This window comes from Corapipo altera, unplaced genomic scaffold (genome assembly GCF_003945725.1).
Source record: "Corapipo altera isolate COAL_440 unplaced genomic scaffold, ASM394572v1 326, whole genome shotgun sequence".
Classification (NCBI taxonomy): domain Eukaryota; kingdom Metazoa; phylum Chordata; class Aves; order Passeriformes; family Pipridae; genus Corapipo; species Corapipo altera.
Window position 1 is genome coordinate 2,007,312 of NW_020884945.1, and position 125,904 is coordinate 2,133,215.

Sequence of the window (125,904 nt, forward strand, 5' to 3'; positions counted from 1 at the left end):
TGAGGTATAGCTGAGGCAGGGAGGGGGAGGAGGAACATTGAAGTGCTGCCTGTTTGGCTCCCCCTGCTCCCATTTCTGCTCTGGGAACACAACCTAAGGCAGATCCCCTGCTGATATGGAGGTCACACAGTTTATTTCTGTCACACTCACGTGGTCTTGCCAATACCAGGGGAGCATGAATCAGAAGGTTATTTTAAAACCAAAAATATATGTGTCGCTTTGTATTATACAGCATCGGAGGACCACTTAGGATCAGGGCTTCACCTATTGCATGCTGAATCTGTTACAAGTGGAACATGTGTTGTGTTGTTGATCCTCTGAGAAATTTCACCCCAAGATGCAACGAGCCGTGGGAGGAAAAGGGAGGGTAAAGGAGAAGAAGTGTTGGGTGGTCTGCACAATGCTGGAAAGGAGGCAGAAGGCAATATGCTAAAAACTGTCACTTAGAACTATTTAGGCAAGTAACTGAAAGACTTGGAACAGCGGAAAAGACCTTCTTTGTTTAACTAAACACTAAAGACATCTGAAAGATCTGGAGTTGATGTGGGGCTGGGGTGGGAGGAGGCAGGACAGGCAGGTGAGCAGATTAATGGCATTGTTGCAGCTTGCCCATATAGTGTTTGGGTTCTTTATTTCCTCAGCTATGTTTATCTGGTGGGATATTGTTGATACAAGCTTGATCTGGAAAAATAAAATCAACCTGTTTGAAAAGGTCAGCTTCATGAGAACTGTAGGATTGTGTGGCCCCACAGTTTTTCAGGGCTGGTGAGCTGTGTGTGGAGGTGTGACTGGCAGCAGTTGGGATGGCCAAATGGATTGGAGATGAAGAGACTCCTCATGCTGAGGATGTAAATGGGGAGGAGAGAGAATGAAACCAGTTTGCCATATGATGCAAAAATGTCTTTCTCTGTCACATCTTTCAGCTATTAAAGGCAATATTATTCTCTCCAGGCACTCAAATGAAAAGTCAGAAAGCCAATTAAGTGATCTGTGCATGGACACTACTGTCATCTCCAGAAGAAAAAAATTAATGCTTAATCAGACTCATGAACTTATTAGACTCTGGCTAATGATACTTTCCTTTAATCTGAGCACCACTTCTGGAGCAGGATACTCAAAATCTTCCTGTCTCCTGGAAAGTCTGTGGAGTTGGAGGCAGTATTATGGAAACCTCTCTTAGGTATAATGTACTCAGCACAGATGAGCTTCCAGGAAATCTTTACAGCTTTTGTAATAAAAATAGCATTCATATATGACTTTGTTTATGGTGGGGCCCCATGGTGAATTGTTTGGGTTTTGTCTGTAAAAGTTCTAGCCAGTTGGTCATGCAAGGAACAAGTGTAAGTTGGAGCCTCATGGCATTTAAACTATGAGAAGGAAATAATATTTGAAGAGAAATCATATTTTGGGCCCAGCAAGTCTGACAATGACTAGTGCTGCCAGAGGTTTTAATATTATTGAACTCAAAATCTTTTCCATCAAATTCCAGAATCATCTGGAACATTCCCTCTTACGTGAAATAAACGCTCGCAAGCTGCCAGGTGATTAAATCTGTTAGCTGAGATGTGAGGGTGCCTCAGGAGACTCTGCTTTGTTTTGCTACTGTAATTTCCAGTAAAGATTTGGTCAAGTCTTGAAGCTGTCTCAAATGATGTATTTTGCAGCTTTAAGTTAAAATTCAGACCTGCCAAAAGCTTCTTGATTGTTAGTTTTTCTGGCTGAAACCACCTAATTTTTCCACTGTGCTTTGTCCATCTAGTTATGGATCACTGTTTTATCTCTCTGGCTTCAGAAAAGACAAACACTATATCAGTTCCTAAGTGTGAGAAGAAAAAACCCTACTAAAATATTAGTAAGAATTTTCAAAGGATTGCAAATAAATCAGATATTGTACAAATAAACACTGAAAGTGTAGGCCCTAGTGAAAAGCTTTGCAGCCTTAAAGAGACAAGCCATTGGTTGCATTTAAAGGAAAGGGTAGAGGTGCAGAAATTAATGGTTTTGAGGAGGAATCTAAACTGAGAGGGCATTTGGCAGACAAAATGAAAGACTAATCAAGCATAAAGAACAGCAAAAAATCAGTCACAAAATAAAACAAGGAAGAAGCAAAGTCAGTGAGGGAGAAATGGAAAGACCAAAAGAGATAAAAGTGGAAATGAAACCAAGGATACTTGGAGATATTTTCTAGTGGAACTAGTTTGATTTCAGTGTTGTTTATTCCACACACCAAACAACACTGACAAATATATATGTATGTATGTGCATGTACATGCATATATACATTTATATATTTATAGGGAAACTCTCATGGCAACAGCATAAATGTCACAATTAATGACTCTATTGTATTATACAGTCTTGTTTCATGTAAGAAGCTATAATTTATATGTCTCCATTTTGTAAGTTTACTTCTGTATAATACGTGACATAAATGGATTTTTTTTCACAGTGGTAAACCATTCTTTTAAAGTCCTTAAATATCCTTGACTGAGAAGTGCAATAGGTGAAAGTTGTGTTTTAGTAGTAGGAAGATTTTATTATTTCTGTTTTGTTTTGTCTTTAAGATGTATTTAATTTGTTTAAGAAGTTACAAAAGACACAGAATTGGTCTTGTGAAGTGTGAATAGAGATGGCTCTGTTGGTTTCTGTAAGAAAAAGAATATGAACAACCCAAAACCTCTGCACTGGTAGCTGAATGGAAAACTTATTAAATGAATTATTTTAGCTATGATTTTTGAAAATTTGAAAAACTAAGCCAGTGTTTGGATTTTCAAAATCAAGTCAGTAAAATTACTTCAATCATTTAGTCACTTCCACCTTTACATAGCTGAAATACAGTTAATCATATTTAAACACTATTTATAGAAAAGAAATGCATTTGGAATAAGAAACCATTGGATCTATTTCAACATTGCTGCTTTTTAAGCTATGTAAATGCAGGTTTATAAAGAAATGATGACTGATCCTAGAGATTCAAGAGCCATTTGTGGATGAAGGATAATGTGTATTGTCCTTCAGCTGTATCCTACATCAATAGGATGTCTATCCCATCCTACAGCAGTAGTTTTCATTCTTTCTCTGGTTCTAGCATGGATCTGTGTTGGAGGGTACATAGCCTTGCCCTGACTGAAATGCATGGATGTGCAGCAGACCTGGCACAGGGAACACCGTGTGCATATGAACTGTGCACCAAATCCTTCCCAGGAGCATTAAGATATGGCCTCATTCTGACACCACACTGATTTGTGTCACAGCAGCAGCAGCTTGTGAGGAAAGGGTAAAAGGCAGGAAAGAAGGCTGACAGGTCTTTCTCTTCCCACACTGCTTAGAGTTTGGAGATTCCCCATACAAAGCAGATCATATATGCAGGAAACTTCCTGGGACTAAAGGCCGAAAGGATGCAACTTATTACTTCTGTATAAGACTTTGATATTCAAGACATTAGTTACTGTGGGGAGACACTAAGAAAGTAACACTGAAAAGACAACTCAATTTGCTTGAAAAATATACTGACAACATGAACTAGGAAAGAACAAATTCCTGAAATTGTGCTGAAGTGGTGCAATGCCAGATAAGCTCCCAGGACAGACATGGGCAGCAGACAAAGTGACACAGAAGTCAGATAAACTGAGGAAGGAACTCAAACAGATCCTCCATGAGGAGAGCCAATTTAGTTTTCCAGGTCAGCAAGGCATATGAAGCTCTCAAGCCTTCATTACATAACCTGTGCAAGTGATCTGTAGCCTCTTGGGTGTGAGCCAGGGCAGGGCTGCAGTGTAGGAATCTTCCCTGGCAGGAGCAGGAAGAGGTGCACCGATTGATCCAGTAGGTATTTCCCCTACTCATCAAAAAGGAACAGGCATAAAGTCCTGGGGAGCACCATACCACTAGATAGCCTTCTGTCTAGTTATAGTGTCTCACCTTCTATTTTTAACTGTCTCATGGAAGCATTAAGGGAAAGCAATATAAAAGAGAAAGAATGTAAATATTATGGTTTCAAGGATATCAGCCCCAGCCGAAGTGCAAAAACCTGCCTTTCAGTGAAAGCTTTGAGGGGCTTCTAGTTCAAAGGATTCCAGAGAGGCAGCTATGCACGTTGTTTTCTTCTTCTCTATCAGTTACCCCTTATAGATGGCAGCCAAGTTAAAATAAAGAAGAGCACCCCTCCTAAGCAGTTCTGAGAGGACAGAAATACTTGGCATGGGAAAGAGCAGCTACAAGGTAGTAAATACTTTTTCCAATGACAGGATAATTTTTCTGCTGAGCCTGGAAGTGTCAATGTCGAACTTTTGCTCGTGCCTCAGACCTTCTGATGCAATTGGCTATTTCAGTGCATGGCAAAGTACTCAGGAAAACCCCCCACAGTTTTAAGGCTTTATTTCAGGAGGGCTTTTTGCTCTGCAAAAATGTACTGGTCTTATTCTGGTTTTATCTTTCAGGATTAAAGGACTACTGGCAAATATCTTAGGACTAAAATGTGGGCTAGACTTTGCTTTTTGTTTTGTTTTTTACAGAGTCTGATATGAGTGGGAATATCTGTGAGTTAGAAAACATATCCACAAGACCCATAGAAACTGCATGTTTTTATTTAAACGCAGTCCTGCTGTGTTTAGTGTCAGAGCTAAAAAGGGAACCTGGTATGAACAGAAAGTGAAGCAGAAAACTACCATTTGGCTTCCCCAAATCAGCAAATGGCAAAATCAAGTGAGATCCTGAATGCAAAAAGTGAACACTTAAAATGTTTTGGTTTAATCACAATTTTTATTGTTAAAGACTTACTTTTTAAAAATAGACTGTTTGCTACAGTTGCATCTTATGTATCCACAGACTGGAGAGCAGCCTGCACATGTTCTGGTCAATTAATTCTTTGCTAAAGCACCATAAGCATACGTTCAAAGATTTTGTTACTTTTCTGACTTCTTTCTCATAGCTGGGTTTGCATGAGTTCTCTGTGTTGAAAATATTAAAGTGTTTTCTAATTTGTGATTAGTGCATAGCAGCAAGAGGAAGAGTTGGCATGAATAGCTCTTAATAAGTAAGGTATGCAATTCTTTTTTATCTCTCAGCCAGGGCTTTGTCAGAGCGGAGGAGACGAAATTGGTTAATACTCAGACAGGCTGCTGAAGTTCCAGTCTGGTTTTCTAATTTAGAAGCACTATTGCATGACATAAATGGTAGGAATCATTGTAAATTCTATGTGAAAAAATAAAATAGGAGTCATTGAGACTGTAGGAAAAGGTCTAAAGTAATCCTTTAAAAGTTAGAAACAGCTTCAAAAATTATTATCCTCCCAGTTTGAATGCTTTGCTTATATTTCAAGTGAATATTTATCTGATGCACTATGTAAATTCACCTTATTATATTTATTTGCCATCTAGTTCAAATCAAGGAATTAAAAAGACTGAAGAGTAATTGGCGAGTTACCCTTGGAAAAACACAGTAGTGGTAGGCTGGACAATGCCAGCAAGAAAAGATTAATTCTTTATCACAGAATCCCAGGATATGCTGAGTTGGAAGGAACCCACGAGAACCATCGAGTCCAACCCTCAGCCCTGCACAGGCCCAGCCCCAAGAGTCACCCCCTGTGCCCCAGAGGATCATCCAAACCCTCCTGGAGCTCTGGCAGCCTTGGGGCTGTGCCCACTGCCCTGGGGAGCCTGGGCAGTGCCCAACCACCCTCTGGGGGAAGAACCTTTTCCTGAGATCCAACCTGAGCCTGCCCTGACACAGCTCCAGCCATTCCCTGGCTGCTGTCCCTGGTCCCCCCAGAGCAGAGCTCAGTCCCTGCCCCTCCTCTGCCCCTGCCCAGGCAGTTGGAACTGCAGTGAGGTCTCCCCTCAGTCTCCTCTGCTCCAACTGAACACACCAAGTGCCCTCAGTGTCCTCACACGACTTCAAATTCAGGCCCTTCCCCATTTTCATTGCCTGCTTTGGACACTCTCTAATGTGTCCAAAGATCTTTCTCACATTGTGGTGACCAAAACTGCCATGATATTCAAGGTGAGGCTGAACCAGTGCAGAGTTATGTGCAGTTTCAGAAATTTTGTTGTTGTTGAGAGGTTTTGGGATTGAGGTTTGTAAGAAGACTAGAGTCTACACTGCTCTCTGAGTGCTTTAGATGCTGCCATTCCTTCCTCTGGCGATTCCTTCTTTCAGCATCTGCCATTTTCTCTTTCTTTCCCTCCCAAAAAACAAACCACAAAAAATAGTATTTAAGAATTATAAGTTTGACAGGCGGTCCAGGTCCTGTCCTGTGACCACGTTGTGTGATCTGCTGGGTGTCTTCATCTGCCTGTGCTCTCATTGCCACAGAGCTGCAGAGGACCCTCGTGCATGGCTGACACCAGCAGCTGCCCCCTGAGGAGGATTGTCCAGCTCCTCACACAGAACAGCATCCTCCTTTTGTTCTCCATAAAGCATGAAATGAATATTTGACTGGGTCAGTGGCATGGACTGCTGTGTTCATTCACTTCAGCTCCCTTCCATCCTGATCAACTGTTACAAGGAGAGATATTTGATCTCTACAGCAATAGACTGTTGAGTCTTTTCAGAGCCCTTCTCATCTCTTGGAAAAAAAATGAGAATGAGGGCAGATAACGTCAATATAGGTTTGGGGAAAATATTGGTCCTGTTGTGTTTCTTTCTATTTTTGTCTTGCCTTGCCTTGACTTTTCTTGCCTGTTTTTTTTGTTTGTTTGGTTGTTTTTTGTTGTTGTTGTTTTGTTGTTGTTGTTTTGTTTTGGTTTATTTTGTTTTGTTTGGGGTTTTTTTCTATTTTTTTCCTCTGTGCAGTTTCAATGGAGAGGAACATAGGAGACTTAACAGGAAACCTGTAGTCAGAGCGCCCTACTACTTCACCACAGGCTCTTAGGAGATAGTTCCCTTCCCTCATCCTTAAAAGTAAATGTAATTTTAGTTTATCTTGCTTCTCAGCTAACCTGTCACAGGAGGCCACCTCAATACTTCAAAAGTACTGAGTTTATTTGAAAGCCATTAAGTCTTGCAATGGATTACCTTGGAAGAGGGGCTAACTGGGCTGGAGATGGTGGGGGACTCTGAATGGTCTTAACTGATGAAAGGAAAACATAAGTGAGGAAGGAAAAAAGTGCACTGCCTCCTAAAATGCCATGTACCAAGGATTGGTCCTGTGTAAACTATCAGAGCTCCCAAGTACTGGCTTTTATACTGTACTTCAAGTGAGACCAAAGAATGGAAAACTGGTCGTCTGAGCTATTTTGAGGTTTTTATTATGTTCAGGGATTAAATTGGAAGACAACAATGGTGTTTTCAGTGCAACAAGTAGAATTAAATAAGCAGTCTGGCAGAAGATCTGAGAAGCAGGAGGTGAAAATAAATAAAATGGAGCAGTGAAGAATGCAGAAAGAAACAGAAAGTGTTCAAAGGCATGTAAACAGGATGAAGGCTGAAGCCAAATTCATATGCAAATATCGAAGGTACAAATCTTGTTCCCTCCTTTTCTCCTTTCCCTCACGAGGTGCCTGTGCAGCCCCTGCCCCCTCTCGTGTTTACTCTCACGACAGAATTTAATCGATGGAACAGAGGGAAAAGGGGGCAGATGTGACTATGTGGGAAGTTGCTTTGCCACTCACATGTGTATGGGAACCACATCTTTTTCTGTAGTTTGTGGGAGGTGGATTTATTCTTTCAGCATTTTGAGAAAGACTTACGATTCCACCTGGATTTATGCACAATAGCTTTTCTGTCTGCTCTCTTTATCTTTCTTTGAGAGCTTTCTGACTAAGTTATTTTCCTCCTGGGATGTATAAAGTATACTCTCACCTACACTGGGATAAAAGACTCTTGAATACAAAGGCCCCTGCTGAAGGCCTTTTGCAAGTATTGTCCATTCCCATCAACTTTCACCTGAAGCTCATCTGTCGGGCCTTACTCAGGTTGGGTCATGTGGTAGGGCACTATAAACTCAAAATGCTGTAACTGTGTGCTATGATACTGGTGCTAGGATGTTCACACCAAGGCTCTAAACTAACGAGCCATTTAGGCCTTTTTAATTGTAATGACTTTTAAGTCATCTCACTCCAGGCAGTGCCTGAGCTGAAAGCTGAAATCATGCTGGAGTGCTTCACTGGCTCACAGCCCACCCTGGCTCTCAGTGTGTTATAGGCAGCCTTTCCTGGGATGGTGGTGAATCAGAATTGTGTTTAAGTATTTCTAGCAAGATGACAAATCACTTCATATCTAAGGGATTTATTGCATTTTCCGCTTTCTATGAACTTAAAAATGAGGTTATTTCTATGAAAAATGGCACTTGAGAATATGAAATTTCCAGAAGAAGTAGGGATCTGTTAGTAAAACAGAAGCTGCATGCATGGTGAACAATCCTTTTTGAAAAATGAACATTGCTATCTGTGGAAATGGTGGTCACACAATTGTGCAAAGCTTTAGACCTGAAAAATAATCTAAATCTAGGAACTGTGCCTGGTTCTAAATGATATTTGCCTTTGTGCCCCAACCCTCCACTGAGGGCTGCCCAGAGCCCGTGTGATGGGGCTTCAGAGGAGCCTGGGGTCTGCATGTGTGTGTCCACTTGGGCCTGTGTTCACTGAGGTGATGGCTGTGAATGTTCCCAGTGCCTGCTATCAGTTGTCTTCACAATTTCTCAGTACAGAGAGTCCGTCCAACACGCTGCTCCTGCAGAAGAGATGGCTGCTTATGAAACAGAAAGTCATGGCCAACTGTTAAACACCATCTAAAGTTTCTGCTCTTCTTTGTGTGTTTCTCCAGACACGTTTGTTGTGCTCTAGGAGGGTACCCCAAAGAGCCATACTCCTCTGTAGTCTCTAGCTGCAGAGTGAGTAATATGAAACCATGTAATTTATTTAACACCATTTCACTACTTAGCTTGCAGAATCTCTGTGAGAAATATTCCAGGTCCCTTGACCTTATTTTTTTTCAGATTTGTTTTGAGCAGCATGTCTGGAACCGGTGTTTCATGTGTTATATTTCCTCTGTGGATTCATCTTTGACATTCAATGTGTGAACTTTTCCTATAATTAGTTCTGATCAGTAGAGCTAGTTCAAGTATCACTGTAGAGAGTTTAACTTGGATTTCTCGTTGGCAGTCCCAAAACACTTACAGGATGCATTCCTGCAGCTGAGCAGGAGTGGGATTTCACCCCTAACTCGCTTTGTACTGAAGTCAAGGGATACTCAGGCCCACTTTTGTATGCCCATAGCAGGTCTGCAAAGCCAGTGATCAAGTATTTAGCAAATGTACTCAGCACACAAATTTACACAGATCCCTGGGTTTGTGCATTAGTTAGATAAACCTACCTTCCATCTGGATGAGGTCTTATTCCACCTTTTTGTAAGCACTTGCTTTACAAACATCTATAAATTAGAAGTGGACTTACCATTACCAGTTGGGTTTGATTGTTTCAAGTGGCACCTGAAGAGGAAGACAAAAGGAGTAGTTCAGTGGTTAGGCCAGACTCATTCAACATTGAAATATTCAATTTTTTTTTCCTTTAGTTGTTTGGAGTTTTGAGTAGATTTTAGGGAGGGATGTGTTAATTAGTCATGGCAAAAAATGCAAAGTAGCAAGAGCATAAATCCCAGACTGCTCCAGAAACGGTGTGAAGTTTTTCTTTACCTTTGTTTGTATATCTTGGTTGTGCTTTTTTTGGCAACAATTGCAGAAGTCTTGCCTGTTTCAGGAAGGGGATGAGGCCACTGGAGAAGTGTTAGCTATTTTATTCATGATTATCTTAGTAGCATTAATAGTGCACTGTTGTGTCCATGCTTGTATCTGATGACTTTTGAGTCCAAGGGCAGAATGAGCAGCAAGAGCAGAGGACGTGGGCTCCTTTTGGCAAGGCCTTTTGTCAGGGAACCTGTTGCCCGTGGGCTGGGAGGCTCTTCCCTGGCCCCAGCCCCCGGCCTGCCCGGCACACCCTGTGTGTACATTCTGCACATTCCACGGGCTTTGCTTACATAACCCTGCCTGCCCTGCCTTCCCCTGCCCACACAGGTGAACTGCTGCCCTCGCCGGCAGCTCCTCACCCACCGTGCACCCCTCGGAGCAGTCCAGCTCCCTTGTTTCTAAGAGCCTGGCACTAAGAGAACCAGTCTTGGGATATTTCTTTTCAGGGCAGAGCTAAGGCAGTGGTCTGGTAGCTGCAGAAGTCAAAGTGGAGTTGTATATTACAGTACTTTCCTGAACTGAACTCCTAAGAACCAAAAGCTGCCCCCCAGGAGAGCTGCACAGCCACCCCTTCAGCAGTGGGTGATGGAAGGCTGGGGGAGCACAGCCTGTGGGGCTGGGCAAACCCTGCACTGTCCTGAGCCACCTCTTCTCCTCCCACACAGAAGGGAACAGTAACATCCAACTTGTGAAAAAGCACAACTTCCAAAAAACCAAACCCCAAACAAACAGTCCCCCCAAACTTTTGAGGTCTTGCGTACAGATGTGCTTTAGGTACCAAGTGTACCTACACACCTTTAGAATAGACTCATCCAGGATATCAGTTCAGGTTTCAGCTTTTCTTGCCAGCTGCTGGTGATTCCGTAGAAGTGAGCATTTTCCTGTTTGGACTGCTCTACCCGTGCTGTCAATAATCTATTGGGAATAATTGGTAATAAATAATTCCAGTGATAATGTTAGCAATGACAGTAACATTAATAAATGTAGCATCTGCTGCCCAATGGCAGGTTGCACAGGTGAATGGAATAGTAGTCTCAGAAGACTGTGTTCTATAATAAGTTTATTGTGTTTTACTGGTTTAGGATTTTTAGTTTTAAAATTTGATTTCCAAAGATTTCAAGTGTCCCCTTTAGCCATCATTGCTTCACCCATAGAAACTTGTGCTGGAGCACATGGAACAGTTTTCCTTTCCAAAGCTGCAGAGCATTTCTGGCTCCCACTGCCATCAGCTGGAACTGTGGACACGCAGGAACTTTAGGAATTAATTGTTAGTTGTTGTTATTAATTTATTTGGGAAACACAAACAGTATGACTCATTAACTCATATCTTGAAAAATCCTGTACTCTTTCTTCACAATAAGAACTACTGGAAATCTCTGCCTTCCAGTAGACTTGATGTAGAATCTGAGCAAGAAATTATGAATAGGGAGTTACTTCAGTAACCTGCAGATCCCTGGAAAATGGGTAATATGCAACACAGACAAAAATACAGGGGTTCAAAATCATAGGCTTTCATCTTTAATGAAACCACCAGAAAATGTCTCAGTGATATAGGACATACATAAATATGATGTCACCAGCTTGGAGGCATATCTTCCTGAGGTTTTTGCATTGGTTCCTGATCTGGGATTTTAATTTGATGTCATCTATTTGACCATTGTATCCTGTTTCTTCTAAAATTCTTGGATAATTTACTTTCGTTTGCTGTAATTTCCATTTCCAAATTCTTTGATAAGTGTCAGCCAGTGCCTTTTCAGACATTTCCTCTGTATATAACCCAGAGAGCTGCTTAATCATAAGTCATATGTGCAGCAATATGGTTTTATTATTATTCACATCTTTCTAAAAGCTGAAGTCAAATCTTAGTTTGAAAGCACAGTAGCTGAGGCTTTGAAAAAAAGAGAAAGAATAGTCAGTCAGTCACTGTGGACCCAGGAATTTCCTCAGCAGCCTTTCCTAATAAAGGGTTCTGTAGAGTACCTTTCACTCAGGTTCTGCCCTGTGTGTCTTTGGATCTGCCCTTTGGCTCTTGTGCCACTCTCTGCTCAGGCAGGGTCTGCACTGGAATGGAAGGGATGTGTTACTGAGGGCTGGACTGCAGAGGAAATCTCCTTCCCAACTCTTCTTTGCTGTGTTTCTCTCTTGAAAGGGCAGAATTCCTTTGGGAGGGACATGTGTGTCACTGAGTCCCCAGTCTGCAGTGTCAACAGTCCCAGTGCCTGTCAGCCCTGAGTGCCATCAGCACCGAATTTCACCGAATTTCTATTCCTTGGGGAGGAATAGAAATAGAAACCAAAACCAGTTGGGCAAATGCATCCTGTAATTAAGCTGAAAAAAAATACCTCCTGCCTGCACTGTAATTCCTGTCTATACCTTCATCAATACAGTCTACTTCCTAGCTGTAAATCGAAGTCACTGTGTCTGAAGATACTTGCCACTAGATCATCCAGTATAAAACTATTGAGAGTGTAAGAGAGAGAGAGAGATCACCTAGCACAGGAAATATTTTAATGGAATGGAGAAAAAGATGGAGAAATGGACTGAAAAGGCATTATGTTTCGCACTGTTAAACATTCTAAAACTAAACTGGGAACATAAAAGTATCTGATACTTATTTTTTTCTTTTCCTCTGTTCTTATCCTTCCCAGACATGTGTACTCATAATATTTAATGGAGTAAAATTGCCTGAAAGAACAGGACCACTTTTAATACGCCTTTCTGTGGCTCCCTGGTACATATGTGAACAATTTTAATACAAAAATGTTGATTTGTAGTGATTCTTAGATGTCTTGTGGTATATCATCTGTACTGGACAGATGGATTTGGTCACTGTAAGCCAAATAAATAAATTAGCGCTATCTTTGAAATGTATAGCCACAACTGGCATCTGCAGTTACTGTACTCCCCTCCCTCAGCTCAGATGCCTTCACCTATACTGCTGAACTGGCCTAACTTTATACTCTGTTTGGCCCTGAGTCAGGGCAGAGGACCACCTGCAGGAGAGAGATGTGAAATGTTCTGCGTGCCTTTGGAATGGGGTAAGGTACCAGAGTACCAAGTCTGCAAATATTTTACTGAGCAGGTCATGTATTAAGTAAAATGATAAATGATGAGGTCATCGTTTTAGAACTGGTGGCCAGGTGGTGAAAAGCCAAAGGGCTGAGATGCAGAAAAAAGGGACTTCCTTTCAGCTCCACTGACTTGGGGTGTTCCCTCACTGCACAGGAAGGGGTCGGACTGTCTCGGGCAGTGTTTTGGCCTGTTTGTGTTTGGATCTGCCTCTAAGGATCCTTGCAAAGAAAGGATGTAGATCTGCTTTTGACTGTCTTGATTCGTCTTTTCAAGTGGCTGCAAATTCTGTATAATGCTAGCTTGTTACCTAGTCTTGTATAATTATTTGTGAAATGCTTTAATTCTGCCTGACAAGACCAGTCCTGGAGGTTGGCTTTAGATATTTCCTCTCTCCTCCTTCCCCCTGTTTTTAACCCACAAGCTGTGTATCAGTAGTACCTGCAATCTCCAAACCAACCAACCATTCCAAACCCATTGGAAACAACTTCAGGTGAAAACTTTCTGTCCTGTTCTGTCTTTTGGAGTTAGTTTTCCATCAGATTACTTGGTTGCAGAAGAATCTAGCAACTGCAGGAGATGGGGTAAAAGGTACTGGACTGGAACAGGGCATTTCATGAACCTTCTCTGTTGCTTTCATTATCAAGTGTTGTTAGTGCATCCCAGAAGGAGGTTCTGTTTGATTTGAAATTGCCTCTCTGGTTTGTGACTCTTCCTTCAGTTCAGTGTGTGATCTGGGTGCCCGGGTGTGAACATACACATGCAGACTGATGTGGGAAGCACAAAGGTATGGGGTGGAGGGCCTATCAGTCATTTTTCAAAGCATTCATGCTTTGTCAACTATGCAGCAAGCTGCTTTATTCTCCTTCTTCTGCCTGGGGCAGTGGAACATCAGTCAAGTATTTTCAGAGTGAAAGTCAGTTGTTTTCTGGTGGTCTGAAGAGCTGAATAAGCTCCCTGAGGGTCACTTCTAGCCAGGACTGACAGGAAGGGAGAAGTGAGATGGCATAGGCAGGAGGAGGGCAGGGGGCAGGCAGAAAGCTGATCTTTCTGTGGTAGCGGCTGGGAGCAGGTAGAAAAGGTGGTCCTGTAAACTGGCATAATTTAAAGAGAGTTTCACAAGAAGAATTCAGGTTTGATTAATATGCATATGTAATTGCTGCCCTTAGGCTCCCTTCTTAAAGAATAAATTGCACAGATCTTCAAGAATAGTAGCTTCCTTATTTCTTGGGGACTTTGTTTCTGAGGGACAGAATTCATCTCTTCCTTATGATCTGTCAATCCCACTGAGATTCCCATTGCCTCCCTTCCTAAATGGAAAGCTCATCACAGATTCAGAGCAATGAGCAGTGGCCTACTGCCATTTTTCTGACACTCTGTGCTGCCTGGAAGGCACTACCTTGTTGCATAAAAAGTCTTCTGATGGAAATAAAATCTCTGGTGCCCCTGGACAGGGCACAGCACTGGCAAAGACACAAGATGGTTGTGTCCAGCCTGGCCGTGCACTTGGCTGACAGTGCCAAGTCCTGAACTCTGTCCTGAGCCTTCTTTCTGTTTGGAAAGAGGAGAAAGGAGGAAAACGCTCACCTTACCTAGGTGTAGGAGGGATTTAGTCCTTGGGCAGGAGAATTGCACAATTTACCCCACGTGAATTCCTTCTTCTGTGTTTGTATGTGTGTAAAAACACTTGGAAAGCAACAAACACTCATGGCCCAGCTCCTGAGTGAGGCTGCCTTGAAACACAAAGTAGGCAAATTTGAAATCGTTTGGAGACTTTTCAGAGCTTCTCATTGTTTCGTTTGTGCGTTTAATGATTATTGCAAGTGCACTCACCAAGAGTTTCTGAGGTTTGGATGCCACTGTTGGTGGTTGGAGGGACAGAGAGACCTGCCTGCAGCAGGGGCACAGTGACAGTCTGTGCTGATTGCCTGGGCACTCTGTGTGGCCAGAGCAGGCAGTGCCACGTGGCAGAGCTGACATGCCCTTTAGACGTGGGGAGGCAGGAGTTTGGAAAGAGCTCAGGTATCTTGAGAGTGGAAATATCCCTGAAAACCAGGGATTCCAAGTCATCTATGTGCTTTTGGAAACTGCATTGTCTCTGAACTCCTCAGCAGAAGCTCTCAGCTAATAAAACTGTTGAAAGCAGAAAACACTCCTGGTGGTTGGAGTGGTGGAGTCCTGGGTGCCTTGAGTGGGTACACGTGGGCTTTGCTCTGGAGTCTGTCATGCTCAAAGAAGCTGAGGAACTGCCTGCTGTAATAATTTGCCTGAAAGATCGTGAAATCAGTTTAGGATTCTCATGCATGGTCATAAACCCAGTCCTAGCTGAAAAGAGAGAGAGGCTGAATGATAAAGTTTAGAGGTTTTTATCTGTAATTTGCTTGTATCCCAATAAAATATGAAAGTCTGAAACTGAGGGCTATTTATAACTCCTGTCAAAGGCACTGTTTCCTTCTGAACAGCGCAACAGGATGCAGTAAGGTGAAAAAATTAAACCACAACAATTGAGTAAAATTTTTGATGAATTAAAAAATTAAATGAAAACCGTATGTAAAACACGTACAGATAAATCAATTCTTTCTTTCTGTCTTTCTTGGAATCCACCCTGAACCAGATGTTGGGAGTCTGTAGTTTAGTGTTTTTGGATCAGTGCCCAGACTTTTACCTATCTTTTCAGCTATTTACATGGGTTTTATTTCTCCAGCTGCGCTTTCACTGATACTGTACAGTCACAGACCTGCTAAGTTGGGAAAGTTGGGAGTCACTAATAGAGGGAGTTACTGGATCTGCGTGGAGATGAACAGTGATACAATACATCAAATGGAAATAATTTTTTCTTTGCTCAGATAGAAAGAGGATCAGGTGTAATGACGGGTGTGAAGAAATCTGCTGTGGACAATGATAACGCAGGAGGAGGGAAGGGAGTGGCACAGGAATTTTCTTTCCAACACCAGCACAGAGAAGGAACAGACAGCAGCTGCTGCTGCTGTGTATGGGAAAATGTGCAGGGGAATGTCTTTTATTTAAAACAAACTTGACTTCTATTGTGTTGTTTGGCTTTAACTGGGTTTTTTTTTGGTTTTTTTTGTTTTGTTTTGTGGGATCTTTTCTTTGTTTGATTTTTTTTACTTTTGATGGTTTCTACCTTTACTATGTTTTAATTTCCATTAAAATTATTTTCTCCTTTACATATGTAATAATTATTAAGGATTTTTAGTTAGTTTACTGATCCATAAAGACTCAGTACAGAGGAAATTAAAGATTATTGGCATAACTGTGTGTAGCCTCTATGCTCTGGGCACAGAGAACTGCCTTCATTTGTCTCTTGTGTTATAGTGTGTATCAACAGAAAAACCATGAGCCTACACACCCCTCCTCTGAAAGACATGAACTAAATCTAGTGCCTGGCACTTCTCAGGCAGTTGCACTAAAACTTTCATTTTGTGTTGGCATAACATCTTGCACGTTTCTGAACTCCAGCCCTCCACCTTGTCTCAGCTGTGCGGTTCACACTGGAAAGAGGAGAAAGTTCCTCAGCAGAGGAGTGGTGAGGGCTCTCCTGAGTGAGGAGAAGGATTTTTAGAGGTGTTGTGTGGCAGCCTGCCCAAGAGACTGATGCTTCATGTTCGGTCCTGACTCTGGATTTAAGCCAGTACCCTAGAGATTCAATATTCCATAGCTTGTTACCAATCCCTCGAGCTATCTGGTGTCTCCAGGTGCTGGTCTTTTACACAGACTTCTTAGCAAAAGCAATTTCATTGGCAGTAAGGATCACCTAGTTCAGTTCAATTGGAATTTTTTAATGAAGTCTCTCATACCAGTCAGGTTGAGGATCACCCAATGGAAGGAAAGGCAAGTGAAAATAGGGATATTCTGGAAGGCTGTTTTGCAGTGCTGTGTCTGGGAAGAGGTGAGAGAAGCGTGTGTCTAAGAATGGGTGTGATGAGTCTGTGTGTCTGAGCCAGCTCAGAACAAACGTGTTATTACTGAGTTTGCTGTATGATATGTAGAACTTGTTATTCCCAAACAGAATTAGCTGTAAGCCTAATGCTTTGAAAGAAATCCTCCTAAAACACAGTTGGTCAGGATGGATATAAAATGGATGCCTGAGCTATTGCCACCCAGCACAGCTGACAGTGGTGGCCCTTTTCTTTAGGGGATTGTAACCCACAATCACTGTGCTTGTCCCCAGCTGGGGACTACTCTGCATATATACAAACATTTATTCAAATCTGGATACTTATGAATATTAATTCAGTACTAGTATCTTTCTTTAGGACAGTATTTCTGAAGGCAAGTTAAAATGAGACAGATCTAAAGTGATTAACTTCAGTGTCTAGAGCTAGAAGGAGGGGACCAGCAGGTCAAGACCATGTATTTTGTAAGCCTCTCTCACTGATGTTCTTAAGTCAGTTACATGTTTGATCTTTAGAGCTAAATTTTGGCCCCACACCATTTCTTCCACACCATTTCTACTAAAGACAGGGTCTACTACCACAGCATGAACAATATGGATTTTGATGCCTCTGATTTCCAAATAGTTTATTGGTGATTGAAGTTTTGTTGAAAGACTGAAGAAGTGCACACTCTATGTGTAAAAGGTATGAGGGGGTAGGTTTGCACAAAAGTGTATGGCCACGTAAGCCAAAAGACACTGTTCAAAGAGCATTCTCCGTACATTCAATTTATACAGTTTGTCAATGCTGTGTTGCATTTTAAGGGGCTCTTGAGGCTGTCAAGTTTATGCCTTGGGTAGATGCTCCATTGCTAACATGGCTCCTGTTAAAATCCAAAGGCTCTGGTTCTTTACTTACATTTTGATTGTGATTCGATCCTTATTTCTACAACTCACATTTCAGTGTTTTCCCCTCTTCAATTTTTTCCCCATCCCAGCAGCCATCTGGTACTTTCTTCTGTCAGCCAAGTTTCTGTTCTTTACCTGGAGCCTTTCAAACAGCAGCTCTTGAAGAGAGTGGATTAACAGTTGTCACTGGAAAATGAGTTTACTTCCAGCTGGAAAAGCTGTGTAATATAACAATTCATCGATATGTTATGCACTTCTTGTTAGACACTCGTAATTCTATTTGAAGGCAAATACCTGGAAGTAGTTTTTCTTAAAAATCTCTGAGAAGACCCTTAGTATCTTTAGAGTGAGTCGGCTGACTTTACTTCTATTATGCATGGAGTCTCCACATAACAAATGTGTTCTTTAACAGACAGGTACTTGGGATTAGCCAAAAATGAGTCTTGAGACTTTAATCTGTGTCAGATTTAGTCCAAATGAAAGAGATTTGTGGGCATTCAACTACGCTTTTTTTTTTTGTAGTATTAAAGTCTGAAGTCTGTATTTGCCCTGCACTATCTTTGTTCCTTTATTATAAAAGTAGAAGTGCATAAATAACTTGAAAAGCAACCTATTGTCTTTTCTGTTTGTGGTTTATTGTAAGTATCCAAAGAGTAAAATTTTTTTGTGTACTTTTAATTATTTCAAGAAACAAAATATCTAGGCTAGTAGTAAAAGTGTCATGAAATTACTGTAAGGTTGCATGAGTTTTGGCTGTAAATCTTATTCACCTTGACTAGATCTCATACTTTAATTCACTGGGGTATAAAACACCATTTACATTAGTTCTTAGTTCACTTAATCACAATTAAATGACTTCAAAGGCCAATAATTCCTAGAGATTCTTTCTTTGATGTGACACAAATAACAAACTGTGTTTGTAATGTGAAGGTGTTCTACTTCACTGTTACATTTGCCCCAACCTTATACAGCATATAATGTTCTCTTTAGGTACAGACATATGCTCTTGTTACATGCACCATATGGGTCACAGATGTGGCTGACATGGCTACATGACATCTTTTTTAATTTCATTGCACTATACCAAGGCTGTGCACAGACCTTTTCATGATGATTTGAAGGGATTTCTGCTCAAGATTTTAATTTTTTTTTTTAACCAGAATGATGAGGGGGAGGGAGCCCACTTTTTCTGCTATCAGGTTATATTGTGGTAATAAAAACCCTCCAGAAGGGAATATTTTGCAGCTGCTGAATTCATTGTCACCTTAAGCACTGCAGTGCACTTGTAGTTCCTTTTTTACATTTCTGTGTATACCTAATACTGGAGCTTTGCCTTGCTTTTCCTCTTCTCATCACAGTCAAAGGGTGATTTTTGGAAGGAGAACTGCCATATATAGATTCTCCATGAACTTAGAGTTTGAAAACCAGTTTTAAGTTTTGAAACTACATTTTGATTTAATGCAACTTAAGAAATAATTTCATGGTAAAGACGACATTTGGAAGTCGATATTTTTTGCTATTCAATTTTGGCATGGTATGTACAGTTTTACTGGTCTGAAATGCTAATATTACCTGTGAATGTGTAGCAGCTCACTTTTCCTGTGAGTTGTGAATCAGAAGGACAATACATTGCTCTCATGTAGCATCTTTTAGCCATGCCCAGTAACCTGAGGGAATGGCTGGAGCTGTGCCAGGGCAGGGTCAGGTTGGATCTCAGGGAAAGGTTCTTCCCCCAGAGGCTGGTTGGGCACTGCCCAGGCTCCCCAGGGCAGTGGGCACAGCCCCAAGGCTGCCAGAGCTCCAGGAGGGTTTGGACAATGCTCTGAGGGACAGGGGGGATTGTTGGGGTGTCCTGTACAGGGCCAGGAGCTGGACTGGATGATCTTTGTGGGCCCCTTCCAACTTGGGATATTCCATGATTCTGTGATTCTGTGAATATACCTCCCTTGGTACCTGCTAGCGTGGACCAGCCTCAGGATTTCCAGGTAAAGAACACAGACCTCCAGCTTTGAATGGGACATTTGGATGTTATCTCAATCAAAATATCTGTGTGTCTGTCTGTCTAACTAACTAACTGAAGGCTCAGTGAACTCTCAGTATGGCTGTGTCAGGTTGGAGGAACAGAAGTTATCTCAACAATAGTGCTGGTTAGGAAGTGAGCTAATAAAATTCCAGAGCAATACTTGTTAAAGGTTCTCATAATTTATTAATGAACATTTTATTGTTGCCTCCAGAGGAAGCTGGACTGGTTCCAAGAGGAAACATACAGTTTATCATATCAAAGTTGAACAGGAGATTATTTGTGTTCTTCCAGGAGCAGCAAACAACCATGGAAGAAGAGTGCTCAAGGTAGGTTAGAGGTGAAGATGGGTGATTACTTGCTTATTTCTAGTAATCAGCAGTGGAAAGGGAAGGACTGCAAAAAGGGATATTTGTATAGGCAGTTGTTCCAACACTATCACTGTTCACCCAGTGAAACCCAGTCTTGGCAAGACTGAAAACTACCTCAAACCACCCGATTATTAATTGTTCCATTATTAATTGTGAGTACACTATGTAGCCTAATGTAGCCTAATGAGGGAATGGAGCTACCACAAAGCTCCAGAGCACAGGGCTGGAGCAGCCATCAATGGGGGAGAACCTACCAGACTCAGAAATAGTCTGTGCTGCAGTCTGAGGTCCTTTTGTATGGCCTGTAAAAATCCTAATGGCTTGCAAGTTGGTACCTCTCGGGGTAGGGAGAGTTGTCATTAAGCCTGAAATTTTTTCATTGTAATATTTCATACTTGGAAAAGTAATTCTTTCTTCTTTTCCAAAGCATGAAAAAGACCACGAGATGTGCAAGTGTGGCATTTCTTTTTCACAGAGTGTCCACACCTGAAACCAAACACTGAAAAGACGTCGACTAATGTGGAGCTGCTTCAAGACCTCTGACAACCCAAACAGTAAGTCTTGTTCCTTTCTCCAAGATAGAGGATCAGGGATGAAGGATGTTTGGGGATTTTCAGCGTACATTTATTCATTATTCTGAAATTTCTTACTTCTGCCTTTCGGGTGAGACAAGGAATGAGAAACACACATAAAATAAGTGTTTGATTTAGTTTCATCTCATGTCAATTTTTTTCACATAATTAAAATATTACTACTTCTGAAATGCAAAATGTTTTCCATAATTGACTGGTCAGGCAGTTTAATGAAACAAATCTGTGGTATCTCGTGTTAGCAATATCCCATCCTCTGTCTCAAGACATCAGAAATGTGGAATCAGAACTGTAGATGAATAACTGGGAATTCTGTACGTGTTTCAATTACCTGCTTTTTAAATGGATGTATAGAAGCTACATTCAGACATGTAAAAACGGTTCTGAATTACGTATATTTTCTAATGTAAATGTCTGTTAGCAGGCAAATGGGACGAGAACACATTTTTCTCTGGGTAAATTTGCTACATGTAATTCAGGTGCTTTCCTCCCCTTATAGCAAAACACTGCAGTTTTCTGATTCCCTTGGCTGTTTGTTAATGCAGGTGTTTCCAGTGTCACTTCACTTTCCGTGGGAGTTTGTGGGACACCTCCAGCAGTGACTTGCACTCTCACTTCCCATGTGCCCTCAGCCACTGGAGGAAGGTGCAGTGGAGCTCAGGAGATCTCTGCAGTCTGAGTCTCAGTGCACAGTGAGTTCCCATGGCATGCAGTGGCTTCCTGTCCCTAATGCTATCTAGGAGATCAGGGCAATTAATCTCATTAAATTTGGAAAGTTTTCATGGCAACTTTGACCTTTTATTTGAATATATGTTCATTTAAATTTGAAAAGCAGAAGTGGATTGCAATTCAAAGGAACTCATTTGTTCAAAATATTTTGGAAAGGACATTGGGACAGTTTCAAAAGGTTTTGGCTTTGTTTTAATGGGAAATTTGCCCAAATTAATTTATTTCCACAGTTTCTGTTTTACTGAAACAGCATTCTTCTCACCCTTCCCCGTCCAAATCATGTCTTCTTGATAAACCTCTCCCTGAATCTCATTTATTGACAGAAAGTAGATATGAATGATATTAATGTGAAAAAAAGAAATTCAGAAGTGAGTTTGAATTGACATTCACCAGTGTTGGCATACATAATTGGACTAATTACACTAAATATGCCTCTTTATTTTGCAGTCCAGAGCAGCTGGATACTGCAAGCAGAACCATCTCTAGCCTGAACTTCTTGACCATAGTTTTTCCATCAATACATATAATGTGTTCAAGGTCCTCCTTGATTCTTTACAGCTCCTAAGGAATTCTTTCACATTACAGTGTTGCACCTTTTGTCCAGTTTATTTTGTAGAAAAAATGGGATTTTTTTATTTAACTTGAACCTTTTGAGCATGACTTTGCAAATTTACCCAAGAACATCTGTCTGAAAAGTCTTCAGTCACCACTCTCAAGAACAGAGAATTTACAGGTGAGCACGGTTCGGGCTTTGCTGCTTTATCTGGAAAGATAATTGCCTCATGGCCATTTAGATTCCCTGGGGCAACTGCTGCCAAAGCTGACCATGGCAGATACTGTTACACTGGAGCCTACTGAGGAGAAGGGATGCCCAGAGCCTTGCTGCAGGACAAGGAACTCACATCCCAGCCCTGCTGCTGGCCCATAACATCCTGACACCCCATGCTGTTAAACTGGCATTTCCTCCTGTCAGCTGTTTCTGCATCAGCTTTTCATAGCAATCTGGAATGTACTTTTTTGAGAGATCGTTTCTCTACATCCTATTCAAAGTTTCAGCTTTAAACCATGGGTATTCTGTGAGGAGGAGTTTCTAGCACAAGGAAAGGTCAACTGAGAAGAGAAACTAATGGCTGCAGAAGAGACCTGAGGGAGGGAGTGTGTTCCTTGGAGTAAGGGATGTGAGAGGGGTACAGACAGGGCTGTGATGTGGCAGATGGGAGCTGAAATTGAAATATAGGCCACAAACATTAGTGCTGAGTATTGAAAGGGAAGACTGACAAAGAGATCCCCAGGTCCATTCCTGTTTTTTCATGTCATAGGAGTCATTGATGTGAACAACACGAATTTCCCCTGGCACATTTATCTGCTAGAGCTGCCTAAACTCAAATGGGCTGATACTCTTTCTCTCTGGGGAGACCATGAAGTCCAAAGCAGGTTTCTTGGTGCTTTATGATGTTTCAGTCAAACTCAGACTTTTGGCAAGTCTTGCAGGGAGGAAATCTGTGAGCTTGGCTTCAGCAAGGCAGAGATCAAGCTCACTGAAGGTGAGAGATGTTTCATGGATTCAGGACAGGAGCTGCAGAAAGGCAGCTGAGGCCAAATGTGACCATCTCCTTCAGCCTATCTGTGCCCTGAGAGGTTCTGAAACAGGAAAGAACTGTTGAGCTGGAAGCAGTCTAAGGAAATAAAAATGCAACGGTATGAATTAGATGGGATAAGTCATATAATTATATAACTGGATACAGTTAGAGGTAATTTTAGCAGGTCAATTTTTGACTGTGCACCCCAGACATTAAATCTCCAATACCACATCATAATTCTGTAGTTTAAATACCAGTTATCAGCTCGGAATAAACAAGGAGAAAAAAAATCTCAGTTACCTCTTAAGGACTGAGGGGTGGGGGTTGTTGCTTCAACACAGTGAAAAACAGTTGCATCTCCCCTTGGCCGTAGCTGTAGATTAGGTATTTTTTAACAGTGTATTGCTACTGATCCGTGGCCTCCAGAAGAATCCTCCATCTGGATGCGTGATTCATTTGGATGAATTACTTCTCCAATTGTGGGATCTGCAGTAGAAAAGCAAGCAATTAACCTTTCCTAATAAGAGCCAGAAGCAGGCCTTAAGGAAGTTAAAATGAAGGAGGTAACTGGTGTTTGGTTTCCAGAGCAAGTTTTAACACCAGCAGATGGTGCTAAAATGTCCATTTAAAGGAAAAAAACCCCAACAACCCAAACATCTCAAATTTCCTTAAAATCATAAACTGTCAGGGAAAGATAAATTGAGATACTTTAGCTAATTGCTGTGGAAAGTTGAATCTAGGGTGATGTTAGTCATCTTTTTACTTAGACTAGCACAACACACATGAAGATGTGTGTAGCCTTTATTTTCTAGTTTGCTTTCAAGATGGATCAATTTTCCTTGAGTCAGGTCTTTACCTTCAATAAGGTGACTCAAGTATTTCAGGAATTTTCATTCATATTCAGAGTAGGGATTAGAAACTTTGTTGTATAATGTTGCTGATTAATTATAGGAATAATTTGTGATTTTTAGACTCGTTTTCTCTCTGAATAGATACTTGAAACAATTAGCAATTGTTTTGCTAAGGATATTGCTGTATCATTTTTTTAGCCACTAAACAGAAACTATGTTTTTTCTTTTACATGCAGAAACTCCTAGTATCACATGAAGAATAACCTCTAAAAGACATTGTGGAGGAGTTATATGGTTAAATTAAGGGAATTTGGCATAGGAATGAAGAAGTATTCCATTTTACTTTAACAGGTCCGAAGCTGGTACCTATGGAAGCTGCTGGCCACTAAGAAATGTGTCAGGAGGGTTTAATGGGGCCTCAGCCAGCTCAGGCAGTCTGCAACCAGGACAAAAAATTAAAACCTTCTTGATAGCTCTGCAAAGGGGGAATGCCACGAAAATGGCTCTTTTCCTCTTAGATCTAAATGCAACATGTATTAGCTCGTGTGTGGTAGCGAAGAGAAAACTGGGGAGTGAGGAGGTAGATTGGGGAGAGTGTGTGATCTCAGAACTACCCAGTAGTCTGGATAGTACCCACTTTTATTTGGTTCACTGCTTGGGTCTCATCCCCTCAGGTATGACTGTGTGATGTATGTAATAAGTGAAATGCATGGATTGATAATGGTGGGGATCTAGGGTCAGCATTGGGCACAGTTCTTTAAGCAACATAAAGGACCTATGCTGGGATTTCTGAATGGTAATGCTCCAATAGAGGGTAATGTAACCACCAGGCACTCCAAACACTCTCGTCTAGCTTAAAATGTACAGCCCTGCAAGATTTTGGAGTAAGGGACTCTGCAGCAAGCTTGGCTCAGGTTTAAAAGCCCGTGGCTTCATACCCAGTGCCTGTTCTGTGTCACATCAGAGGATGAAGCAACACATCAGGACTGCGAGTCGAGAGGAACTGCAGAGCCCATCCTACAAAACAACAGCAACCTTTCGAAGGATCTGAAAATGATTCCCAGCAAGATAAGGAATGTAAAATTATTTCTAGCAGAATATTTTGCCAAATGTATCCAAGAGTGGTGAGTTACATCCCGGTGTCTCTTACATGCACTTGTGACACTTGTGCCTAAATAAGGGCTGAGAAACACCTTCAGAGTTTATCCCAAATTAATGTAATGCAGCTTCCAAATATTCGTGATTGTGTGACCACTTGGGACTGCTCATCTCTACCTCCCTGCTGCTCACTTCAGGAATACCCCTCTGCAAGAATCAACCAGGTGACTGAGTAATGCAAGGTGGAGGTATACACAGCGATGTATTATAATATCCTATTTATCCTTTTTTTTTTTTTGGCAGGGATGGTGTATTATTATTTACTGACCTACTGAATTGGTCACCAAATGACTGTGAAATTCAGATTCTCAGCAGCACTGTCATTTTGATAATCAGAGGCTCTGCCTTACGAGAATGTGTGCTTGTTAAGTTGTAATTTGCTTAAAAAATAATTAAAGACAGAGGTTATTTAGGAAGGAAGGCTTAAGACCCAGATTATATTCAAAGGAAATTAAAGACAGGGAGCCCCAGGGTATTCCAGCCCTGCTATGCAGCTCCTATTAATGAAAATGAAGTCTTACAAGCAGCACAAATAGTGGTGTTGGCCATGGGGCTGCCCAGCACTTTCTATTATAAGATTCTGTTTTCTATTCCTTATGACTTTGGCAAAGTTAAATAATTTGGGCCAAAATTTTCCATGCTGTCTGCCTCAGGCAAATATTTTTGAAAGTTTACTCTAAAATTCTCAGCCATTTCTCCAGCTGGGGTTAGAAGCAAAAAAATAAGATATTGTTTTGCCCATGTTTACAGGGCTATGTGTAGGTATGAATGTAGGATGACCATGTGTGTGTATACAGAAGAAACTCTGTCTTTTTGAGAAATAGTAGTGCCTCCATGCCCTGCAGTGAGATGTGAGGGCTTTATTTTTTAATCTGAAAAATGACAATTTAATGTGCTCAGGGGAGAGTCACTTGAATCTGTTGACTATTTTTGGGAGATGCCTGCAGAGCACTGCAACGTGGAAACAGCACACATGCAGCCTTTGGCAGACACACCGAGCGTGGGCTGGAGGCTTCAGCAAGCAGTTGCATCCCTCTCCTTGCACTGAAGCTGTAGTAAGTCTGGTGAGAAGATTAAAAACCAGGAATGGCCCAGTGCTGTCTGTGCTCCTCCTGACTTGTGCTAAGGCAGTGGAGGAGAAAAGGAGTTTGCCTTGTTGTGTGGCAAAAGGTGAAGGGCAGTGGGTGAGGGAAAGAGTAGCAGGGTAATAGGAGAGAGGTAAAGGAAAGAAGAAGAATTTAGGAAGGCAAGGATATAGAAACAGTGAAAAAAAATAAATTAGTGACAAATTGGAAAGGATACTCTGGAGATGATGCAGGGAAACAGGGACAGAAGTGCTTTACAATAACTACACCTCTGCACTTGTAACCCAGAGATGTGGTTTGTTTCTTCATCTCTTCCTAGTGGTAAAGTCAAGCAGAGTATGTTATGTAGCCTGGGCAGGCTGACCACCAGGAAGGGTGGAATTCTGCCTCATGACATTTGATTTGCAGTGTAAGCCTTTTAAAGGGTTTATTCAAGCCCACAAATACCCCTCTTCTCTCTACAAACTGTTGAAGTAATCTTTACGATGAAAAGTCAAAGGTCTTATGAGGGTTAATTAAGAACTTAAACATTATTTTAATAGTTTGTGGGGTGTAACTGTCACTTCTGTCCATGTGGCACCTACAGCTTTCCCCGGGTGCCTCTCCTACACCACACACTCCCACCTTCCCGCGGACTCCTTCACTCCTCTCCTCCCTCTCATGCCCCTGTTCCCCACTTTGCTGTTTCATTGCCTTTTCAGATCATCTCCCTCAAATCCTAGTCCCTGCATTTGCACTTGCTATTGCATTCTCTTTTCTTTTTGTGATCAGACACAGCATTCCCCTTTGCTAAAGGCTGTAGCTTGGGCTTCTTTCAGCCCATGTCTTCTCTCAACTGGCACAGGCTGGCTCTGGGGAAATGCTTCTGCCTTTTCCAACAGGGCATGCAGAGCCCCTGCCCTTGACATCACACGTGTGCTCACATGCAGAGGTGTTTCTGGGCTCCCCTCATCTCGAGTTTCACTAAAGCAGTGCCCTCCTCTCTGCTCTGGCTCTCTGCAACCTCACCCTCACGCAGTCCCTTCAAACTCTGCTACTTAGATCATTTTCCTGGCTCTTCTTCCTGTTTCACACGTTCTGCTGTCTTGTTCCTCTCTCTTCCACCTGTTCTATGTCTCAGCTGGTGCTGCATCATTATTTACAGCTGTCTTCACTTTCCAGCAAAGCAAGCTCTTCCCCCATGGCAGTCTGCTCCTGCAATCATTTCTTCACGTCCCCGGTGCCTAAGAGAGCCTACAAAGCTGAGAGTTTATCGTTTGAAACTTTGAACACCACCTTGTATCAAAACACTTGCTGAACAATGCTGGCAGGCCAAGCTGTATGAGCATCTCTATTGAGATTTCTGCTGCCTTGTCTTTCCACCCATACTACTGCAGCTCACCCTTTTTTCCCCTTTATTCCTCTGTTTCCTGAAAGTAACCCAGATTATAAGGTATGACCAGCCTTTTTTTACAATTTATGTACAGATCTTACACAATATGTCTTTCTCCAATCCTTGACTGGCCTCAGGCAGCAGCATGATGTACATAACATTAAAAATAATTGATGTGACTTTGAATAAAACCAAATAATTTAGAAATTTGCATTTTGAAAAATGAGTCTTAAAGGAGCCAGTCTGTTTCATCATAGTAGGACTATCACAGCAGTAGCACACCCTCCTTTTAGGTAATTAGGAGAAAATACCCTGTGTTATTGTTGAGTATTGTAAATATTTGTGGAGATCTTTTTCTTTAATCTTATGTTGTGTATGTTGTCTTTGCAACAATACTTTTTGCTATGGTAACAACTCTTTTATTGGAATCCAGAGCATGAACTTGTAATGCTGCATTGACCTTATTACTCTTGAGACAAATTAACTTTAGGAAGATTTGTTTTGGCCAAACTTTCAAGGAGGAAACAAAGTGTAAAAATGTGTATTAATTGAAAAAAGGCTTACTTCTAAGCAATATTTCCCATTTTTATTGCCATTGTCCTTTCATTAGAGCCTTAGGTTTGAAGACATTCGCTATTTTTTTGTAAAAAACAGGGTGGGGAATGCTATTTTTCTCCCATTATTTTATTTTCATAATTTTGCACATCAGAAAGCAAATGGTTTCTTGAGTCAAATGCACAACAGCTAGATATCCCTGTACCTCTCCCATTCTTCCAGCTGAGGATCAACATCAGCTGTGGCTTTGTGCGGAGGCACAGGGAGCAATCAAGACTGATTTAGCATCTCCTTCAGCTGATATGAATATGTAATTGTAAATAGGAACTCCAGGGTCCATCAGCACATGTATGAGCCTGGAATTTAAGCTGTATTTTGATGTATTACACCTCTCAACTCTCTGCTGGCTGATAAACTGCAAGCCAAGAAATCCAGAGGTGAGAACTTTGTCTGGAGGTACTGTAGGGCTTCCCTGGAGGTCCTTCAAACAGTGAATCATCAATGTTGAAATGCTTGCAGCTGAATTCCCAGCTCAGGCTCAGCTACAGAAAGAAGCAAACTGCAGGCAAATTGGGCAAGTGAATTGTCTACTCAGGGTGCCTGGTACTTGATAGGCTTCTTCTAAAATTGGGATAACAGTTAGTACTGAGTGCAACAGTGTCTGACTGGTCCTAATTCTGCTGGATGCCAAGGACTTTTGGAGATCTTCCAAGTATCATCTTTTGTGTCTAAAGTCAATGGGGGACACTGTCCAGTGATCAAGGAAAGCCAACGGTGTCTAGGCCTGTTCATCTGGCATCAGGCTCACAGACTGTTCTTTCCTGAGGCAGGATCTTGCATTTCATAAGGGCACTCAGCTCTCTGACACTTGGAACAGAAACTGTTGTTCCCCTCTAATACAGGTAAGGATTTATTCTGATCTTTTTTTAGGTGGGTTGAAGCAGATTTTAGTGTTTATAAATTAAATTCAGTGTATTCTTTACCCTTATCTCTGGACTAGTAGTCACTAAACCCTTTTGTCCCTGTTCCACCTTTCAGATTCCATTTGTTTTTACTACATAGCAATACAAATAATGCAGAAAGAGGCTAAAGCTGCAGGTTTTCGTTCACGCAAAACTCCATGGATGTCAGTGGGTTCAGATCTCATTCACAAAAGTCTTCCCACTTCCCAAGGTTTTCCACGGATTCGCAGTGAATACCTCAATGGGATATTCATTCTCACAGAAGCTAGGAACTAGAACTTCCCTTCTCCAGTTTCCACGACTCCTGTAGCTCAGCCTTTCCAGGAAAGGTCTGCTTTCAGTTCAAAGTCAGCACTTGGTCTTCAGAGGGCCCAGGAATCAGTTCTGGTTTGAGATGAGCTGTTGGCCACAGAGCCAGTGTTGGGTGAATGTGCAGTTGGGTGTATGGTGATCCTCTCACCATACCTGTGGGCACTTGCCAAGGTTTGCTGTGTGTTTTAGTGCCCGGGAGAAGGAGGTTACATTGATCAAATAAATCTTGCATTAATTTATGAAGTGACTGATTAGTGTGTAAGCTGAGCTGAAGCAGCATTCCTGACAATACTGCTCTTCCAGGCACTCTGTAATGGCAGAGTGGTCGGGATGGAAACGGACCATCCTCAGAGGGGAGTGCCAGCCAGGGCTCAGGGACAAGTGACCCCTCACAGATCCAGAGATAGTCTTTCTGCTCCAGCCCCTTTGATCTCCTGGTCATGGTGAGCGACAGCTTCCTTGAATGAGACTTATCTACCTGTGGGGAAGGGACTATTAAAGGAATAATCTTTCATATCCACTCGAAGAAAGGAATTTCACAAATGTGAAGAAAAAAACCAACCCAAAGTCTGTGTAAATGAACGTGTGCTAATGGGAACTGTCATCACAAGAATCCTGTGCAAGCAATTCCTGAACGGATGCAAGATATCATGGATAACCAAGACTGTCCAGCTCTGGAAATAAAATAAAGCATCCACAATGGAAAATATATGTTTAACACGCTTGCAAGAAAAGTTTCAACAACATATATGGGAGAATGAATATGCTTCCTTCTTTTGAGATTCACGGATGATCTGTAGGGCAGAAAACTTTAACTGAAAAGATCCCCAGATGCCATATTAGAATATGTCAAAGCACACAATGCAACAACTTTGGGCGAATGCTACGTTACAGGAATCCCACTTATTTCATAGTTAAAAAAGAAAAAAAGAGAGGAAGTTGGTGATCCACTAGGATTTGTACTAGTCTTTTCTAAGATTCGTACTAGTCTTTCCTCTCTGGTAGGCCTGTTTTCCTTTCACTAGCTTATTTAGGTACAAATCTGTATCAGATACTTATGTAAACACTTCAGAGCCCTGTGCTGGGTATGTGAAGTGCACCAAAGCAACAGGGAAGAAAGGCCAGTTAATATCTAGGGAAGGGGTCGGGGTGGACAAGGACCTTTGGAAAGGTATTGAAGGATAAGAGGTCTGCAGTTTCATTCTTCAGCTCTTACTCTTCCGAGTAATAAAAAGAGAGAGGCTTTTAAATGAGGCCCAGAACAGAACTGGCAGAGGATGCTGTGCTCTGACTTGCACTGTGCTGGGAGACCCCCCGTGCTGGAAATGCCGTGCAGGTACTGAGGGGCAGGAATGGGATGTGTCTGGGGAAGATGGGAGTGCTTGGACTATGTGGTGTTCCTTGCCCAGTCCATCCAGGGCAGTTGTGAGCTTGGCTGGAGCCTGTGCAGGTGTGAGGATGTGTCCAGGCTGGGATGAATGTGTCCAGGCTGGAATGGATGTGTCCAGGCTGGGATAGATGGATGTGTCCAGGCTGGGATGAATGGATGTGTCCAGGCTGGGATAGATGGATGTGTCCTGGCTGGGATGGATGGCTGTGTCCAGACTGGGATGGCTATGTCCAGGCTGGGATGGATGTGTCCAGGCTGGGATGGATGTGTCCAGGTTGAGGTAGATGTGTCCAGGCTGGGATGGCTGTGTCCAGGCTGGGATGGCTGTGTTCAGACTGGGATGGCTGTGTCCAGGTTGGGGTAGATGTGTCCAGGCTGGGATGGATGGCTGTGTCCAGGCTGGGATGGCTGTGTCCAGGTTGGGGTAGATGTGTCCAGGCTGGGATGGCTGTGTCCAGGCTGGGGTGGATGTGTCCAGGCTGGGATGGCTGGCTGTGTCCAGGCTGGGATGGCTGTGTCCAGGCTGGGGTGGATGTGTCCAGGCTGGGGTGTGGCTCTGGAGCACAGGTCCCTGCTGGGAGGATCCAGGGGAGCAGGGGCTGTCTCAGCTGGATGCTGGATGAAAGCTCGGGGCAAACCCCACTCAGTGTTAGTGGCTCCCTTGCTCCCCTTCTCAATAACCAGACCCATCCTGCAGGAACTACAAGTCGTAAAGAAAACTGCTTTTTTAATAATGCTGGCTGGAGCCAGGCACTGAGAAAATTGTGCTGGTGTAAGTTTGAGGACTGCATGAGGGTGTCTGTAACAAGGAAAGGATTCTGCTCATGACTGTGCAAATACTAATTTTGATATTAGACTCCTCAACATTGTAGCTTTGGCTATGCCATTAGCAATGCAGAGATACTTCTTTAATTTTAAAGCATCTTATATGTGAGTGTAAATTGGTGATTTCTTATAGTTTTGGTGTTTACATATTGCAGTTGCTTAAGAAAATGGGGCCAATTATACATATTTGGCATCTGCGATACATTTCCTTAGTTTTCTGGGGTTTTTATCCTAATTTCTTTTAATTATGGGATTTTTAAAAATTGTGCTGTAATTACCTGATTCTATGCATTATGTAGAAGGATGTTGAGAGACATGTGATTATAAAATCCAGGCTCTGTGTGGTGACATTTATGGCTTTCTCTCTCAGCACTTGCATGAATAGAAGCTAAATTTTCTCAAGCTAAAATGTAGCTGAAATGTTTCTGGTAAAAAGCAATTTGCATTTTTGGACAACAAACAGAAAAAAGGGCAGATACAATTTTCCAACACCTGCTCTGGTTTTTAACTTCTTCCATTGAGTCTCTGTATTGTTCAGAGTTGGTTTTCTGCCTTTCCCTGGAATGTCTAAAATTGGCTTCTGACAGAAATAAAATACTAGAATAATTGGATTCTGTCCTTTCTCATTATATCATTTTCTGTTTCCTTCAACATACAATCCATAGAAGAGATGTTTCTAACATTTCCTGAAAAATGTCTTTCAGCATAAGCTTTTTCCATCTGCCTTTGGAAAATCAGAATATTTTATAATTATACAATCATCTTGCTCAAGTTACTTGTTTTCTATTACAACATTTTGTACCACTAGTGGTGACATCTAAGAAAGATTTAGCAAAAGTTAGAATTAAAATTCACCTTTCTGTCTAAAAGCTGCTCACAGAATAAGATAACTGAATGGATTTGCCTTTTTTTTTTTTTTTGGAGTATGATGTCAGAATTTCCCTCTAGATACCAATTATTTATTGGCTTACGACGGAATTAAATATTACTCATCTTTGCTAACTGTTCCATAACTCTGGTTTAATGGATGAACTCTCCACTGGTTTCTCAAAACTGCCATTCCAGCTTGGCACTGATACACTTGAAATAAATTCGAACCATTAGGTGAGAGGTTTATAGGATCACAGAATCACATCCAAGTTTGGGCTGGAAGAGACCTTAAAGCTCTTCCAGTCCCACCCCCTGCCATGGACAGGGTCACCTTTCACTATCCCAGGTTGCTCCAGCCTGGCCTTGGATACTTTCAGGGATGGGGCAGCCACAGCTTCTCTGGGCAACCTGTGCCAGGGCCTGCCCACCCTCCCAGGGAAGGATTTCTTCCTAACCTAAAGGTGCCCTAAGAGTAAGGGTCCAGTTAAAATAAAACTAATAATCAACCAGCATGGTCATTGGAGTCTGTCAAGATATTTGAGGCTGAGATACATTTGGGGGGATTAATTTGATCTAATATACTTTCTCAATTTTTAATTTCTATGATAGTTTGAAATCAGGAAGGAATGAATAAATCCACAGCAAAAACAGAAAAAAAAAAATCATCTAAATGGAGAAAAAAAGAAAAATAAAGTAGCTCATTTGGGACTTGTAGGAAATAAGCCTCGCCCTGCTCTGCTCATTATTCTTAGTCTTACTGGGATCTGCTCGGTTTCTTGACAAACACCTGGGCAGTGCGAGCAGAGAGAAGGGAGGAGGGGAAGCTCTGCCCCTGTCCGGGCCGGGCAGTGCCTGTGCCCGCAGCGAGCCGGCACATCCAGCAGGGCACAGGCACTGGGGCAGCGCTGCATCCACCGGGACAACGCCGGGAACGGCGGCTGCTTCCCCAGGGCTCTGACTGCGAGCGCAGCTGTGCCATGGACACAGACAGCAGGGCATGGGCAGGTTAAGAAAACACCGACTTATGCCTGAAAAGGGAGGGTCAGCTGCTACCAAGACATGAAAAACCAGCTCTGGAGAAGTGGCTGGGTCTGAAGGAAAATCCTGCCGTACGGTGCCAGGGAATTATTGCGTTTGCAGTATGTAAACAATATATTTTAACTTGGTTTGTGTGTGTAGGACTCGGTCCTGGAAGAAGCCGTGACTCCCACTGGCTTCAGTGAACGCTGCAAGTGCACAGAGCCCCTGTGTGTGCGATAGGGTTCACAAATGCTGTGTTTAAAGAGTACTGAAGCTCTGGATTAACCCTTCCAAGCCCAGAATTCCTGTTGTATTGTCTCAGGTTTGTATAGACAGGCATTTATGGGGTGTAATCATTCCTTGTATCACTGCAGGACAGTTTTCCTCTGCCCAGAAGCCCTCACTCGTGTGTGATACATGTACATCCAAGGTTCAGTCTTGTGTTGCATTTAATTTTGTGAAAATATGCAGATTCTGGGCTTGTCCAAGAAGCTGTATCAACACAGAGCAAATTCTTCTATTACACACATAGGAGTTGTGTAATGGAAACAAAAACCTGCAAATTTGATAATTAGATTGGATTAGATCCCTGTGCTCTAATGTTGGCAACATACATTAAAAAAAAGAGTTACTGTGTTTTGATTTTAAGAATAGACAAGTAACCTTTTCATGGAGCTTATGAAATCAGCTGGTACTGACTGATGATTGTCTTGGCATAAAAGATGTGTTCAAGGGAAATGGGCATGTGCCCACTGTTTCACACTGTAGCCTAGAAAGAGATAAGGAGCAGCCTGGTCCATGTGATGACATTGCATATGTGCTACTTTTTAGATTTTAGCAAATCATATCGTGTTTTCATATACCTTCTTTTATCATAGAACATTTTGAGGAACTGCGTTGTTGTTTTGTTCTGAAGAGGAACACTGTAATTAACAAAGAATGTAACGTATGGGAGGAGTCAGAGGCTCATGCAAAACTCGCTTGTCATACTCTCTTCTTACCTGTTTTCCTCTCTAAGATGTCTCTGTAATAAAGAAGCATGTTTTTGCTTCACAATGCAAACTGAATGAAAGCGCTAAATCAGGTGCATAAACATCATTCTTGTCTCTAGGCAGGGACAGAGACCAAACTGCACAAATAGTGTTCATGGGCTCTTAAGAATAACAGTTGTTTCCTTCCTCTCTCTGCTTTGGCCATCGGATTAATATCCAAAGCCTCTTCCTTTCTTATGAAGCTTGAAGCCATTTTAGGTACATTCTTTACATTCTGGGCCAAAGCAGAACCTTTTTCAAAACTGTTGTTTTTCTTCTAATTTTTTGCTTAAATGTCAATTAGTTAAGAACTCTGATATCATCTTTCTGTACTTACCTGAACTGTTCAGCAAAGTGTTGCTATGCCTGCGTTAGGCACAAGCTGTAAGAAGGCTCTTGGTAGCAGAGTCTGTCCAGGACCAGCAGATTTATTTGTGTAGTTTATTTTTTTCTCAGATGTCCATGGTTCCAATCAATAAAATAGACACCAGAATGTAAGTGAAGATGGAGAAGGGTAGTTCTGTGGGTATATCTCAAATTAGATAATATTATTTTTAAGATTTGATGTCTAGACCTGACCACTGCTGTTTGCTATCCTGCTTCCTCAGCTGCATTTGTACAGGCAGTGGAGAGAAGGAGCATTCTGAGGGCACACTCTGTCCAAAACTTGCTGACTCTGCTCAAATGTTTCATTGCTTGGCTGGAGCTGATGGATGATCCACACGCCTGAAATGAAGGGAGAGCAAGAGGAAAGACATGTAAAAGTTTTGATAAACCACAGTCTAAGCATAGGAAACATAAAGGAAACCAAATAACTATGACGGAACAGAATAGTCCTCACTGTTCAGAGTGGAATGACACAGGAGAGTAGAAAACATGGACCTAAATGGTCCAGTGTGAATTCAGACACATGTACTGAAGAATTCTTCTTATGAAAAAAAAGAAAGGCAATGCTGGCTTATATCTAAAGGATGATTATGAACCCAGAGACGTTGGTGCAACCTTTGTGTACTGTGGCCATTTCCTGGAACATGGAGGAACACTAATATTGAGGTTTAATATTAATTAGGTTTAATATTCTGGATTATGTGACTATTTTTAGAAACAGAATTGGAGGTAAGATAATAAAGAGATTCCTTTGTGGAAGTATTTTACAGATTGTGTTTATAGGGGTGAATAAAAATAAACAAAAGCAGAAGAGATGGGGAAAATTCCTAATGCTCTTTCACCTCAGTTGAATCCATACTTGTCAGGGAACGTAAGCCTTAAAAAGGAAACCCTCTGGAAAAGTTTGAGAGCTGCTACTTTAATCTTCACCTTCTGAGAAGTTTCAAATATCAAGAGAGTAGAGAGAAGAGAGAGGCTGAGTCTCTAATTAGTGAAGGAGGCAGGTAGGACATTAATTGATTTGCTATGCTACTTCTTTGACCTGAGCTGTGTTTGAGAACAATAGAGGAGCTGTAATGTCCCTCAACAACAGAGCAGAGCTTTTATCTAACAGCAGCTGAGGGACCTTTGATCACAAACTGCTGTTGTAAATCTGTAATTTTTATAATGATACTTTTTGCTACATTTATTTTATTTTTAGTTATTTATTCTTTGCTTAGGAACTAGTTTCTCAGAGTTTGGATGACTTTCTTGTTTTACGCAGCGTTTGGCAAGTCCTGAAATCATTGCCTCTGCTCATAGTGGTATAGTATAAATCTAGTAACATCCCAGAGAAAGTGGTTTTATAGACGATCAGGTCATTACAAACTTGAAAATTAAGGAAAGAGCAGAAAGAAGGTGCAGAAAGATTAAGGAAAGATTTATTTGTATCTGTCATGGATTGCTATTTAGGGTCAAACTTACTGTGTAACAGTCCCAAATTTCAAAGTGAAACATGATACTGTCACTGCACAGTCCTTTGAAAGTTGACTTCAGTGAAGGTGTTTAATAGTGCAAAGAGTTTAATTAATGTTTTAGAACCAAGGGGACATTTATTTTCAAGAGAAACATAAAAATAATGCTCTAGAAGAGCGTGTGTGCTGTGACAGTTTGATATCAAAAATTATTGGCTTACAAAAATGTGGGCATAATTGGATCAGTGTGTTGAGCAATGACAGAAAGGATGTCTCAGCTCTTGTAGAGCCCCAGAGCAGAAGCACTGACAGAGAATTTAATGAAAATGTGTGATACAAACACACAAACATCCAACATCTCAGAAAGGGAAGAGCCAAGAGCTTTTATTTGCAAACGAAAGGTCCCTGACACCGAACATAATTCCTGGTGCTCCCTTTTGGCATTTTTTCCACAGTAGTTCTGCTTTCTGCTTTCCCTAGTCCCAACAGCCTGTTTAAAAAGGATCAGACAATTAGCCTGAGTTCCAGAGAGAAATTGGATTTCTGTTTGTCAGGGTTCCCTGTGTAGCCAAAAAGGAAACAGAGATGACCCCTCACACCACAGAGAGGTGACTGAGACATTCAGGATGCAGTGTCTTGGTTAGATGAAATGTCCTTTGCAACTGCCTGTCCAGCCTCAGAATCCAATGGTACAGAATGACCTTTGTCTTAGCTAAACTGTGGATGCAAACCAACATAATTACATGGTAAAATGATTCAATAAACACTGTTATCTGGGCAAGTCACTTTGGAGGGGATTTCACCTGAGACAAAGAAAATAATTTTTTATTTGGTAGAAGAATGCCCAGATAGGGAAATGGGCTTGTTTATTTGTAGTAATTTAACTCAACATCTGTGTGATGAATAAAATTCTAACTGTGGGACGAGTCCATATATCAAAGTGAAGTGTTGCTTTCCCTGAAGGGCAGCACTTCTTGTGTGTGGCCACATGGCTCAGTGAGCCTGAGAGCTTCAAGCGGTAAGGGATGGGGTTATTTTGACATAATATGAGTGGTTTATTCCTCTCCACCTTGATCCATGATTGTGCCTGTCATTGTACAAGATTTCTGATTATGTCAAACAGCAGTAATGTGTACTATGTACAGAATAAGGAATTCCTTACCTGGATTTTGATACATGGAGGTACAAGCAAAAGACAGACATTTACATTTTCTGGAGAACACAATTATCTATTTGTTCTTTAAGCATCATTCATTTCATGGCCCTCTGTGTTATGGAGTAGAAAATAATACACGTGGACAGGAAGAATACCCCAGTCCTGTTCTGGAAAAAAACCCCTCAGCCAAAATAAGTATTTGACTGTTTTGCAAGATACTGTCTCACATGGCGTAATATCAGGCACCTGGTGTAGTCTCATCATCATTGGTCTCAGCTTTTGTCCATGACTAACAAAAGTTAGGTAACATATAAAAAAAAGAAGGAAAGGACTGTGGGCCAAATGGTTTTTGAGAACTGACTAAAGTGGGAGGTGAAGTAAGCATTTGACAATGCACAGGGAAAAGATTAATCATCACTTCATGTTCTACATCCGAACCAATCGTGTCTGTGTTATCTGTGATGCCTGATTTTGATCAGGACAACAGACATTCCCTGTCTGGGGCACTGGACTGTCCCTCTGAAGGAGAGCTGGGATCGGGCAGATACAAACAGCCTGCAGAACTCAGACATGCACAGAAATCCTTACAGTGATCACAGTGTGATCACAAACTACCACGAGGGCCTGCAGAAGTCAACTGAGGAATTGTCTGAACCACAGAATAGTGCATGTTTAAATAAATCAAAATGCTGGCACCTCATGTTAAAGGCTTTGTTGGCTATTTGTGTTTGTTTTCAATAGGATTCATAGGAATATCCTGGGATCACACAGGAAATGTGTCACACGTGTCCAGGCTGGGCCGCAGGGGGAGCAGTGCCTGCTCTCCTTTGCAGGCAGTGACCCGAGGGCGACGTGCAGGGCTGGAACCATCTGCACACCTGGTGCCAATGCCCTGCACCAGACAGCCTGCAAGGGATATCCAGACTGAGCACTGGGGGGACCAGGGACTTCCTTGGAAGTGACTTAACTTTGTTTGTTTTGTAGATCAGATGGCAAACACTGGAACAGAAGAATCTACAAGGGGATGCAGGCATAGAAAATCATAAATTGACACTATGTTAGCCTTTTTGTTCAGGTAACACACGTCAAACATGTTGAATTTTGCATTTTAAAATGCCAGTTATGGCACACCAAACTATTTCAGCATCTTTAAATTTTCCAATCAAATTCCAAAAGCAATTATCAAAGGCCTACTACATATCTAATAACTATTTGCATAGTTGGAACCTGGTATAAGTTGGTACCTCCATGGTAAGAATATTTTTGTTAAATACTGTCCTTTTGTGGCAGTTTTTCTATGGACCTGACAGCTGATTATTTTTGTGCACAAAGAATATCAAGCAAAATGAACACAACTCATATATGCAGGTGGATAGAAGTGGTTCCTGATACATACACAAACACACTCTATTTGTCTATGTATATACATATGTAAGTTGTATAGAAGTACAACATTTGACAGAAATTTGTGAATTTTTATGTCCCTGATCTATATTTTCTTGTAATATTCCATGACTACTTGATATACTAAAATCTGTTGTGATATTTAGACTGTTAACACCATTACAAAAGCAAACATTTTTTTATTTTTTTTCATTACTTTCAGGGCTATCAGCCCTCATTTCACATCCTGTTTTGTGAAAAGAGAGGCCAGTTTCAACAGGTTTAGATTTCACTTTTGGGAGAGGGAAGAATTAGTAGTTCAGAGACGGCTCAGATAAGCCTGACCTTAACTGACACAGTGGTGTGTTGGTTTCTGCTCAGTGAAGGAGAAAGAGGGAGAAGCAATATTGCCAAGAACTTCAAAATCATGAAGATTTCAGCTTAGATTTTCTACAGATGACTTAAAACAAAAGACATACGAATTTCTACAGTTAAGTATATTTTGTCTCAGTGACCTCCCATCAGATGTGAAAAGCAAGGGGCTCAGTTTCTGGCTCCCAGGACATCTCCAGGTAATGTCCCAAGGGCTCCCACGAGCACAGTCCCTGCTGAGGGGGAGACTCCCCTGTTTGGGTTCTGCTTCTGACTCCTCCAACTCCTGCTGCTTCCATGGCCCCCAGATTCTCACACTGGATGGCTCAGCCTTTGCTTAAAAGGAACTTAGGTTTCCTTGCTCCATCTTTCTGGATTAAATGGGATTTGCAATTCCTGAGCACTTTTTTCCTTTCCTTTTCTGCCTTATTTCTTTGCTGCTGCTCAAAAACTTTGACAGAATCTCTATGAGCTTCTTACAGGTGAGTTTTTCAGTGGCATATTAGTTGCCTTTGTTCATCTAGGCTGATGCTCTGCCTCCAAAACTGGGAAGAAGGTGAGAGAAATATGAGAGTTCCTGGTTTCAGAAAAGCTCCCCCGAAGAAAACTGTCTTTTCTAAAACCTGATAATTAAAAATTCATATCTGAGGGTTTATTTCCATTCTAATTCATCTCCTGAGGTTAAAAATGTTTTATTTCTTAGTAATGTAGTTCCTGATGTTGCTGTCATTGTTGAAACATTTGGATCTCTGTACATAGCTGTACTCTGGGTCCTCATGGTGTCCTGGAAGGAGCAGATAAACACGCCGGGCAGCACATGCTCCTGGAACAATCCAGCCAACATTCCTCAACTCTGACCCGAGGACCACCTCTGGAGATAAGAGTCCCTTCTTATCAGTGAGCCCTGGCTTTCTCTGCCAAGGCTGTCAGCAAAAAGGACAGTCAGAGCCAACACTGGAGTTGTGCAGCAGGGGCTCATTCACCAGAAACCCTTCAGTGATCACTGGAGTGATTTCATATCCACCACCAGAAAATTTATATCGGAACATATTCACATTCCCCTTTCACCCAGAGCTTGAACCCTGGAGATCTGGCAAATGACCAGTTGTGTGCCTCATTAGTTTGTTCCAGAGCTGGCACTTATGTAACTCTGAACTCTCTCTGCAGTGTGTCAGGAATCACACGCTCACTGGCTGCGCTTTGCAGACCGGGAGGGGTTGTTACCTGTTCAGAGATGAAACCTTAGAACCCCTGGATTTATTCTAAAAATCAAACATTTAAATTGCTATCTCTTGACGTAACTGGTCATGTTATAATTTAAAATATTCTTCATGTGACTAATTATTTGCCTAAATCGCAAATATTTCTTTTCCTTTGCAGATATTTGATATGGTAATTGCTGGTTTTCAGTTCTCAGAAGTCACTGCCACATAACCAGAGGGTGGCTAAGAGACCAGTTGTCTTAAAAGCTTTGGTTCTGCAGATTTGCTCATCTGCTGTTCAGTAGCAACATAAAACAGCAACACAGGTTCTTATAGTGCCAAATCATCCTGACTCTGCAGACAGCTCTTTCCATAACATGCATGAAAAGATTAAAAGTTAGTCAATAATTTTTCAATTAATCATGGTTTTCCATCAAATCATTTTCCTAGGATGAACTTAAAACACTTTGTAATTTTATTTCATGTATCTCAGTGCATATAAAACTGTGCTCATGCATCATTTGACATTCCTCGACTGAGGAGGTTGATGTTTTGGCAGAGCTGGGTGTTGATGTCTTTATGGATGGAAAATTTTGGTTTTATATTGTATCAGTAACTCTACAAGATGTGATACTGGGATTTAGGGATCTAATCTCCTGGAAAATGATGAGTGAGACTCAAGTTTATTCTTGCTAAGCTTTGTGAGAAAGGCTGACACGAGGGGCGTATGCAAGTGCTCTTTAGTTGTTCGTTTGACACTGGAAGTCTGAAGTACAAGAAAATCATTGTTTTTAGCCTGGCTCCAGCAGATGTATTTATAAAATATACAGATTCTCTTTACCTTTTAAGTAAGACTTAGATAAGCCTCAAATCTGAAGCATCTGTCTCTTGGAATAGGATGCTATGGAATATTTATTTTTCCTGCTGCGCGATATTTGTTGTCTTACAGCCTGTATCTACAGTCCTGCAGCACAGAGAAAAGAAATCCTCATCATGTTAAACTCTGACAATTTCACTTTTGCTGTGGGAACATGATGGGCTATTTTCTATTTCCTCAGAAGCTTGTTGGAATTCATGTGAGACCTTCAGGTTTGTACTTCTCCCTGTGACACCTGTTTGTTTTATAGCAAACATTCATTCTGATTTGCTTTTGGCAATGATCTCAATGATCTTTGCCTTTCTCCTCTTCCACATGAATTAATGTTTCATTGTACAGTGAGTGGAGATTAGCTGATCAAAACAGCATCCACCTTTCCATCCTCTGTGGGCCAAAATCCTGTGGGATCTATTTCCAAGATACTCCTACAAGGCAAAGCAGGTCTGTAGCCTCACTGTGCTGTGGGACAGGTAACTTCCCAAATCCTGGGGTCAGGCAGCTTTGCTGGATTCTTCTTAATGCCCCATGACACTTTGGATCCAAAAGCACTAAATCCCAAGTTTCCCCCTTGTGAGCATTACAAATGATGTCTTAATCTACCAGCACTGAAAAACCTCTTTTTTATGTCTTTGTTTTTAATACATTTTTATTTACAACAGAAAAATACAAAAGCAAGTCCCACAAGCTTTTAATTTAAATTTTTAAAACAAAGTGAGCTGTCCTGAATCTGTCTACTGCAGGCACTGTCAAGACAATTCCATCTTGAATACTTTCTCTTTTAAAAATATTCTGCCCAGAATATATGTTTTAAAATTTTGATTGGTCTTTTTAAAGTGATAGGTATCTGTTGTTGAATATGTTGAGATGAACAGGGAATGTTTTTCCTGCTAATTACAGTGTTAGCACTTATGTCACATTCCAGATTTATTCCCTAACTTGGGAGGTAGGTAAATAAAGAGATAGAGTCTCCTTCAACTGCAAAGGGAAGGACAGAGGTGGAATAACAAGGTAGACCCAGGTTTTGAAGTCGTCAGTTCACAGGTTGAAGTTCTGTGCCCAGCACACTACAAATCATTACACTGGCAGATATTAGTTCATTCAGCCCTCTAGAAATCTAATCATTTTAGGATTTCCAGTGTCTAAGTTCACAGTAACATTAATTACCATGCAGAAGTCTGGCTATTTCAAGACAATTAAGAGATATTAGGAGAATTGGTGGAAGAATGAATCAGGGGTCACAGTCTAGTTCAGAATACAGCCAACCAGTGCTCAATCTGACAAATGAAAACAAAATACAAAGCTTGAGAGGAGCCAAAAAATACCTTAATAAATAATTAGAGCTTGTAGGTTTCAGGGAGCCGGGTTCTCTTGGCGACAGTGGGCAGCAGCTGTTTCTGAACAAACAAGATTGGATTTGTGTCCCGGTGCAGCAGCCCCGGGCCCGGCCTGTGGGGCTCTGTGCCAGACGAATCCCTCCGTGTGCTGGAGGGGGCACAAACGTGGGGCATTCCCAAGAGGTGCTTCAGATGAGATGGCTCTGTGCTCCAAAGACATCCCTGGTAGTGATGGGGACACTGCTGGGGACATCTGCTTTTAACTAATGAGGAGCTGCTGAGTTTCACGTGTGCTCTGGATTCAGGGGTGCTGAGCTCCTGAACCCAGTCATGTCTGTGGGGTTTCTGTAGGCTCAGAAACACCTGTAGCAGGTGCAAAAACAAACAGACCAGCAAATAACCAGGTCTGCAGGTGACAGCTTTGGGGCAGGTGTGATGTCCAGCTGTCTGCAGTGTGTGCACCCTGTATGAGAGAGAGAGCCCAGCCCCGGGAAACGCCTCCAGCAGCAACAGCCAGTTCGTGCTCACAGAAGAGCTTTGCCACAGCAAGGTGTTAGCTGGTGGCATCTGTAAAATGGAACCTGAGGAGCAGGAAGCAGGCAGTGTTGCCTCTCATCTCATTTGAGGGAATGGTGGTAAGCCCAGGTTCTGGATTGTTTTCCCTTCCCATTGCCTGTGGGATGTTCCTCCCAAGCCGCTGCAGCACAAGCAGTGCAGAGAGTGAGCAGACAGAGAGGCCTTAGAGCAAGGGGCATTAGGGGAACAGTGTTTACCCTCCTCTGTATTTACTGCCTCAGGCAAATATCCCTCTCGTTCCTCCAGTGGCCTTAAAATGAAGGGTCTCTCTCCTCGTGCACCCTTGCCCTCCATACACCTCCTCCTGTCTATCAGCTGCCAGGGGGAGAGAAAAACACCCAAGTGCAAAATTAATGCTTTCTCCTTTTTTACAGCACTGTTGCACCATCCTATTCTTCCCTTTGGCTTCAAAGGGACTGTGCCAGCACTGACTGCCATCATCCCTTTACCTTCTGGGCCCTGGTCCTGTGCTCCCACATTAAAAGGTTTGTTGCTCTAAGAAAGTGTGTGCCATCATTGGGAGGGAATGTACAACCCCTGGTGCCAGTGAGCCTGACTGGGGCAGGAGCCTGATTAGGTTTGTGGGGAGAGGTGTAGCTGTTGCCTCCTGCTGCTCTTTGGGAGGAGGTCTGGCAGCTTGGCTTGGCTGAGAGAGCTGAGCATGACCTGAGGTGCGTGAGTAAAACCCTCACCTGAGGCTGGGAGAAAAGCGCAGTTAGTGATGGGCTTGTGCTGTTTCTGTTTTCAGTCAGCTCTCATGCACTGGGCAGAGTTAATGCAGAAGTGCTTGGAGATATTGGAGCAGAGCTAGGCGAGCTGGTGGGTCTGGGAGAAGCAGCTTGAATTGTGAAAGGAGGCTCTCTAGATCTGGGATAGCTTGGAATTCCTAGGGAGAAGCTTGCCAGAGAGTCGTAGTTCCTGCTGGTATGGCTCAGCCTTCCTAGGAAGACACTTCAATGTGTGTTTGATTAAGAAGAAAATGGGCAGAACAAGTGGAAAATAACAGTATATCTCAAAGAAAATTCCAGTGGGCAGGAGCTGTTAGTTGGCTTCAGATAGAAAGGCTGGGCTGTTCTAAGGGATGTGCTTTCTGGAGGTGAGGGAGAGGGGTACAAGTGTACAGCACTTCAGGGTATGAGAAATTAAAGGGCAGCACAGCTGCTAAAAAATTGAAGTTGATGTATTTGCCACTATAAATGCAGCCTGTTTGCCAGAACTCTGCAGTTGGATTAAACTCAAAGCATATGTTCTCTGACTTCAGAACTATCCCACACTGGGCTGTACCCATCATCTCTGTTCTCCCCTCAGCAAAAAAGCTGAAGCTCTGTAAATGTTGGACATCTCAAGTCCAGCAATCCTTGCACCACTTCCAGTTCACTCATTAAACTTTTTTTCTCCTTTGTCCACCTCTTTCTCTGTATAGGTGCTTCCTGATTTCTTTTGCCTTCTGGTGTCTTTATTTCTAATGTCTTTTCCTTAATTTTGTGCCCCTCTTTTAGAGCCAAGACGTGGCTCTGTCATGTGTTCAGTGAACTGCCAGATAAAGTCCCTGTATGTTCTCACTTTCATGTCCTTCATATTTTGGAGAAGCTCCTTAGAAGCACCCCGAAATAAACTGGACTTTGTTTTCACATGCACAAAAATCTACAATATAGATTGCCTATCTGCAACAGGCTTTTGATTTCCTGAGATTACTTATGTTTATAGTCATCAGTATTGTCTGGTGTTTCCTTGCTACTTCAGTCTTGTTTAGATTGTAAATAATTTGGATAAGGGTCTTGTCTCTTTATTACAATTATTGAAAAGCTATGACAATTAAATCTTGGCTTTCAGTGAATGCTAAGCTCCTTTTAACAAAATAATTCAACAGAGTGAAATTCATCTCCTGCTTAGGGTGTTTTCTACAGTCAGTGTGAATCCCTAAAAAAGACAAATATTTTCCAGTGAAACATATAACATAATGATGACTTCAAGTTGTCCACTTATCTTTGTAACTGGCCTGAAATCCAGGGTGGCTGGGAGTCAAAATCCTGTCCTTTCTGGCTTTGTGTGTTCTGCTGGTCACCTGCCTAATGAAGTAAGTAGGCAGGGCAGTCTCTGTCATCCATGAAACCTCTCTGGGAAAGTGGGTTGGAAACATTTAGGTGAAGATTTTTGTTTCAGTATGGATTTGCTGTTTTGTGGAAACATAAGGATGTTGTGGGAGGAGACAGGTTTCAATGAATTCACAAGCTTTAAAAAAGATACGAAAAGTCCAGGATCGTTCCTGTTGTTTCCAGGCTTTGCTCCTGCAAGTGATGGTAGTTGCATGAAGGCAATTAGAGAATATACTCTTTAGGTTGCAGTGGTTTTGCCATTTCTGTTGGAGTCAATTTTGATCTATGAAAATTTGAGACTTTGAATTTTTGTTTTGAGTTTTGATAAGAAAAGGTATAATTCTGCTACTTAGCAGAGCGGTAGATATTGAATTCTACCAGACAGAGCTGTGAAAACTAGATCTGCCACAGTTACAGGAATATACTTATTTCAATACAGAGCTTTTTCCTACCGCTGGCAAACTGCCAGGGACATTGGTTTTTCTTCTCTGTTCTTACCTTGTTTTAATATTCTCAGACCAATTTGTCTCATCTGCACCTCTTTTCTAAATCCACTGTCCCAAACAGTCTTTATCCTTTAGGCTTTGGGTAAGGCTGTGCTCCCAGGGTGCTGACTTGGAGGGTGCCATTCTTTGGCTGCCAGCTTCAGTGCAGGAGGAGAATTATTTCCTATCACCATCCCAAAGGAATGGCAGGAAATTGCAACACAACTGGGAGCTGTTTCCATGTTCTGACCATGAGATGATGGCTGCTGGGACAGGGAGTGCATGGCTTCAGTTGTAGGTTAAATTATGGTATTTTTGTGGCCCTCCCTCCTATGGCATTCAACACTTCTCATCCAGGGGAGGCTGCAGATCCAAGGGGGAAAGAGATGCATAATTAAGAATTAATTGTTACTAAATTTAGATTGATGGGGAAAAAATACTAGTAAAAATTGGTAGGAAAGACTTAGCAAGCACTAGCACATTTTTTTAGGATGCTGGCTGAGTTCCCTGGGAACTGATTGCTAGGGCAGGGTGTGAGCCACTGGGACCTGCCCACATGAGCTGGAGGGAAACCAGGAGGCAGCACAGAACTGGGAGAAGCAGCCATGAGCACGGCCCAGAAAGGTAATGGCAAAAGGACTCCACGAGATGCAGAGAAGAAAACAAACTGGACGTTGTGCAGGATTAATCTACTTGCTGTTTTCTCATTGTGTTCTGGAAACTTGAGTTTATAAAATGAATTGCACCAAAGAAATATCTGGTTTTTATTATCAGTCCTGTCTCCATATGGAAATAAGTCAGTTCAACATCAAGTTTTTTTATTCTTTTAAGTGTCATCGTGTTTTACTGCATCTTTTGGTATCTCTCAACCATTTTCTTTTTATTCATTATAAATGATTAATTCACTAGGCAGTCAGCCTCCCCTGAGTATTGTGGGGTTCTAAATTGCTTATTTGGCCAAAAAAGTATTTTTTACTGGATTAGAAAATCTTGACTGACTATCAAGGGGGGAACTCTTCACAATAAATATTTCTTTTGGGTAGAGCATGACTCTACACTTGAAGAAAAGAAAAATTTTGAGGAGTATTCAAACAGTGTTTATACTTACTGTAGAAGTTGGAATTGTAAGAGACACTTTGCCGTTTCTGCCTTGTGAACATATTCTGAAGGACAGAAACAAATTTTAATCTAAAGAATATGATTTTCTATTGGAAAGGAAACTTTATAATGCATGACACAAAAATTCAGATTATAATTCACACCTTAATGCAGATACAATATTAATGTTGGACTGATGTATTTGTGCATTTTTTTTTTCTGGACTATCACTTCTGAAACTGCCCAGAAAAAGGGAAAGACTCTCGTTTTTGTCAATATAATTATATGACTCTCAAAGGATTTGCTCCTGTTTTCACCCGTCAGGAGAAAAGTAGTAGACTCATAATACGCAACAAATAAATTGCACTTCCTGCCTTCAGATCTCTCAGTCAGACTGATGAAGGCAGATAAAGGGGGGAAAAAGCACTCGAACAAAGGGGTGAAAGTCATGTTTGGTCTTTTTGGAGAAAAGGAGAGTGGAGCCGCTCTGACCGGGGCTGTAATGAGAGTGGTTTCAAAGGGGAGGGGTGACAGGAGGTGGGACATTCCCTCTGCCAGATTTTGATTTAAACCTGAGCACAATGGTGAGGCACCTGTTGAGAGCTGAAAGCTTTGCTGGGGATTGTGGTGCTAATTGTCTCCTCGCAGCTGGGGGATTATGTGTAACCCGAGCACTGCGGCTCTTATGGCAGCCCCACAAGCACTGGGGGGAAAAAGTTCCTGTTTTCTGCAGTTAATGCCACCAAATGGGGTTTGTGCAGTTTGTCTCTCAGCTCACCTTGCCCTGATGCGCTTTTAAAAAAGGGGATTTCAATCTGCAAGTACCACTGGAAGTGCAAGGATGTTGTTTGAACTTCAAAAGTAATTGTGATTCTACTAAATATTATATCATACACAGAACCGAATAAAATCTCCCTTGCTCTGTCCATGTGTTGGTTTGGTTTTTTCTCCTCTGTGTTTTAAAAATGCCTTTCATTGTATAAACACACTTAATCTCGATGGATGCTCTGATGCCTGGAGTAACGAGTAACAGTTCATTTTATGCCTGTGTGAGACTCCATTCACTTCACTGAGCCACCCTGGGATCACTGGATTTGACTACCATGTGAATTTGTGCTTCTTTTCTTGTTTCCTTGTCCCAAGAAAAGAGAATGACTTTGACGGTATCAGCCTTTTATCAGTCATCTGAGGACAGGCAATAGAAAGCAGCCCCAAAGTATTTGTAACTGGATGACATGCAGAAGGAAGAGCTGCAACTCATGAAATTAGACCCTTAAAATCTTGTTCTCCTTCATTTATTCATAACCCAAAGTAACTGTGGAAATTTCTCAAGGTTTACATTAAAATGGGGTCATAGATGACAATTTGGTGCAAATCCGGGGTTCTAAATTTACTGTTGCATGGGCTCTTTAACAATAAACAAGTAAAAAAGGAACTTTTAATGTTTCTCACATGAGCACTGCAACATGTTCCTGGACAATATTAGATATTACTTTAGAAGCAAATCAAAACACCAGCAATTGTGATCTGCTCCACTTTTTCATAATGTTATCAATCTATATTAAAAAAGTCATTGTGGAAGCACTGAGAAAAATAACTAAAGAATATTTTTTTCTTCAAAGGTCTGTCATTAAAACATATTACCCACATGTACACTATGTAAATATTTATTAGAATTATGACAGTTTTGCTGATGTTTAAGACATTGTAACATTGGATTAAAATGTTAGAAAATTGCATTCAGCTATCTTGTCTCTCCCTTGATAACATTGCATTGTTCTCTGAAAGATGCTTTATTTTTTGTACCGTACAAAGGGCTTCAAATTTAGGACTAAGACTAGTTCAGATCCTGTAAAAAAAAAAGTATCTGAATTGCAGTAGTATTTCTATTCATTTGCTTAGTAACAGGAGCTACAAAAGATTAATGTAAAGTATTCTTGTAAGTCACAGAAATAGCATTGAGTTGCATCTATAGCTCTTAACTTATACTCCAAGTTTGAACACCCTGAAAATTATCCTTTTTTTTTTCCCCTGAAGGGAAATGATCCCAGGCTTTACATCATTAGGTAACACTGAATTATCTTATTTATGTTCAAACTTAGTAATGAAGACAATTTCTGCCCTGAGAATCTGGATGTTGACTTGATCAAACTTAATGATGGAAAACACCTGAGACCAATGAGCCCTGAACGAAAACTCCTGTGTCCTCCAGCTGTGGGTTCTGCCAAGGTAAAATGCAAAACCATCAGAACCGAAAAACGGAAGAGCTTACCTTAAATATTTCAGTGAAAGAACCATGATTTCTGCAACTAAGTGGCTTCTTGTTGCTTGTTTGCGCTATCCGGGGGAGTGGAATGCATTGCTGGGCTTGTCACCCGGTGAGCTTTAAGCAGCTTCCTTGAAAATGCAAAAATGTTCTTATTTGACTGACATCTCACTGTTCATGTTCAGTATTTCCAGTGGGTTGCCTACAGCTCACTAAACAAACACACATACTGTCATAAAACGTTGTATTCTTCAGTGGAATAGGGATAAATCAAAAGGGAAAGAAGTCAGTTCAGGATGGTAATTGCAGTGACTTGTATTATTGTAGCTCAGCATGGTTGTAAATATAAATCTACTAGAAAGAATCAGGAAAAAAGATACATTTAAACACAACATTTTTAAAAGGCATAGTCACTTTTTTGTGTTAAAATCTCATCTATAGGCCTGGAAATACTTAGAACTTAGAGTGGTGAAAGGAAATCTTGTTGAAGAAATGTGAAAGTAACATTTTTGGCAGCCCACTTTGGGTGATGTCATTCTACAGAATGTGCTAAAGGCTGTTATTTTACAGCAGGAACGGATTCCTCAAGGCAGCCAGAGTCGATGGGCACTTAGTGTTGCTCTCAACTCCAGCCAGCCGAGATCTGAGCTTCTTACACCTCGTTAGCTGGTAATAAACTGTGCCCACTCCTCCCCGTGGCACCCAGAAGTTTGCTGTCCTGGACAGACACCCCGTGCAGGTCTGACACCTCCTGCACGCTGCTCCCCGCGGGGGCTGTCCCTGGGCTGAGGGTCTGCTCGGTGCCCATGCCCAGTGTTCTTCTGTCCTGGCTTCTGGGGGATGAGCCCACGGGAAGCAGAGCTTTGGGAAGGTAGGGAGGGCCTCCCCACCCCCCGCCGTGGGGACAGTTCCTTGTGAGGGGACAGTTCCTTGGAAGTTGACAGTCCCTTGGGAGGTGACAGTCCCTTGGAAGTTGACAGTCCCTTGTGGGGTGACAGTCCCTTGGGAGGTGACAGTCCTTTGTGAGGTGACAGTCCCTTGGGAGGTGGCAGTCCCTTGTGGGGTGACAGTTCCTTGTGGGGTGACAGTCCCTTGTGAGGTGTCAGTTCCTTGCTGTTCCTCCCCACGTGCTGCTGCTGCTCAGCCTGGAGGACATCAGAGTATTGAAGTTCAGTGTGCATTTGCTTTTTCCTGAGTGAAAGCAGGTCTCAGCTCTCCACATTGACTCAGATGCAACCTCTTGGTGAACTGCAACGAGCTTTACTGTATTTAGAACATTAAGTAGTAAAGTGGTTGGGTTCTGTGCAAGTTATCCAAGAGGGAGTGTTAATTGACTTGTCTTTGGGGGTTTAAGGATTGTCCTGTTAAAGGACTAATAAATGCAGGTCACTTGTGCTAACATAGGGAATATTTATATTTGTTCCATTTTGTGACTGCTTTTATGATGCCATCTTCTTCATCCCGTTAATTTGGACCTCTGAGCCCAGTCATGTAAAATAGGCACTTAAAAGTATAGAGAATACAGCTGGTAACAGAGGACACTTGGGGCCTGATTCTGGAGACATTTTGTGGACTGCTCGTGGAATAACCTGTCATTTGGGGTTAGACTGGCCTTATGATTATTGCATCTGAAAGGAAAACTGCTGCATATATACTTTTCTTCTGAGTTTTACTTTTAGTGACAAATACCATGGCAATAGCCTGTGTAAAATTTTTGTTTCCGGGTATATATTAAAACAATGTTAATCAAGATTTCAGCGTCTTCTAATCAGGTTCATTTCTTACTCTCGTCTGTAGCACGAAAGTATTGATTTGGTACTTAATGATTCAGGGATTTCTGCATTCACTAAGAGAAATCTGTTTGATTAATGTCTGGAAAGGAAATCCAATAAAGCTTCCGAAGTTTTATGAGGTCTTATTGCTGTTAACAAAATGAATATATTGGATCTAATCTCAGTGGACACTTCTCACTTTAAAAAGTGTGTTCCCAAGAAAAGTTGGTCCTAATACCAAAAACAATATTGTGGAAGGTTTGTATCTGTAGGCAGATTATACTGACTCTTCAGCTCTGGAATCACAAAAAATAGCAACTGCATTGTAGGCACACCTGAATAACAGGGAGAGGTGTGTGGGGACATCAGATTTTGCCACGAGGAAAGACTGCAGGCAGGTCATAGCAGAGGAGGTCTATGGCAGGGTTTGAACAATGGGGGTAAGACAACAACGTGAACAGTTATTCTGCACATTTTCCCATACGAGTCCTGGATAAAGAACAGTTCTCAGAAAACTTTAAACCATGTTTAAAAATATCTATACATGTAAAAATGGTTTGGCAGTAGAGAGAGTTTCAGACTTCATAAAATGCAGTGCACAATTTTATTTGATTCTGTTTCAGAGTAGTTATTGATACTCTTCATTGGTACCGTGAGCCATTTAATATTCAATTTACTTGTCATGTGCTGAAGGTCTAATTTTATAAGAGAAAAGTCACCACCAGCAGGGTCAGTTTGCACTGTCACTGTAGGACTCCTTGGTTATTATAATCCACCAGAAGTTTGAAGCTTCGTGGCTGGTATTGTCCAAACACCTACAGTTTTCAATGTCATTAATTTCAGCAGGTCTTCATTAACAAATTGTGAAAGTGTTTTTATGTTATGCCTACTAGAGCTTTCTAATGAAAACTAAATCCGTGTATATTTGAAATATAATAGTTTTAGTACTTAACAGCAAAACATAGGCAGTAAGTATAATGGAGATTTCTGTAATTATTTAATATTTTTCTTTTCATGTGTGTATGGTGCTGTATATGTGCAGCTGTGTTTGGATGTTTAGATGTGTTCTTGAAATACATTCTGCCTTCTGCAAAAGATCTCAGGAGCAGCTGCTGTCAGTCAGGCTGGGCTTGCTGGGATGTAGGAGGATCCTTCCCTTCTCCCTGAGCCAGGATTTTATTAGGCTGTATTGCAAATCAGAAGGATGCCAGCTCTGAAATGGTGATTTTTGGTTATTGCTGCACAGAACTAGGATTTTTTTTGCTTTAAAGGTAGAGCTTTTGAAATTGTATTGAGTTATTTGTGTGGGAGCTGTAGTTAGAGGAGAGATTAGCACTGATTTGCCAGAGATACCCAGGTATTGCAGGCTGGCAAATGGAACAGATCCAGACTCGGGGGTGTCCTGCAGCAACCTCCTGGATCTGACACTTACACTGGAAGTGGGGAAGGAGTCACACCTTCAACTAAGGAAAAACTATTTTGTCATATTGTGTAACCTGTGTCCTCCCTTTCCATTGGAGGACTAATTTAGATCCCCAGCATTCAAACTTTCTGGGAGGCTTGTTTTAATTTTACACTGTAAGGTATTTCAGGGGCAGGGACCATGTCTTATTTATTGCTTTTATGAGTCATTTAGTTCATTTTTGGATGCTTGACAGATAATAATGTATTTGATTGCATCTTGTGGTATATACCAGGTCTGGAGCAAAACAGACTTTCAACTCCGTAACAAAGTCTTAAGTTTGATTTACTGTTTATTCATTCAACAGCAGATGCAGGCCAGAATTCAGATCATTGAAATTCTATGACCTGACTCAGCCAAAGGCAATATAAAATCAAGTATCATCAGTGTACATCTAATAGTTCACACTGTAATGCTGTCTAGATTTTCATCATTAATGTTCCTGGACTAACCATGGATAGAAGAAAACTTGGATGGATTTCAGCTGGAAAATATTCACAGTATCTAGGAGTTCTATAGAATAACATGTTAATGGTTATCACTTTGCAGCAGTCTTTGTACACTCCATGTTTCCCAATTGTTGAGCCCTACTATAATTAATCTCAATAAAACAAAACCTTTTTCCCCTTTTTCTCCCACCCCATGTAATTTGTTCTTGTGTGGGCTTTGGAAAGCTGTAGTTGTGGAAACATCAACAAATTAATTCCTAACAGAATAATTGAGCTGACAGCTAAAGAGATGCTCACTTTCTCAAGCACATAAAAAATACTAATTTTGTTAGAATTTTGTTCTCTGTTATTAACTTTTCCACTGAATGAAGCTGAGTCCAGTTCAGGGAGTTATGCACTGCTGGGATGCTGTTGGCCGGGTCTGGGGACATGATGTTGAGCTGAAGCAGCTGAGGGAGGAGTGCCATGTTCTTTTTGCTGCTGAGGGCCGTGGCAGTGCAGCTCAGGACAGCCCCAGCCCTGGGGTGAGTGTTCAGTCAAGTGACTCTGCCCGAGCTGTCGCCCGCGGTACGAGCCGGGAACGGGAGATGCCCGTGGGTGCAGAGGGTCAGAAAGCCAAGGTGTGCAAGGCCTTTGGTTAAACCCCTGTGTCAGACACATCAAGCTGGTCTTTCTGCTGCAATGGGCCTGCCACAGCTCCTTCAGTTTGACTGGGTGCTTGGGGATGGGGATCTCCAATCATTAGTGTCAAACACACGAGACAGTCCCTCTGCCTGACTTGGCTCCTGGGGGCTGATGCTGAAGGGCCAAAAGCCAGTGTTCAAGTTGGTGCTGACCAGCCTTTCTCTTGCTTCCAGGAGAGAAGAGGGCTCAGGGATGGAGATTTGTTCTCATAGATCAGGGATATAATTGATTTCCTATAGCTTACAAGCCTAATGTCAGCTGGCTGAGCCATAGCCAGTGAACACATGCACACCCAAAGGCTGGCAGAGGGGCACAGGGAAGTGCAAGGGGATGGCTTCCAGCAGATCTCCCTTAGGAATTCAAATGGGAGAATCAGAGCGTTAGAAGCCTAACTTCAAACACAGGCTGGCAAAGCAAATGTGTGTGGAATGCAAACATGGGCAAGAGAAGGTCACTGTCCAAAGGTAAAAGGGAGGAAAAAGAGGATGAGAGTAGTGGCAGAAGGGAGAGCACAGGTGTACTGATAGATGGAAAGGGAATGCTGAGAAGGAAGGAATGCTTGGGAACGAAGGCTACTAGAAAGAGGCTAGAGCTGGTGAACAGGCTGCTGCTCTCTTGATTCCTGCTGTGTTTAGGAATAGACAGCTCTAGGATCTTTGCTAATGGGGAGGATGTGCATTAAGGGTGCTCAGCTCTACCCACCATTTTCTGTCTTGATTCATTTAAATGTTTAAGATCCCAAAGTCTGCCAACTTATTTAGGTTTCAAAGAAGAGATGATAATCAGGACATGCTTGAGGAGCTCAAAAATTCCTAAAAAGTATGATTATTAAGCTTGGAGGTTTCATTCAAAGAAGTAGAATGGGTGAAGTTTTCCCAGAAAGGACCAAAGAGTGCATGTTGTAGTGTCTGGATGGATGGTAAAACTCTGTTAGTGCAGCTGGGGACAGAGCTGTGTCAGGAAAAGAATTCAGTGGAACACAGGAGACAGGAGAGCTCTGAGATTTCTCAGGGAGATGAGCTGTGTCAAAGGGTTAAGAAAGAGGACTTGAATGTGAGGGAACATCAACTGAGCTTTCTTGGTAAGGAAAGGATTTCCAAAGGGGAGAGGTCGAATTTGTCAAGTCCAAATACAAAACTGACTTACTGTATTTGATTCAAATTTATAACATGTCTCAGTGGAATGGCTGGACAGAGTCACACAAGTCCAGGAATGCTGCAGAATTTACTCTGAAAAGGCTTGTGCCAGTTGCTGCAGGTACTGGGTGTGGAATTTGGTGAAGTCATCAGTGCCAACATACCTCAGTACCAGCAAGAGGAGTGGGAGGCTTTGGTCAGGTCTAATTCAGAACTGCAGGATGGCTGAGGTTGGAAGGGACCACAGTGAGTCCCCTGGTCCAACCTCCCTGCTCAGGCAGGGCCATCCCAGAGCTCCTGGTACATTCAGCACCTTGCAGCCTGGAACTTCCCATCTTGTCACCCTCCTGTCCAAGGAACAGATGTCTGGGTGCTGTTGCTTGGTTGTATTTTGACTTCCAGTGCAAGATCAGGAAAGGGAGACCAAAGGTACCCCCCAAAAATTATAGAATTTGCTACTGAATGATAATCATTCCTTGGAGAAGTTAAAAGAAATTGTCATTAATGAGGAGAATGGAAGCTGGAAACTATTTTTGTGTGACTTTATCCTTTAATACCTGATCCTAACCCACCCCAGGACGCATGAGAAGATAAATTCCAGATCTGAGTTGTCTAATTGGCATTGGATAAAGGCACTGTCTGGACACTCATGCTCATCCTAAGCTTGAACTGTTTTTCAAAAATGGATTTCTGGAATTCAAAAAGAGATCTGTGTAGCTATGAAATGAATGAATGAACTAGTATTTTATTATGACTAAACCAGGCAGCTTCAGGCACTAAAGACTTTAATAGTGTGGCTCAGATCAAGGAGGTGACTTGTAGATGATTTGGGGTTTTGGTTTGTATTTTTCATTGATAAATTGCTGTGTTTTGAAGGACACAAGGCATAATGTCACTGTAACTGTCACTTCTGAGAAAAGATAAAGGGAATATCTGACACTTACTTTGAAATCTGGAATCGTAACTGTGGAAGTTCAAATAGTTTCCATTCCTCAATTCTTAATACTCAAATTCTGCAATAACTCAAACTTCCTATTTTCAACTCAGTTCTTGGATCAATAGTAGGTAATGGCATTCTGGGTGAGTTATCAGATAGCTTGTTCCAGAGCCTTTGTATTTAGTTATATTAGACACAATCCCAAGCTCACAGAGGAATTCTTCATTCCTGTAAATGCTCCTGCTATCATCCAAACTGTTACACACATGAGGGAAAACATTTTATTGGGTAATCTAGGAAGATTCAGATAATTCTCTTGCTCATTATAGTTCTTTATATGATATGTCAAAATTCCCTAGAGACTACTGGAAACTCCATCCCTGCCTCTGTGTACACATTCAACCTGCTGTTCATTTTTCCTTTATAACTCTGTCCGTGTTTCTTACTGTTAGAAGAGCAAGTCCTGCGGACCAAAGGTCACCATGAGCTGCCAGGGTCATGTTCTCCACGTGTAAAGAGGTTTGTGAAGGAACAATGTGAGTTAAAGTGCTGTCAGACCAGAGTTTTCTGAAATGTCTTTTAACCACTCCAATGTTGGATTAACGCCAGGTTGCTTTGCTAAGCATTTTGAGTAGGTGGTTTCTAAGAAAGAACCCAGAAAGAGGAGGCAAAATTGTGTTTTTAGCAGGGTTGGTGTTTGCTTCTTGCTTAATGGCAGTATCTTGATTTGTAGTTCCTTCCAGGACTTGATCTCATGTAGCCTCTGCCCACATCTGTTCAAAGCCAGAGGACTGTCTGGCACAGGAGCAGGGATTCTTTCAACAGGTCTTTGAGCAAGGATCAGCTACTTTTAATTTACCATGGGATGAAAACATTTACATGGCGTCACCACAGCACAGGTGATGTACCCTAAAGGTTCATAACCCTGTGCTAACCTGTTCATGTATCTGTGCCTTAATTTTATGGGAGCTGTGCTATGATGTGAATCAGCTGTAATTAGCATGAACAACAAGTTTATGTCATGTAAGGGAAACAAATCCTATTTTAAGAAAAATTTCATTAGATTAAATATCATTATGGTGAAACACACAATTCTGTAACTTTCTCTGAATGCTTAGCAAACACCATTTCTAATTAAACATATTGTGCTTGCTCTGTGTTCCTTTTGTATTACCCAAATGGTTGGAGCAGAAAATGGTTAGGAAAGCCAGCAGTGCCTAATAACTGGTGTGATAGAAAAGCAAATCTGTAGCTCAGTACCTTTTTAAAACAGCTGTAAAGTTTTTACTTGGTAGCAGAAGTCAATTGATTTTTTCCTTTCTTCCTTACTTTGCTTTTGCTCTGTAGTCTGAGGATATTTTTTTTTTCCTGCCGCAGGTGCCGGCAAAGCCCGGGTTTGGCAGCTCCCACCTGTGTAAGCACTTGAGGTGGAGTGGTGGGAATCAGCCAAAGGCTGCTCAGCTGAAGCTGCTGTGCCCTGAGGTGGCTCAGGAGGGAGCTGCTACCAGGAGGGGTTTCCTGCCTTATAAACTAAAAATATTTTTAAAAATATAGATCTCTGGTTTTCCACTTTCGCTGTGTTCTGTGTTCAGGCCTTTTTCTAAAGAGCTCTGTGGGATTTTTGTTGTATTGTCTAATTAGGATATCAGCTGGACTTCTTGGCCTCTGTTCTTGGAGGCTTTGTTGCTTTTACATCTTCATGTATTACATCAATACAACATCATTAACAACTGGGAACCTGAAATAAAACTGGAACCGTCTGGCAGGGGCTTGTCCATTTTTGTCATCCCAAGTTTTATTTTCAGATGAATCAAAAAATCTCTTGACTTTTCACTTGGAAGCATTTCTGAGAACAATAGGGCCACAGAAGATCACGTTCCCCCACCCGACCTGTTCACAGAGAGCATCCTTTGATTTCCAGATTTTCTGTGAGTAACGAGAACAGAGGGAGCATGTTGCAAATGCACAGTATAAACATCTCAATTCCGTGGCTGGTTTCAGTTGTATTTGTTACTTACTCCTTGGGTTTTGTAGCTACAGAAATAGAACTTGTCTCTTCCTGCTCTGCAGCCCTGGGCATCCACCTTAGGCTTTCCTCTCCCTCAGGAGGGACTTTCTAGAGGCATTGAGCCTACAACACGTAACAACAACCAGTGAAGTCCACGCCATTAGTCAGGGCTAGTCAGTGTATTAATAAACTAATGGAAGAGAAATTCCAGATTTCTTATTGGTGCGTTCATTTGAACACCTTTTTCTGGGATCTTTGAAACTGAAGTAAAATCTAGTGATGTAAGGACCAAAAAAATGTGAGTGAGGGCTCAAACCACAGTTGGATAGGTTGTCATATTCATCTATAAGTTAACAAAAACCTTCCTAAAGAGAAGCTATTCTCAAAGTACAGTCTGGGTGAGGAACATGGGCCTTTCTTAGAAAATGTGCTCTATAGGTGAGCTGGTGAATTCGTGGAACATGGAATTTTTAATCTGCTAGTTTTGACTGTGCTCATTTTCATGTCAGTAGCTGCATGAGCTCCTTTGTATGAAAATCACAGTCCTCCTCTATGGAGGAAATGGTTGTGGTTCTTCCCCCTCTGGAATGTGTGGGAAGGGGTAGAATGGGAGCAGGTAACTTCTTAGAAAGGTGGTTCCTACTTACTATATTTGAGCACCACCTTGGCCTCGGAGCGAGAATTGCTCTTGGGGAGAAGGGCTGCTTTGGCAAAAAGGGAAAAAGTGTTTCCTGGGATTAACAGCAACTGCTGCTGTTATCTGGGGTTTGCTATTTTGCTGGCAGAAGCGGTGGACCTGCTTTGGGTAACTCCAGTCTGCTCATCTCATGAATGCTGTGATGTGATGTAGTCATGTGGTTTATGGCTCAGAATTGTCAAACAGAACAATCCATCACGCTCCTGTATCACTCAATTCTTTCTTATTTCCTTTTAAGTCAGTCTTACGTGTTGCCTTATTGTCCTCTTAAAGATACCAGAGCTGCCCAGAGCTGCTCTGTGTGTGTATGAGCCTCAGATGTTACTGCAGAGCTGCTTTTTCGCTCCCTGTTTGGGTTGGAAGTGTCATGATTCATGGGAGAAACTTTACTTGCAAAAAATCCTGCCTCAGTAGTAAAAGGTTTTAAAGGATAGGCCACAGTTCAGGAGCCCTTCCTTTACATTCTAACTCTTGAATGTGGGAGCCTGTGTGAATACAAGGTGTTATATTGGACTTGGGAGCTGGATGTGGTTTTTCCTTATTGACATGTGGCTCATTAGCTTTGTTTGATGTGGCTGGAGTTTGTACAGTGAACTGTCATGGGTAACTATGAACATTTTATGTTAACAAACTGAAGCATGTTTCCAGATTGGGTCATTAGTCAGCTAAGATGGGACAGTCACTTGAGGGGGAGAATCTTCAGATTTTACAGTGTTTTGACTTAGTCCAGATCAAAAGTTAAAGACCCAGTTTAGCAGCGTGACCGTTACTATGGGACAAAAAGAAGCTATGTACTGTGTTAAAAGGAAAAAAAGCCAAACCAAACAAAACAATCAAATAACCAAACCCACAACTAGTTATTGTAAACAAACTCCGTGCAAATTTATATCCCATGCAACATCACTGCCTTTACCACAGATGTACAGTGTGAATCAGTGACTGCAATGATTCATTCTGTATTTTTTTTCTTTCCTTTCTCCCTTTTTATTTTTTCAGAGTGAATGTGGCACTTGCAGAAATTAAGGAGAAAAAAATTTGGCTTTGGCAAGCCTAGTGTGGGCAGAGAGTATAAAATTCCAAACACAGCTGTGCCCATGTGCTTCGGTCCTAACTTACAGCATTTCCTGCTATCCCCGAGCTGGGCCTGTCTCAGAGATTGCCAGTCATGACACTTTTTATGGTGGTTTTGTGCTGCACATAAGTGGGGACTAGAATGAAACCAGCAGACTAATTTTAGTTCATGATCTGAGGTTTTGAATCCAGGTCTGCAGAAGTGAAAGATTAGTGTGTATTAGCTCACTGAAAATTTGAGCCCATTCCCCAGCTGGACTGTCTTGACCACCTGCTAACTTGTTGATCTGGTGAGAGATTGGGTTCTTTGGGTCCAATTCTGACCTCATGTACCCTGGTGTAACTTACATGGGTTTGTAAAATCAGTTTCAGTCATTGCATTTAAACTTTAACAAGTCCTAGATCTCTCTGCTTTCTATTATTTTAAATAAAACCAAAACACATTTGTTATTGCTTGTATAACCTTTTCTTCTCTTCCAGTTTCTCTGCTTCCTAAGCCATTCTTATCTACTGGTCTTGCTTTTCATAATCTCACCATACAATAGCTTTCTGTGTTTGTTTGCCGTGATCCTTTATTCTTTCAGTGATCTAGAATGTACCTAAATGTACCTAATACCTGCTCATATCTTGGTATTGCTCTTTCTATGCCATTATGCAGTTTTGTGGCAATAATTCAGAGACAGGATAGAACATCCTGTTTTGTCATTGCATCAGAAAAAGAGAATATTGGTTGTGTGAGAGAGTTCTGAGTAGGATGCCATGATCCACCTCCTGACCAGACACCTTTTTTCGAATCCTTGGTTGCTCTGGACAAGTCCTGGATGGAATTTGTCTGCTTCCAGTTTGGCATGTGCTTTGAGCAAGTACCTCCTGGGCAAGTCACTGACCTGCAATGGCTTCACTTCCTTGCTCTGACACAGATTTCCTCGGGGTTTTCACTGTACCGTTTAATTGCTCAGAGCCTGGCTTTCCTCACCAGGTGCTGTCTGGAGATAACAGTGCCTCCTGCAGCCCAGCAGCTCTGCAAATAGGTGCATGGCAATTTGTTTGGCAAAACACACAAAGACCTTGTTGTTTCAGGACAACTAAATCTTTGTGTGCCATCAACTCTACTGATTTGTCCAGGGTTTGCAGAGGCACTCAGGTGGGTTGTCAGAGATTATTCACAACTGGTTTTTGACTGGTTAGTGGCACGAAGTAAAGAAACACGTCAACATAGTATTTCCCCTGTTTTAAAAGTGCTTGTAGTAAATGAAACTGCTTGCTCACTTCTATTTTTTTTTAAATTTACAATAACTACTATTTGTTTCTGTAGAACAGAACAATTATTTAATTATTTTATTTATAATGTAGCACTTCCATATGAGGTGGCATTTTCTAAGACACATTCCCATGTAAAGAATTAAAAATCCCAATTCTTGACCTGATTAAAACTCAGGTCCTTGTATTGTTTTCAGATGTGGGTGAGAAAAGGGCTGTACGAGAGCTGAATGCTCGGGTGCCATCTAGTGCTTCAGTAACCAGGGATTGCCTGCAGCCTCCACGGCTCCCTGGCACCCTCTGCTCCAAGGGCTTCCTCAGAAAAGCTCATTGCAAGTTCTGAAAGTGCTTCATTCATGGTGAGTGAGCCTTCTGCTGACTCCAAACGCTGAGGAATGGGATGGCGAAACCATTTCCCCCTAAACTTGACATGATTTGAGTAAATTGGTGTGAAACCCTGGACTGGAGTTGCAAGGAGAACATATAACATATATATTATGTATAGATACAAGAAGTCACAACGGGTTGAACTTAAAGGATCTGATTCTTTACCTCACTGTTTGAAAATTAAGCGATTGGGATACATGTACTGAGGCAAAAACAGTGTGAGGAAAAAAGGATAAATCCATCATGCTTCAATTAAAATCAGCATCTGGGAGTTCAGGTGCTAATACAAACTAGAGGAATCTCCTGATGTTTCAATATAATCTGGATTTCCGAGTTTTGCAACTTCTTTCACTGTTTGGGTTCTTCCATTCATGAGCTCCGTGTAAGAGCCCTACTGAACTGGGGAAAAAAGGAAAGGAATATACTTACTTGATTACTTTTTTTAAAAGTAAAGTTTTTAAACTCAGGGCACACCACAGTTGATGTGAGTTTGACAGTTAGAATTTGTATACACTGTTTGCTGCCTTTTATTTAGAGGGGGAAGTGAATGGCTAAATATAATTTAATGGTTATACATAAGCAGCTGGAGTTAGATAATCAGAGGCGTCAGTTTAGATCTGTGTCAGGATGTGATGCCACCATGATAACAGTGATTTCAATGAACTTAGAACTTTCAAAAATAATCTTTACTGCAGTTTTTAATAACAAAGTAAAAGCCTTTCCTTAAGAAGAACTGGTCCTCAGCTCCATTAAGGAGGAGCCTCGCCCACCTCAGCCTGGCGAGTAGAATGTTTTCCTGGTGTGGAAGTTCTCCACTCGTGCAAAATAACCACGATGGGGTTTTTAAGGCCCTAAAGGCTTTTGAACAAACTACAGCGTGTGAGCCACTGCAGCTCTGGCTCAGGAACTGTTTCCCAAGTTGTTCTGTGTGGAAGCAAATGGCAAGCGTTGCATTTCAACAGTCTTAAAGCTCTTCCTTTAACCTCTTGTCCTTAGAAATTCCCTATTGCAGGATCTCACTATACCTTACAAGCACTGGTGAATTAAGCCCTGCACTTGGCTGAGCCCCCCCTTTGTGTTAACTTACTGATTACAAGTGAATCACTTCCCACAAATGTGAAGTAGGAATTAAAGTACTTGGATGATAACTTCTTTGGCACAGGTCTGTCTTTGTTCCTGTAGTCCTGGTTGTTAGTTCAATCAGGCCAGAGATGATGATGGAGTCCTCTGTGACAGGAGTTTGGGACGTTTTACAAGGCAAACAATTTCGAAAGTGACTCTGGAATTAACTTGGGGCACACCCACCCCCAGAATCTCATCAGAGCCAGAGCGAAGGTGTATCAAAACTCCTTTACTTAGGGCAGCCAGCTCAGGAGAAACTTTAATTGTAGCAGGTGGTCAGCTTAACTAACATGCCAGCTCAGCAACCCCCTGAGAATGTTGCCCAAGTACATATTTTTTTGTTGTTTGATTGGTTTTGGGCCGTTATTTTTCTTTTAGATTTGCTCTCAGGGTAGTTTCCAGTGGACAATGGAAACTGAGCTCTGGCTGAAACTTAGGTATGTAGAACAACCTAAGTCTGAGATACAGAGCTCTAGGTGGTGGTGACCTTGGTGACACTAAACAATGTGATCAGGTACCCAGAGCTCAGTGACCCACAGGAAGGAGGCCCTTGGAACACGCTCAGCTTGGGAGCTGGGTTTGGATGTCAACCAACCTGCTTTGGTAGAGGGCTTGGAACACTGGGGTTTGACCTGGGCTCCTCTTTATGTAATGAGAAGTGTTATAACCTTGCAGGATTCTTTTTAGGATGGAATTGGTTAATTGTTGCCCAGAGAGGTTGTGGACTCCCTGTCCTTGGAATTGTTCAAGGCCGGGTTGGATGGAGCTCTGAGCAACCTGGTGTGGTGGAAAGTGTTGAAGGGCAGTGGAGTTGAAACAACATGATCTTTAAGGTCCCTTTCAACCCAAACCATTCTGTGATTCTGTAACAGAATATTTCTGTTTACAAGGAATGGAAAGCCCATCCAACTTTCTTGGCAGTTCACACTACGCATTCTGTTCTACTTTACTTTCTTCATCTTCACCCAGACTCAAGACTCCTGCTTGGTTGAAATTTCATGATGAGAAATACTAACCACCTTTCTTTCTCTTTCTGGATTCAATTGGTATGCTAAAAGATTTTCATGGGAGACAAGGAAATGGTGAGTTTTGGATACACAACTTTCTGTTGTACTGAAACGTGCTCTTGGTTAGATGTTGGGGATTTTTTGGAGGAAAAATGATTACTTTTTTCCACTTCTGGAACACTGCAATCTATCAAAGAGATTGTGTTCTTGTTGGGGAATCCTTTTTACTTCACTCTTGTAGGTGATATTATCACTACCAGAGAGAACAGAAGTACCCATGGATATTATAGGGAGGGCACCTAAGTGTGACTAATGTCTTCTAGAGAAGGATTTTGAGAGCAGCTAAATTTAGATATTCATTGCTTCAGTTTGATGGATTAATATGGAGACAAGAGGGTTAGGAGGGAATTGTGTCTCACCCGGCTTGTTTAATGCTGAAAAATCCCATGGCACTTTGTGCCAGCAGTTGAACACTCATGAAGTCTACACAATGATTAAGTACAAGGATCAAAAATACCACTCAAGGGAAAATAGTTACCTAAATGAAAATGTTGCCAGGTTTTACATCTATACCCCTACTCCTAATAAAAAATGCCTGGAGTTTTGCTCAGCTTCTGTGTATTGTGATCTGAGAGAATGTTGCAGATTTCAGACCTTACTGGTGAGGGTGGAAGTGAAAGGGTGGATGGAGCAGGGGATGCCGTAGGGTCAGTAATAATGACCTGCAGAAGGCTTGGGGGGTATTTTTAATTTAAATGGTAACACCTTTAACAACACAGCATCCTTAGAACCATGTTCAGGTTTTGGCTGAGCACTGAGTCAGAAGAGGAACTGCAGGGCAGGAACTGCACTGACAAAGGGGAGTAGGAGCAAGATGAGCTGCTCTGGGAAGAGATTTAAGCTAAAGCCAATAGTGTAAAGCCAGTGCTAGGTCATGGCAAGCAGCCCTAGTGCAGTAGGATTAAAGCATGGGCGAGATATCATACCTTAGACCGCTTAACTGTGGAGAGTACTCACAGTGTGTCCTTCAGGGCTGCCTGAGGTGAGGCATCAGCAGCAGGGAAGTGATGCCCTGCTATGCAAAGAGTCGCTGGTGACCTGCTTAGCTTGTCCTGGTCTGAACTTCTGCAGCTTTCCATGTTCTTCTTTGTGTTTCCCCACACACAGCTTTCTTATTTTCTTGGATTCAAAGGAAGGAGTTGACAAGGAGGCAGTCAAAGATGCTATTCTGAGAGTACTCTCTGACTGCACTTCCCTTTGTGGTCCCTGCAGCCACAGATATTACCAGGCTTGGTGGTCTCTGTTTCCTCAGGAGAGTGTGTTTTCACTGTTAGTGCAGTTTGCTTTGGCCTGCTGAGGGGCAGAGATCCATGGAAAGCCACAGTGCCCAGCCAAAGACCTATTTTTGTCCTGAATCAATAGAGCTCTGCAAGTGCAGGTCCAGGATCAACAGAGATCCATGGAAACTCTTGCTGTGCTCTGAGCAGCAAGGGCCCTGTGCACTCCAGAAATTGCTTTGTCCTTCTAATCTCTATGTTCTGAGCAAAGCACAAACCACTCAGGGGGGAGACGGGGGGAAATATTAAATCCATGAGATATTTCTCAAATAAATGAGGTCTTCTGGCACCTAAAATATAATCCTTATTGAACTTTTCCCCACTTCAGCTCAAGCACAGGTGTGCAGTCAAGGCACAGATGCTACCACGTGGCTTTAAATTTTCAGAGCTGTTAAAGAAGAATCCAGAATAACACAGGGAGAAAAGACATCCATCTGCTTTCATAGCTGCAGAAAAAGGATTATGTGTTATGATTGCAGTTTCTTTTATTTTAACATGTGACTGCTTTAAAGGTAAGAGCTTGTCCCAGTGGGGAAAGCTAGGCATGAAGAAATGAACTGGCTTGTCCTGTAAAACACGTAACTGTTGGAATACAGTTGGGAAAGTAACCTAGACATTCCAGGGCCTTTGTGTAATCCCCAGCAGAGAACTGTCCGGCCTGAAAGAGCAGGTTGGTCCAGCCAGTCAGCTGCAGGACCTGAATCCCAAAGCATCTTCCAGGCTGCCTTGCCTGCTCATGGATGGAATTAGCACAGGCTGGCACAGGAGTCTCTACATTATTTGTCTTTCTTGGTGCTGACACAGGAACTCTAGATAAGGTGTGAGGTCTTGCAGCACAGGACCTCATTTTATCCAGTGAAAAGCAAGTGCCTCGGGAAAAACATTACAATATTTTTTAGGGATACTTTCCCAAACTTTCTCCCAAGAATTTGAGGTTCAAGAACTGCTGCAGACAGGCTGGACTTTTAAACCTGCTGAATTTCTTCCACTATCTTGTCTGATCTTCCCTTGAACCTCTGTAAACTTTCAGCATAGACAGCGTCTTGTAGCAAAGTGTTCCATTGCTTGACTACAGGTTATGTCCTGTGAAACCAGGGAGCTGCATCAAATTCAGATGTACCAGTATTTAAAAATTCCTTTTTGGCAACTTGAGAATAAATGAAGTGTTCCAGGATTCTTTTTTATGTCCTCTAGCTGTGCTGAGGGAATGCTCGTTAGAGATAACCTGGGCAACCTGCTTTGTTAACAGTTGTCTGCCTTGCGAGTAAAACAGGAAAAGCATCTGTTCCTCCCTCTTATACACAGAGTATGGGAAAAGCAAGAGAACAGTTTCTGACCTGTTGAAGCTACTCCATTTTGCATAAACCCTGAAAATTCCCTGAACTGTGTGAAGGTGGAGTGACTGAATCTCTAGTTTTGTCACTAGGGTCTCATGGGATGTGAAATGGGAATTCCAGCCCCAGGGAGCTGCACCGTTTGGGTTCAGTTACGAGGCTCGTTTGGCTGCCTTAGAGGGTAGGATAGAGGGATTCAAACCTTTCTGCTGGTTTCCTGTACAACCATTTTAGTCATGTTCTACAGAATAAAAAAGATGTGTGTGCTCAGTGGGAAGGGGAGTTGCAGCTGACCTGCTTTTGGAACAGAGCAGCGAACCTGAGAGAACTCTTGGAAATTCGTAGCACAATATGTTTTTCTAGTAGCAAGTGGAATTGAATATCCTCCTGTAATCATATTTTCTTTCTCTGGAAGAATTCATTATAAAATCTCTCTAAAAATATACTCAATCACCCCAGACAAACCCTGTCCTTAAAATGTCAAGCCTATGTCCCAGTGTCCAGGACGATGTGCCATAGGAATGCAGTATGAGAGAAATAACAGAACAATGGCATTGATGACTTTGAGACTGATTTACCAATTAAATGACTGATGTAATTCAGGGTATATAAATGTTGCACAAAATTATGCATGTGGGGAAATGATAATACTGCTTTCACATGTGAGATGTGATACCACTGAAAAGCAAGGTCCTGGGGGTGATGACAACAGTTCCAAGGACAGATCATCTCAGTAGCTGGCAGCAGTGGGAGGAAGAAAGGCCTTCCCCTTGCAGGTGTCATTTCCAGCTGGCTAGTTCCCCATCAGAGGCAAAATGCTGCCTTTTTTGCTGGTTGTCTTTACCTGTGAAGATTTCAGCACAGCCCCTGACTTTTCTGCTGTAGCAACTTTTAAAGCCTCACAATGGAGAGGAAGCAACAGCATTTTCTTAACTCTCCTTGGCCTCCTTGCTGGGTGCTGTTAGAGAGTTCTCATCACTGTTTTCTCAGTAATTCTGTTAAACAACATTTCCATCAAAACTTATTGTTGGCATTTCCTGCAGATATTGCCAGAACTGATGCAATATGGCTCGTGTTTCTTGCACTGGAACTTATGGCATGGTGGATTTTTTTTTTCCTAGAGAATTTGAAATTAGTCAGGCAAGGAAACATTTTAAAATTTTATTCTAATATTCTCAATTTTATTCTAAACTTCTAATATTTCTCAGGGGAATATTTGGCCATGTCCTCTATTCAAAGTTGTTTGGTCTATAAAGTCCTGCTTTGTCTCAACCAGATGGTTTTGTGAGGAACATGACCCTCACTGGTTGGGTGTTCAACCTAGGATTTAGTTTTTGAGCATGAGATCTACTTTTGATATCAACATGGAGATTATAAACTCAAAGTTGCCATAGTGGAGGAACTATAGGTATAGAAAAACACTGAGAAGCAGGGACAAGCCAGCAGGTAAAGAATGGGCTGGAGCTGGGGCCATGTTATGTGAAGTCATGCTGGATTCATCTTTGGGAGCAAAGGCAGCTTTGAAATCACAGAATCATTCATTCAGGTTGGTAAAGGCCTCTGAGTTGTTAAAATCCAACCTTTTGTTATTTTATTATCATATTTTTATCCAATTATCTTGGATTTCCATGAGTGGTGAAGGTTGTCTGAGAACCATCATATTGAGAAGTGCTTTTTCAGGGAAATTACTTTCCCTGGTTAGTTTAAAAAAAAAAATTAACAAAAAAAAAAAGGAAGTGTTTGCATCTCTTTCCAATTCTCCAAAATCAAGAGTTTTTTGGGAATGTCTCCCCAGATGTGTATAGACTGCTGCTGTTATCCTGTATGGTAATGTGTGGACTAATGAGTACCAAAAGGGGGGAAAAGAGGTCTGAATTCCAACACAGTGTGGAAATCTTGTAGGGAGGTTTTCTACAGTATCAAAAAGAGTTGCCTTTTTTTTGTTTATTTGGGGTTTGTTTGTTTGTTTGTTTGTTTTCCCACATGGTGGAATGCATCAGATTGCTTCTCGTAACTCTGGAATTCACCTCTGTTACTGGAGATCAGGGGGAACATTATGTTTCCTGGTGCCCAGCACTCTGGGTTTTCATGGAAAATGGGCAAATGCTTTCATTTTTCCAATTTTTAAAGCTTTTTTGGACATAGGAACTGGCAGAAATTGTCTTTTCATATGAGTATTTGATTTGGCATGGAATGCTCTGGCTGGAATTGTTTGTACTAGAAGTACTGCTCCAAAGAGATATAAACATGTGATTTATTAATCACCGGTGTTTTATTTTAAGAGATAAATTTCTGCCTCTCTTTCTTGTTCAGCGTGTGTACAAGGGTTTTGTATTGTCACTGTGAAGGCTGGAATTAACATGATTAAATATTAAATTATCGCAGGCTTGGGTGGATTCTGAAGCTGGGCTGATCCATATGTTTGCAGTAACTGGTATCTTAATAGTTGCAAAAATTTGGAAGTCAGTCCTGTTCAGATGTCGTTGGATTTTAACTAATCTCTGGAATCCCAACGATGCAGAACAGCAAGAACCAGGGAAAATTCGTTGCCTGGTTCTGTGCTGCTGATTCCTCCCAGCTTTTCTCTGCTGCATGCAGTCACCAGATCTGATCACTGTCACCCTGCAGGAGGGGAACTGCTGCCTCTGCCTTTATTTTTAAACATCTGGTTTATTCACCTACCTGACTATTTCTGCTTAATATTCAGTAAAAGGGAAAGAGTTCCCTCTAATATAGTAAGAGGTTGTTTTGGGGGTGGTTTTTGGTTTTGGTTTTTTGTTTGTTTGTTTTGTTGTTGTTGTTTGGTTTTTGTTTGTGTGGGGTTTTTTTCTGAAACTATTCTGGGTCAGTCTGTAAAAATTCATTTTATTTCTCTTATTCCATTATGTTCAAATCCTGCATTATCCAAATACCACACATCCAGTCTCAGTGTTTGAAAAGCGTTTTTCTGGGATGATTAACTGTATGTAAAATGAAATATGTATATGGGGAAATTCTAGATGTCCCTAGCTTTCTACTAGAGTTACTAATTCCTGGCCCTGGGAGAAGCTGCTATAGGTCTGGCGTATCTTTGGAACCGGATTTGGCTCTAGCTTAACAGTCAAACCTTAAATTTTATGTTCTTAAATCAGAAAATTTAGGCATTGGCTGCATGTGGGCCTGATACCTTAGTGAGAGCAAATGTTTGCTTCAAGTTGTGCCTCCTCCTCCTCATGTGGTGTAAGAGCAGAGCCCAGAGCAGCAGGAGCTCTGAGGTCTGATGTTCTTCTCCTCGTGTGGGCACTGACAGCTTGGAGACCAGGAAGATGCTTCCTGGTGGCACTTCAGTTAATCTGCTTCAGAGACCTGAACTGGTGCTCCAAAGCCCTCTCATCAGTTTGGGAATCACATGGGAAGTAACCAGGTCTTCTGTGAAACAGCATTTTGTTGAGTATTTCTTGGTGAATTTTACATTAGTTGTTATATTTGCATTCTCCTGTCCTACTACGAATAAAAAAGGAGTGAAATGTATCCTTACAATTTGTTAAATAGTTCCAAATATGCAGTGTATGGGCAGAGACCTTTTGGTAGCTGTGCTTAGTGCCCAGGACTGGCACACATCCTGTTCTGACTCAGATTTTCCTGAAGCTCACAAGGATGGTAGGGAAGGGGTGGAAGAAAAGAAAGATAATTACATTTACAGAAGTGTTAGAAACACATAATCCTGGTGGGAAGTTTTGGAAGAAGTTTGTCTTCAGCTGGAATTTCGGACCATGAATTCAGCTCCATACATTTCCCATTCTTACTTACCATGCATTTTGTCCTGCATTTCATGCTTTTTTTTGGAGATGTACTGATTAAGTACCATGTTATGAATTGACAGGTAAGATGCATCAAAAACATTCTTGTTTTATTTCAGTCTTGATGGCATTTTTATGACAGTTCTGACCAGGCTGAGCTCTGTGTTTTAGAACACTACCGGCACTGCGTGGTGCATCCACCCAACTCCATAACAATTAACAGCTTTGTGTTTACAAAACTTCCCATTTTTAACTTTCAGGCACTCACTCAACTCTGCTCTGAGACAGGAGGCCTTTTATGGATAAGAAAATATAGATGGGAAAATGAAAGAATTGGTGTCTATCAGAATAGTAGTTGCAGTTAAAACCTCAGGATCCTGAGTTCCATTCTTGCATTACTGCACTGCACTTTGCAGTACTTTGTCTGCTGGTGTTGCTGAGGCAACACGTGCTAGTTCTTAATGATTTAATTCTGAAATCTGCTGTGCTGACATCCTTTTATGGTATGAAAGTATTCCCCAACTTGGGATCCACTGAAATAACACCTCTCTAACGTGTTTTATTATTACTATTCTAAACCAGGGAGTTGAGACAATGGAAGCAACTTGTACGTGTGATGTTTTTCTTGCTGGCAGAGCTTCACTGCAAACTTGGGCCTAAGAAAACTATTGACCTGGACATTCACTGACCAGCTTTTCTGAGGATTCAGTACAGGGTCTTTCATGACATTTTGGGTGTACCTCAAATTCTTGCCAAACCCTTTGGAACGCTTCAAAGGCGCGTTGATTGTGTGCAATCCTCCGAAGCAGGAGGTGCCAAAAATATAAAGGTCTTTTTTAATACTTTCCACAATGTTGCAAAGCTATTAATGTAAATTGCAAAAAGACTTTTTGATTATCAAGGCAAGCTACAAAAAGGGAAAATGTGGTGTAATCCGTATAAATCACTTGACTGAACCATGCACAATAAATCCGGTGCTGGTGAAGCTGAGTTTGTCTGGCACCATGGTTTGCTGTTTACAATAAACATTTGCTTTCCTCATTTGACAGTTGGTGTTTACCATGGACCCTCTTCACTTTTGCTCACATCCTTGTGATCTGTAGATGTGCAACATTGGCTTTGTTGGCATTATAAAAAATCCCAAAACTAAAATTGAAAAACAATAGAGAAGTTGCCACAGAAACAGTTAAATATTTGACCCTGTTTACTGCCAGCTTAGATAAAAATCAGATTGATTTCCTTGTGAAGAAAAATTCTTCAAGGCATTATATGTGCCCTGACAGCCGTGGGTTTATTGCAGCCCGTTGGAATAAGGGATTTCACGTGTGTTGCAGTGGAGGGAACATTTTAACCATTTGCTCCTGTTTGCCATCTGTTTTCTCCACCCGCTCGGTGCTCAAGTGAAGTTCCCAGCTGCAGGTGGTGTTTCCTAGGCAAGAAGGAACACGGGCATCCCTGCCCCCTTCCCTGGCTCCCAGTGAGTCCCAGCAGAGAGAGTTTGCTCTGCCCTGGGTGCTCTCCTAACCCCGAGGGGGCTGGGTCCCTGTGGCCTCTCCACCAGGAGACTGGGTGTCCTGGGACTGGGGCACTTCCATGGGGTGTGTTGGGTCACTGCTGCACTGGGGGAGTGGGTGAAATGTCTGCTTATTGTGCACCTTACAGAAAGCCCTTTGGCTTTTCCTCTGTTCAACCCTATTATTACCAGTGGACACCTGTCTTTCACTGCCATCCAAGCAGTTGATTTGGAATCTTCCTGGTACAAATACTAGTTAAGGACTAAGGGCTTTGTTGTACATGTTCTGTCCGATGGGAATGAGATCCATTCCTGGGCGTGTTTCTTTGTTCTGGAGCTGGTGAAGAGTAGGATGGTTGTGTTTCTGCTTTGGGGTAGCAATTGTTCTTGTAACACTGTCCTTTGTTCTCTTCCCCACGCAGAACACACTCCAAAGGGGATGGCTGAGGGAAGAACATATAGTTTTTTGATTTGTTCAAGTACTCTGTGTATGGCTGGAATTTTAAGAGCTCTAGGGACTGGTGAATGTTTGGGAACTGAAGAATTCAAAATACTTGCCAATTTATGGCAGATTTATCTGGCTTAAAAGACCAGCCCAGAACTGAATGTGGAACGACGGCTTATAAATAAGGACCTATGCATTGGACTAATTTTATTTTTGTTGTTCTATTATTCTTTTAATGATTAAATTGAAGGACTTGTCTTTGAATTAAAGACATTCTTTGTTTATTCAATACTTTCATTGAGGAATCTTAGGATAAAAGGGGCTACAGAGGTACTGTTATTGGTTTGTACATGCTTGGCTGTCTGGGGGTTCATTTGAGATATGAACTCTATGGAAATATTATTTGTTGAAGCAGCAGAGAAATGAAGATGTCCCTTTGGAAAAGTACCATCTTCAAGAGACAGTGTCCTTTGCCCATGGGACAACAACAGGTGACTCTGGCTGTCTTGGCCTGCATCTCACTCTCCCCCTTTGCTGCTTATGCCTGTCCAGGAGTCTGAGAGGTGACACTCAGGAACACAGACAGTGCTTAGAATTCCTGTATTCACGCCTGTGCAGGTTTGTTTTGTTCTGAGCTGTACCTGTAATATCCTGAGGAAAACCTGAAATAAATTCAGCATTGGTATCCTTTCAAGAGTTAGATATCTTTCCTATCTGTTTTTCAAATCTTCTCACGTGATCCCATGGCATTGCCTGGATAGCAGAGCAACCTTAAAGCTCTGTCCTGCACAGTGCTGTTGCTTGACAAATGCCACTACCCCGTGACACCAGCTGGAGGATTTTGGCAGTAATTTGATGCAGTGAAAGTGATTCTAGTTTTTGTGGAGGAAGTCTAGTGTATTAGATGGGATTGAATAATGATGTTACAAACCATCAGTAGGTGACCCACAGAGGCCTTGGAGTTTTGTTTCATAAAAGTGCTCACCAATCTGACAAGAGATGGCAGTTCCAGGGCTGCCCAGGCCTCTTGGATGTACAAAACTGGGTTATTAGAACATTTTTGCCTGAGATTTTTGATTCGGAATATTGTGGGCTCTTGCCTGTGATTCCACATAGACACAACTGGGAAAACCCCAGTCTGCAGGTCATGGTCACCACCATGAGTCCAGAGCAGTGGGGATGTGTTGTCAGTGGTCTCAGTGAGCAAAACCTCTGGAACCCTGTTTGCAGGAATGGTGATACCAACCTGACTAAAGCCAGCTGATGTGGGGCAGGGGGCACTGCAGTCACAACTCTGTGTGTGACTCAAACTCGAAGAAAACAAAATTGTCCAAATCTTAATCTGGAGCTGCTTGTAATCTCCACTGTGGAAGAAACCTTTATATGAAGTTGTATTTGTCATTCCAGCTGCAGTTTAGGGTGAGCATTATGGTCAGGTATTGCTGTGTGCAGGAGATGAATATACCCTCAGTTTCTGGTTTGGCTTGCATATGCTCTTTTTGCTTTTTGCAGTGTCAGTGAACTGCTGGATGCAGGTGCAAGTTGGTGTTGAATTTTCCAATTAATTGTCTAGATCCACAGCCACCTCCCCATCTGGCTCAGCAGGCAGTCCCTGTTCAACAGGGGCCCACAGCACGAACATCAGGGTTTGACAGGCCAGAAGTGAGAGGTATTGGCAGAGCTGTGCTGGGGTTGGAGAGTGTTTACAGATCAAGACTGACTGGATTGACACTGCTGTGTTCAGGGAAAACTGCCCTTTCTCTCTCTGTCTGGCAGTAACTAGTCCCTCATTTTCGTGTGGCAGAGCTGGCCAGGGCTGTGTCTGTGGCAGCAGGGGGACAAGGGCAGGGCCTGGCAGCCAGGGGTGTTAATGGTTGTGCTCCTGCTGCACTGACTCACTGTGACCTCAGGTTAATCACTGACCTCCTCCTGCTCATTTTCTGCAGCTGTGAAAATGGGCAAAAGCAATACTTCATCAGCCTCCAGATGCTGAATCGGAGCTGAGTGTTCTTGGGGAAGCAGCTCAGACAGAATATTGGTTTCTATGATAAGTTGAAAGAAAAATGGGCAAAGGTGGCTGGTTAACTTGCAGTTTGTCAGAGAGTTGTCTCCGTGTGAGCGAGACATTGACAGGATTGCAATGTATACTTTAAACTTTAGTTGATTTTGCACTGTAATATTTTGAAAAGCAACCCATGAGGTCCTTTTCATTGCAACTTTCTCCAAAAGTGGAAGTATATAAAACAAAAAACTATAAAGCACTTCCATTGGACAACTAAGTGTATGTCCCCTATTGTGGTGTTTGAGCTTTAATAGATCCTGTACGAAAGATGTGTTTCATTTATAGATATTTAAAATTAGTTACTCATGTGTTATGGGGGACCACGAATACCAAAGGCTCCAGGCCAGTACAGGACTTTTCTCTAGTGTGAACGAAGGTTGCTTTGTTTTGGTCTCCAAGTATTTTTTGAACTATTGTGGTTTGGAAAACTAAGTACCCATTGAGTCCATTGCTGTGTTTCAACTGTGGATTTGATTTTCAGATGAGAGCACATAGATTGGCACGTGGACTCTGGCATTTCAAGGATTAAATAGTCCTTCTGGATAGCTAAGATGCAAGATTTGAATGCAGGTCTAGAAGTTAGAGAATGTGTTGGGATGTAGACACACTGAAAAACTTGAGTTAAGACATAAAATAATCAGCATTCAAAATGAGCTCACCTGAAACACTCTTTGTTAATGAAGTTTGGATTTGCCCTCAGTGAACATCCTAAAAGTACAGGATATAGTGCCTTTTTCGTTTTGCTTTGTTGCCATTCTTGTGTGGATGTTTGTGCATGGACTGTGCATCACTCTGGAAACCCTCCCCTGTGGGCAGCCCAGGCTCTGGGCTGTGCAGAGCGTGGCACGGGGCTGTGCTTTCTTACAGAGATTTTTTACCTGGTACGTCATTCTTGTTAAGGTTCACATGATACCCATCCCGTTGGTAGGAGTGCAGGTCGGGGCTATCCCCTCAGGCAGACTTCATTTAAACTCTCCTCTCAGTGCCAAATTTCTCAGCGTTTTTCTCCTCTAATGAATGCCTGTGTTTTAGAGCAGAGACCTTTGCAGCCTCCTCGCCCCTTCCCCCAGTCCTGCCCCCGTTTCAGGGCTGTGTATTGCAAGGGGTCGTTACTCAAATGTTGCTCTGAAGAGTTTCAGAAAACCTGTCAAAATGATTAAGAGTCTGAAATTCTATATTACATTAATGTTTTTAAAACATTTTATTCAACAGACAATATAATATGAAATATAACAAAAACCCCTCAAATACTGGCTCATACATAACACTTCTTGAGGGGCTGCTGTCACTTTGTTGAAAGTAAATATTTTGAGAAGTGTTTCTAGCTCTGCAATGTGAGGAAAAAAATTGAAATAGTCTGTGCTGGTGTCAAATCATTTTTTAATAAACTGAGAGCATTTATAGTTTTCAGTCTCCATTAGAAGGTTTTCTTGGGCAGATTTGACTGTAAACTCACACAGCTTATTTTAAAAGGACTTCGAGACCATCTGGGATTTTGAAGTCTGGGCTTTTAAAATATTTCATTCCTCAATGCGATGAGCAAGAAACTTCCTCAGAAATGCTTCGTGTAGGCTAAGCTGGCAGGGCCATCCAGCTCTTAAAGGGAGACTGATTCACTTAAAAATTTTACTCAAGTGGGGAGAAAAAGCACAGTACTAGTCAGGTAACAAAAGCACCCCCTACCCAAGCACTGAATTACTTTGAGTAAGACATGACAATGATAAATAAGGTGGGTAGTTCTGAATAAAGACTACAAGACATGAAGCAAGCTGATTTTTCAGAACCTATTTATAATTGTTTCTTTTCTTCCCTACAGACTTGGGGTTTTAACCTTTTAATTTGGTGTCAGAGCTATAGTCCCCATTCTTACAAACCCCCTTTGAGTGCTGAAAGGCCACAATAAGGTCTCCCTGGAACCTTCTCTTCTCCAGAGCAGAGGGGCTCCAGCCCTCGGAGCATCCCCGTGGCCTCCAACAGGTCCATGTCTGTCCTTCTTCTGTGTCTGGTGCTGATTGCACACCCTGCCTTTCTGTTTATCCTGGTCTCTCGTGGTGAACTGAATCCCAGTACGTAAGGATGGGTGACCTCTTGAGGTATTTTGCCCACCAAGTGGGTGGAACCCAAACTACTCCATGTTTCCTTCCAGCACTTCCAACTCACCTGTTCTTGAAAGCCCCAGTGATGCTGTTCCAACCTTCTATTGGCAATTTGGTTAATTAAGCTACAACACTTGGGTGATTCCTTACATGTCTAAGCTGAATGTTTTGTGATGAAATTCAGCCCTTTTTTTTTCTCATCCTACTCATGGAACACTTATCCTTTTTGCAGCAGCCGACTGATGTATCTGAGGACTGTTATCCTGCCTCCCTCCACCCCTGTCTCTAGACAGAATGATATCATATATTCCTTTTAACCTTGGCATCTCAAGGGAACCAAGTTTCTTAAGTTTTGTGGAAAAGAGGAGTCTGAATAAGGGAAAGACTGTGGATTGCTGCTCTTACAAAAATACAAGCGTGCAGAATTCAAATATTGCCTGTTCTGGGGCATCACCTGGCCCATGAACTCCCAGGTGCTCCCTGGCCAGCCAGTGTGAATGAGGCACGTGCTGCCTGTGCCCAGACAGGGAGGGAAGCAGTGTGGGTGAGAGCAGCTGCAGAGCCTGGGAGATGTGAGCGGGGGAAGGAAGGAAAGGGGATGCTCAAACAAGGACTACCTTGGAGAAAATAAATGCTGAGATTATTGGAGGAGGGAATAGGACTAAAGGCACACAGAATTTTTTAGTTTCAGTGTTCACTGAACTGTTGATGTTAAGACTTGTTTTGAGCAGGCGTGGGAGTCTGGTACATATCCTAGGACCCGAAATTCCTGAACTTTACTTAAGGTCATTTTGTAGTCTGAGCCAGTCTAATTATTTTATAATGGGATGTAAATTATTTGGAGAACATATTGAACTGAGTGTTCAGACTCACGAATTTTGTTCCATGTTCTCCTGCTGGAATGAGAAGAAAGAGATCTTTGTATCAGGATTTTCATTATTAAATTGGTGATAATTATCTGCATTTTGAAATACATGAGTGAAGAACACTATCTACAAACTGAGTTATCAGTCTATATCTGTTATCAGAGGAAGGAAAAATGTTGAATATCCTACAGATGCATTATATAAAGAAAAAACCAGTGCAATTTGCCTAACAAAAAAATACCACATCTCTACAACTGAGATCTTGGTACCTTGCTCTTACGTGAGATAACATGCCAATCTAAGCATTTCAGCAAGTATATGATTTATGCTTGGGGTTATTTGTGCTGGAAAAGTGTGGTGATCTGTGGAGGAAAAAATCAGGCTTGTCATATGAACTCATTTCAGCACAAGAATCAGTCAAAAGAAACATTAGAGAAGTGTGTGTATGAAGGGGGGACTCACTGCCAGGATTTACTCACAGGCATTTTGTTCCTCTGTGACTTCCATTGCACTTTCTGTTTTGACAGAATTCCTTCTAAAGGGCTCTAACTGCAGTTTGTGTTTAGTGATCATTGTTTATTGGGAGGGTTTCCAGTATGCCAAGAGCCATGAGTGTTCCTGTGACTGCTGCCTGGGCCGTCTTCTGACAGTCTCTTTCAAAGTTCTCCTTTAATCCATCACAATCCCTCCACCCTTTGTGCAAGGGGGATAACAGGAGTAGATTTATTACACCGACTCCATGTGAGAAAGCTCAATATGTGGAGATTATTCTTTTTTCCTCAGTGCTGGTTTTATGTATATATATATATGTATATATAATTTTTTTTAATTTCATGGTTTTACAACTTCTGAAGGAGCTGTTTTGAAACACAATGAAGGACAGGTGAACATAATTGGAAATGTAGAGTTTGCTTCAGATGCTTCTTGAGACTCTATAGTTGTCATGTTTTTTGATTGACCAGAGTTTTAATTGAAAGAACATTCATGAGTTCTTAAAGGCAGGAGAAATAGAGCAGCAGCTGAAAAAAAAACCAATGTGGCATTTGAGTTGTACATAGATTGTCTTCAAAGTGGTATTTCAACAAAAACTTCTGGAAAATTTTTTTTCCAATAAAAGAGTCTACGTGACTCTGTGGAAATAATGACACACAGGTCAGTGCTGGAGCAGATTGACAGTGGAAGGGTGGAAAAAGTGTAGGAAACTTTGTTCTTGTGAAACGGTAAATGAAATTGTGTCCCTTGCCTGTTAAACAGCAGATGTACCTGCTGGAAGCAGTTCCAGGAGGAGATCTGCAGTCAGGAGTGTGAAGCTCAAGGATTATTTCCTTCCAAGGTGAAAGCTTTTCACCAGGGGCTGTGTAAGAACCCCTGGCACGGTGGAATCCTGTGGAACCAGGGGGTGCTCACTTTGTGCTGGCACAGCCTTTTCCACCTGTGGATGGAAGTGTTTATAAGCAGGTAATGAAACTTCCAAATTTTGTTCACGTTTTTCATAGGCAAGGAAAGAATGTGCAAAATGTGTTGCTAAATTATTTCAGCAAACAATCCCAAGAAACCTAACCATGGCTGAGCTCAGGAACCAGGCTCCACTGCTCCGAGTTTTCCATTTGAACCACTAAACCACACTGCTGAGGAAAGACTGTGAGTAATACATTAGATTTCTGCATTCTGGCTTATAGGAAGCACAGTGAGGGTCCATTTCTGAGAGAAGGAAAATCAACAGATGAGCCAAGCAAATTAAATTGCCTGGAATTTTGCCCGAGGAGAGAAAGAATTTTCTGTGATTTTTTTGGGAAGCTCTGGTCCTATTCCAAAAGGGCATATGATCACATGTAAGACAGCAAAAGTGGGGTTAATATTTTCCTACCCTAGAGGTTCCCCTGGTTATTTGGGATCTGCATGATTGGCCATCTCCCCCACCAGGACACTGTGGGGATGTTGGGCTGCTTCGTGTTGGCTGAGGGTGAGGTGAGTGCTCAGAGCACAGAAGGGGCTGCCCAGCCCCCGTGTGCTCCTGCAGGGTTCAGGAGCTGGGAATCCACTGGGAAGAGAGTGCTGGAAAGACTGAGGGGCCTGGCACAAATACCAGCCCTTACAGTGAGATCCTCTGCTGTTCACTGTCAATCCTTCACCACTCCCTGTCTTGTCTCAGTCCTGTTTGTCTTTCCCTTGCCCACCAGCACTGGTGGATGCTGGGGAAGGTGGGCTTTTTGTCTAAACTATTACAGCTCTCCTTTTTTCCCCTTGTCCTTCACTTTCTGTGTGTATATTCTTACCAATCAATTACCATGGCTCTTAAAGACTAATTAGACTGCATTGTTGTGTTCTGAATGTGTAAAGTATCAATAGTGCTAGTAAATAATTATGAGATTTTGACTCTCAGGTGGTACACTGTTCCCTTCACATACAGGCATTTCCTCCATTAAAAGCCATGTTAAGCTCTTTATGTACCTTGTAGTAAAGGGAAGGGAATTGTGCCACTTGAGTGTGGGGACTGAAGGAATGGACAAAACTAAATTCAGCTAAATTCGGACATTAAGTCTGAGGAAACATATCAGAGAATCAAAGTGATGTTGTGAAACCATGACTTTTGGAACTCTGCTAGTCTTTATTTTCTTTCCCAGATATTTCAATAGACCAGATACAAATTCCAGGATCTGGTTGTACTGATGGCTCAAGAAAAAAATTTTGATTCTCACTTTGCCTCTGCAGCTGTGTAATTCCAGTAACTTCACCAGAATTTGCTGCTGGTTAGTAGTTATTTCTGATAGCAGTTACTTCCAGATCTGAACTGGAAATGGTAGCTTAGTGAAAGTTGAAGGGACAAGGTGACAATTCCAATATGACCTCTCCTGTGGAATAGTCTCATTTATTGAGTCTCAAAAAGTCTTCCATCCCTCTGAAAGGGTAAACTTAGTAATGTGACACAAAAAACATAGTGATTGTTCTTTCCTGTTCCTCACTTTGGGGAACAAAAGGAAACTGAGGCCCTTAAGTCTCAGCGTTAACAATCTGAACTCAAAAAGGGCTAAAGCAAGCTGTGTCTTAAAAAAGATGCACCTTTCCAGCAATTCACATTTTTCTTTTACTTTCCATTAGTAAACGTCTGCTGCACTGGGAGACTTTTCTCTGAACATTTGGAAATATTTTAATGCCCTTAAAATTGCAGATTTCTATTAACAGGCTGTGCTTTCCTCTTGCTTTGGGATCCTCACACCTGTTTTGCCTTTGGCACTAGGCAGTGGATAATGAGGTTACCTAATGTGTTGACTGTTGGCACCAAGCTCTTTAACAGTCCAGCAGGATGCCTTTCCTGCAATTCTTTGGGGTTTTTTTCTTGGGCACAGGGGAGAGATGCTGAGTGAGGAGTCCTTCCTTCTAGAGGCCTATGTTTGGTACTGTTTTGACCCGAATTTTTGGATGCATCAAGAATTGAAGGTGTGCTGTGTTTGATTGCAGTAGGAAAAAGTGCTCATCTTGGCTTTGACATGGTACAGGACTTACTGTGGGAGGTGAGGTGGTATCATTTTCCCTACCAATAGAAAATAACCCATGCTATTGGAGACAGTTCACTTTGTGGTGAAAAAAGCTGTCATAGCTGGTTCTGTTGCAGCTGATGAAACTGGCTTCAAAATGACCCACGACCTTCTCAGTGGGAAGGAAGAATGGGAACTCTCTGCCTTGTTTGTACCCAGATTTAGTAAATAAGGTAATAAACAATTTTTAAAATATCGGTTTATGGAGAGATCTCATCTTACAGTTGTTGATGAATTTTTCTAGTGATTTTGTTATTATTTTAAGCTGATTACACTCACTACATTTATCACAGAATCATAGAATTGTTTGGATTGGAAGGGACCTTAACAGCTCATCCAGCCCCATCCCCTGCCATGGGCAGGGACACCTTCCACTAGTCCAGGTTGCTCCAAGCCCCGTCCAACCTGGCCTTGGACACTTCTGAGGTCCCACAGTCAGGCCTTCTTAGGTGTTGCACCTGATCTACAGAAAGAAGTATAGGAAAAGACCTGCAAAGCAAATGTTGCTATTTTTAGGTTCTTTCTCTCTTTCCCACAGTCCTGGCAGCAGTTTCAGTGACCATCTGTCATGATAATCAGATGGTGTCTATTTGCTCCTGTCCTGTATTGATGTGTTATTTGGGGTCTTACGTTGTAAGTAGAAGGGGAGAACCTACTTTTGCTCATCAAAACCACAAAGAGCACATGACTGTTGTGGGGAAAGGAATGAGAACAAAGGCTGAAAGCAACAGAGTCCATGATGTAAGTAGCAGGTACACTCGTGGCTCACCAGGCTGGTTTCCTCTGTCTTGGGATGTAACAGAACTAGAATAACCTTTAAAAAGGCCAGTGAGAGGTGCAGAATGGAGCAGAGCTGGAATAGCCTCAGACAGTCTGGACTGGGAAGGATGTTTGGAGGGAGAGCAGAGAGGAGTGTGTGCAGTGCATGGTTATTCCTTGGGGGTTTTTCACAGTACAAGAGTTGGGGGACATGCAATAAAATTAATAGATAAGGTGTTAAGACAAACAAAACTAAGTGCTTTTTAGACAACTTATTTGAAAACTTCCTAAAATGAGAAAATGAAGATTTTTTTCAATAGCAAAAGTAAAAGCAATGGAATAAGTGAGATATATCTGATTTATGTACCTCTAAAATACGTAGCAGAGTGTGTGTGTGTGGCCAGCTTGTCCTCACCATATGTGTTACTGCTAATTCAAGTGAAGAGTTCTCTGCTTTTGAAGGTATGGGCACGTAACAGTCTCTGCTTGGTGGTATGAAAGTATTTGGGAGAAAACAAACAATAAAAGAGAGAAAACTGTATGTATAGAAAGATAAAAATATCTTCAGGATGGAAGGATCCTTCGCACTGAAGTTCAGAAAGTTGGTGTTGAAGAATCAATTTTTTGACAAATTATCTCAAAGGTCCCATTAAGGACTTAAGGTCATAGCAGCTTAACTTCCTGTACTTCACACTTAAAAGCATAACTGGAAGCAGAATTTGACTTTATCTGTATTTTGTAATAGCGTAATTCTTATTTTTCAAAGAAGAAGGCAATTACTTTTTAAAGGTTTTTACAGTTACATGAAAAAGCTTGGTAAGAATTCAAGTCTATGTAAGGTTTTGCAATTGTTGTCCAAATGTTCTAAATTTCTCTTGCCCAGTGCTGGGTTCAGACCCCTGCTCCTTCCAGGTAAGATTTGGAGTCACAATTTTGTGTCACTCTATAGCAAAACGTTACTGTAGTTCTCAGAATTTGGTGAAAAATGTAAAGAAAATGAAACCCATATGCTACCCCTTGAGGCAGACCTGTATCCCCTCAGTCACCCTAAGCTCCTGAATTTCATAAACCATTTTTTTCTTGTTAAAATTAATACCAGATTTAAGTTAGATAAGGTCACATGTTATTTAGTCCCCAGTGAAGATGTCAGAATTGAAATGATTTACAGTGGAAATAGAATTACTGCTTGTTATTGCAGAGTGGGGAGATGAGGTGGTTGATTACACAGAGATATAATATGGGGAGGTATATATATATATATTTAAAGAGAGATAACCCTGCTGCTAATGTTTTACTCTGGATGGGCTCCCTCATTTTTGAGGCTTTAATTTTTTTTCTAATACTTTTAAAAATAATTAGCTTACTGAGAAAGGTGTGATTTTTCTGAAGAAATGATCTTGCTGTCCAGGAGAAGTGCTTGGTAGATACTCTGATCTGAGGATTCCTTCAGCAGGATTCCTGCCCACCCTGCCAGCCTGACCTGGAAAGGCCACCTTTGAGCTGGAGGAGATTCATGTAAAGGCTGCTTTTCTGATGTTATATTTAATTATAATCATAGGTGGTCCTGTTTTAGGAGAGCAGAGCAGGAGCACAGATTCCTGCTCCTTTTAATCCAGTTGTTAAGACAAGCTGCTTTCTCAGATCATTATATCTTGGATGGGGATACTTTGGGGTTGGTTTTTTTGATTTAAACCTTTGCCCAGCATTCCCAGGCACTCAGAGGGGAGGGTCAGGCCATGTTGCTGGGTGTCTGGGAATCCTGGATGTGCTCCCCATGTGCACTGATGGTCTCTGCAGCCTGTGCAGGGTGAGCCCAGTGCTCCTGGGGGGTATCAGTCCTATTCCAGTGGGGCTAAAAGAAAAATATGGACTTGTCTAGTGAGGATGATGCATCCTGGAGCTCAGATCTTGCTGCACTTGTGGGTATTTTGCCTTCAGGGTAGGGTGGGGAAGCTCTCCTGAGACCCAAAGCACAGATGAGAGTCAGCCTGGGAGTTGGACTCGCTTTTATGTCGGACTCACTGAATTTTGACAACACATTTCTGCCTCCTGTGCTTTTTCCTTAATACCTGTGGTCTGTTTATAACATGGGATCGTAGAGAAGGTCTGTTCCTTAGTTTAGACACTATCCCTAACGTAAGGAGGGAGGGAGTAGAAAGTCTTGATCTCAGTTTGGCACTCTGGGAAATTTTGTACTGTAAATAGAAGTAATAAAAACTATCAGGTAATGACAGTTTTTGGGCTGAATTTTTTGAACTGGAGACCTAAAGGTGAAATCATCTGTATCACATTACCACCACACTCTTAACTTTCCATGCACTGGCAGATGACTTCTGGAGTAGCACACTCTGTCTTGTGGGAGCACTGCTGCTCTGCCCACTGACAGAGCTGTGGGTGTGGCTCTGGGCAGCCACGTTGGGACACTTTCCATGAGTTGCCACCAATCCTGAAGGGTTTCTTAGGCATTTATTTCATCCAGAAAGAAAAATTCTTTCCTTAATTTCAATGCTATAGCATTTGTTACTGTGTTTAATTCCCAAAAAACTGTGATGTGGAGTAGTGCTTTGAACAGATACACTGTTCAATACTGAGAGCACAAAAAGCTGACAGTCCCACGTAGGTGACACCATGTAAGTGACAGTATTTGTCCCAGCCTGACACGTACCTGGGATAATTGTCTGGGTTGTTTCTTCTCATTATTCCTTTTCCTTTTTCTTGCTGCAAGTTCTCATGTTTCCTTAACTCCCTCTATCATCCACTTCGGCTTCTGGTTGTGCCATCTCCCCTTCTTGTCTTCCTGTCCCTTTTTTGACCAGTGTTATGGTATTTCCAGGGCAGGTGCAGGAAGCTTTGCTGTGTAGCCCCTGTGTGGGACGTGAGCGCACGTGTTTGTGCTGACGTGCTTTGGCCAGCACAAGCTGTGTTGTCTGCTACCAATAACACCTTATTAGGAGTAGAGGCCACAGTTCCCCATGTTCATTTAAATCTCAGGGGAGATGGATCTCCCTCTCTAGAACCACAGTTTTCTGCTGGCTTGCATTGCTCTGGCAACCTCAGTATTTTTAAACTGCTTCTGTAGCTCATCTGTTAGTTTAAACAAATGTAAGCAGCTGTGCTGAGCCCATTTCTCTCACGCTTAATAACAATAGCACACACTTCAAAGGTTTGGGAGTTCAGGTTTGCCTATGGATAGAACAGCCAGGGAGCTTTTCCATTTATCTTCACAAACATTTTATGCATTATACAGTTAAGAGCTCAAATCACACTTCCTGTGATGCTTTTGAGTGGATTTATTCCACTCAAAGAAGAGCATAACCAAAGGAAAAATTAAAGTAATATTCTTGTTTTTTTCCACATGCATACACTGAATATTTTATCATTAATGATCTTTAAGATGATGGTCCTCTAACATAAAGTCTAGACTTTACTATTGGAAAGGGTGCGAAGAATGAATTTTGAAGGTGATCCCTTAGTTTCTCTCCCCAGACTGAACCATCCTTTCAGGTGTAATCATCACCTGCACAGAGCCATTGCTCCTGATCCAGTGGAATGTTGGTTGCAAACGTCCAACCCGCCGGGCGCTCCCGGCTCCCTCCACCTGTGCAGTGCCAGGAGTAGCCAAGTTCTCTTTCCCGTAATTTCTAAATAACTGCGAAACACATAAATTCCCAGCCTTGACCTCTCTGTGCATTCCATACAATCTTGGCACGGGAGCAGAGCTGCCTCGAGCCCAGCCGTGTGCAGTGGTGGGACAGACCCCAGGCGGGAGAGCAGCTCGAACGTTCTGCGCGCCCGCCGTTGTCTCCGTCCCCGCCGGGACCGTAACGCGGCACTCGGGGGGTTTGATATCCAACGGCACTTTTCCCGTAAGCGTGGAATTCCAGGGCCATTTGTCTCAGCTGTTATTCTGTCTCAGAACATGTGTAGTTGGACTGCACCTTGTTAATGTTGGCCCTCTCACCCAGCGCCTGGAGCTGCTGCGCGCGAGGCTTGAACGGGGGCAGGGGGTGCAGGAGAGAACAGAGACATCTGGAACCCCTGCACCAGGTTCTCAGCAATTAAGAGAGATTTCTTAGTTCCCAAAACTTGGAGGTGAAGATAATAGAGCCTTCATATTCCCTAAACAGGAATAAAGTTCTTTCAGTTGAAGGGAATTATACCAGTTAAAGACAATTTCAACAACATATGATCAATCCAATTTTAAAAGGGTGCCTCAAAATATTTGGCTGAATAAGATGGTAATTCTTGAATTGCTTGTGTTAAAAGAGGCCAAAACCTTTGAAATTCAAATGCTGAAGAGTAGGTGGAGCAAGGTGTTTGGAAATTCTTTTTTCTTTTCCATTGAAGGAGATGGCACAGGTATTTATGAAAATACGCTGCAAAAGGGTTGGAATCAATTGTTAAACTTTTTAGAATTTTATTATTTACTAACCAGTCACATTGTTGTTAATAATGATACCCATTTTACATCAACTGAACATCTTAACTTGTTCACTGGTTAAGAAGAAATAAGTGCTGGCTTTTGTTTGTACCCTGAGAGCCAAACAAGAGGCTGTTGCTTTGTGCTGATGGGTGAAGAGGGAAGTGAATACTTGTGTGTGGTAATCAGGGTTTAAGTATCTTAAAAGTTGATATGAACACAGATGTTCCTCAATTGAATTACGAGATCTTTTTAAGGAGAACAAAAAAGACTCTGCAGGTTAAAAGGAGACAGGGAAGCAACTTTGAAGGTAAAAATATTCTATTTAATGTCCTGCCTGTCTTTTTCTCTGCAGGGCATCACACCTACACGGTGCAGGTAGGTAGGAAAGTTTGGTTTACTGTGCCATGCTCAATTACAGAGATCAATTAAATCTTATGGAACCTATTTGGGCAGAGTGTGTGTAGCACAAAACATATCTTTATTTTGCAAGTTGGTCAGGTTTTGTTCTCAATTTCTTTTGGATATTTTTCTTTGGAATTCTTTGTTACTTGCTATCATTGAACTAAGTTTTGGTTTTGTTGTCTTTAGCGCTGGAGAAACATTAGTTTCAAGGTCTTTTGCATGTATTTAAATGTCTCAGGTGCTTTGGTGCTCCTTTCTCCCTTTCTGCCTCATGTATATATTTGCTTTGCATGAGCTTGCTTTGAATTTGACTTTTTTCCCTGTAGGTATTGCAGAAAGCATGATCTCAGTTCTTTTGGCTTGTTCTGTTAATAACATACCTGAATACTTGGCAAAACTTCATCACTCAATGGATGGTGAACAGCTCCAGGTTTCTTTGGCTACCCAAAGGAAATATAAAATTAATTAGCAACATAATTTAAGTTTTTACCTGCCTTGTAAAAGTGCACAAATGTTTATACTATTTAGAGGCTTCTGGCTGTGATCCTGTTCTGCTGTTTGAGGACATCAAATGCTGAAATTCAGATGAATTGCTGAAAAGTTGACAATTAGTATTGGAGATTCTCCTTAAATCTTCCACTGTCTTATATATCCATTTGCAAATGAAATGGCTTTTGAGATGAAGTAGCTCAAATCAGGAAAGCTGTTTTTTATTAAAAATTGCCTTTTAATACTGTGAGGGGTGTTTTCCTACCTGAAGACACTGACTACCTTGAAATTGCATCTGTTTTCTTTTTTCTCAGGTTACTTCTTGGTGCTGATTGTTTTCACTACACGAAAAATGAAGGAGAGATTTCCAGGAGAGTTGCAACACCTGGAAAACACCTTAAAATCCATTTTGTATTAACGCTATTAGCCATTACTCAAAATGTAATTATTTCCCATTTAATATATATACCAGTGGACAAATAATTCTTAAATACACCCATTGTCTGAACACTGTAAAATCAGACCATTGATCAGAATTGTCTTTGAAAAGGCCAGACAGCAGTGTTATTGTTAATTATGTGTGACAATCACCAATACATTGTATTGCATGGCTGCATAACTGTGCATAAATGTAAATACTGTAGCTGAAAAAAAGTACTGATGCTTAATAAACCCACTTTTGAGAAAACGCACGTATAAAGAATCCTAATGATTTACTTGAACAGAATAAAGGTCTGTTGGAAATGCAGATGTTCATCCATCTTATATAATTTCCTCCTGCATTAGTTCTCTCCATGGGTTGATTACTTGCTTGGAAGTTCTTATTGCAGCCATAAAATTGGTTCTGTCATCCTTTTGCCTTTATAAGGAAAAAGAGACAGCACAACATAGTTGCAGAATTTTAGAACACACCTTTTATGTCTAAATTGCTTTGTGTTTTATGATATAACTACCTTTTGTGGATGATGAAATGCCTCAGTTTTTCATCTTGGTGAGTGTATAAAGCTCAGTCAACACTTTTCATTTTATATCAGACTCTGATTCTTGAATTTTGATGGGAATTTATCACTTGGAGAAACTGATGGGAGAATGTAATTCACTGATGATCCTTTTTACTCACAGTTCATCTGTCTCTGTTAGTGGAAGTGTTATTTCCTGGGGTTTAGCTGATTTTTGTAGTGGTGTTTCAAGATGATACAATCTTTCCTTTCTTCCAAAGTTCCTTAATCTAATTTTCAGGGAGAAATAGTTCAGACTGCATATTATTTCCTTGGCAGGGGACCAGCTTTAACTGAGGACATGTGTCCAGACAGCAGTGTGTCTGTAAGATGCTGAGCAACAGCTGACTCAAGCCCTTCCTTGGGGTGACGCTCACTCTCCATTCCCATTTTCCTCAGTTGCCTGGTAACAGAAAGGTCAGCCTTATTCCCTAAACAGTAGAAATCAAGCGTAAGTTCACAATCCTGAGTAGTTTTCATTCATCAAATCCTTCAGGGCCCATTCAGTGCTGGTGTACGTGTCGGGGTGGATCTCTGCTTCTCCATGGTTTCTGTGCAGCTGGGTGGGTGTGAGGGCCACAGGCAGTGGAGCTGCATGAACATCCAAAGCCATCCTGATGGTTCAACACAAAATTGTATCCTTCTTGTAAGAGACTGGAGTCTTCTAACGTTTATTTTTTGTTGAAGTGGGGTTGTTAGGTGTGCATATCAATGTGGAAGCACCTCTCCAGAGTAAGGTGGAGCTGGTGGCGTTCTATGACCGCTCCTGGCCCTGCTTGTAGGCAGTCTTTGAGTATCTGGGGAAAATGTAAGAGAATCTGTTTCCTTTTCTGACAAACTCCATGATTGCTAGGGTCAGGGAAAGGCAAGCTGAAACACTAACCTGTAATTAGAAGGGCTACGAAGATGATTAGAGGGATTGGAGCACCTCTCCTATGAGAAAAGGCGGAGAGGGTTGGTGGAGTTCAGCTTGGAGAAGAGAAGGCTCTGGGTAGACCTTACTGCAGCTGTCCCTTGCCTAAAGGGGTCCAAGAGAGCTGGAGGGGGACTTTGGACAAAGACATCTAATGATAGAACAAGGGGAAATGGTTTTAAACTGACAGAGGATGGGTTTAGGTCAGATATTGGGAAGAAATCCTTCCCTGTGAGGGTGCCCTGAGCAGCTGTGGCTGCCCCATCCCTGGAAGTGTCCAAAGCCAGGTAAGACGAGGCTTGGAGCAGTCTTGGATAGTGGAAGGTGTCCCTGCCCATGGCAGGGGGTGGAAATGGATGAGCTTAAAGACCCTTCCAACCTAAACCATTCTGTGATTCCATGATAATCAATAGCTGCTTTTGTCTTCTTTTACACCAGTGTTTTCATATTGACTCACACAACTGTAAATTAGATAACAAGGTTCAGTGCCTCCAGAGAGGCTTTGGAGTTCTTTTTAGACTGTGATTACCCAAGAAGTTTATGGTCATTTTTCTGAGGCCCTGATTTGGTAACTGACCCCTTTTTACTTGAATGTGTGTCTACCATAACTCCACATGTCTGCCACAGTCCTTTTACAAAGCTCTGTGTCTGCCCAGTCTAGTTCTAGAGAGTTCTAACTTTAACAAATATTCAGCTGATTAGAAAACGTATTACTTACCACTTCTATGACAAATCTGGAGTTTTTGTTTGTTCCAGGTCTGTCTATGTATGTTTTGGGTTAGATGTAAATTTGAAAGTTTGTGTGGAAGGCAGAAATGTGTCCATTTCCTTAGGTCAGAATGGAAGATATTGAGGTTTGACAATGTTGCTGTTAAATTTTTGGTCAGCCACGGTAAGAAAAATGAATGAGTAAAAGAGACAGTTTGTGGTTGATTACATGGACTATACAGTCATAAAAGTAAATACTTTACATTTATTCTCCATTGTAAATAATATCAACAGTACAAGCTGATTTCCTTTGACCTAAAATGTGTTAGAGTGGCTCTGAAGTTATCAACCTGTGAAGTTATGCTGATAAATGCCTTTTTGCTGTCCAATTGCCTCAGCAAACCTCTTGTGCTTTATTCCTCACAGGAACATGAAGGTGAACTACATTCGAGTGTATTTTTCTTTGTTTTTAAAGTTAGAAGAAACACTTTTCCAGGTCTTGATATAACTGTCTGTTGTTAATAGTAACCCCCAAATAAAAAGAGAGAGGAGACAGGCAGTAATCATCTGTGACTCCTAGCATTGCATGAGGAAGACTTAAGCTTTAAAAAATGGGTTTACTTCCTTCTTTCTTGCCTTCTTGGTTTAAAGGCATAATTTTATCCATGTAAATATTGTGAAGATTGACCACATTTTCCATGTGAATGGATGTGCCCTGCATTTTGAGATATTTTCTGGTTTGATTCTTCCTCATGATTAATGCTGAAGAGAAAAAGCAGCCTTGCTTCTCACATCCATTGACATGGACAGAGTGGCACGGGCGCCATGGGAAGCACGAGTGTTCAGTAAAATGTATGTTCCCTTCCCCAAGCTAAAAGTGGGTGCTCTTGAGCACTGAAACCACCCACATATCCCCAGAGAGCCATTGCAAAGTCCCTTTCAAGGCTTTAGCAAATGAAATAATGGGGAATCTTTCAGCAAAGGGTTGGAAGTCATCACACCTGGGTCTCTGGGCTGTCTTTGGGCACAGGTTGTGCTTCAGCAGAAGGAAATTTGTGATTACATCTCCACTGCTTCAGTTCATTCTGTATTTTTATGGACATTCTTTCACTTTTGAGCGTTACCATGAGTGAGGAACTTTGAAATTGGAGGCAGGGCCAACACTCTGCCTTTTCAGTAGCAAAAAATCTGCTCCAATGCTAAGAGTGTTCCATGTGCATAAATCAGTGACCTGCTCCCTGATGGGACTGCCATGTCCCCTGACACCCTCCCAGGTTTGTACAGCCTCCAGCCCTGGTAGATCCTTCATCAGGTGCCAGAGGAAACATCCCCACGTCTCCTTTCTGTTGGAAATGCTTTATCCCCCAGGTAAAGCAGCAATATCCAGACTCCAGTGATAGAGGGTCTCGCTGACTTTGCTGAACAAGACCACCTCTCCAGTTGCCTCTCCTCTTCCTGCTCACATCCTGCTGTTGCTCTGTTCTGCCAGCTCTGACATTCTCTGTCAGATGTCTCAGTGTCTTCTGGGTGGTGTGTTCTCTCCTCGGTCTTGGGAGCACAAAACGGGAGTCGTGTTCCTAAAGCATGTTGGGCTCTTCTACACCAAAGCAACAGTTGCCTGTGTTTGTCTTTAGTTTATTTCACTGCCTTGTAAAAGACTTGTTTTAAGCAGCAATGGGCTTTCAACACCACAGATCTGCTGAACTTTACTGCAGATCCTGATCAGAATTTGGCCTGCTCTATGTTTTCTATTTGGTCTGAAGTACCAGAGATCAGACTTTGAGAGAAATGTTAAACTTGTGTGTATGTGCACATGTGTTTTCTTGCTGAAGTACTAATGATTAAAAAGAGCATTTCTGACAGCAGGAAAGTTTTGTGTTACAGTATATTTTTCTGTAGCAGTTTCCTTCACCTGATCTGTGCTAATTCACTCCAACCTGAAGCACTGTAAGCACTGACAATCCTTGGAAAAATTTCTAGGCACCTTATCCCCTGTTTTGCTGTAGGCTTCTAACCCAGGCTATTTTCTTTCTGCTTGCAGGGCTGCTGTCTCAGTCTTAATCATCTTCTGTTCCCTTAGGCAGGAAACTGAGTCCAAGGCTCAGTCTGAGCTCTTGGACAGGTATTATGCCTGCAACTTCAGATGGCACAAGAATGAAAAGCTATATGCTCTTAGAAGTGATCATGGACTTTACACCATGTTTTGTTCCCAAGCTGTAACAGATATCTCCATCTACTTTTCAGGTTTCCAAGGTTCTTATGGCATTCCCATTTTTTGTAGCTGCTGTGGGCATAGTTTTTTTTCTCTTATGTAGTGCTTCAGCAAAATGCTTCCCCAGAAAAGGGAACAGAGACCCCTGGAACAAAGATTTTTCAAGATTTTCAGCATTCTATTGAAATAATAGCTTTCTATTGATGAGCTGAGGCCTGATGGCAGAGGTAAAAGCAGAGCAGGGTTTTTATAAACAGCTTTACTGTAATCTAGAATTGTGACTTTTTAATTCCATCAGTAATTTCTGAGGGGTTGCCAGGCTTTGTGCATTAGGTGGATCATCTTTAGAACAGGTCAGTCCTTCAATGCAGCAACATAAATGATTCATTCACTGATACTGAACGTGGTTAGAGATCAGCTTCTGAGGTTTAAGACTGATGTGCTCTCCCACAGTGGTCACAGCTGTGGACATGTGCCGTGGTGCTGTCTTGTTGTTTGGGTAAGCTTGATCCCACCAACAGAAGTCCCTCAAAATGCAGTTAATCCCAGAATCAGATGGAGAACAGACCCGCATATCTAGATTATCCTATGTCCTGTCCTCTACACTGCATTTTAAAAATCATAAATAATTTCCTTTACTATTAAAAAAAATCTAGAAGTGACCAAATAACAATTTGTGATTCTAATAAGTCTTCTTGCTTTCTACTGCTTTTAGTGGTGAAGGCTTTCTGTCTGTTGGCTTTAAATAGCAATTATACTCAAAAGAAAAATACACTTTCCAAAGCTTGAAAAGACTTGAAGTAGACAGGTACATCCCACTTTTCTTGTGCTGCCTATCGTAGCCCGCTATACTTCTGTAAGGGTATATTGTAAGATCCCTTTTTATATATCCTTTCCTTGTAAAAACCTTTTACTGTAAAAGAGGAGATTTTGTTCTGGTAAACATACCTGCTACTTCCAAGTAACATTAAAAAGTCAATAGGCCTCTTATGTAACTGCAGTCTAATTTGCTTTCCCTGTTCACCCTCTCTTCTGTGCTGCTCTGTTACAGCCAACACCCACAGCCACTAAAGCAGGGTGTGCATAGTAGCTCAGGGTCCCAGACACCAAGCTCCAGGATGTGTTTTTCCAGCAGCTTTGGATTTGCCTGGCTGGCTTCTTAGCTGGCCTTGGCTCAGGCATTTTGGCTGGCTCCACTGCTGGCTGCCCTCCCAGCTCCCAAAGCGTCTGATAATGGGGTCAGCTTGCTCCTCGAGATACCATTTGCCTTTTTGACGGAGCTCAGATGGAAAAGAGTTCACACTCTTACACCAAACATAGTCCAGTGAACTGTGGTTAGTACTGGGAGTTATACAGGGGAGGGCAAGAGCACAGAAATCATTTGAGCTCCTTGGAGTTGGGGTGTGTGTCAACAGGCAGCTGATTAGTGTGTCTGGTTTCTAGACAGCCCCGTGTGCCTCGGTGGGGACTGGGGCAGGGTACCAGGGCTGAACCCTGGCCTCGGCTTCCATCCCACTGCTGGGAAAAGCACAGCACCAGCAGGAAAGCACTTAAAAGGCTACTGGGAGCCTGTGGCTTTGCTGGGTTACTGGCACCTCCATTGTGTGTCAGAGAACAAGAAACAATTGTGCTGTAAGGAGGCTGTGTGACAAACAAACCACCGCAGCCCCTCCTCCCGAGGAGACTGTGCTGCATCCAGATTCTGTCCATTTTTCTTTCTGCAAAGTACCGTGTACACATGATGCATGGAGCTATACACCTGTACATTAGTTTTTATTTTAAAGAAAATTCAAGTTTCTAGGGCTGGACAGAAGGACTAAATATGAACAAATGCAGGTGCAGCCTGAGCCCTCCGGGAGCCTGGAGCAATCTCTGGCTGGGCTGTGCAGGGCCTGACTTGGGTCACTCAGAAGTCTCATTCTGGCACTTCTTTCAATCTGTCAAGAAACTTCTGGTTGAATGGGCGACTGTCCTGCCCTGCTTCCCGCTCCCTGCTCTGGTACACTCTGCACATCCCTGCTTCCCAGCACCCTCCTGGGTGTTTGCAGACTCTGCCTCAGAAACAGATGGCATAAAGCCTTGGACTGAGAGCTGAAATCCAGTTTCTTTATGGAAACCAGGGAGGCAGGAGAAGAAGAGAGGAAATGGAGCGTGTGTTAAGCGGCCACGCTGCCTGAAAACAGAGCAGCTGTGCCTGGGGGTTTGGAGTGAACTACCAAAAGCTGCCTGTGAAGTTCCCTTTCTCCTTGTGCATGGGGAAGGGAGGCCATGAACCAGTGGTCATGGAGAATTCAGGATTCACTGAACCAGGAAGAGCAAGAGAGCACAACTCCTCACTCCAGCAGTTGTTCTCTTACCAAGGAGGGAGGTTAATCCCTAAATAACATCAATCCTTCACTCCCAATGCACACCCTCTCTTGCTCTCTCATCCAACTGCTGTATCTTCCTTCAATACTTTAGAAACAAGTGCCTTTTTTAATGAGGGGAAAGCTCATCAGCAAAAGAATCATTACAGTCATTTGTGTTAATGAATTCTGACCTGGTCAGAAATGTTCCATTGTGTTTTACTGTAGAAATACAAATAAAACTTAGACTTCCTACAATTACCTTATTTGTCCATGGGAAAAAAAAGCTTAATAAGGGTATAATATTAAAATGTTAGTATAATTCTCAGAAATCAATCTTAGCTCAGAAACACAAAATAATAAGCAAAATGACATCATTAAGTATCATTTATAAAAATTTAAATGAGATACATTGATCATGAACTCTCTGTGAAAGTATTACTAGTAATGTGTTCTTAACCTAGACTTCTAATTTCTCATGAGTGTGGTAATAGCTACAAATCTGTAATTTTCAATATCACATAAACTTTTAATTTTAATTATCCTGATTTCCTGCCTCCAGCTTATGTAACCTTCAGTTAAACATGGACTATATTTCAGAGGGGAGTACAACATAGTTCAGTCCTCAGTGACAGAACTGAGTCACAAGTAGATTGTTGTAACACCACAGCAAATTTTTCTTGGCCTTCTCTCTTGGGGTTCATATTTGTGCGTTTTGCAGAAAGAAGAATTGATAGAACTTGGGTTTAGGAGAATCTAGATCTGAAAAACTATGGGGCTGAAATGGTGGGGTATTTCTGATTCAGACTAGCATTCTGGCCCTTACTGAAGGCCCTGCTTTGCAATTCCCCTCATTTGGGTGTCATTCCATGTTTCTTTGCAGTTGGCACTACCTAGTCCAACTTCTCAAGGGTGTCTGACACTTGTATCCATCCTAGAGATGTTTTACTGCTCTGCACCAACTTACAAGGAAATCATGGCTTGCTCAAGCTGGATCTCAAGCCAGTGAAGGAGCTGGGAGAGAACCCAGAACTGCAGGTTTGTTCTGCACCCTTCCTTAGATCTCTTATCAATCCTGTCACATTTCAAAAGGGAGAGGGAACCGTTGGCCAAAGGGAGCAATGACGTAAATGGGGAAAATGGATCTGCATCATTTGCTGCCCCAAGGGAAGTGATGGTTCAGTGATCAAACCCTTAAACTGGAGAGGACGTGTTAGGGAGAAGTCAATCCCAATTGTTGTTTGTTCCGGTACAGCCAATGGTCGGAAAATCTGTAGTCCCATGAATGAAAGCCTACACTGGCACCCTCCCCAGCTGGGGTGGAGGTGGAACAAAAGGAAACTCCACATTTTATGTATTTGGAGAGCCACAACAAAGGCAGAAAAATATTTTTACTCTGACTAAGTAAGGTCTTTGCACGGCTCAAATGATCTCCCAGGAATTGGAAGCTATGCTGAGAAATCTGGGAACAACCCTGAGAAGGTCATTGGTCTTTTTTCAGACTAATAATTTCCAAATTGTTGCATTAACCTTTTTACCTTTATCTAAAGGTCAGCAGAGGTAACATGTTTGTGAAGATCTCCTGTGAAAATACTTCTTTTAATGGTTCATTTTCCCCTCCTTAGCATGGAATACTAGTTGGAAACATCTAGTCACACATTGGATAAAACCCCACTTCATATTCTCAACTCTCTGATCTTATTCCTTTCAATTTTTAAAGCTATTCTGGATAAGGTTCTGCACTGTATAAAATCAAAACTCGTTAAGATTAAAAAGAACATGCTTCAAGCACAGAGATTATTGCATTAAACTTAGATCTAGTAAAGAAAGACGATGGAATGGATGGAGAATGATATTTTCCCAACCCTTTGGGACTCTTTTCTGAGCTGCTAAATTTTAAAGAAATCTGCTACATATCTGCTTTGGAAACATTTCTATGCGGTCCAGCTCTGGAAAAAATGCTGTTGGTTATGGATGGCTTTGCTTTTGCGTTTTTTTTAATATGAGTGCTGTTGACTGGAGACTCATAAATGTAGACTTATCAGTTGCTTGTAATTTATAGCAGGTGAATGATTGCTCACCACAAGCATGTTCAAAAGAATAAACAAGAACATGACTTAAATATCAGTTATTCAAGATACCCATTACGTGCTTAGCCAAGATCATCTTTTCTTGCCTTGTTTTTCCATCTTTTTATTTTTTCTAAACTATGGTGTTGTGCTGGGCAAGGGTTAGTGGAGTTCCTGAGCATTACACCCTCCGCTGCCTTTTCCTGCCAAGGAACAGCCCCTCCCTGTCCAGTGCTGCAGCAGCTTCAGCCATCTAATACAGATGCAACATTGCCTGGTGCTTCAAGCACAGCACAGGCTCGTTAATTATATTTTTTCCTTATTACTTCTTAATGTTGTTTAAACAATTATCTCAGTTTTCCCATGATAAATATTCCCATCTTCTGGGGATGTTATGGGGTTTGTGATTCACAGAGATGTGAAGAAAGAGATAAAGGTGATATTTTCGTAAAGGTAGAAAGGCTTTTCATAGGTTTCTTTTGTATCCCGCTTCCTTTTGCAAGTGCTGCTCTATTCTCATTCACCAATGTCAAAAACATGAAAGGTTTCACTGATTCTTTAGCTCAACTGTGCCGTGGTGCTGAGATCCAGCAGAAATGTGCTGTGGGGGAGTGTAAAATGCTTTGCTGCTTCAGGAGCTCCACCTGATGGGTGGGGGGTCCCAGGTACAGTGGAGCCTTGAGACTGGAACTCTCCAATAAAGCCAAACACCAGTCCCAGCAGGTGTGGCTGCAGCCAGTGTAGGTAGCCTGACTGGGTCGTCTGTAGGTGGTGTTGAGTGCTGACTCTATCATAGAATCACAGAATATGCTGACTTGGAAGGGATCTGTTGAGATCAGAGTCCAGCTCCTGGCCCTGTACAGAAACCCCAACAATCCCACCCTGTCCCTCAGAGCATTGTCTGAACCCTCCTGGAGCTCTGGCAGTCTTGGGGCTGTGCCCACTGCCCTGGGGAACATGGTCCGTGCCCAACCAGCCTCTGGGGGAAGAACCTTTCCCTGAGATCCAACCTGACCCTGCCCTGGCACAGCTCCAGCCGTTCTCCAGGTCCTGTCCCTGGTCACACAGAGCTGCTCCTCCACTGTCCCTTGGGAGGATGTTGAGACCACAATGAGGTCCCCCCCAGTCTCCTCTTCTCCAGCTGAACAGACCAAGTGCCCTCAGCTGCTCCTCACAAGGCCCCTCCAGACCCTTCCCCATCCTTGTGGCCTCCTTTGGATGCTCTCTGACAGCTCAATGTCTTTTTTATATTGTGGTTTGCCACGACAATGCCTCTGTACATTTTGCCTTGCCATCCTACAGCTCTGAGCACAAAGGCTGATGAAGTCAATGCCCACAGGACAAGGAATAACTTCTTAAAATGTGAACCTGTCAGTTTTTCTGGCTAGCAAGCTTGTCAGGGGACTATGCTGAGGGTGTGCTCACATATCCTGGCTGTTGGGATGTCAGCTATACCTCTGCTCTCTGATGGACCTCAAGGAGGAACATTCACCAGAATTATGGCAGCTAAACAGGAGCCCAAAGCCAGCCTTCAGTTGAAGACAAGGGTAAATGTGAGATCTTTTCACAGAGAAAAAATAATCCCAGCTGTGCCAGGTGTCACCCTATTGATTGCTGTTTTATTTGGAAATCCTTTGCTCAACAAGGCTCCATGAGACAAAATGAGGCAGTTTGTAGGGTCTACCCACCTGTCTGGCTGCTAGGGGAAAGAGCACAGTGTGGGTGCTGTTTGAGTGTGGCCCCAAACATGTTATCAGGGCAGCCTTGCTGTTCAATCCCATCAGCAGCCCCAGCCTTACACGTAGGGAACTGCTATTTTTGCTTTTAAAGCTGGAGGGTATTTTCTATACATTCTGTGGCAGTAAAGGCAGGATGTTTGCTGACCACTTTTAGTTATTATCTGGAGGATCAAGTGGAAAATACTAATAACATTAAAGGCTGCAAAATTGTAATGTTTTAATGGACCTTAACCTTTTTCAGTATGACACTCTTTTAACACTTTGATTTCTAACAGCAAAGGCCTATTTTTCCCTATTATGTTTTGTAAATTACTACAGCCAAGAGACCTTATTTATTTATTTATTTATTTATTAGCCCCACTAGTAACAGGTACTTAGACCATAACCAAATTTTAGATCCAAAAAACCCTGGTTTAATTTACCTTGTGGTCACCGCAGCAACTGTAGTATTTGATGTTAATAAGGTTAAGGAAGGAATTCCATTGCCTGGAGGAGTGTTCATTCAAGAATTGGGCAAACCTTTTAATAATAGAAATGTGTAATTGCCAACCAACAACCTGTAAAACCAAAGAGCAGAGAGAGAGAGAGGAAAACTGCAGGAAGGATGGGATGGGATGGGATGGGATGGGATGGGATGGGATGGGATGGGATGGGATGGGATGGGATGGGATGGGATGGGATGGGATGGGATGGGATGGAAGAGCAGATCTGAGGAGGGAGAAAGGGAGAAGAGACCAAGTGAAATAAAGCAACAGAAGGAAAGTGAGAGCTCTTGTTGTGTTTATTCAGATGAGAGTTGTGATCAGTGCATAATTTCTATGCTGATAGGGAAAGGGTAATAACAGATGTTCCATCAGACCTTCCTCCAGGAGTACAGCAAACCTAGGGGAAAAAATGGGAACAAAAGGATTTGGGAAAGCTTCTAAACCTGCCATGGACTTTTTTACTTTTGGGTTTAGTTTTACTTCGAAAACCTTCTGGTTTTCTTCTCCCTTTTCTGTCTGCCTCCCAGAACTGCAGGATGCCCAGTTACCAATGAGAGAAGGAAAGATTGCAGTACCTTCCATAAAATTTTATGGAATTGCTGTTTGGTGTTTTGTTCTAAGCTAATTCACAGCTCAGCAGTCTCGTCTGTCTTCAAACATTCTGTAGCTGATTTCCCATGAGGAAACCTGCAAATTGCATAACAGAGACTTGATTCCCAGAAACTAATATTATGATCTCTTGAGCATAAAACAGTCCTTAAAATTCTCCATATGGTTGAAGTGGCCTCTTTTAGAAGGCCTTGGTCTAGACTGAAGAACCCTGTGTGATGGAGACCTTGACACATTCCTTGGCAAGCCCTCTGTGGGAAATTTCCATCTTGTTTCTAGTTTGAATGTAGTGACTTGAGCATTTGATCTTTTCATACCTTTGCTCAGTTCAGGATGTTTTATCTTTTCCTTATAAAGTCATTCTGAAAGCCTGTGTTCAAATTTTTTACTCTTTCTTTTTTACCTTTTTTTTTTTTTTTTTGTGATAAACTGTATAGATCAGGCTTTTCCACATGTCTTATTAGGTATATTTCCCTCAAGTTTTTCTCTTCAATTGTTAAATTCATTTTAAACATGAATGCACTTAGCCTCACTAGACAGCATTGTAGCCCACATATTAGCGCTGAACCAAATTTAGTTTTCTTTAAGAGCAGACGGCTTCAGGAGGCAAAGCAGCAATAAATAAGCTATGATTGTGGGTCTGGAGAAACTGAAATTTCCCCATAATGTGGTGAAAGTGAGGAATGTTTGAACCTGTTCCTGTGAGTGACAGAATTATGTTGGTAGCTGACTCAGAGGAGTGCTCCCAGCAGCTGCGTTACCTGCCCCGGCCAGGCCCCGCTCTCAGCCCCGGGGAGATCATCAACCCTTCGGATCTCTGCGGAAAATTCAAGGGTCATGTTCAGTCTAGACCAAAAGAAAACTGTTGGGAAACATGAGCGTCTGCAAACATATTTAAGTGCTGTTATGAAGAGGACAGGGACCAATTATTTTGGTCAGGCAAGGAGGCCAGAACAGAGGAGACTTAGGAAGAACTGCCTGAGCAGGGTTTAGTCAGCGCAGGGAGGTGCCAGGGGAGGTGGCCAGTTCCAGCAGTGGAGAGGTTCAAAAGTTAAGCTTGACACCCACTTTTAGGGGTGAGTTTAGGGATAGTGAGGTCACCTGAGCTATGAAGGAGGATGCTGGATTGGACTGACACAGCTAAAATTCCTGACAGTCCTGTGGGTCACAGTCTGTGGGTCACACCCCGTCAGGCTTCTCTAGCAACCTTCCAGAAATTAAAATCCAGTCATGGAAAGTGTGTGTGTGTGTGTGTGTGTGCACATGGAATTGTGCAGCTCTAAGCACGGGGTAGCAAGTTCTGTGGCTGCTTGGGACCCCTCTGTACCTCCCTGTGTGTGGGAGGGCAGCTCCTCGGCTGGAGCTCAGGACTCTGTGGTTTCTGTGCGGCCTCTGACTGTGCCACAGAAATAAACCCAAGGTAATTTTCCAAGAATATCCTTAATTTCTTGCAATTCCAAGCTTCTATCTGCATGCTCATGAATCTTCCTACCCCCTTAGCAGGCATCACAGGGAGAAGTGTGAAAGGCAGGTGTAGAAAGAAGTATTTTGAGACATTCAGTTTACCTTTTATTTTCTTAAATATCCCCAGTGTTCCCCTGAACTTAAGTAAAAACCTTCTCAGAGGAGTGTGTTTGGATCTGACTGACTTAGTCAGGAGATGTCTGCACTCAGGCTTCAGGATCTTGGAAATAAAAGCACTGAAATCAGTGAGATATCCTTCCTTCTGCTGCCTAAGAACATCACTGCCAGGGAATTGGTTGTATAATACTGATCTAGGACTTCAGTCTGGGAATTTTGGCAGTTCACCACATGAATAAAAGAAAGGAAAGAGAATCATTCTAATGAGGAAAGAAAGGAAAAAGATACATTACTTTTTAAGTGAAAATCAGGTGATGGAGTTCATTTTCTATCAGGTTCAGTATATCTAGGAAGGTTTAAAGTCCTATTAATACTGAATTATTTATGTGGCTTTATTCAGCAGCATCATAAATTCCTGGATTTTTAGAAGTTGCACTTGTAATTGTTTTTAATGGATCCTTTACAAATCTGTCCTGGTGATGTTCCACGTGACTGGGTGCAGGTGGGTAAGTACCTTTTAGCATGATCATTCTTTGGCTGCACATTTAAACAGCCACCTTCTACCTGAAGAAAAGCATGATATCCCCAGAAGCCGTTTTCATGACCAGCACAGTGGTTATTCAAGAGATATGTGTCCACATTTACAAGCACAAGCAGTAGAGGTGGTTGAGTGTAATGAGGCCCAGTTTCTTAAGAAGCTGATGGCCAGACCTTTAGTTTGAAAACATGGCTTTTTCTGCTGGTTTATACTGCATGCTTTATGTGTTATTGCACTCAGACACCTTCCAAACAAGCTGGTTACAAAACTTTGTATTGGGATTTGATGTTCTTGTTACACTGAAGCTGCAAATGTCTATATATCAAAATGAGCTGGTGTGGCTGTAATTCCACTCTGAAAGTAAGAGCAAACTGGCAGAAATTGCTTAGAATCTTTTGGTCTTATATTATGTCAAGAAGAGATTTAAATATATTTGACTTGGCATCTTTCAATTTGATTCCCTCGGACAATTATGAATTAAATCCCAGATTGTTGATGGGGTATGAGAGAACAGATGTCAAACTGATGGTGTGCAGGGCCCCTGAGTGATTTGTGAAGGAACAGAATCTGGCTTGTGATGTCCTGTTTAAGTTTATACTGCTATTTAGGGTTCACCTCAGAGATATGTTCAACCCTGTGTTTACCAACCCTTGTTCCTGTAAACCCCTTAGTTCAGCCCTTCTCTAGAGTGAAACTTATTCCTCCCCTGGTTGCCTTGCAGACAATAATTCTCTGCAGGATGTTGGGCCCTTATCCAGTTGCAATGCTCTTGAGCACAGGAATTCTGCCTACAACAGTCCTGGGGCAGCTTCTGCATTTGGAATCTTCCCTGCTTCTTCATGTACTCACAGAATATCCTGAGTGAGAAGGGACCCACAAGGATCACGGAATCCAACTCCTAGCCCTGCACAGACACCCCAATAGTCCCACCCTGTCCCTCAGAGCATTGTCCAAACCCTCCTGGAGCTCTGGCAGCCTTGGGGCTGTGCCCACTGCCCTGGGGAGCCTGGGCAGTGCCCAACCACCCTCTGGGGGAAGAACCTTTCCCTGAGATCCAACCTGACCCTGCCCTGGCACAGCTCCAGCCATTCCCTGAGTGCTGTCCCTGCTCTCACAGAGCAGAGATCGGAGCTGCCCCTCGTGAGGAAGCTGCAGACCCGGTGAGGTCTCCCCTCAGTCTCTTCCTGTTTTTAAAGCCCACAGAGACAGGGTCAGAAGGACAGACACTGTTCTGGGACACGAGGTGTGCAACAGTTTGGGGAGCACCAAGTGTGAGCTGGGTGGGTTTGGTGCAGATGGCAATGTGTGCTGGTGCTGGGTGGGTTTGGTGCAGATGGCAATGTGTGGTGGTGCTGGGTGGGTTTGGTGCAGATGGCAATGTGTGGTGGTGCTGGGTGGGTTTGGTGCAGATGGCAATGTGTGGTGGTGCTGGCCAGGGACTCCCGTGGTTCCACGACTGAGGACCAACAGAAGTTCACCTCTGCATGTCTGTGTAAGCAAATCCTCTCCTTTGAGCAGGATGGAAATGTTATTTATTTACTATATCTTTTCCTATACTTTGACTTTTAAAGGTGATTTTTCTTTTGAAACAGCTTAATTATTGTTTTTCCAAAAGCACACATAATCACCCCCAGCTAAAATTCCTGCCCATTAGAACCTATTGTGTACAAATATTTAATATCACGTCTCACCCTGAGCAGTGTTTCCTGGTTTGCCTCGAGTAGCTGTTAGGATTTAGTGCTCTTATGTGGGTATTGCAATTTCAGGCAGTTCCAGGAAAAAACTAATAACTCTACTTTAGCAAAGCCTAGGTTTTAAAAGTTAATGGGGGACACTTGAAAACTGGCAGCTTTTCAGTCTAAGAAGAAAGAATAAGACTAAATATGATGTAATCAAAGGGGAAAAAAATAAAAGGCTCTTCCTTCTGTTTGTCCTGGTCTTTGAGATTTTGGAGTTGAAGGTGTGATGCTACAGCAGCTGCAGTGGAATGTCACTAATGCTCCCAGGTGTGTTTTCCAGTGTCTGACAAGAAATACAGGGTTCCAAACGTGTAGACAGTGGTAGGAGAGGCAGTAAAGAACATGTGAGCATCTTCTTGTTTCTTATCTTTTTTTTTGTTTGTTTTTGTCCTTTTCTGGATTTATAGGAGGGAGTCTTTATGTGTATGGGTGTAACTTAAAATAAAATTTAAAAAAATCCTCTAGTCTGGAAATGAAAACCAGCAGAATTAAATCATAAATATTGTTTAGTCACTGCTGGACTGCCTGAAAATCACAGAAGGATCATAAAGTCCAATGGGAAAGGATTAGGAATATTAGCGGGAGAATTTCTTTAGGCTATAGCAGTGTTATTGCAGAGTTTTTACCAGGGATTATGAGTATTAATCTGTGGTTACATCTGCAATTTACAGACCCCCTGGGAATTTTTTTCAGAATGTGGCCATACATGGATAATAAATCATAGCCATGTGATTATTAAGACCTGGATTTTGGCAAGGATGACGGAGCATTAGGAACTCCATTTAGAGGTTAAGACCCTTACTTGCTTTTATCTTCATCATCTATCACCTCTTATTTTGGATACTTCTGAACAGATTTGCGCCTTGTCTAATGCAAACAGCAGTGCACAAGGGGGCAAGTGCAGGGGTTTTTAATTATTCTTCCCCTGCCATGACTGTTCCTGATGTAGTCCATGTTTAGTGTTCCATAAGTGGCTTATGGACTTAGGAAAACCTACTGGACTGACTCTATCACAATATAACCCATAGAGAAGGGATGTTCTGGGTGTAGCCCCAGCCATCCACATTTGTACACGTGACAATGTAATGCTGGACACCAAGGAGGGCATTGGCTGACTCCCACTGGGAGCTTTCCCAAGGAATGCCCATATGAAATATAGGACCTTCTTACCAAAATGTTTATTTTAAAATGGCAAAAAAATTCACCACAATTGTCAGAAAATGGTAAGAATTTAAAAATTTTGTCAGAGTCTTGCAAAAAATTTACCCAGCCTGTTTTTCCTTACTCTCAACTGGCAGCCAAAACATTTTGGCAGAGCTTTTTCTTCAGCTGTAAAATCTTTCCAGAACTCAACACTTTGTTGAAAGCCATGTTTGAAAAATGACTTTTTTTTTTTCATTGGAAATTACATTGCTCTGTAAGAAATTGGGAGGGGAAAGTTTGATTCCTAAGTGAAGAATAAATGCTACATTTTGGTTTTGTTATTTTCAGGCCAGTCTCCCTCTGATTTCAGTGGGTTACCTTCAGGAACACGATTAATCAAAATCAGGGAGAAAGACGTGGATACAAAGTGCAGCTGCACTGACTTCACTTGACGTCTGGATTTTACAGTCTGTGTTCAGAATCTTCCTAGGCCAGTGATTTACCTGAAAAGGGGCTGGGGGGGTGTTACAAAGTGTTAATGGCATTTTGGGAGTGTGGTGGGCAAAGTTGATAATGATGAACTAATATTTTAATATTTCTTCTTTCAAACCAATACACACCCCACTTTACTTTCCTGCTTTGTTGTTTGAAAAGACTTTACAAATGATATTACAATACCTTTTAGACACTGTGGAAATACAGAAGAAGAGTAAGAAATAATAATTAAAATGTGATTTGTTGCCTTTAGAAATGGAATGATTGGACAAGCTCGTGCAAAATCTAAAATGAGCAAAAAAACCCACTTGGAACACATTCTTGCCTTTAGAAAAAGCAAGAGAGAGGAATTCACTTTCTTATTTTATTTTTTCTTACTTTATCTAACCTGACGCACTTCTGGTTAGATCTGGTGCCTTTTTTTTTTTTTTTTTAAGTAGATCTTCTCTTTTAATTACTTCAGACAAATTCATGAAAAACCTTTCTGTCAGAACCAGTGATCCTATGAAAGCCAAATACCTCCCTAAAAGAGATGCTAATCTTTTTTTTTCAGAGCAGCATCTCTCTTTTCCACTCTACAGGTGGAAAAATACACATTCACTTTGTGTATACTATTTTTAATTCAAAAATTAGGAGCATCAAAAACATGTCACCGTGAGTGAAAGTGTCAAACTCACCTACATTTGTTGCTGGAATTGTAAGGTCTGTGTTGATGGAGCCTGTCAGGACTTGGCTGTGTTAGAGTTGAGTGGGGACTGCAGGACAAGTCGGGTTTGAGGGGGAAGGAGGAGGTGGGGGAAGCCTGTAGACCTTCAGACTGGGCTGCTGTAGTCACATGGTGCCCAATAGGCCTTCATTTCTTACCCCATAAATAGGAAAAAGACTTCTGTGCCTGAAGGCTAATTCCTAGAGGAGGCCAGGAACGCTGTCCTTACAAAGTGGGCCCAATGCTCAGCTGCAGAGCATTCCAGCTGCCTCTGGCAGGGAGGTCGTGGCAATTCGGAGCAGCTGAGGATCTGGGACAGCAAGAAGTGACTTAGGAATTGCCCCAGTCCCCTCATAAAGAAGTAGTGAATAACAGACACTGAAATGGCTGCAGGACTGAAACTAGTGCTGGGTCTCCTGTAAAGTGCTTCCCAGTCCTCCTGGGCAGGCTTGTGGTGTGAGTGGTACGGGAAGGGAGGACGGTGTGGAGCACTTGGCTCCCTTGGGACATGGCATGGGAGGGAGGGTGGGATTGGCTCCCTTGGGACATGGCATGGGAGGGAGGGTGGGATTGGCTCCCTTGGGACATGGCATGGGAGGGAGGGTGGGATCAACTCCCTTGGGATGTGCCATGGGAGGGAGGGGTGGATCTGCCCACCAGCCCCAGTACAGCGGTGTGAGCCAGCACGGGGTGGGGAAGGATGGCAGGACACACCTGACAGCTCCCTGAGCTGCTCTGGGAGGTTGAGTGTGCTCTAGGGGGAAGGGGCTAGAGCTGTGACTGATTCTTGCCTGGAGCATTTAATGGAGTGAAACCTGTTGCTGCCCAGAGAAGCTGTGGATTCCCCATCCCTGCAAGCGTTCAAGGACAGGTTGGATGGATTTCTGAGCAACCTGGTCTAATGGAAGGTGTCCATGCCCATTGCAGAGAGTGGAATGAGACGATCTTTAAGGTCTCTTCCAACCCAGACCAGTCTGTGGTTCTCTGTACACGCCTAGGAAAACTAAACTGTCCAATAGACCTGCAGCTGCAGTAAGAGTTGTAGTCAGATGTGAGATAACTTGGGAGTCACCAAAACTCTTCCCAAGCCAATTGGAAGTGTTGGCATACATTCCTCTGTGCTCTGTTCCTTCAGCATGAACTATGTGATATTTGCACATCTAGCCAATGGAGTACTTTGAGAAACAAAAAGTATTATTTTTACGATATCCAGTACTAGCCTGATTCCAGCTCAACAGAGATTTTGAGTGACTTTCTCTTATTTTTTTATTGACTCAAGCCAACTCTCCTTTCCCGGTGTTATTTACTGACAACCTTTTCTATTGTTCCTTCTTAGGGATGTTCTCCTTGCAGAAGGTTTTGGTGCCTCACTTCAGGATGAATGGAAGGAGCCAGATAAGCCATGTCGCAAAAATATTGCATTTTCATTTTAATCTCAGAGTTTCTCATCATTCATTTTCCTGCATTCAGAGGACCAGCACTCAGGTTTCCCCACCAGTACCTCAGCAAGGCTATTCTCTGGTTCCTCAGCATAACCTTTCTTATAGAACAGCTTTGAAGGTTTGATTACCTTTTTATTACCTTAAGGCCATTCCTCCTATGTAAATCACAGTAACACTCACCTGAGCATCTGCCACATGAACAAGGTTACTGGACAGAATGCTGTTTTGCAGATTTTCATAGTTCCCAACTCTGTGCTTGGAGAATTTTGCTGTGGGAATTTTCATCTGATGAAAGGTCAGTTGGGAAATGTGAGGTCTGACATTTCTGTTTTGCACAGACAGCTATAATTATCTTCATACTTTTTAGCTCCATAGTTATTGAAAACAGATTTAAGGAAAGAAAAAAAGAAAGCAAAACTTTAATTTGAAACTCACTAGAAGAAAATGCAGGCTATTTCCATGAGCTCCCCAGCCAAAGCTGAGCTTTATGTTATTGCTGCCTATAACCCACTTCTGTCCATCTCACTGCACGAGGCTGCTCTCTGTGCGCTGAACTCCTCGAGATGCACGAACCTGGAAAAGCCAGTATTCCAAAATGTGGCTGAGTGACACAGGTATTCTTTCTGCAGGGTAGACGAACCAGATACCTGCCTGTAGAGATCTGAGTGTCTGCCTATATATATGTACTTATATCTATATACAGTTAATGAGAAAACAGGAGTGACCTCAATATGTCAGACACCATGCCCAGGGCTCAAAGGCAATGCTCAGAGAAGAATGTAAGAACAAAATGGTTCTTCCTATACTCTTCACAGTATTTCCATGATTAAGTTCCAGCTGTCCAAAAAAAAATAATTCTTTTTGTTCAAAAAAGAAGGATAATTTTTCCCCCTTTCCCAGTGAATGTTCATTGCTTCAGTGTAAGACGCTCCTATTCCATCAGCAGTTTGTGAGTGAAGGGTCCAGGGCAAGGGAAGGAAAACAGCCTCTGACTGAACTGCAGCCTCCCCCAGGTGGGAGTTTTTGGCCTCGGCTTTATTTACCAACCAACCAATGTTGCAACTAACACTTCTTTACTCAGACTAAACTTTACACACTCAGTACTGTGTAAAATAAGCGTAACTGGCCTCCTACTATAGAGTGGAATTCCCTCTGGCTCAATAGATCATCCTCTTTCCAGGAATCATGTGGATATGAGGAGCAGTGCTTTGTGGTGGGAAGGTCTGCTTTATTAAAGCTTTCTGGTAACTACTTTCTCTGCTAAGATGCATTTCCATTCCTGTTGTGTGCTTTGTTTCCAGCCAGTGCCAAACACCAAAACAGATGTTTATCAGTTTGGCCTCTCTGCTTTGCAGTAAATCCCAGAGCTTAAAAATGCAGTAAATCCAGCTTTGAGGTTCTTAGTACCTGATAAGAAGAAAGTGTTCTCCTGGTATGAATTCACTGAGGTGTGTTTGGAGTATCAGGGCAGATTAATTCCCTACCAATTGACTTTATTCTGGTTCAGGGTTTCTCTATGGTACAGATGTGCTTTTATGCCAGGTCTGATCTGGTCTGCTGCTGGCAGGGAGCCATGTAAAACTGACTCACCTCTGGGGATTCTGGCTAATTTTAGAAATATGTGATCCTGTGCTCACACCTGATCTGGATCAAACTGTGCCATGGGATGATCAGGTGGTGCATGACCTGGTGTTGGTGCTCGTGTAAGTGTAACTGTGAATGAGATGAACCTGGTTATGTTCACCCTGCTATTGTTTTTACTCCTGAAAAAAACTCTGCAAGCATTTACATGGAAAGTATTTTGCATAGGATGAAATAGTGGCACTGTTGCACTTTTTGAGCGAAAAAATAGCACTATTTAAATAAAGTACCCAAGGATAAGTAATATAGCCTTAACAATTCTTAAGTACTTTAAATTCAGACCATGTATTTTATCAGCCTTTATCTCTGCAAAGTGTAATGTAGGCTTCCTTTTTCACTTTAAATAAAAGTTTTATCTCTAAGTCAATCTGAATCTCAGTTGGAGGCATCAGGTGGCAGGAGGGGGATCTCTGGCCCACCCAGTTGGTTTGGACTAGAAGCTTTAGGAGAAAACATGAACTGACTCCCTGCCAGCCCTCTTCTCTCTGCTCTGCTGCCCAGCTTCAGGCTTTAAGACTTTTATCCTGAATAAAGCCTCGGAAAATATATGGAAAGAAAAGATTATAGATGACAAAGGATTATTAAAAGGATGCAAAAGGAGGATGAGCTTTTTTAAATGACTATTCTTGTTGTGACCCTTTCACTGGTTTACTCTGGTTTGCCAATGTCTGGTTCCTATCTTCATTTAACATGGATGCTGCTTCATGCCATCACTGTGCCCACACAAAGCATTCCCAAAACTCCCATGGGAGTGCAGACAGCCTCAAAGAGTGTTTGAAGGTTAGAGAATGGTGGTTGTTGATTCATTTTTAAACTTTGTCTAAGTCTATAAGGAAGTGCATCTTCCAAACTCTTTTCAGAGAATTTTAAACATATTTTTGTACTAAAAGTAGTTTTGCATCTGTTCTTGCTTTTGCAAGTTGGTTCTGAGTTTAATTCAAGCAGAATGTTTTCATGCTTTCATCTAAAAATAGTTTGCCTACATTTTTTATCCATTAGTCCAAGAGAGGCTGTGGCACTGTTCTCCCACCTCATCATCTTGTTCATCCTCGGAGGGCAACAGCAGTGCCAAGCTGTAAAGATCCAGTCCAGTGCTTGTGTCTGGCCTCTCAGAGAAGTCACACGTAGTTTTGCTGGCAGTGCAAAACCAGACTGTGGGTCTGTGATGTGGTTGAACCTATTGACAAGTTGCTGAGCTGTCTGGTGATGGTGTGTTCCAGTCCTCTGTTCTGCTCATTCCCTACAGAAGGTGCTGCTGTTCCAGTATAGTCTCATGGAAATGCTTGATGATATTCTGTAAAGGCAAACAAGGAAAGATGGGGTATCTGGTGAGAGACTGGGAGTAACATGCTCTGAGGAAGGAGAGCCACCACTAGGAATCACAGATATTGGGGTTTGCACCAAACTGTGAGAGGCTGCACAGAGATGAGGAAACAGGGAGTGAGCACAGCAGACAGAACAGCACGTGGAGGGAAACTGGTGTAAGTTTGATCTGTCACTTAGAGCAGAACGAACACAGGCAGGACAGGAGCCAGGTTTGGCAGAACAGCCAAGACAGCAGCTACCTTAGTGTGCTGGGCTGGACAGTAAAGAGCTGCAAGGTTTGTGTTATCAGGGACTGACCAAGAAGTCAAGTCCCCTGGTCAGCCTGTAGCTCCTGTTCAGTCTGGCCTGATTTTCTGAGGCCCTTGCTGCTTGGGAATTGACAGATTGTACAGAGACAGAACTCGACACCCGAGGGCTCCCCATGGTGCAAATGCTGGGAGCCTGAGTTCAGTTATGATGAAGGCTCCCAAATTCATCTGGGCACCATTTACTGTCTACCTCACATACTTTTTAATGTGATCTCAGTGTAGATATTGCTGAGAAATCTCTGCTTTTCCCCAAAGCTATGCTGGGGGAAGTTATGCTCTTGGAGAACATTCCCATTCCCTCACAATTCAAATTTGTCAGAGGCTTCCATGAGAATTAAGCCCATGGCTGTTGTGTTTGGGGAGCTGGGGCCTTTGGATACTTGACCAGGAGGAGTGTCTGTTTTATTTTCTTATAATCAAGTTTTCAAATGATTCTGCAATTGCTATCACTACTGTCTTGAGATAATATTCAGTTCATTAGATCTACTAATTTCTGTGCTGCTCTCCAGGGACTGCCAAAATTGTAACTCTCTTAATTTCAGTGCATGTGAACTTGAAGTCATCTGTAAAAGGTATCAGTAACATAATGACTTCAGACCTTGAGACATGAGAACTGAGATGGTGTGAAGGGTAATCACAGTCCAGAAATGCCCAGACATCTCTGGGTTTGCCAGACTGTTTGGTGCTTCACTGACTGAGAGGCAACATCAAAGGTATTCACCAAATTTCAGTGTAAATTGGAATTTCAGTGGCTGGGAAGGCAGGTGACACCATCATAGGCAGTGAAGGAATGTCCTGGCTGGTGCTGGGATGGGGAGGAAGGGCTTGCACAGCCATTGCTGTGTGTGATCCGGGGCTCCGCTCTGTAGAATTAAGGAATCAGTGGCCTTGCTGAACATGCTCATGCACTTGGTTGGCTTTGTTATGACTTGCTCTTTTTTGTCACAGCCTTGCAAAGAGCCTCACTCCCTAATTTAAACCATATGGACTGAGATCATGTCATACTTGGAAAGAAACCAATCAAACAAGACATAAGAGGGTGCACAGACCTCACTTGTTTTAACAAACTTAAAGAAAACATTTATAAGGGGATATTCCAGAAAACTGAAAGAACTGATGATTCAGCTCATGGATTACACTGCTCCTCACATCTCCCATAGGCATGACCATCTGTGACAAAGTTTGGAATTACAAAGAGCTTCATCCTGTTGTTGCAGATCCCTGTTTTTGGTGAAGCACATGTGTAACCATGAGCATCGGGGTGTTCACACACCTTTTACAAATCATTGTGTGCAAAGGAGAAGTTGCTGTTAATTTTGCTGACACACATGACTGTGTGCCCAACCAGCTCCTAAAAACCCACACGAGCCCTCAGTGTTTTTCTGCTTAAGGTTCTGAAACAAAAACAAGTGTAAAGATAGAAATTGGTGGTGGAGGATATTAGAGAACTGATAATCTCACCAGTAAAAGGGGTGAGAAGAGAAAGAGCTGTTTTAACGTTTTAATTTAAATGTTTTAATTACCAGGTGTTAAATCATTATTTCTAGAGAAATTTCTGTGCATGTATCACAGATATGTCTCTGAGGTCGTACCATTATTCAACTTTTAAAGCAGCTCTTTCACCTTTTCTGAGCATTTTGTCTGGATTTGTTCTCATATCAAATTATTCCTTGTCAAGGAATAAAACAATTTTTGAGATACCATAAGTTTGTTTGTGTAAGACTCAGTAATAACATTTACATGTAAGTGTTTATGTTTAACACATACTTTTGTTTGATTAGTCACAAGAAACAGTTAACTCCTGAGAGGAACAGCGGAGAAATTCAGCAGGAGAAATAGATTCTGTTACTTGTAGAATTTTAGTTTCTACATTTTTAATGAAGTCTCCCTAGTTTAATAATAACCTCATGTAAATCCAGTAAAATGCATATGGATTGCTGGTAATTTTTTTAACTAAGCTCTGATCATACAATAAACCACCAGGTAGATACTATATGATGAAAAGTATTTTTTCCTTTCCAAATTGCCAAATTTCAAGTGTGTTTTTTGCAGTTCATTTACTACTAATAACAAAATTTTAAACTCTTAAAAAGGTATCATCTTGTCTCTTTTTTAACTATTCCATTTACATCTCTTATTAAATGTTGGATGGTTTATGGTGTAGTTTTTCACCATTCTAAGCCAAATCTGTGTTTCTGTTGTTATTATCTGTGTTCTTGTAGCTCTGTTGTTTTATTGTGTCACCTTGCTACTCTGTATTTTTTACATGTTGCTTTATAGGAATTACTCCTGAAAATAAGTAGCTATGCCTTGATTTATATTGAAAACTCTTGGATTTTCAGCTACAGAAAACACACTTTTTAGCCAGCAGCAGTTAATTCATAGTCTATAGTTATGTCTTGAACTGATTAGGAAATGTATTGAGAAAGAATTTTCTCTCGTTGGATTTTTAGACACAAATTTTTGTAATCCCATGACTGCCACTTTCATTGCTGCTGTTTGCTCACGTGTGGGCTCATGTCTAAATCCTTTCTCATATCTTGGTCACTGGAGAGCCTTAAGGTGGCTGCTTTCGATGGTCAGGTCTCTGAGATCTGCTGTAACCTGCACGTGGGCCATCCAAATTGTTAAAAATATTTGATTTTATGGATAGTGAACAAATAAATAGATAAAAGACTGCTGGTAGCACCCTATTTTGCGTTAGGGGACTTGAGTTTTCCACTTCTAAGAGTTCTTCAAAGTAATCAACAAAACTTCAGGGCTGATCCCACCATAGAAAGTGGGGGTTTATGCACATCTTTTCGTGGAAAATGAGGCGTGTTTTGGCTTGGTGCAAACAAGAAAGAATCCCACTGATGTTGGTGTGTTTCTGCTCTTGTAAGGCAGATCAGAAGGAGCCCCTCGTGAACACAAGGCACTGTGGTGCCTCTTCACTGCTGCTGCCAACTCTGAACAGCATTACTTGGTAACTTGGGGAACCTGGGTAACACTGAAGTTCCAAGAGGCACATTGGCATGGCTGTAAAATGTTGTTTATATTCAATATCTCCAGCAGATCCCAGTTTCTCCAAAGAAACACTTTGGCCACAGTTTCGTGTCCTGATCAGGCCTGATCACCACAGGGCTGTGGTTCAGCCTGGAAGACAATAATGGAGGGTGAGAAGTCACAGCCCTTCTGCAAAGTGTTCCCAGCTGTGCAAAGCAACACCAGCTCACACAGTGGAAAAGAGGGATCTTATTCCCTGGAGTCTGTTTGGTTTTTGTTTACGCTCTTTTGTGACCAAGTAGATGTAATTGTTCAACATTGCTCGTTCCAACAGAATGTGCACTAAAAAGATCTTAAGATTTTTCCTCAATGAGTGTTAATTCCTCTTTTCCATTTTGTCCAAAAGGCTTTGTCGGCAGGTTTTTTTCTGGCTATAAAGATAATTATTGGCTGAATATTACCTGCAGATGTGCTCCTTGAAAACCAAACTTGACTCTACCGAGTGCAGTGGGTGGAATGATCGAATAGGAGAACTGAAGAATTCTTGGGCATCTCAAGTTGTTTTGCAATAAACTCACAATAAATGTTGCTATATTCCTAAGTGACCTAATCCTTCTTATGTCGAGCTCAAAGCAAAACTATGTTTGACAATAAAAACTCAAAACACTTAATTTCGTTATCCTGACACTCCCTCCTCCTTTCCTTTAAAGATGCATCTTTCAGCCAGTTTACTATTTGCTTCTCATTCTCCTTCCAGATTCAGGCTATAGAATAATTTTATGCATTGATTAATTTTCAGATGGCAAACGATGATTGCACACATCTGTTTCAGCACTCCTGACACAGATATTCACATCAGTGAATGAGGGACAACTTGTTATTTCCACCTCTCTCTGGGTCAGATCCTGCCTGCAGTTAAGCAAATGTTTAGAAAATACTATTAGTTCCTCCTCAGCTTCATGTATAGCTGGTCTTAACAGTGAATTGGAGAAGGTGAAGTGTAAATTGAGTATTATTCAGTTTATTACAAGGAAAGAGTCGTTTGTTAGGATGAGGAGTGAAGAAGGTAATTTAAACTAGAATCTTGAGGTCTTGTCTCTGCTTTATGTAGCTGAAACTACATAAATTGAAAATACTTGCATGTACTTGAGACACACTTGAAAGTTGCCAGAGCAGTTTTCACAGAAATGGAGTTTTGACAACGTTATCTTTGCCAACATTTTCTTTCCCTCAGACGTTGTACGATGTGTTTTGAGTTGCCACTGTCTGCCATGAGAGTGGTTCTGTTTCAGTGGCACTGGAGTCATTTGTGAGTGTTGGAATAAAATGCTTGGTGTAAAAACAGGATTTGACACCAGTCAAATTAGTCACCCACTTGTTTGGGAGTGTGCTCGTTGCCAGCTCACGCTCACTGGGGGACAGGCAAAGGCATCAAATGCCTCTGCAGTTCATAACACTTCAGCAACAGGAAGCAACTTGTGAGCTGGTTTTGACTGTGTGGAACCAGGAATGTTGTGTCTGTCTTGGCAAGGATGAGCTGAGTTTTAGCAAACCCATTCATATGCCACTAGACTTAGATAAAGATGAAGGCATTTTCTGTAAATGTCCTATAGGAGTTGTCTCTGATACAGTCTTTAGGAAGCTCTGTGTGTTGCACACGTTTTCTTGCTCAAGGCAGTACTAGTGAGGAAATAGCATGGTTTAATTGTTTATATGAGTTGGGAGGGAGTATCTTGCCCATTCCCCTTTGTTTTGGCTGAATTGCTCAGTCACTCCTGCAGATGAAGTAAGAGTTTCATTTTCAAACTTCTCAGCTTTAGCTGACAATCCCAACAGCTGATATTTCTGTGCTGGTTTGAGACATGATCATGCAAGAGGCCCCAAAGAGAAGCTGGGTATTAGTGCCCTGTGTGGTACCTGTTCTACAGGTACAGTATTTACAGGAGGTGCTTCTGCCTCTGCAGATGTTTTTCGGTGCACCTTGCTGGATGACATTTATCATGTGAACTTGAGCCAACAGATTTTTCATTAAGTGGTTTTTATAGTCAGAGCTCTCACAGGGATCTCTCTCCTCCTACCCTTCCAGTGGCATCCAGTGTGTAACTGGGGTGTTGGAGCTCACTGTGAATGCAGGGGTGAGACCACACCAGCATTAGAGTTGACTATTAAGAATGGGTAGTTACAGACATAAAGCTCAAAGATGAAGGCCTGTAATTGTCAATATTTCACTGATAAACTGCCAGAAAAGTAGAGAAATCTTAAACCTTCTTCAGTGGATGCCAAATGATTTAAGAGCCTTCTTCCAGGCTGTGTTGGAGCCAGAAAATCCAGTTATCAGAGCAAGCACAGTCTCTGTCGCTTCAGTTTCCCAGCTGCTTCTCTCAGGATGCAAATGGAAATTCAGAATTTCCTTGCAAAGGCTGAAATCCAAATAATTATCCATCTTTCTGTGATTTCAAATCTCATAAGGACTCAAGAATGAAAGCCATTTATTTCAGGCTACCTGGTCTCACCCCCTAAAAGAAAGTACCAAGATTATGAGCAAATCCCCTGCCTGTCACTGGAAAAGATCACCAAAATTTCTGAGAGGTGGCAAAAGCCACAGTTAGAAACAGCAGTTGCTAAAAAAGCTCTTCAAAGCCTTCTTCTCAACTTTGTGCTCGAAAGGGCCTAACCCTGGGCCACCACTCTGGCTCCCAGCTCTCCCATTCCCATCAGGCCTGGTCATTTTGACTGCAGAGCAATGGAAGCAGAGTATTGGAATTACCTGTACAACAGACCACAGAGGTTTTGATGCCATCTGCATTCTCGTTCTCTTTCTTGTAAAAGGTAACATGAAAACATTATTAAAAAAAAAGAAAAGGTAGAAAGGTAGAAAAGACAAACAAGTTCCATCTGCTACAGCTCTAAATGGGATGCTATGCCAGCAAAAGGAGAAAGGATAAGGGGTTTTGAACAGTTTGAATATTTTGTCATCTAAGCAATGGCTAACCTTAACCCTTGAGTCAAAAGGTGAACTTTAATTTTTTGACCTTTTGTCATCCTCTCCAATGACAGCTGTGCTCTATCCCTTCAGTCTCTCTTGTACTTTGGAGCTGATTTGACAGCTGTGTTTCTTACTAATTCAGTCTTAAATTATTTATTTTATACAGTCTGATGGGGTGTGAGCAGTGTCAACAATTACCTTCGTGGTGCTAGGAAAGTACTGAAAGTGAGCTGGAACAGACAAATACAGCAGGGTCATTATTGCCACTTTCCTCTGGAACTTCATCTCCCAACACAAGCACAATGCAATGAACTGTAGCTCATTCCAAGAGCTATGACTAAATATTGACTTCTGGGCCCTTTTGATCTCTGGAAAGGTTTGGATCCAGACTGTGCAGGTGACTCTCCCTTCTGAAGAAAGATGTCCCATTTGCAACTGGTCCCTGGAGCACCTCTCTGTGTAGTGGGTTGACCCTGGCCAGATACCAGGTACCCACTAAAATTTATTACTAACAGGATAAGAGCCAAAGAATGAGAAATAAAATAGTCTTAAAAACACCTTATCCTAAAAAACACCATTCCTTCCTTCCATGTTCTCCCTCCTCCCCCCCAGCTGTACAGGGGGGCAGGGAATGGGGGTTACTGTCAGTTGTTGTTTCTGTCGCTGCTCAGGGAGAGGAGCTGGAGTCCTTCCCCTGCTCCTGTGGGGTCCCTCCCACGGGAGACAGTCCTTGATGGACCTCTCCAGGGTGAGTCCATCCCTCGGGCAGCAGCTCTTCCCAAACTGCTGTCCCATGGGTCACTCCTCCATGGGGTCAGTCCTTCACGGATGAGCTGTACTGGCCTGGGTCCCCCACAGGGGCCACGAATCCTACCTGGGAAAAACCTGCTCCAGCCTGGGCTTCCCTCTCCATGGGCTGCAGGTCCCTGCCAGGACCCTGCTCCATCCTGGGCCTGCCACGGGGTCACAGCCTCCTTCCTGCATCCCCCTGCTCCGGTGTGGGAGCCTCCATGGGCTGCAGGGGGGTCTCTGCACCCCGAGGCTCCCCCAGGGGCTGCAGGGGGGGTCTCTGCACCCCGAGGCTCCCCCAGGGGCTGCAGGGGCACAGCTGCCCCACCCTGCTCAGACCCACGGGCTGCAGGACCTCAGCTCCAGTGCCTGGAGCACCTCCTACCCCTCCTTCTGCACTGACCTCGGGGTCTACGTTGTTATTCCCATGTTCTCACTCTGCTCTTCCCTGGCTGGAATTTTTTCTGCACAATAGTCTTCTTTTTCTTAAATATGTTATCCCAGAGGCGTTACTGTCACTCCTGACTGGCTCGGCCTTGGCCAGTGGCAGGAATTCCGTCCTGGAGCCACTGGCATTGGCTCCATGGGACAGGGGAACCTTCTGGCAGCTTCTAACAGAAGCCACCTTTGTAGCCCCCCCTGCTACCAAAACCCAGCCATAGAAACCCACTACATTGTCCTTGTCATATCCTCCTTTAAACTGCAAAATCTTACCAAGCCAGAGCATGTGTGTGGACCTTCCCCTTCTGGGTCAGCTGTTTCAGTGTTACTGTGGACTGGTGCTATGGACTTCCTTGGCTCACCTGGCAGCCTCTCCATCTTTAACTCTGGAGTTTGATTTTCACAGTGTATTTTGGATAAAGCAGAAGGAAGTGAAGGAATGTTCAGAGATCTTGAAGCCTTGTGTCATTTGCTGAGGTGCTTGTATGCCTGATTAATTATTGCCTAATTATAAACCCTCAGGGTCATACTTTTCACCAGTGAGAAGAAAATGTTACATAGACTGCCAAGAAATATCAGATTTTCCATCCCAGCTGTTTTGTGATTAAATGGCTGCACCATGAATTTAAGAGAGCTGTTCAGCTGCACTTGGGGATGGTTTGCCATTTGTTTATCCCTCTAATGTCATGCCAGACAGAACCTCAACTTCTCCTCTCTTTCTCACCAGAGGATTTTTGGTACCTAGCAGCAGTGGATAGGTATGGCTGAAGTGACACAGTTGGTTTTCCCTTTTTTCATCTCAGAATGTTGCTGTGCCCACTGCAGGGGAAGGGGACAGAAGCACAGTAATGCTCACACTGTGTAGCAAGGCAAAGGAATGGGGGAATTCCTTTTTTCTCTTTTTTTTTTTTTATTTTCTATTTAAAAATAGAACAAAACTGTTGAGAAAACTTTGGAAAGGGTTTAAATGGGTAAACTAGGCTGTAGTTCTCCTTAATCTCAAGTCTTTCCAAAACCAAAGAAACTCTATTTGAATAGCTGAGCTTCCATGAGCAACTGATGGAGAACTTGCAGGTCCCTAATAAAGCACCAAGCAAAGACAAAAAGGATGGTAGGAAGACACTGATTTGTGCAAGTTAAATAATCATGAGTCTATTGCAAGAAAGGAGCACATTAAACTGGGGTTGTTAATTTATCAACAGCACAGTCACTTAATAGACATGCAACATATTTTACTGCTGTTTTGGCATTAGTCTCTGGCAGAGAATTGTCTCTAAACATGAGAGATATCTATCACAAAAAAAAAAATACGGACTAACTGGTGTCCTAATATGAATAGAAGTCAGAAATCTGAATATCAGTGACCTCTGAGGAATTGCTGAAGTGCTGTGGGATGTGTATTTTAGAGAGTGATGGCTGAGGGGAGGCAATACATGTGTGTTTGTAAGAAGAAGGCAGTGAACATACTGCTCTAAGCAAAGAAAAAGAATAAAAAACAATAGGTAAGAGAATTCCAGGTTTAGAAATTTTTTGAACTTTCTAAAACTCTGATGGTTGTTCACTGGAATAGATTATTTAAGGAGAATCACTGTCTTTGCAGATTGCAAAATCCAGGAGGGATAAACACCTGTTAAAAGTTGTGTAGATAGAGTTGTTCCAGCTTCACATCTGGGTGTTAGATGCATATTCTGTAGACTATACAATAAATCTGTGCAGAAATGAAACATCAAATTTCTGTTAAAAGGCAACATGCAGAAAGTTCACATTTTTGTCCAACTGTGCTTTATGGACACCTTAACAGTACAGGCCTCAGAGGTTCGCACAAGAGAAAAATGATGTTCACTTTGGACAATGAAGGACAATGAAGTCTATTATTAGATCTGTGCAATGTCCATTAGGAAGTGCTGGCCCTGTCCCTAATCGATGTAATTTAAACTGTGCAGTAGGAGGGGATCTCTTAAGGGTATCAGAACCAACAGAACATCTGAATTAGTAAGCAAAATAAAATTGTTTCCAGCAAATGTCTCTATCCTCTCTGGCTACAGGGGCATTGGGACCTTTGCAGACTCACAGGGGGTGTGATGAACACGTGTGTGCCGAGGGGCATTTCCAGCCACTGCCATTTCTTGTTTGGAGGATTTAATGCAGAGACTTGTTTGAGATCAGGTACCTCCACTGTCAAAGCATCATCAACAGCCTGAATCTCTTGAGAGGAAAACCAAAACATCACATCAACCAGCTAGTCTGGTCTAAATTTTTTATTTACTTATTTATTTTTTTTCCCCACTCCCTGAAACGTGCCCTGGGCCAAAGGGAGTTGTTTGGGTTTTTAGATCCAAAACTTTTGCTGATACTCCATAAAAATGCCAGTTCCCAGTCTGTTCTATGTGCCACCTTTAGTGACTTTGCCAAGCACCTTCTTTCTTGTATTAAAGTCTGGCAAGCTCTTCAAGCAAAAATATTCTGTCTGTACTTCAGAAGGAGCCTTTACTCGTCTGTGTTTGCCTGGAAACTGTTTGCAGGAGAGTTGTGTGTTCCCCATGGGGGGAGAACAGCTCCTGCTGCTCACTGCAAACCAACTCAATCCCCCTGTTTCTGCCCTTCAGAAAGGATCCCAGTTCTCAGTGCAGACCCCAGGATTTGCTCTGTACCTGTCTGTGCCCTACAGCATGTTCTGGATTCAGCCACTCTGTCAGTAGCTTTCACAACAGCATCAGAACTCCTGGAATACACTTGGATTTGCCAGCATAGGAGGTTTTTATTCCTGAGTGGAGACCAAATATAGATCAATGAACTGCTTAATTTCAAAATTAATACAGAAAATTGAATTTGTGTTAGAGGATTTTAAATTGACCTGCTCCCCAGATGTAGGAGCAAGAGGCTTGTGGTTTCTTCCCCAAGAATTTAATCCTGCAGGCACAGCTCATGTGGAGCAAGTCCTTAGTCACAGAACAGTTTGTTTTGACAGTCCTAAATGATCCATACGAGTCACCCTTGCTGTACAAGAATTAAGTAATGTCTCCATGTCAGCACTTTGCTGAGAGCATGCTGAAGTTAATTTGCACCCCAGGTCAGTGCCCAGATTCTTTCAAAGGAGTGACACTGAGCATAACTTTTTGGATGTCTGTAGACCTTGGCTGAGGTCTTGGCAGCACCGTGTGTGTGAGTGTCCTGCACAAGACCAATGAGGAACCAGGGCAGCTGTTCCCAGGCCTTGGCTTTGACTTATGACTAGTCACAGAAATTGTCCAAATTCATTTTACTGCTGTACACATCAGCAAGTAAAGATCTATTAAATTACCAATGGTAATTGCCATCACTTGTTTCTGGTACTTTGTATTTAAAAAAATTATGAACTCTTTACCTGAAGGTTGTTCACTTTGGTGTGTTACACAGGACAAAGGAGATCCACAGGTATTCCCACACTTCTCTGCTTTTGCTGGCAAAGCATGAAGCCAGCAACTTCACATAATGAATTGAACAACAGTTCTGTGCAGAGAGTAAAAACCAATGACAAACATCACTGCTGTGACCTTAATTTTCCTGTCGTTTACCCCTTTTGAATGATGCTTAGAACTGGTATCAATCACGTATTATCTTCAAGAGAGAGAATAACTGTGCAGAGTCAGATCTTTCTTTTCTATGTGACTCATCCTTAATTGCCTGCATTCAACAGAGGACAATTCAGTTTGTGTGGAAACAGAGGAGATCTCAAAGGGAGAGTTACAAACAGCTCCTTCTCTCTGAAGTGCTTCTTGATGGAACCATGATGGACCAATATCTACAGAGCCAATTCCAGCTGCAGGTTATTTCAAATTCGTCTAGACAAAACAGAAAAGTTCTGGGTTATTACTATTACACACTGCAAACAGAAGCCTGAGGTGCAAAGAATGGTCAATTCATAAATCTAACGTGACATTATCTAAAACTGAACAGCTAGAGAAAAAAGTCAAGTTTTTCATTCTACCTTCAGGATAAAATGCTTGGAAGTAAAAACATTTGGAAGGGTATTATCTACCAGATTTATAGCATTTTTTTTGAAAAGTTACCGTTCTACTTATTTGCACTGTATAAGGCAGGTGCCTCCTCAATGCTCCTTTCACTTGTTCAAGTTTCCTTTCACCCACTTATTTCAGTTGTGACCAAGGGTAATCTGGATTTCTTTGGGTCAAAGATAAGGATAAATACCAAAGGACCAAGACATGCACTGGATGTTTGTTCTTCACCTGCTGCCTGTGCCTGTTTGTGCCTTCAGGACTCGTAGAGCTGAGGATGGACATGGAATGATGCCTTATGAAACAAGTTTAAAGCGTTCTAATATGGTAATAACTACTATTTGCTTTGTTCTGATTTAAATAGCTCCATGACTTGCCAGCTCAGGGGAAGAGTAGGTCCAGCACTATCTGTCTTAGTCCAGAGGTCCTCAGTGGGATTTATAAACGATATTTTCAGGAATCTTATCAATCATCCTTAAACCCAAACACCTTTGACATGTACCACATGAGCACCATGTTAACAAATAGACCTGGAAAGGGACCCATTCACACCCACCTTATTATACCCTGCATACAGCTTTTAATGCAAAAAAATAACTACTTGTGCTTTTGCTCAGTGGTTGTTCCTCTCAGTACCACGATAGCAATGGCATGGCATTATCTGGAGTCTTTGTACCTCAGACCAGTGATTTAGATGGGAATGTGCTGGTGAGATTTGGCCCAACATTTTTTCCTATTGCATTTCCCTCAGTACTTTCCATGTAAAGAGCTGGATGCTCTAGAAGGTAACCCTGTTCTGTGGGTGTGGAACCCAAATTCATACCTGTAGATGTCTAGAACCAAAAGGGAGATTTGTGAAGGCTGACAGGTCATAAAAACCTCTAGTAAAGGAAATTTAAGGTTATTTGCTTGGAATTTAAGTTTTTCTCTGTCTACATCACAGATTTTTCTAACATACAATCTAAACTCTTTTCAATGCAAATTAAGCTCTGATTGTACAGATAGTGGTCAGTCTGTTGTCTACTACAAGCTGTTTTCATCTGTGCCCTCCTTTCTTTCTAAAGAGATCTACCTCGTTTAATTTTTCCTTGCATCGCCTTTGGCTGTCCTCTGAATTCTCTTCTCTTTGAGATCTGTCCATCTCTGAGTGCAGTGGTCACAACTGGACCCTGTCTCCCAGCTGAAGACTCCCCAGTGAAAACAGAGCAGAAAAAATGACTTCCCTGACATACAGATGACACTGCCAAAGCCAGGCCCACTTAAGGTGCTTTGCTTGCAGCCAGGCCTTTGACTCCTGATAATTCCACCATCACTGCCATCCTCCCAGCACATTTGGTACTATACACACGAACATATTCCCTCCTCCAGACACCACGGGGAACTTACCTTTGTAATGCCTTGATTTGGGATCATCTTTCCAACACGCTGCTCTTGAGTTTGCATTGTCTCCTGTGGTATTTGCAGCTGTGGTGGTGCCAGTTGCAGGCACACAAAGTGGGTTTCCCATGGCCATGCAGCTTAGCCCACTGGGGGACAGAGAAGCTCAGCAGGACCTTTGATTTTTTCAGAAATTATTTGGTGTTTTTCTTTCTCTGTACTTAAAATGTGCTGTGAGCATAAAATGCCACTGTGGGATGGGAATAGATTTTTAAAAAAGAAGTGTTGGAAACTAAGCACAAAAAAGAAGGATGTCCCTTTTACCATCTATGAGGGGTGGGGGACTGACCCTAAAAAGAAACAGTGCAAAAGCTCCTGCTTGTTGGGACATGCAGGTGGGCTGCTGTGCTTCTCTTTTATGAACATGCAAGAGCTGCAATTACTGGGGGAAAGGGCAAGGCTTTTTTATGAGAAGCAATCACAGGGACTCACTTTTTCCAAAAGGTACATTGTACTTGCTCTCAGATTGTTGCGCTGTGTGGTGATGAATAACACTTGGAAGCAGATGTCAAAAGCATCATTGCTCAGTGGAAATAGTACATTTTTTCCATTTTATGTCTAGTTTAGACTATATTAAAGAGGAGGGAAAAAATTTAAAAGCTGAAAACATGCTGAAACAAGTTACAGTTGTAACAGAATTGACGACAGCCAGGAAATTCCAAGTTTGGGTCCTCACTCTGGGCACTCAGACTAAGAGTTCACCACTAACCCTTGGGTTAGTGTTGGTCACAACAGCTTCATCCTTGTTATTTGCTGCTATGTGTGTGCCTGTTTGATGCTGGCTGTTTTTCTCTTTTCTTTTGATCTTTCAGAAGAATTTCTGAAGTCCGTGTCCTGCCCCGTGTGCCTTCATACCAGTTCAGAGCGGTCAGGGAACTATGAACTTTATAAACACTCATCTAAAATGCTCTGCATCCCAGAAAGGTCACAGAAGGTTTGTTCTAGAGACAAGAATGAACACAAATATGAACTTCTATCACTGTTTATTAAAGCATGTGATATTCACATAAACATTGCAGTATTTTCTTTGCATGTGTTAATAATAAAAACTTTCCGTATTACTAAAATCTGAATATTTAAATCATGTAATGTTATTTTTTATTGAAGGTAATATCAAATTATATTTTACTCAAATATTGACAACAAAAGCTGATCTGCTTGGGTTTGCTTTGATCCTCCTGTGAATGGCACAGAGCAGTTCCATGTGCACATAATGAGATACAAACCAGATTACATACTAATAAATGCAGTGTAACCATGCCAACCTTGATGCCCATGCTCTGTTTACCCTGCTCCTCTGATGTGGTCAGATTGTGCATTTCTTCCATTTGTTAAGTTTGGAGAGGCGATATGATCTGGAGATTTCTAGACCATGAAGATTATGGTCAAAAGTGGGCTATTGTGGTCATGTAGAGCAGTTATGGATCACAGGGATTAATCTCTGTTGAAACAGAAGAATCCTGATCTTACAGTTTCCACTGATCCAGCACAGTCTGTCTTCACTTGTTCCAACAGTTGGTAACCAGAGTGTTAAATGTGCTCCTCAACTCTTACTCTGTATTTGTGCACCTTTTACCCACTGCACTTGAAAGCATTTTATTTCTCAGACCTCTTCTCTTAGGTACTTAACATGTTAGCATGGAATCCTCTCTAATAAGTTAAACCAATGTCACTCCCAGACACCTTTACCCAGAACCTGTTCAGTTACTAATCCTGAACCAAACTGAATAAGGTCAAGGTGGCAACTGCACCAGTACCAGACCCAGAGATGGTGTGACCACACTTTCCATATAGGATATTCCGTGTTTGAGAGTTTTTGATTACCTGCCTATCCATGTGATCCCTGAAAAGGAGCTGGAGTGGCTGTGGAGCAGATGGAAGGCCCTGCAGGAAGGCTGTCAGCTGAATGTATGACCTGGGATTTGGCTGTACAGGGGCTGGTGCTGCTGCCCCACTTCCCAAGGGGTGCAGATCCCTATCAGTGACCATGCTCTTCCCACTTTCTCTTCCCACAATGTTTTCTACAGTCATCCTTGGCCAATGTTTATTTTATGCTTCTTCGACACCACAGTGCGTTAACATAGTCCCAAAGTCACTCATGATTATCAGCAGGCAAGTGTGTTTCTGATCCTCCTTTTAAATGCAGACAATTGATTAATCTTAGTTAATTTTAAATCTTCTTAATATCTCCCATGTTGATTTTGTCTTTCTGGTTTCTCAATGAACAGCTTTTGCTGAAGTTCAGCCAAAATAGCTTTCTGTGAACCCCTATTGATTTGGGTTGGGTGTAAATGCTCTTTGAGTGTCATGGGTTGAAATACTTGCTGTTATCCCTGTATTTCCCTGTCTGGGAAGGGAGGCTGACCAGGCTGTCTTTGGCCAGACTGTCCAACCTACCCTTTTTAGAAAACTGGCACATCACCAGCTTTCTTTTAGTCCTCTGGAAATTCCACTGTGTTTCAAGAATTCCAAATATTCCAAGACTTATGATGTCGTGCGATCTTGAATCCAAACTCCCCACCACATTTCCCTTCACAAAAATAACCATGAACTTTCTAAATTCAATTTATTTCTTTAAAGCATTTCCAATGGTATAATGTTTTGTAGAATGTCTTTTATTGCAAAACCTAAATTTGAAGCCTAAAAGCTGGTTGGCTTTATCTTTAAAAACATGTTTTTTAAAAGATTCTCATTGTTCTACCCAAGCCATTCCAGTTGTGGTATAAATAATTGTTTTAGTGTCTATTATCCTTAAACACACTGTGTGAAGAAAGTGAAATTCCAGCTGGACAAGTGTAGATAATTAATTTTGGGGCAAGTTGTATTCCAAGTATACAGGGTTTGAATTTTCTGTTTGAAGTAGATTCATCATTTATCTAAACACGAGGCATTAATGTGTATTTTTTGAAGGAATATGATCAAAACCACAGTGCAGACCAGGTTAGCTTTAAAAAACAGAGAATATGGACACCCACCGGGTGTTTAAGGAAAGTACAAATTATCAACTCCAAAGTACCTAAAGAAACAGGAAAACTGTGAGGGACAAGTTTCAGAAGAGCCCTGGGATAAGTTGGAGTTATTTGTTAGACTGGGAGCAGGGTTATGTCTGTTCTGAGGTTTGAAGGTTAAAAGGAGGAGGTCGAAGCCAGCATGGAAAGAACAGGGTCAGTGGGTGAGGACATGCTCGGGCTGCACTCTGTGCTCCCAGTCAGAGGAAAGGATGAGCACAGCTCCACTGTTTTTTGAAGGCATGTTCTAAGGTTCAAACGCATCTTGCCTGGAGCTGTTCCTCTTCTGGTGCCCTCTTGATGTGAATGGAAAATGTTTTAGCACTTGAGCAGGTCCTTGGAAGGTCTTTCAGAAGCAGTGGCTGCAAACAAATGATGGTCATTTGTCTGAGCAAGGTGAAGGATCCATGGGAATTTCAGCCACACAACTATATTCTCCTGTGCTTGATAAAACTATTTGTTCTCAAACCAACCTTCTATTTTAGCAGTGTAGCTGATGCTAGGTGCTTATTCCTAACAGTGTTCGTGCTATAGGCTTTGAGTTATCCTCCAAGGCTTGATGCCTTTGGTGGTGTGGCTTTTCTAAAATGCCAATGGACATTGTCACACATTAAACTAATGTCAGTCACTGTCTAAAACTGAAACTGCCTCAGTGGTGGATATATATGGCTTACAAGTTCAAAGTATTTTAAAACCAGTAACCTATTAAATACAGAACAGTTTTGTAGCATGAGAACCACTTTCTCTGTTTTACAGCTGAGGGAAACCGATGAATAATACACAGCAGTGGCAGAGCTGGTGGGAAAATTCTGGAATGTTGAACATCAGGGCACCTTCAAGGACCCTGTTCTCTCCTTTGGCTCATATGGCTTCTATTAGCTACAGCATTTCACTTTTTTTATCAGTGGCTTTAATATTAAAAGACATTATCCTTGGTGAACTTCTGTTTAGCAAATGTGCTTTCTGCCTTCAATCTGGTAAATGCAACCCAGAGCTCCCAAGGTTAGTGCCAAGTTAAAAAGCCCCATGAAAATGGACAAAACAACCAAAATCAAGCAAAAGTATGGCCAAGATCAGTCTTCCTCACCCCAGTATTGCTGTCAGGGAGCATAAGGACTGATCTGACCTTAATGAAATATTTGGAAGTGCTGTCTTGCAGGGAGCACAACTGATCTGCAGCATCCCTGCCGGATCACGCTGCTGGCTACGTGTGGCATTGGTGGCTGTGAATGAGTTTTTGATGCTCCCTTTTATTAAACTGGAAAAAAAAA

The 125,904-nt window shown here is 42.1% G+C and overlaps 2 long non-coding RNA genes across 6 annotated transcripts in view; both read left to right on the top strand.

The window, feature by feature from the left end:
- LOC113956167 overlaps positions 1 to 680 on the top strand; it is a 25,368-nt gene extending 24,688 nt beyond the window's left edge. For all 5 annotated transcript variants that reach the window (XR_003530763.1, XR_003530764.1, XR_003530765.1 and 2 more), the window contains one exon: positions 1 to 680. This exon is cut by the window's left edge and continues 91 nt beyond it. This is a non-coding gene — a long non-coding RNA (uncharacterized LOC113956167).
- Positions 681 to 48,792: 48,112 nt separating this feature from the next.
- Positions 48,793 to 121,519, top strand: LOC113956168. Its single transcript, XR_003530768.1, has 3 exons — positions 48,793 to 48,925; positions 120,330 to 120,515; positions 121,253 to 121,519. It is a non-coding gene; the product is annotated as an uncharacterized LOC113956168 (long non-coding RNA).
- Positions 121,520 to 125,904: the final 4,385 nt, after the last annotated feature.